Source organism: Phyllobates terribilis, unplaced genomic scaffold, assembly GCF_046119375.1.
Source record: "Phyllobates terribilis strain yellow unplaced genomic scaffold, ASM4611937v1 Scaffold_12__6_contigs__length_324123572, whole genome shotgun sequence".
Classification (NCBI taxonomy): Eukaryota; Metazoa; Chordata; class Amphibia; order Anura; family Dendrobatidae; genus Phyllobates; species Phyllobates terribilis.
Window position 1 is genome coordinate 68,588,288 of NW_027362772.1, and position 134,373 is coordinate 68,722,660.

The 134,373-nt window shown below is 46.7% G+C and overlaps 2 protein-coding genes across 3 annotated transcripts in view; both read left to right on the forward strand.

The window, feature by feature from the left end:
- Positions 1-604, forward strand: part of LOC141171699 (cell adhesion molecule CEACAM16-like) — a 22,769-nt gene extending 22,165 nt beyond the window's left edge. Inside the window, exon 7 of the mRNA XM_073655353.1 lies at positions 1-604. This exon is cut by the window's left edge and continues 803 nt beyond it. The gene's annotated coding sequence lies outside the window, so the exon portion shown is untranslated.
- Positions 605-52,220: 51,616 nt separating this feature from the next.
- Positions 52,221-117,729, forward strand: LOC141172090 (cell adhesion molecule CEACAM1-like). Of its 2 annotated transcripts, XM_073655931.1 has the most exons (8): positions 52,221-52,301; positions 53,880-54,233; positions 57,529-57,795; positions 59,096-59,353; positions 77,754-77,888; positions 115,929-115,978; positions 116,477-116,509; positions 117,258-117,729. In XM_073655931.1, exons 1-8 carry the CDS (start codon positions 52,280-52,282, stop codon positions 117,303-117,305), a joined length of 1,167 nt encoding a protein of 388 aa, XP_073512032.1. In that variant the 5' UTR covers positions 52,221-52,279; the 3' UTR covers positions 117,306-117,729. The 2 variants fall into 2 exon arrangements, with proteins under 2 accessions (XP_073512032.1, XP_073512033.1); XM_073655932.1 differs by lacking the exon at positions 77,754-77,888.
- Positions 117,730-134,373: the final 16,644 nt, after the last annotated feature.

The window sequence follows — 134,373 nt, forward strand, 5'->3', positions numbered from 1 at the left end:
GACTGCGTATTCATGGAAACAAATGACTTGGTATTGTTAATGGAGTATTGCGTTAATGAGTTTAGATCATTTTGATAACTGATTGTCCTAAATGGTGGCCAATGGCAAAAGTGGGCGCAAAACATAGACTTTTACAGATGCAGCTCAAACTCTGAAAACAAATGTTGTAGCACAGGCAATGAGAGGATGTTAACGATCAAGCCAATGAAAGGCACCAAGACTCTTCTAATGGACACCTCCATCCTCCACAACATGACATCCAAGAACCTCACTCCTGGCATAATCAACTTAAATACGAGAAGGTGACACAGCTGAGGGAAATGGTTCCTCAGCTCTTACATGAACTCTGTCGACTGTGAAGCCAATGTACAATCCAACATAATGTAGCAAGACACTCAAAGAACTTAATCAAACATTTATGAAAAAGCAGACACCTACATTTGTAAAGAAGGCACATGAAGATTACTTGTGGTCTACCCCCTCACATCTATTTCTACTTTACTTTTACAGACAGAGCAACCAAAAGAAGATTCCTCCTATATGGCGAGTAGAGAAACTTTGCTCTCCAGTATTGTTGTGCCAATATCAGCTGTGAACAATACATTTATTACAGATTTTAATTGTTTTTCTTAATTTCAACTTTTAAAGCATTGTAATTAGAGGCTATGTCATAAAAGTATAGTGGTCGGGCCACAAAAGATCTTTATGAAATTGTTGCCAGATCAGTGAAAAGTCCCTATGAATCTGTAGTGCAATACTGTTCCTGACCACATGAAGTGCTGTTACTACTGATATCCACTCTGTACAGCTTCAGTTTATAGGTCCTATAACCCTTGTGGATGCAGGGAATTCTTTCTAGTTGCCAAACCAATTTTTCTGTAAAGACCTTGTCAAGGGGAAAAAGGTCAATAACTACAGTGCACATCGCCAAAAACATTCTCGGGAGGCTAGAAAATCGATATGTACTTGCAGCATGGGGACAGTAAACTTTTTGATTTTCTCGACTAGAATATCTCACCAGTCAAACTATTGCGATACCAGGTTCTCACCAAGGGTGCCACCATTTCCACAATGGCCCCAATATTTCAGTTTTTGGATCCGTTTTCGGATTACAAAAATGAAAATAAAATGATCCAGTACAGGATCGATTCATTTGAATGGGGATGGAAAAGTCCCATAATATTTTCTGTTTGACTGCAATTTGTCTTTTAGCTGGATCAAAAAAATTTAGTCTGTAAAATGTTTTTGTCCAGTCAGACTGTTACCTGACTACGACTTTGTCTCACCCCTCTGTCTATGACATACCCTCCTGGCTTTTGACGTTGGATCTCTTGACTACCCAGCCTCCCAGCTTGTCCATGATTAGTGACTGGCGTCACATCAGCATGTTGTTTGGGAGAGAAAGAAGCAAAATAAAGTAACTATTCAATGTTTCATAATTCTGCAAAGGCTGATCAATAACTGAATATAAAATTGTTGAGTTATGCTTTAAGTGATTTTGATATTTAATATGTGATGCAATGTTTTATAGTTTTGTGTCCATGTATTAATAATATCTAAATTTAATATTGCAGGGGTTGCAGTTCAGAAATGAGGACGCATACACGGAGCTGAAAACTTAAGAGACTTAATTTCACTCTCATAGAAGAATACCTGCATTAAAAGTCAGTGTTGACCCCCAGCTAAACCTGAGCAATGACTGGAGTCCACCTTAATCCTTATATTCTATCCAACTAGTAATGAGCGAGTATGTTCGGCTTACCCTTTCGGCAAGTATGCTCGGGCGAGTACCGAGTATCTTCAGCGTGCTCGGTGATATGTTTGAATCACTCCCGTGTGCATGATTTGCGACTGTTTCTCATTCCTCACATGTTAAAGCAGTGAAATAGTCGCAAATCATGCACACGGGAGCGATTCAAACATATCAACGAGCACGCTGAAGATACTCGGTACTCGCCCGAGTATACTCGCCGAAAAGTTTAACCGAACATACTCGCTCATCACTATTTTCAAGTCATTCTTAAAGGGTTGAATCCATTTTTTTCAATTTTACATAAGCAGTTACAGAAGTGCTGCAATGAGAGCACCAAATGCAAAATTATTCACAATCACAGCTTCCAAATAGATGGAAAATGAAAATAGTCAGGTGACATTCACAATCATTTTCTATCCTTATTAATGAGCTCTGATGAGCCTTAACTGGTGTATAAAATTGTGAGTGAGACACAGGTAATGTCACCGGGCCAGTACACCACCAGCTCAGCTGAGATTTACACTGGAAGAATGATGCAGGCAAAAAATACAGGCAATAGCAAACAAGGTGAATTTCGTACAATAGGACATGCAGTACACAGTCAGATTCCTTCCAAAAATGACTGGATAGCCCTCCATCGCCAGGATCTCTCCACCAATGCTCCACACAAGCAGCATCAGAACTAGGTCACTTATGTCATTGGCACCTGCAAGAGATTGTCGAGGGCAGAGTGCCAGAAACACTCCAGCAGATGGACGGTGTACACTACTGGATTGCACCACTTTAACAGTCAAGACCAGAAGTTGGAGGATTTCAACTAAATTACAGCAAGTTTTTGTCTGTCTGAGGTTCTGAGTCCTAAGAAGAAAATCACAATTGGGAAGTAACAGTAATAGATAACTTGCCGCTGCTCTTTTAAGATATTTACCCCATACGTTAAAAAGGGTTATCAGGCCTTGGAACTCAAGTCTGCAGTCACTCTATGTGACTGCAGACTTGTGAATCCTCTCAGTGTGCACTATCAGGATTCTCGAATACTGGCGCCGGGATCGTGACAGGAAGTATGAGATTTGCATTCTCCGGGCCACAGTCCGACTAGACGTCAATAACTTGAATTGAATGAGTCCAAGCACGTCTAGTCTGCACTTGACTGCATGTTTGCAAATTTCATACTTTCGATCATATGCCTGCCAGATTCTGGCATCGGAGCATCATGACAGCACACACACTGTGTGCTGTGAGTATTTACAAGTCTACAGTCACATAAAGTGGCTGCAGACTTATACCCCAGGGTTGAACAACCCCATTAATCTCGCACACACTAAAACACAAGTTTGAACATTCTGTGTTAGTTTTATTCTTAAATTAATTTTTCTTACATGGATGATCTCTCCCCAAAATCTATATAATCTAAGGCATCTCCAGATCATTTGTTTAAGGTCAGCCTTATCATTCCCACAGATCAAGCCCATCACTCACTGACCTACCTGGGTAGATTCTCGATCATCTTTTTGGAGCATAGTATAATCTGTGTAGAAGCAAGAATTGTGTTGATTTCTGTCTGTTGTTCGTGGTACTGTTGTGCCCGTAGTATATCCTACGCTCACCTTATTTCAGTTGTCTCACTTTTTTAGTCCATTTTGCATATAACATTTTCATCTTCCGGATTCTTTTGTACTATCGATTTACAGAATTTATAAATAAAATGAAACTTTTGCTTCTGTGTATTTATTAATGTATTGATAACATTATATCTTTCAAGTAACATTGTTTTTAGCTCTACCCCTGTGTCCTTGTTTCCTTGGTGCCTGTTTTAATTGAAATGTTGCAGACCCTTGTAGGCAGTATTCTTTTTTCAATGAGACAAAATCTTCCATCCCTACATCTCCCCAAATCTGACTCAGTTTTAAAAGTTTCTTCCAGTTTACAAAGTTTTTAAAACTTTTTCAAAACTTAACTTTCTGAAAAATTGCTGTCAATTCTTACTAAGAACTCTTCCACTCTTGACACTTCCCTTGTTTTATTTCAAAAACTGTGGAGTCTTCTAAGTATTAAACATCCTCTTAGTGTCATATCCATATATCATCCAGTTTGTACTGCCTCATGAAGGGGGTCGATTTTAATTACTGTTTATTTACTTACTTAAATAATATACTGTATTAGTAATTATTATTATTATCATTAATTATTATAGCGCCATTTATTCCATGGCGCTTTACATGTGAAAAAGGGGTGTACATACATGAACTATTACAAAGATCTTTAACAAAACGTGACGACGACTGGTACAGGAGGAGTGAGAACCCTGCCCGCGAGGGCTCACAATCTAAAAAATACTGCTTTTATGTCACCTACCCAGTGCTCTGATTGACATTACAAAAATATTCTGCTAACAATCTCGCACCCCTCCAATCTATCCTAAACTTTGATGCCCGACTAATCCTCCTGTCCCCCCGCTATTCCCTGGTCTCTCCTCTCTGTCAATCACTTCACCGGCTCCCCATTGCCCACAGACTCCAGTTCAAAACCCTAACCTTGGCATACAAAGCCATTCACAACCTGTCTCCTCCATACATCTGTGACCTAGTCTCCCAGTACATACCTGTACGCAACCTCCGATCCTCACAAGATCTCCTTCTCTACTCCCCTCTTATCTCCTCTTCCCACAATCGCATACAAGATTTCTCCCGTGCATCTCTCCTACTCTGGAACTCTCTACCCCAACATATCATACTCTCGCCGACCGTGGAAACCTTCAAAAGGAACCGGAAGACCTACCTTTTCCAACAAGCCTACAACTTGCAGTAACCATCACTCCACGACCAGCTCTACCCTCACCTGCTGTATCCTCAACCATACCTTGTAGACTGTGAGTCCTCACAGGCAGGGTCCTCGCTACTCCTGTACCAGTCTCCGTCACGTTTTGTTAAAGATTAATTTAATTGTTTTTGTTTGTATATCCCTTTCACATGTAAAGAGCCATGGAATAAATGGCGATATAATAATAAATAATAATAACATCCCTCCCTTTAAACAGAACATTCCTTGTCGTCCTACAGCAGTTGCATAAAAGGAGATTTTATCTTATATTTGCAAAAAAGCAGAGAACTAAATCACATAGGTTTCGGAGGTCCAGTAAACCCCTCAGCCCGGGCAAATAAATCCAATATAAGGACAAAAAAAGCCGGCGACTCAGGTAAAAGCTTTATTATACTTTCATTAAAATTAGGTCACAAACAGGACAGTGTTCTGCTGTTGACGCGTTTCAACTTGAATAGTCTTAATTAGTGTTGAGCGAGCACTAAAATGCTCAGGTGCTCGAAGCTCGGGCCAAGCTCACCGTGATACTCAGGTGCTCGACCCGAGCAACGAGCCCAATGTTAGTCTATTGGAGACCTGAGCATTTTTGCGGCGGCACCCCCGGCAATCTGTAGAAAGCCTAAAAATTGCCCAAAACGATAGTGACAGTGCTCAAATGACATGGGACAGCATGGGGATCGCCCCAGGAAGCATTTCTGACCCCCAGGTCACTGCTGTCAACAACGTGGTCAGAGGTATTAAGCCACTTTTACGGGCTCACAATAAATCGTTCAAAAACGAAACTGAAACTGCTTTCCTGTGAAATATGCTAAGGAACGGTCCCCAGTCGCCCTTATTTGAAGGACAGCCTAACGACAAACACGTGGACAAGTGAATGTGGCCAGGGATGGTCCATCTGACTGACGCCGTCACACTGGGTTAATATTGTGGAAGCCGGGACACAGTTGGACACTGGGATGCAACACGTCCTCCAGACATAGAGGATTGCGGGTCCTGGGTCAATCAGTCTTCAACACAAAGTTCAGAAGGTAGACAGCAGCAGTGGTCGGCCTCCTACACGATGAGTAAATTATTCATGATCATGAGGCCATCCATCTCCTTAGCTTTCTGTTCCTTGGAATGCAAGCGCATGTATGTAGTACCAGCTAGGCCTGAGGTGGTCAGCGTTTTGGCGCATATCCTACCTCCTCCGAGGATTGCTGGATGTTTTCCTGCTACTATCCCAGTTCTATGACTCCTGTTAAAACAAAGATTCAGGTGATGAATGATGGATGAGGTGGTGGCAAAGGAGAAAGAGCAGGAGGAACAGGGACCATTCACATCAATATCAGGCCAGTCAACCACACATGTCTTGTAGGATATGTTTCTGTACCAAAAGGAGCGGTTCGGCTACACAGTTATAGGGCATACAGTGAGTGCAATGCCTACCAAAAATTTCGAGGCACTCCAATGCCCCTTGGAAGTGACATGGAGGTCAGAGGGCCTTAACTAAACCGTTTTTTCCATTTATAGCAACTGGGTCTCCTGTACACTGTTGGCCTAAGCAGTGAATGGATGGCTTTCCAAAAATTATGAGGAACTGCAATGCCCCTTGAAACAGACGTGGATTACAGCGTACTAAAAACCTTCTACCCATTATTGGGGAGTGGGTCTCCCTTAGTGTTCGCCTATGCATTGAAAAGTGAAAGCTGACTAAAATTAGGAGGAAATGCAATGCCCGTTGGAAGAGGCGTGAAGGTTAGAGTTAATAAAAAACAACATTTCAATGCCCTTTGGAAGAGCTGTGGAGTTCAGAGTGGTTTAACAAGACGCTTTTAATGCCCCTTGGAAGAGTGGTGGAGGTCACAGTAGCTTAACAAGATGGTTTTAATGCCCCTTGGAAGAGTGGTGGAGGTCACAGTAGCTTAACAAGACAGTTTTAATGCCCCTTGGAAGACTGGTGGAGGTCACAGTAGCTTAACAAGACTGTTTAAAAGCCTCTTGGAAGAGACATGGAGGTCACAGTGGAATAAAAAGACAATATCAATGCCCCTTGGAAGAGTGGTGGAGGTCGCAGTAGCTTAACAAGTCGGTTTTAATGCACCATGGAAGAGTGGCGGAGGTCGCAATAGCTTAACAAGACAGTTTTAATGCCCCTTGGAAGAGACGTGGAGGTCACAGTAGCTTAACAAGACGGTTTTAATGCCCCTTGGAAGAGACGTAGAGGTCAGAGTGGTTTAACAAGACGGTTTTAATGCCCCTTGGAAGAGACGTGGAGGTCAGAGTGGTTTAACAAGATGGTTTTAATGCCCCTTGGAAGAGACGTGGAGGTCACAGAAGCTTAACAAGACGGTTTTAATGCCCCTGGGAAGAGACGTGGAGTTCAGAGTGGTTTAACAAGACGGTTTTAATGCCCTTTGGAAGAGACTTGGAGTTCAGAGTGGTTTAACAAGACTGTATTAATGCCGCTTGGAAGATTGGTGGATGTCACAGTAGCTTAACAAGATGGTTTTAATGCCCCTTGGAAGAGACATGGAGGTCAGAGTGGTTTAACAAGACGGTTTTAATGCCCCTTGGAAGAGACGTGGAGGTCACAGTAGCTTAACAAGATGGTTTTAATGCCCCTTGGAAGAGACGTGGAGTTCAGGGTTGTTTAACAAGACGGTTTTAATGCCCCTTGGAAGAGACGTGGAGGTCACAGTAGCTTAACAAGATGGTTTTAATGCATCTTGGAAGAGACGTGGAGTTCAGAGTGGTTTAACAAGGCGGTTTTAATGCCCCTTGGAAGAGTGGTGGAGGTCACAGTAGCTTAACAAGATGGTTTTAATGACCCTTGGAAGATTGGTGGAGGTCCCAGTGGAATAAAAATACAATATCAATGCCCCTTGGAAGAGTGGTGGAGGTCACAGTAGCTTAACAAGACGGTTTTAATGCCCCTTGGAAGAGTGGTGGAGGTCACAGCAGCTTAACAAGACAGTTTTAATGCCCCTTGGAAGAGTGGTGGAGGTTACAGTAGCTTAACAAGACGGTTTTAATGACCCTTGGAAGAGTGGTGGAGGTCCCAGTGGAATAAAAAGACAATATCAATGCCCCTTGGAAGAGTGGTGGAGGTCAAAGTAGCTTAACAAGACAGTTTTAATGCCCCTTGGAAGAGACGTGGAGTTCAGAGTGGTTTAACAGGACGGTTTTAATGCCCCTTGGAAGAGACGTGGAGGTCACAGTAGTTTAACAAGACGGTTTTAATGCCCCTTGGAAGAGACGTGGAGGTCACAGTAGCTTAACAAGATGGTTTTAATGCATCTTCGAAGAGACATGGAGTTCAGAGTGGTTTAATAAGACTATTTTAATGCCCGTTGGAAGAGATGTGGAGTTCAGAGTGGCTTAACAAGACGGTTTTAATGCCCCTTGAAAGAGTTGTGGAGGTCACAGTAGCTTAACAAGATGGTTTTAATGCCCCTTGAAATAGTGGTGGAGGTCACAGTAGCTTAACAAGACAGTTTTTATGCCCCTTGGTAGAGTGGTGGAGGTCACAGTAGCTTAACAAGACGGTTTTAATGACCCTTGGAAGAGTGGTGGAGGTCCCAGTGGAATAAAAAGACAATATCAATGCAGCTTGGAAGAGTGGTGAAGGTCACAGTAGCTTAACAAGACAGTTTTAATGCCCCTTGGAAGAGACGTGGAGCTCAGAGTGGTTTAACAGGATGGTTTTAATGCCCCTTGGAAGAGACGTGGAGGTCACAGTAGTTTAACAAGTCGGTTTTAATGCCCCTTGGAAGAGACGTGGAGGTCACAGTAGCTTAACAAGACGGTTTTAATGCCACTTGGAAGAGAAGTGGAGGTCACAGTAGCTTAACAAGACGGTTTTAATGCCCCTTGGAAGAGACGTGGAGGTCAGAGTGGTTTAACAAGACGGTTTACATGCCGCTTGGAAGAGACGTGGAGTTCAGAGTGGTTTAACAAGACGGTTTTTAATGCCCCTTGGAAGATTGGTGGAGGTCACAGTAGCTTAATAAGACAGTTTTAATGCCCCTTGGAAGAGTTGTGGAGAACAGAGTGGTTTAACAAGACGGTTTTAATGCCCCTTGGAAGGTTGGTGGAGGTCACAGTAGCTTAACAAGACGGTTTTAATGCCCCTTGGAAGAGCTGTGGAGTACAGAGTGGTTAAACGAGACGGTTTTAATGCCCCTTGGAAGAGCTGTGGAGTTCAGTGTGGTTTAACAAGATGGTTTTAATGCCCCTTGGAAGAGACGTGGAGTTCAAAGTGGTTTAACAAGACGATTTTAATGCCCCTTGGAAGAGACGTGGAGTTCAGAGTGGTTTAACAAGACGGTTTTAATGCCCCTTGGAAGAGACGTGTAGGTCGCAGTAGCTTAACAAGATGGTTTTAAAGCCCCTTGGAAGAGACGTGGAGGTCACAGTGGAATAAAAAGACAATATCAATGCCCCTTGGAAGAGTGGTGGAGGTCGCAGTAGCTTAACAAGACGGTTTTAATGCCCCTTGGAAGAGATGTGGAGGTCACAGTGGAATAAAAAGACAATATCAATGCCCCCTGGAAGAGTAGTGGAGGTCGCAGTAGCTTAACAAGACTACTTTAATGCCGCTTACAAGAGCCATGCAGTACAGCATATTAAAAACATTATTCCCATTATTGGGGAGTGGGTCTCCCATAGTCTTTGCCTATGCCTTCCAAGCAAAAGCTGCCAAAAATTAGGACGGAGGAACTTTCAATGCTGGCAACACGGACCACGGTCACCCTGGTGGTATAGTGGTGGTGGCTGAGAATAAGGAGAAGAGCAAAATACAGCCGAAATGAGGAAGCGTATACCCATGTGTGGGTGTGAAGCAGTGCATGGGAATACACCTCCCGAAATAATACAGTGGATTTGACTTTATGTTACTCTGCTATCATTTGGTGGTGATGAGAAGTCTGGCCCAATACAGCCCTTGTTCATTTTGATAAGGGTTAGCTTGTCAGCATTGTCATTTGACAGGCGAGTGCGCTTATCAGTTATAATTCCCCCAACGGCACTAAAAACACGCTCCGATAACACGCTAGCGGCAGGGCAGGCCAGGACCTCCAAGGTGTACAGAGCAAGTTCATTCCAAGTGTCCAGCTTGGATACCCAATAATTAAAAGGCACAGAGGAATCACGGAGGATGCTGGTATGTTCCGCAAGGTACTCCCTCACCATCTTTTGAAACTTTCCACTCCTTGTGAGAGTACCCCACGCCTCAGGGCCTGTAAGCTGGGCGGGTCTCAGAAAACTGTCCCAGAATGCTGACAGTGTTCCCCTTCCTCTGCTGGATTGGAGTTCCGTCTCTCTCGCCTGTACGCCTTCGTTGGTCAAAGAACTGTGACCTCTGCCGCTAGCGTGTTCAGATCGGAATTTTTTTAACAGTTCTGCAGCAAGGGCCTTCTGGTACTGCCCCATTTTTGTAGACCTCTCCACCTCAGGATAAAGAGAGTGAAAGTTCTCCTTGTAGTGGGGGTCTAAAAGTGGCACCAACCAGTAATGACTGTCACCCAGCATTTTGACAATGCGAGGGCAGCGTAACATAAAGTCAGCCATGCATGCCAGACGGGTAACGGGCAAGACTTCCGTGTCCTCACCAAGATGACGACTGACCATGCTCTCCTCCTCCTCTTCCCCCCTGTCCTCAGGCCACCCACGCTGAACCGATGGTATGACAGTTGTACAGGTACTACCGTCTACAGCGCATGATACCAGCTCCTGTTCTTCCTCCTCCTCCTCCTCTCCCTCATTGTCCCCCAATGCACGTTGGGATGAGATGAGGTTGGGCTGTGTGTAATCGCCCGTTATGCCTTCTTGATCCATCTCATCATACTCTGGCTGCAATGCCTCCTCTTTAATTCTCTGCAGAGAGCGTTGCAAAAGACAGACAAGTGGGATGCTGATGCTAATGATGGCGTCATCACCACTTACCATCTTGGTGGACTCCTCAAAGTTTGTCAGGATGGTACATATGTCAGACATCCAGGTCAACTACTGAGGTCTTATGTGTGGAGTCTGACCTGAATATCGACGGGCTTGTTGCAGCTGGTACTCCACAACTGCTCTCTTCTGCTCACAAATCCTTTGCAACATGTGGAGGGTAGAGTTCCAATGTGTGGGGACATCACACACTAGTCGGTGTGCCGGAAGCTGCAACACAGCAAGGGCGGCGAAAGCTGTAGCCGACTACCGACAATGAGCTGACAGGCGGCGTACTTTGACGAGTAGATCTGGCAACTCGGGGTACGATTTAAGAAACCGCTTAACCATGAGGTTAAGCACATGAGCCAGGCATGGTACGTGTGTGATCTCGCCAACCCTAAGAGCCGCCACCAGGTTACGGCCATTATCACACATGACCATGCTTGGATGTAGGTTCAGCGGTCGAAGCCACAGATGTGCCTGCTCTTTCACAGCTGTCCACAACTCACAAGCAGTGTGAGTTTTATCACCTAAGCTTATGAGTTTCAGCACAGCCTGTTGCCGCTTGGCTGAGGCAGTACTGCAGTGCTTCCAGCTTGTAACTGATGTGGTGATATCTGAGATGGAGGCTGAACATGAGGAGGAGGAGGAAGATGATGTGCAGGAGCTGCACACTCTGGGGGCAACACTGACTGACATAGGGCCCGCAATCCTCGGTGTGGGGAGGATGTGTTCCGTCCCAAGGTCTGACTGGGTCCCGGCTTGCACTATGTTTACCCAGTGTGCCGTCAGGTAGATGTACCGTCCCTGGCCACAAGCACTTGTCCACGTGTCCGTTGTCAGGTGGACTCTCCCAGTAACTGCGTTGTTGAGGGCACGGCAGATGTTTTGGGACACGTGCTTGTGTAGTGCGGGGATGGCACACCAGGCAAAATAGTGTTGGCTGGGGACCGAGTACCGAGGGACGGCCACCGCCATAAGGTTGCGGAAGGATTCCCTCTCCACCAGCCTAAAAGGCAGCATTTCCAACGCAAGCAGTTGTGAAATGTGCTAATGCATATAACATAACTGCCATAACAAGTGAAGACTGAGAGGAGGGGGCATCCTTGCATGCAGTATGGACAGGGGATTGCCTTGCACGCACAGCAGGGGGTTCTCTTACATGCACAACAGCAGTAGAAGCAGTGGTGACACCCGCTGACACTGGTCGTGGACCCTGGGGTTCGCCCCACAAAGTTGGGTGCTTTGCTGACATGTGCCTGATCATGCTGGTGGTGGTCAGGCTGGTAGTTTTGACACCCCTGCTGATGCTGGCATGGCAGGTGGCACAAATGGCCTTTTTGGGGTTATCAGCAGAGTCTTTAAAAAAATTCCAGACTCTGGAAGACCTACCAGTTGTACTGGCAACGTCCCTCGTGTTGGTGTTACGGGGAACTGTTGCCTGCCTTTTGTGTGCGGCCACCACACTGCTTCTTCCTGCCTGTTGGGGTACTCTGCCGCCCTCCCCCTGTGTGCTGCTGGCCTCGCTCTGCGTGTCCTCCTACCATGTTGGGTCAGTTACTAGATCATCCACCACCTCCTCCTCTTCCACTTGCGCACCACGATCCTCCTCCTCACTTCGTGGCAATTGTGTCTCGTCATCGTCCACCTCTTGTGACAAATTGCCAGCGTCATCTTCCTGTGGCCGTGGCTGTTCAAATATTTGGGCATCGCTACATGTGATCTCCTCTTCCACCACTTCAAGCGGAGCAGGCGAGGGGCACAAATATGGAAATGGACCAGTGAACAGCTCTTCAGAGTGTCCAAGTGTGGGATCAGTTGCTGTCTTTCGACACTCGGCATGGAGGGAGGAAGGAGCATCAGGGTGAGGAGGAGTATGCGGTTGAGACTCACGGCTACTAAAACTTGACCGTGTGGAAGACAGACCGGAGGGGGTGGTGCCCAGGTAACTGGAAGTATTATCTGCTATCCAATTAATAACCTGTTCACACTGATCAGTTCGCAATACTGGTGTTGTAGTGTGCTTCCCTAGTAATTCGGTCAAGAAGTGGGAGCAAGAAGATGTGGCTGTTGGTTGTGGCACATTTTCACCTTGGCCACGGCACCGTCCTCTACGCGCACCATCACCAGAACGTCCAGTTTCACGTCCCTTGCCACGCGCCTTGCCCATTGTAAATGGAGTAAAATAGCTTACACTCGCATTATCAATGGAAAAAGGGTAATAAAAAGGAGATTAGAACCATGGAAGAGGAAAACCACAGTTCTATTTCTCTGGCCTACACCAGAATCTTTTAAACACATATATTTGTGTCTGAACACTGAGCAAGACACTCAATTTTTTTATTTTTTATGTAAAAAATGCCAAAAGCTGGATAATACAGAGATTTGAACCATGGAACTGCAAAACCACAGTTATAGCTATTTGGCCTATACCAGAATCTTTTAAACAGATATATTTGTGTCCAAACAGTCAGGGAGACACTATTACTGTTTTTTTTACGGAAAAAAGGTAAAACGCAGGATAATACAGAGATTTGAACCGTAGAACTGCAAAACCACAGTTCTAGTTTTGTGGCCTACACCCGAATCTTCTAAACAGATATATTTGTGTCTGAACAGTCAGGGAGACACTATTACTGTTTTTTCTTACGGAAAAACTGCCAAAAGCTGGATAATACAGAGATTTGAACCGTGGAACTGCAAAACCACAGTTCTAGTTATCTGGCCTACACCAGAATCTTTTAAACAGATATATTGGTGTCTGAACAGTCAGGGAAACACTATTACTGTTTTTTTTTACGGAAAAAAATGCCAAAAGCAGGATAATACAGAGATTTGAACTGTGGAACTGCAAAACCACAGTTCTAGTAATCTGGCCTACACCAGAATCTTTTAAACAGATATAATTGTGTCTGAACAGTCAGCGTGACACTATTACTGTTTTTTTTTTATGGAAAAACGACCAAAAGCTAGATAATACAGAGATTTGAACCATGAAACTGCAAAACCACAGTTATAGTTATGTGGCTTACACCAGAATCTTTTAAACAGATATATATGTGTCTGAACAGTCAGGGAGACACTATTACTGTTTTTTTTTACGGAAAAAATGCCAAAAGCAGGATAATACAGAGATTTGAACCGTGGAACTGCAAAACCACAGTTCTAGTTATCTGGCCTACACCAGAATCTTTTAAACAGATATATTTGGGTCTGAACAGTCAGCGACACCATTACTGTTTTTTTTTACGGAAAAACGGCTAAAAGCTGGATAATACAGAGATTTGAACCGTGGAACTGCAAAACCAAAGTTCTAGTTATCTGGCCTACATCAGATTCTTTTAAAGATATATTGGTGTCTGAACAGTCACAGACACTGAATTTTTTTTTTTGGGGGGGAACAAATACCAAAACGTTAATAAGACGCGTATTTGTACAGTCTGAGTGAGGAAAAAAAAAATACAGGATTTAGATGAAAAAAAAAAGGATTTTTCCTGGCCCCTGAGACCGAGGGATAAGTCTAGCAATTTCACCAACAGGAGCACACAGGACTGTAATGCACTGTTCGTTGGTATAACCACTGCATCTCCTATACAGCCTGCCTTCCTGCCTGATATCTGGGATGGATATTAGTCCTGAGAAGGACTCTTTGTTTGATTTGGCAGGCTTTAGAGACCCTACAGTACCTATTTCGCACTATATATCTCTCCCTAACTCAGCAGCACTGACCTTACACTGTCTGATCCCAGGCGACTGTGTCCAAGATGGCGGCGCCCGGTTTTAAATACTCGAGGTGACGCTGTGCGGCCAGCCAATCACTGTAATGCCCACAAACAACATGGCTGCGGCATTACAGTGACTGGCTGGCAATCCCTGCATGTTCATTGGCTCTGTAAAGAGCGCCAAACGTGCTGGGCGGAGACCCGAGCTCCCGCCCGAGAAACCCGGAAATGCTCTGGCGAGTACCGAGCAGTGTCGAGCATGCTCGCTCAACACTAGTCTTAATCATAACATGTCCTCTGTATGTTGCTTCCTCATTTAAAGTCATTAAAACATTCCCCCTGCACTGAGATCACTAAAATTATTAATTATATGCAAATGTGGCACCCCAGGGGTCTGGTTGCCACAGTGATAGAAATATCACGTCTGAGAGCAAGTGGGAGGTTCCCTGGTCAGGAGCCTTTGAACATGCAACACCTCCTGTCCCAGACCAGATAGGGGAGGAACCCGCCCTATATAAACTGGATCTGAGGCGGGGTTAGTTAGTTAGAGCCTGGAGTGAAGTTCCAGACACAGGGAGAGCAACAGCTAGGAGTTCTGGAGGAGCAGGAGCTGAGTGCCAGGGACTGGAAGCAGATATTGCTCGTCCTGGCTGAAGACACTACGACCGGACACAGGAGTCCGAGGCTGTGAGGACTTATATATCCAGCAGCAGAAACCAGCCGGCAGGGGATTTCAGGTCCTCTGGCCATAGGAAGCCCGGAGGCTCAGTCACACACAAGGGACCGGTACCGCCATCGAGGAGCAGAAGCTACCAGAGGGTCCAAGTCACCAGCCATACGGGTGAGCACCACATGGTATACTCAGGGACGTGGGCTACTTCCACTCGCTTACAGCAAGGTAGCCAGGAAGAGTGCAGATAGACGGGGAGGCGTACAACCCCACCTGGCCAGGGGAACTCCTGTTTGTTCACAGACTGACCAGGCCCCTTATGCTAGCCAGTACTCCTGGGAGGGTCTGCCTTATCATCATCAGTAAAGACCCTGAACTGCACTGCAAAGACTCTGAGTCATTCCTGCTTCGCCCGTGCACCATCACCCCCATCATCCACACTCACTGCCCTGAGGCTATACTCCTACTGTGGGGAGTTGTCCCATCCTCTGCTGCGCACACCACACCAGCCTCAGCAGTCTGCCTCGCAGCGGCGGTACACTCTGACCGCAATCCACGGGTGGCGTAGTCGGAGATTAAATCATAAAAACCCTATAAAAGACGGCCACTGGTCTGACCACTCTGAGCCAAGGACCGGGTCACCGCCCCGGTGACTACAACCCTCAGAGACCAGGCTCCGGGTAACCCACACACGTGCATACACGGCCCAGTGGGCGCGTCAGCTTTTGGGCGTAGTCGGCAGGATTCTGACCAACCCGCCACAAACAGGTATTGCGTGCCTGAAAAAGACTTTCCACTTACCTGAGTGAAGTTTCCCGCCATCTTCAGTCGTCTCCCGCCATCTTCAGTCGTTTACCGCCGTCTTCAGCCATTTTACCGCCATCGGATGCCATCTTCAGGACGCCGCGCGGGAAGAAGAGGGGCGTGGACGTCCAAACCGCGCGAGACCTGAAGCCCCGCCCTACGCACCGACGCTGCGCAAGGTCCTGGAACGAGAGAGAGCGACGCTGACGTCACCAGGACGCGACGCAAGGTCCTCGCCCGGAGCAGCACCAACGGAGCCGCGGCCTACGGAGGAAGAGCAACAAAAGATAGGCCACGGTTAACTAGGGGGGGGGGAGATACCAGGAATGGAGGGAGCTTTAAAGAGAAACTATACAGCCTATTTAAAGTGTACCCCCTGACGGAGGGACAAAAAGTGAGCATATTGGTAGGCCAGCTAACTGGCGCAGCCCAACATGAAGTAAAGTCCTGGTCAGTCAGGGATATGGAGACCGTGAAGGAGATCTTAGCCCATCTGAAGGACACTTTTGATACCCGTACCTCAGCCGAGATCAAAATGAGATTTTATGGGTGCAAGCAGCGGGCCCAAGACAGTATAAAAGACTATGCCTTGAATTTGCAGGAGGCCCTGGGAGCCATTAAACAGGCAGACCCTGACAGTGTGCGGAATGCAGATGAACTGTTGACTGAGCAATTCATAGAGGGTCTGCTGTCCAACGCCCACCGAACCCAGTTACGTGCAATGGCCTTGCAGAACCCTGGGTTAGACTTTGCAAAGTTCAAAGACAGGGCCATCCGGGTGCTCCGAGAACCGGCACCGGATAGCGCTGTAACCCAACGGTGCCCTGCTATTACCTATCACCAAGAGGCGGCGCCTTTGTCTGCAGAGCCTGTGGGAGCTGGTGCGCTGGCTTTGGATAAAGACCCGGCTGCAGAACTGCACCATCAGGTCCAAGAACTGACCAAAAGCGTTGCTGCATTAACCAGGACTGTGCAGTCATTACAGGTATCCTCTCCAGGAAGGATCAAGCTGGCCACCAGTCCGGAGGACGTCCCGTGGCGCCGACAGTGGAGGATCCCATCGTCCAGAGGAAGACCCAGCGACAGATACAACGAGGACGGACAACCCATCTGCCGCCGCTGAAATCAACCAGGACATATGGCAAGGTATTGTCATTTAAACAGGCACAACCTGGGGCAGAGGGCCAATCCCCAGGCATAAGATCATCAGTAGTGTTGAGCCACCCCCGTAGTGTTCGAGTTTGGTTCGGTTCGTCGAACACCCGTGTGTTCGCCGAACTGTTCGTCGAACTGTTCGTCGAACACCTTCGAACACCGTTAAAACCAATGGCAGGCAAACAAAAACACATAGAAACACATAGAAAACACCTTCAAAGGTGTCCAAAAGCTGACAAACTGCTCAGAAGACACAACTAACACATGGAAAAGTGACAAGTACATATAGTCATGCGAAAAGAAAAGAGGTGGAGGAGTAAAAGGAGGGGGAGACACAAATATAGGAATGTCATGCCCTTCTAAAATCCAAAAAGTGAGAAGCCGACACGTTCAGTCCGCTCCTGCCCGTGCCACCTCCGTGTCGCCGGGTTTGTGCCAGAGCCGAGGTGAACCCTGACGGCCAGCCCCCCTCTCCCAATACTGGTGCCTGTCCGCTGGTGGGTCGAGCGAGCCCCCCTGTGGTGGAGGCAGCTCTAAGCTTTTTAATTTAAATTGTCTCTCTAATTTGAATAAATACACTTTAAATCCATTTACAAGGATCTATTGGAGGGCAAGTCTCATGCCAGCAGCCGCGTAATTCCAGCTCCAGTAGCGTCCACTAAAGCTGCTGCAGTTCAAAAGCTTTTACAAGGATCGAGCTCGGCTGTCCACCGCAAGGCATCCTACTGCCAGTCCCAGCCCCTATGCCTTGTGGTGCCTCCTGATGCTCTTCACTGAGTATCCCGTGGTCCCGAAGCATTTCCTTTGAAAAAATTAAGTGTCTAAACTACAGGTGGTGTAGCTTGCTTAACAGCCGGGATAATCCGCTGACTAGCAGACACTGCTACTAGGCACAAAGTATTTCCTGGGCTAGATGCAGTTAAAAATTTGGAATTAGATACTCTCGTTGGATGCTGAGAAAGCATTCCATAGAGTCTCCTGGCACGCCATATATGATTCTCTTAAAAAGCTTGGGGTAGGGGTCTAGGGGACCCTTTTATAGCCAAAATCACGGCCCTGTATCACAATACGTCACCTAGGCTGAAGATGAATGGAACTGTAGCACCCTGAGGGCTCGGTTGCTACAGAGGTATTGCACCTCACCCAGAGGTGTGATATCTCACTCTCAGGTAAGGATGGAGTGTGGATCAGGACCCGACACCTGCATGCATTACACCACATTGCCGTGGGACAGGGCGACCAATATGCCACTGAGATGGGCACGACAGTCCCTGTCCCTGGCTGGAGTGGGGGGAGGGAACACTGAGGAAGGGGAACCCTGTAGTGCAGGAGCAGGGAGGAAGTAGTTCCTGGGTGCATTGAGAAGGGAGTATAAAAGGTGGGCACCATCTTAGTTCAGTGCAGAGAAGTCTGAGCAAAAGTGGCAGGGAGCAGGGGCTCTGCATGAGCTCTGCTCCGGAGGCGGGCCTAGTAACAGAGGCCCAGGCCTGGAAGAGGGAGAAGGAAGGAAGAGGAGCGGAGAAGGCTCCAGGAACGAGGAATGAAGGGATCCCAGGGGTGTGGACGGGCGAGTCGCCACCGCACGCCCGAATCCACCTGCGTGGAGGGGTCAGGCCAAAGGGGGAGACCGGTCCCCGAAACTAGTGGAGGCAGGAAACGACCCTCAGCTAGAAACCGGAGGCTCTGACATTTTATGTGGCGCAGCCCCTCGCTACACCCGCTAGGAAGGCACCACATAGGGTCAGGGAAACTGGCGCCAAGTTTACCAAGAGGAGGCCCGAGTCAGCCGGACAGAAGGGTTGGTAAGAAAGGCCAGACAAAGGACACACAAAGGGGGTCCTGTGAAGCGCTCCAAAGTTATCTGGGAGTTGTCTGAGCCCCTCACCTGGTGAGCACAGTACGACGTGGGCAGCCGTTACCTGCAGACGTGGTCTGGATAATAAGAACTGTGAGTAAAGGCCCTGGACTGCATCACTGACTCCGTGTCGTTACTGCTGCTGCCCTGCACCATCACCCCCATCCTCCGCATACACTGCCCTGAGGCTATACTCCTCCCATGGGGAGTTATGCTACGCTCTGCTGCACCCACAACACCAGCCTCAGTGGTCTGCCCTGCAGCGGCGGTTCACTCTGACCGCAATCCACGGGTGGCGTAGTCGGACATTTAAACATCAAAACCACATAAATAGTTCCACCACTGGTTTGACCACCCTGAGCCACGGAACCGGGTCGCCGCCACGAAGACTACAACCACCAGCATCCACCAAAAAGGGTCCGGCTCCGGGTGTCCCAAGGCCCAGGGGGTGCATCAGAACATTTTCATCACCTTTCACAATCACCAATGGGACAAGGCAGGGATGTCCTCTGTCCCCTCTCTTATACATCCTAGTGACGGAGCACCTGCTCTCATCAATTCGCCATAACCCCAGTATTAGGTGGATTGAGGTGGGAGGCACCGAGTACAAGTGCTCTCTATTTGCTGATGATGTCCTAGTATATATCACTCAATCACATATATCCATCCATGCTGTTATGGCTGAAATAGATCACTTTGTTACATGGTCAAATTTTAAAATCAATGCAGCGAAGTCTGAGGCCCTCGATGTCTCCCTCCCCAAATCCATATAGGATTCCATCCAGTCCAACTTTCCCTTTGCCTGGCCCTCACAGGGTATCAAATACTTAGGAATTCCTATTCATAGAGACCTCTCCCATCTATGTTATCTTAATTTTGGGCCCTTTATTGAACAACTCCATACAGACCACGGTTGGCAAGTTAGAACTGTAAGATTCACTACGTGAACCACTGGTGTTTTGTGGAAAAGCACATGTACACTGTGTTCCAAATTATTATGCAAAAAGTGTTTAGGAGTGATAAGGGAAGAATTTGTTTGTTTGTCAGTTAAACTCATTGATGGTGATGTGTGTCAGGGCTCTTTATATCACTGTAAGCAATTGCAGACACCTGTGCTAATTAGTTTGGCAGGTGTGTCCAATGAAAGGCAAGACTACTTAAGAAGGCTGTCTCACATTATTAAGCAGCCTACATTTTCTGACAAAATGGGAAAGAAAAAGGATGTGTCGGCTGCTGAGAAGCAACAAATTGTGGAGTGTTTAGGTCAAGGCATGACTACAATCAACATTGTGCGATGATCAGGATGAAGTGTCTTGGCAATCAAGAAGTATGTAGCTGATTCACAGTACACACGTGTGCGTGCTGATAAGGGCAAATTGAGGACTCTTTCCTACAGGCAATTACGTCAGGTTAAAAGAGCAGCGGCAAAAAAGCCTTGTCATAGCAGCAGACAAGTTTTTGAAGCTGCTGGTGCCTCCAACGTCCCCCGAACAACAAGATGCAGGGTCCTTCAGAGGTTTGCAGCTGTGCATACGCCATCCTGTCGACCTCCTCTATCCACTTCACACAAGCAGAAACGGCTCCAGTGGGCTAAACATTACATGAAGACTGATTTCAAAACTGTTTTGTTCACGGATGAGTGCCGTGCAGCGCTCGATGGTCCAGATGGATGGAGTGGAGGATGGCTGGTTGATGGACACCCCACGCAAACACGGCTACAGCGCCAACAAGGAGGAGGTGGAGTAATGTTTTGGGCTGGAATCATGGGGAGAGAGATTGTCGGCCCGTTTAGGATCCCTGAAGGCGCTAAAGATGAACTCCATAATGTATGTGGATTTTCTCAAACAGCACTTCCTGCCATGGTTCAAGAAGAAGAACCGTGTATTTCACAGCAAGATCATTTTTTTGCATGATAATGCACCATCTCATGCTGCACATAAAACATCTGCATCTCTGGCTGATATGGGCATAAAAGGGGACAAACTTATGGTGTGACCCCCATGCTCCCCTGACCTCTACCCCATTCAGAACCTCTGGAGCATCATCAAAAGGACTGTCTATGATGGCGGGAGGCAGTTCACATCTAAGCAACACCTCTGGGAGGGTATTCTGTCCTCATGCAAAACAATTGAAGCAGAAACCATCCAAAACCTGACAAATTCAATGGACGAGAGAGTTCAGAAGCTCCTTTCGAACAAGGGGTCCTATGTGAAAATGTAACATCACCTAGAATAAAGTTTTGAGTTGAAAACTGTTTGATTTCAGTTTCTAATAACCTGCTAATGCTTATAATTTCAAAAATGACCATTTTTTGGTCTTTATTAAAATGAAAAGGTTGATCGAAAAGTTTGGGGGATCTAAGAGTGTGGCAACCCAGTAGTCATGATTACTTCGAATTCTGACAATATGAGGGTCATGTTGCAGGTAGTGCAGCAAGAAGGCACTTATGTGTCTTGCCCATCTCGGAGCCCCAAAATTATTTTCCGGGCTAGATGCAGCTAAAAATTATTATTAATTTTAAATCTGGTGGAGCTTAGTATAGATGGCCTAATAGGATCAGTGCTGCACACTGCTACAAAGCCCAAATTATTTTCCAGCCAAGACACAGATAAACATGATTAGTAATTTTAAATCTGGTGGAGCTTATTATAGATGGCCTAATAGAATCAGTGCTGCACACTGCTACAAAGCCCAAGATATTATTTTCCAGCCAAGATACAGATAAACATGATTAGTAATTTGAAAGCTTAAAACGGTTGGTAGGGTGATTTTAACCAATCATCAAGCTTTTACTCTCTCCAGGATGACACAGGGGTAGAAAAGTCGATTCGGATCCATGATTTGTTCATCTTTATGAACGTGAGTCTGTCTACATTATCAGTGGAGAGCCGCGTGCGCTTATCTGTCAGCACACCACCAGCAGCGCTGAACACACGTTCAGACAGAATGCTGGCTGCGGGGCATGACAAGATCTCCAAGGCGTAAGTGGCTAGCTCCGGCCATTTATCCAGATTGGAAGCCCAAAAAGAGCAAGGGTCCAGTGACACAGTCATGGCTTCAATGTTTACTTGGAGATGCTCCTGTACCATCGTCTCTAGGCGTTGACTATGTGTCAGACTTCTTGTCTCCTGTGGCCTTGCAAAGGATGGGCTAAAAAAGTGGTGAAATGATTCTGCAAAATTGATGTTACCAGCAGATACTGTGGTTCTGTTACGGTTTGAGTGCTGAACACTTGACGGTCCCACGGTTGGCAAGTTGGAACTGTGAGATTCACTACGTGCACCACTGGTATTTTGTGGAAAAGCACATGTAAGATTCTGCAACAGTCTCTGCTGATACTCCTGCATGCGTGCATCCCTTTCTATGGCAGGAATAATTTCGGCAAATTTACTTTTGTACCGGGGATCTAACAGTGTGGCAACCCAGTAGTCAGGATTATTTCTAATTCTCACAATTCGAGGGTCATGTTGCAGGTAATGCAGCAAGAAGGCACTCATGTGTGTTGCGCATGCAGGAGCACCAAGTCCCTGTTGTGTTGGTGGCGAGGTAGCAATCATGCTTCCTTCCTCTGTCCTCTTCCCCCATCCTTGCACAACAGAAATGTGATCAAGGTCTCCCTCATCTGATGAGTCTTCCATCAGTTCGTCCTCCACTTCTTCCTGGGCTCCTGCACCTTCCTCACTAGTAGAGATGAGCGTTGTTCTACTCGAACTGTTCGCCAATCTCAAATTCGAGCTGTTTTGGGCGGTGTTCGAGCCGGTCGGCGAACACGAACAATTTGAGAAAAATTCGGCTGTTCGAGGTTATGTTCGATAACTGTTCGTGCACCAAAATCATAACTGGATTTTTTCTCAGTAATGATGAAAATTAATGTTAATACGCAGTTTGAGTGTACAGCGGGGCGGGGGGAGGGGCAGGGGATGGATCTCTGCAGGAACAATGAAGATCTCCATTTTTTTTTCTCTTTCCCGCATTTGCAGTGGGGAGGTGGAATCTGTCAGCCTATCAGCAGCGCACACACGGAGCGAAGTGCTTTTTTTCACACAAGCAAGGGCATGTGTGATTGGCAGTGTATGTCACATGTCCTTGCCCTATAAGACCAAGCCATTTTCCCCGTCGCCACCATTTTCTCACTGCTGCAGCTGCGTGTTAGACGGCACCGCTGTTGCTGTGTGCGCTATACCTTGTTAATTTCAAGCCAATTTTCGCACAAATATACAGATAGCTTGGGAGTAGGGAATAGTTGTGATTGCAGTCCTTTTAAGGACTAGGTTACAGCATTTCCTACGACTTTTATCAGGCAGGTCTGTGCTCTTAAATAGATAGATTGTGGGAGTAAAGACTAATTGTAATTGGAGTCCTTTTCAGGACTAGGTTACATCAGTTCCTATCAGTTTTTGCCAGGCAGGTCTGTGCCAGTGCTGTGCAAGTTTTTTTCACAGCATTTGGCTGAATCTAGCAAAGCTAATCCTTTTTGGCCTATTGCAGAGTGTGTTAGTCAGTGGAGTAGCCTATCTGTGTTGCAAGATATACCACCTGTGTATAGAATACCAATTTTTTTACTGCACCTAGTGAAGTAAAATCTTTTGGGCATAGCATCATTCTATTAGTCCATCTATACTGACCTCCATCAGGTTGCAAACTGAATATAATTTTTTTCTGCATCTAGCTCTGAAAAAATATTTGGGCTTCTAGCAGTGTGTGGGACGTGGTCTATTAGTCCATCTATACTGACCTCCATCAGGTTGCAAATTAAAAATAATTTTTTTCTTCATTTAGCTCTGAAAAAATATTTGGGCTTCTAGCAGCGTGTGGGACTTGTTCTATTAGTCCATCTATACTGACCTCCATCAGGTTGCAAATTAAAAATAATTTTTTTCTGCATCTAGCTCTGAAAAAATATTTGGGCTTCTAGCAGTGTGTGGGACTTGGTCTATTAGTCCATCTATACTGACCTCCATCAGGTTGCAAATTAAAAATAATTTTTTTCTGCATCTAGCTCTGAAAAAATATTTGGGCTTCTAGCAGTGTGTGGGACTTGGTCTATTAGTCCATCTATACTGACCTCTGTTATGTTCTGCTACCAAAGCTAAGGAAAGAGAGGAGATCTGTCCCTACTATAGGACTCAGCTAAATCCCTACGATGTAACAGGGGACCTGATCCTGCGATCAGACCTGCTAAAGTCCTAAGCTAGTCTGTACGGAGACCTATAGATGTGGGGAGGGAATCCCTACAAGTACTAAGGACTGGGAGGAATATGGGACACCTCCTAACAGAAATAGTAGCAGACAGACGAACAAACAAAATAGATAGAACATAGAGGTCCGTAGACCAAGCAAACTAACAGAGCTAGATACAGAGCACAGGCTAGCTAGAAAGTAGATATACAATGAAGTCCAGCAAAGCCAGAAGGGCGGAGCAGGATTAAATAGGCCAACAAGGTCATGTGACCAGCAAAGGAAAAAAAACCTAACAGCAAGGTTCTAACAGTACCACCCCTTCTAAGAGGATCCTCCGGATCCCCTAGGACCAGGCTTATCAGGAAATCTCCTGTGAAACGCTCTGATAAGTCTGGACGCGGAAACATCATCTGACCTCACCCAAGAGTTATCCTCGGGTCCGAAACCTTTCCAGGCCACAAGATACTGCAAACTACCTCTATACCGTCTAGAGTCAAGGATGCGAGAAATTTCATATTCCCCGTCCTCCACCACCGGAGGAACAGAGGCAGAGGCGTCACCATCCGACACAACAGCTTTTTTTAACAGAGAGATATGAAAGACCGGATTAATTCTCCAGGAGGTAGGAACCTCCAACCTAACAGCAGATTGGTTGACAACCTGAAGCACCTTAAAGGGCCCTACAAACTTGGGACCCAATTTCTTAGAAGGAATCCTCAACCGCAGATTCCTAGAGGACAACCAAACCATGTCACCAACAGCGAACAAAACCTCCTGTCGTTTCCTATCAAAGTAGTCTTTAGATTTTCTGTTGGCCTCCTGAAGATTACCACGCACATCCGTCCAAACTCTTTCCAAATCACCGGAAAAATTCTCCTCCTCAGGCACGGCAGATCCCAACTTGGAGAACGACCCAAACGACGGATGTCTCCCAGAACAACAAAAAAAAGGCGAACAACCAGCAGAAGAAGATGTATGATTGTTCAGAGCAAATTCGGCAAGTGGCAGAAACTCAGACCACCCCTCTTGATTGTCTGTCACAAAACAACGCAAGAACTGCTCAACATCCTGGTTTTTCCTTTCTGTCTGGCCATTAGATTCAGGATGATATCCGGACGAAAACGACAAATGAATTCCCAACCTGTCACAAAAGGCGCGCCAAAAACGAGCCACGAACTGAGGACCCCTATCAGAAACAAAGTCAGTAGGAACGCCATGAAGTCTGACAATTTCCTTGACAAAGGCCTTAGCGAGAGTTTTAGCGCAGGGCAGTTTGACGAAGGGAACCAAGTGACACATCTTGCTAAAACGGTCCACGACCACCCAGATGACAGTTAAACCCTCAGAGGGGGGAAGGTCAGTTATAAAGTCCATAGCCAAATGTGTCCAAGGAGCACTGGGGACCTCCAAAGGACAAAGCAACCCCACAGCAGGAGTATGTGAGGACTTAGATCTAGCACATATAGTACATTGGCGCACCCACTTAATGACTTCCTTCTGCCATCCAGGCCACCAAAAACTGCGACCCACCAGTCTCTTGGTCTCAGAGATTCCGGGATGACCTGCCAACCGAGATTCGTGACACTCAGCAAACAAATCTCTCCTAAAGGTCCCAGGCACAAACAACCTCCCATGAGGAGTGTTAGATGGGGCATTCTCCTGAGCTTTAAGAATCTCATCTTCCAAAACGGAGTCTAAAGCAGCTATCACAACACCTTCTTGTAAAATGTTTTCCTCTTTCTCAGCACCGACTATGGGAGAAAAACTGCGAGACAAGGCATCCGCCTTAACATTCTTAGTACCAGGGATGTAAGTAACGGAGAAATTAAACCGCGAGAAAAACAGTGCCCACCTAGCCTGACGGGCATTCAGGCGCTTGGCAGCATCAAGATATATCAGATTTTTATGATCCGTAAGAACCTGAACGGGAAATTCCGCACCTTCCAAGAAGTGGCGCCAGTGTTCAAATGCGAGTTTAATAGCCAATAATTCCCGATTACCAATATCGTAATTCAATTCAGTCTCCGAAAATTTTTTTGAAAAAAAGGCACAGGGATGTAATCCATCCCCGTTATCCTGAGACAATACTGCGCCAACCCCCACAGAGGAAGCATCAACCTCAACCAAAAACGGCCTAGTAACATCAGGCTGCATAAGGATGGGAGCAGAGGTGAACCTCTCTTTGAGATACACAAAAGCTTCAATGGCCTCAGAAGACCACTGAACCACATCAGCACCTTTCCTGGTGAGATCAGTCAGAGGTTTGACAATACTAGAAAAAATTTTTATGAATTTTCTATAGTAATTGGCGAAACCCAAAAACCTCTGTATCGATTTCAAACCAATAGGCCTAGGCCATTCCTGCACAGCCTGAACCTTAACCGGATCCATCTCAAAACCTTTGCTGGAGATAATGTAGCCCAAAAAACTAATTCTCTGTACAGCGAACTCACATTTCTCCAGCTTAGCAAAAAGCGAATTGTCCATTAATAACTGTAATACCTCACGCACGCTCCGCCAATGAGACTCCAGATCTGGCGAATAAATCAAAATGTCATCCAAATACACAACCACATTTTTACCGATCAAAGGTCTAAGGATGTCATTAATCAGATTCTGAAAAAATGCAGGAGCATTGGTAAGACCAAAAGGCATAACCAGATTCTCAAAATGACCCACAGGAGTGTTAAAAACAGTCTTCCATTCATCACCCTCCTTCATGCGCAACAGATTGTATGCCCCCTTAAGGTCAATTTTAGAGAACCACTTGGCCCCCAATAACTGGTTAAACAGATCAGGAATCAATGGCAGTGGGTAAGGATTGCGTACCGTAATTTTGTTAATCTCACGAAAATCCAGACAAGGACGTAAACCGCCGTCCTTTTTTTTTACAAAAAAAAATCCAACCGCCACAGGAGACTTAGAGGGCCTAATGTGACCGGCGGCCAAGCTTGTCTGTATGTATTCCTCCAAAGCCTTCCTCTCAGGAATAGTAAGGTTAAATAAACGACTCTTAGGAAGAGTCGCTCCAGGGACAAATTCAATAGAACAATCATAGTCTCTATGGGGAGGCAAAACCTGCGATTCTTTCTCAGAAAAAACTCTCCAAAAATCCTGAATAGGAACAGGCAATTCTCCCCTATCCAAAGCTGCAATACGCCCGTTACAACACTTGTCATAACATTTATGGCTCCAGGATTTAATTTCACTGGTAGACCAATCCAGTACAGGATTGTGAAATTTTAACCAGGGCAAACCCAATATTACTGGAGAAGGCAAGTTATTCAACACTACCAAATCCAATTTCTCATGGTGAACACCATTAATAGTGAGAGGAAATTCACTGACCTTGAGAGTAATATTCTTCAAAGGGGAGCCATCCACAGAAACCACAGCAATGGGGGATGATAAAGGTTCAGGTTTTAAATTGAGTTTTTCCACGAATCCCCCATCAATTACATTCAGTGTAGACCCGCAATCAACAAACACCCGAAATTCCATTAATTTTTCCTGAGCAATCGTGGAAGCAGCTAAAAATATACCCTTGGAATTTAAACAGGCAATACGGGCATGACTGACCATTTTTTTTTCTTTCTTCATACGAAGCTCACAGCCTTTAATCAAATGACCAGATTTTCCGCAATAGAAACACAAGCCTTCCGAAAAACGACGGTCTTTTTCTTGAGAGCGAGGTGCCACCGATCCAATCTCCATCGGTTCACCACTGTTAGTACACACATTATCATAACCAGAAACTGACATAGCAGAGGATTTGCTCTCATTAACCCTAGCACGCAGTCTTCTATCCACCCGTATAGCTAATTGCATAGCCTGTTGCAAATCCTCAGGTGTAGGATAAGCAATTAGCAGGTCTTTAACCCTTTCACTGAGCCCAGCAAGAAATAGACTTTTCAGAGCAGAATCGTTCCACCCTGTTTGAGTGGACCAACGACGAAAATGTGTACAATATTTTTCCACATTACCTGATCCTTGTTTTAAACGTCTCAACTCAGTCTCAGCTGATGCGACACGGTCAGGATCATCATATAATAGTCCCAAAGCAGAAGAAAAACTATCCACTGATCTGAAGCATGAATCACTAGGTTGCAAAGAAAAGGCCCATTCCTGAGGCTCTTTGCGCAAAAGTGACATTATGAACCCTACGCGCTGGGATTCATCCCCAGAGGACTTAGGTCTCAAACGAAAATACAATAAGCAAGCATTTTTAAATGAAAAAAATTCTCGGTGTTCACCAAAAAATAAATCCGGCAAACATACCTTAGGCTCCAAGAAATGTGCTCCAGGACAGTTACTCACGTGCTGACGGAGCTCGGCCACCTCCAGAGAGAGTCCCTGCAGGCGATGAGCCAAATCCTGAACCGACACCATGATGGAACAGAAAAATCTTTCCTTAGAGAATTTGCTGGCTGGACTTACTGTTATGTTCTGCTACCAAAGCTAAGGAAAGAGAGGAGATCTGTCCCTACTATAGGACTCAGCTAAATCCCTACGATGTAACAGGGGACCTGATCCTGCGATCAGACCTGCTAAAGTCCTAAGCTAGTCTGTACGGAGACCTATAGATGTGGGGAGGGAATCCCTACAAGTACTAAGGACTGGGAGGAATATGGGACACCTCCTAACAGAAATAGTAGCAGACAGACGAACAAACAAAATAGATAGAACATAGAGGTCCGTAGACCAAGCAAACTAACAGAGCTAGATACAGAGCACAGGCTAGCTAGAAAGTAGATATACAATGAAGTCCAGCAAAGCCAGAAGGGCGGAGCAGGATTAAATAGGCCAACAAGGTCATGTGACCAGCAAAGGAAAAAAAACCTAACAGCAAGGTTCTAACAACCTCCATCAGGTTGCAAATTGAATAAAAAAAATTTCTGCATCTAGCTCTGAAAAAATATTTGGGCTTCTAGCGGTGTGTGGGACTTGGTCTATTAGTCCATCTATACTGACCTCCATCAGGTTGCAAATTAAAAATAATTTTTTTCTGCATCTAGCTCTGAAAAAATATTTGGGCTTCTAGCAGTGTGTGGGACTTGGTCTATTAGTCCATCTATACTGACCTCCATCAGGTTGCAAATTAAAAATAATTTTTTTCTGCATCTAGCTCTGAAAAAATATTTGGGCTTCTAGCAGTGTGTGGGACTTGGTCTATTAGTCCATCTATACTGACCTCCATCAGGTTGCAAATTAAAAATAATTTTTTTCTTCATTTAGCTCTGAAAAAATATTTGGGCTTCTAGCAGTGTGTGGGACTTGTTCTATTAGTCCTTCTATACTGACCTCCAGCAGGTTGCAAATTGAATATAATTTTTTTCTGCATCTAGCTCTGAAAAAATATTTGGGCTTCTAGCGGTGTGTGGGACTTGGTCTATTAGTCCATCTATACTGACCTCCATCAGGTTGCAAATTAAAAATAATTTTTTTCTGCATCTAGCTCTGAAAAAATATTTGGGCTTCTAGCGGTGTGTGGGACTTGGTCTATTAGTCCATCTATACTGACCTCCATCAGGTTGCAAATTAAAAATAATTTTTTTCTGCATCTAACCCAGCCAATAGTTTTGGCCTAATACCACAGTTTGGCCACTCAGCTCTGCTCGGTTACCATCCATTGTTTTTTTGTGCAAACAACTCCAGAGTTGTGAATTAGTTAACCACCAAAATGAGTGGAAAAAGGCCTGCTGCTGGTGGAAAGGGGAATAGGCGTGTTGGGAAGGGGAAAAAAGGTTGTGTCCGTGGGGTAGGTGCAGAAGAAAGACCATCTTCCAGCCAAACTAAAATGTCTACTTCTTTTAGCGGACAATGTGATAAGATCCCTTTCTTACGGCCACGCCAATCGCTACAAATTCCAGATGAGGCACAAAAACAGCAGGTGCTTCAACGGATATCAAGTGCTCCTTTAAGTGGGCTCTCCTCCACATCAACTTCAACATCACAAATACTCCAGTCCTCAAAGGTGTCACCCAAATCGCACTTGCTTCTTCACAGCTCCCAAATCTCCAGCTGCCCGTCTGAGTATGAGGTAGAACAGATGGTTGAGTCTGCAGAGCTGTTTACTCATACTATAGCCTGGGAATCAGAGGTCGACTCCAGCGCTTCTGTGAATCCAGACGAGGAAATGATCTGCACTGATGCCCAGAATCTTTATGAGTCGGATCCAGGACCAGACGCAGAAGGTTCTGACCATAATGTAGACCCTCATTCCCAAACTGTAACTCCTGTTGGTGGAGACAATGAGGAAGACGATGATAAGACTCAAATACCTGATTGGAGCGACAACTTTAGTTTTTTGTCAGGGCAGGAACAGGTTGGCTCTGAGGACGACGGGTGTGATAACGCACAGGGTGATGATGATGAGGTCGGAGATCCCACTTACTGTCAACCCACAGTCAGCCAAGAGATGAGGTCAGCAGAGGAGGTGGAGGAAGATGCTAGTGACGACGAGGTCAGGTTGCGCCTTCCTGGACAGAGACGTAGTACTGGAAGCACGTCAACAACTGCATCCTCAAACACAACTCTGCCTCTCACCACAAGTCGTGGTGGCTCTTCAGGTCGCATGGGTGCTAAGCCTTGCATAGCCTGGGCATTTTTTCAGATCGATAAAGATGACCCAACTCGTGTTATCTGTAACATTTGTCAGCAAAAGCTAAGTAGAGGCCAAAAAATACATAGTTTGAGTACTTCATGCATGAACCGGCACATGGACATGAAGCATAAGTTGCAGTGGGAAGCTCAGTGTGCTACAATGCGGTCTAGCCGGCCGGGCCAACCACCGTCTGCCATATCTTTTGCATCCGCGGCCTCTTCATCCTCTGGTCTTGAGCGCTGTCCGACATCGATAGCACCACCTTTGGATCAAGGCAACCTAACATGTCCGCCTGCATCTTCCTCACAGACCGGCAGTTTGCCGGGGACACCCTTATCAACCCCGTCTAAGCACAATAGCCAGCCCTCGGTCCCTCAGATGTGGACAAGTAAAAGACCATTTCCTCCTAGCCATGAGAAAGCTAAGAGGTTGAATTTCACCATCTGCAAGCTCTTGGCTTCAGAAATGCTGCCTTTCCGCCTGGTGGACACAGAGGATTTTCGAGACCTTATGTCCATCGCAGTGCCCCAGTACCAGATGCCCAGTCGGCACTACTTCTCAAAGAAAGGTGTGCCTGCGCTCCACCAGCATGTCGCACACAACATCACCGCTTCTTTGAGAAACTCTGTGTGTGACAGAGTGCATTTCACCACAGACACTTGGACGAGTAGGCATGGACAGGGGCGTTACATGTCGCTGACTGGGCACTGGGTAACTATGGTGACAGCAGGACAAGGGGCTGCTGTCCAAGTCTTGCCGTCCCCACGAGTTGTGCGTCAATCCTCTTTATGTCATTTTTCCTCCACTGCTTCTGCCTCCTCAACCTCCTCTCGGTCTTCCACCTGCACCCAAAGCCTGTCTGGTCATGCCACAAGCTTTCTAACTGCGCAGAAGGGATCCTGCACACCTCCTTACTATGCTGGCAGTAGGGCTCAACGTCATCAGGCGGTTTTTACATTGAAATGTCTGGGAAATGTGAGTCACACAGCTGAGGAGTTGTGGTCAGCTCTGGAGAACCAATTTCATGAATGGTTGTCTCCACTGGACCTAAAACCAGGGAAGGCCGTGTGCGACAATGCTGCAAACCTGGGTGCGGCCCTTCGCCGGGGCAATGTCACACACGTGCCTTGTATGGCTCACGTGTTGAACCTGGTTGTCCAGCAATTTTTAGCCCACTATCCCAGACTAGATGGCCTTCTGCAGAGGGCACGGTCGCTGTGTGCTCACTTCCGCCGTTCGCATCCCGCAGCTCAGCGACTTACATCTCTACAGAAGTCGTTGGGCCTGCCACTTCACCGGCTAAAATGCGATGTGCCTACCCGGTGGAATTCAACTCTGCACATGTTGCAGCGACTGTGGCAGCACCGACAAGCCCTGGTGCAATACGTTCTGACTTATAGCCTGGGCCAACGAGATTCAGAGGTGGGGCAAATCACGCTGGAGGAGTGGTCTCAGATCAGGGACCTATGCACCCTTCTGCACAGTTTTGAAATGGCGACGAAGATGTTTAGTGCTGACGATGCCATTATCAGCATGACTATTCCGGTGATTTACATGCTGGAGCACATGTTAAACAGAATTTGGAGTCAGGTGTTGGCACAAGAGGAGGTGGAGGAAGTAGAGGAGGAGGAGTTGTATGCGGAAGGGCTAACATCTGCAAGGTCCAGACGGTCGGCAGCACCAGGGCGGCAGGCATGTGAGGGTGGGGGAGATGATTTTACCAGGGCGCATGGTAGCAGCCAAACTAGTGAGGAAGGTGCAGGAGCCCAGGAAGAAGTGGAGGACGAACTGATGGAAGACTCATCAGATGAGGGAGACCTTGATCACATTTCTGTTGTGCGAGGTTGGGGGGAGAGGACAGAGGAAGGAAGCATGATTGTTACCTCGCCACCAACACAACAGGGACTTGGTGCTCCTGGATGCGCAACACACATGAGTGCCTTCTTGCTGCACTACCTGCAACATGACCCTCGAATTGTGAGAATTAGAAATAATCCTGACTACTGGGTTGCCACACTGTTAGATCCCCGGTACAAAAGTAAATTTGCAGAAATTATTCCTGCCATAGAAAGGGATGCACGCATGCAGGAGTATCAGCAGAGACTGTTGCAGAATCTTACATGTGCTTTTCCACAAAATACCAGTGGTGCACGTAGTGAATCTCACAGTTCCAACTTGCCAACCGTGGGACCGTCAAGTGTTCAGCACTCAAACCGTAACAGAACCACAGTATCTGCTGATAACATCAATGTTGCGGAATCATTTCACCACTTTTTTAGCCCATCCTTTGCAAGGCCACAGGAGACAAGAAGTCTGACACATAGTCAACGCCTAGAGACGATGGTACAGGAGTATCTCCAAGTAAACATTGAAGCCACGACTGTGTCACTGGACCCTTGCTCTTTTTGGGCTTCCAATCTGGATAAATGGCCGGAGCTAGCCACTTACGCCTTGGAGATCTTGTCATGCCCCGCAGCCAGCGTTCTGTCTGAACGTGTGTTCAGCGCTGCTGGTGGTGTGCTGACAGATAAGCGCACGCGGCTCTCCACTGATAATGTAGACAGACTCACGTTCATAAAGATGAACAAATCATGGATCCGAAACGACTTTTCTACCCCTGTGTCATCCTGGGGAGAGTAAAAGCTTGATGATTGGTTAAAATCACCCTACCAACCGTTTTAAGCTTTCAAATTACTAATCATGTTTATCTGTATCTTGACTGGAAAATAATTTGGGCTTTGTAGCAGTGTGCAGCACTGATCCTATTAGGCCATCTATAATAAGCTTCACCAGATTTAAAATTAAAAATAATTTTTAGCTGCATCTAGCCCGGAAAATAATTTTGGGGCTCCGAGATGCGCAAGACACATAAGTGCCTTCTTGCTGCACTACCTGCAGCATGACCCTCATATTGTCAGAATTCGAAGTAATCATGACTACTGGGTTGCCACACTCTTAGATCCCCCAAACTTTTCGATCAACCTTTTCATTTTAATAAAGACCAAAAAAATGGTCATTTTTGAAATTATAAGCATTAGCAGGTTGTTAGAAACTGAAATCAAACAGTTTTCAACTCAAAACTTTATTCTAGGTGATGTTACATTTTCACATAGGACCCCTTGTTCGAAAGGAGCTTCTGAACTCTCTCGTCCATTGAATTTGTCAGGTTTTGGATGGTTTCTGCTTCAATTGTTTTGCATGAGGACAGAATACCCTCTCAGAGCTGTTGCTTAGATGTGAACTGCCTCCCGCCATCATAGACACTCCTTTTAATGATGCTCCAAAGGTTCTGAATGGGGTAGAGGTCAGGGGAGCATGGGGGTCACACCATAAGTTTGTCCCCTTTTATGCCCATATCAGCCAGAGATGCAGATGTTTTATGTGCAGCATGAGATGGTGCATTATCATGCAGAAAAATGATCTTGCTGTGAAATACACGGTTCTTCTTCTTGAACCATGGCAGGAAGTGCTGTTTGAGAAAATCCACATACATTATGGAGTTCATCTTTAGCGCCTTCAGGGATCCTAAAGGGGCCGACAATCTCTCTCCCCATGATTCCAGCCCAAAACATTACTCCACCTCCTCCTTGTTGGCGCTGTAGCCGTGTTTGCGTGGGGTGTCCATCAACCAGCCATCCTCCACTCCATTCATCTGGACCATCGAGCGCTGCACGGCACTCATCCGTGAACAAAACAGTTTTGAAATCAGTCTTCATGTAATGTTTGGCCCACTGGAGCCGTTTCTGCTTGTGTGAAGTGGATAGAGGAGGTCGACAGGATGGCGTATGCACAGCTGCAAACCTCTGAAGGACCCTGCATCTTGTTGTTCGGGGGACGTTGGAGGCACAAGCAGCTTCAAAAACTAGTCTGCTGCTATGACAAGGCTTTTTTGCCGCTGCTCTTTCAACCTGACGTAATTGCCTGTAGGAAAGAGTCCTCAATTTGCCCTTATCAGCACGCACACGTGTGTACTGTGAATCAGCTACATACTTCTTGATTGCCAAGACACTTCATCCTGATCATCGCACAATGTTGATTGTAGTCATGCCTTGACCTAAACACTCCACAATTTGTTGCTTCTCAGCAGCCGACACATCCTTTTTCTTTCCCATTTTGGCAGAAAATGTAGGCTGCTTAATAATGTGAGAGAGCCTTCTTAAATAGTCTTGCCTTTCATTGGACACACCTGCCAAACTAATTAGCACAGGTGTCTGCAATTGCTTACAGTGATATAAAGAGCCCTGACACACATCACCATCAATGAGTTTAACTGACAAACAAACAAATTCTTCCCTTATCACTCCTAAACACTTTTTGCATAATAATTTGGAACGCGGTGTACATGTGCTTTTCCACAAAACACCAGTGGTTCACGTAGTGAATCTTACAGTTCTAACTTGCCAACCGTGGTCTGTATGGAATTGTTCAATAAAGGGCCCAAAATTAAGATAACATAGATGGGAGAGGTCTCTATGAATAGGAATTCCTAAGTATTTGATACCCTGTGAGGGCCAGGCAAAGGGAAAGTTGGACTGGATGGAATCCTATATGGATTTAGGGAGGGAGACATCGAGGGCCTCAGACTTCGCTGCATTGATTTTAAAATTTTACCATGTAACAAAGTGATCTATTTCAGCCATAACAGCAGGGATGGATATATGTGATTGAGTGATATATACTAGGACATCATCAGCAAATAGAGAGCACTTGTACTCGGTGCCTCCCACCTCAATCCACCTAATATTGGGGTTATGGCGAATTGATGAGAGCAGGTGCTCCGTCACTAGGATGTATAAGAGAGGGAACAGAGGACATCCCTGCCTTGTCCCATTGGTGATTGTGAAAGGTGATGAAAATGTTCTGACGCACCCCCTGGGCCTTGGGACACCCGGAGCCGGACCTTTTTTGGTGGATGCTGGTGGTTGTAGTCTTCGTGGCGGCGATCCGGTTCCGTGGCTCAGGGCGGTCAAACCAGTGGCGGAACTATTTATGTGGTTTTGATGTTTAAATGTCCGACTACGCCACCCGTGGATTGCGGTCAGAGTGAACCGCCGCTACAGGGCAGACCGCTAAGGCTGGTGTTGTGGGTGCAGCAGAGCGTAGCATAACTCCCCACGGGAGGAGTATAGCCTCAGGGCAGTGTATGCGGAGGATGGGGGTGATGGTGCAGGGCAGCAGCAGTAACGACACGGAGTCAGTGATGCAGTTCAGGGCCTTTACTCACAGTTCTTATTATCCAGACCACGTCTGCAGGTAACGGCTGCCCACGTCGTACTGTGCTCACCAGGTGAGGGGCTCAGACAACTCCCAGATAACTTTGGAGCGCTTCACAGGACCCCCTTTGTGTGTCCTTTGTCTGGCCTTTCTTACCAACACTTCTGTCCGGCTGCCTCGGGCCTCCTCTTGGTAAACTTGGCGCCAGTTTCCCTGACCCTATGTGGTGCCTTCCTAGCGGGTGGAGCAAGGGGCTGCGCCACATAAAATGTCAGAGCCTCCGGTTTCTAGCTGAGGGTCGTTTCGTGCCTCCACTAGTTCGGGGACCGGTCTCCCCCTTTGGCCTGACCCCTCCACGCAGGTGGATTCGGGCGTGCGGTGGCGACTCGCCCGTCCGCACCCCTGGGATCCCTTCATTCGTCGTTCCTGGAGCCTTCTCCGCTCCTCTTCCTTCCTTCTCCCTCTTGCAGGCCTGGGCCTCTGTTACTAGGCCCGCCTCCGGAGCAGAGCTCATGCAGAGCCCCTGCTCCCTGCCACTTCTGCTCAGACTTCTCTGCACTGAACTAAGATGGTGCCCACCTTTTATACTCCCTTCTCAATGCACCCAGGAACTGCTTCCTCCCTGCTCCTGCACTGCAGGGTTCCCCTTCCTCAGTGTTCCCTCCCCCCACTCCAGCCAGGGACAGGGACTGTCGTGCCCATCTCAGGGGCATATTGGTCGCCCTGCCCCACGGCAATGTGGTGTAATGCATGCAGGTGTCGGGTCCTGATCCACACTCCATCCTTATCTGAGAGTGAGATATCACACCTCTGGGTGAGGTGCAATACGTCTGTAGCAACCGAGCCCTCGGTGCTACAGTTCCATTTATCTTCAGCCTAGGTGACGTATTGTGATACAGGGCCGTGATTTTGGCTATAAAAGGGTCCCCTATACCCCTACCCCAAGCTTTTTAAGAGAATCATATATGGCGTGCCAGGAGACTCTATGGAATGCTTTCTCAGCATCCAACGAGAGTATCTACTTACAAATTTTTAACTGCATCTAGCCCAGGAAATACTTTGTGCCTAGTAGCAGTGTCTGCTAGTCAGCGGATTATCCCGGCTGTTAAGCAAGCTACACCACCTGTAGTTTGGACACTTAATTTTTTCAAAGGAAATGCTTCGGGACCACGGGATACTTAGTGAAGAGCATCAGGAGGCACCCCAAGGCATAGGGGCTGGGACTGGCACTAGGATGCCTTGCGGTGGACAGCCGAGCTCGATCCTTATAAAAGCTTTTTAACTGCAGCAGCTTTAGTGGACGCTACTGGAGCTGGAATTACGCGGCTGCTGGCATGAGACTTGCCCTCCAATAGATCCTTGTAAATGGATTTAAAGTGTATTCATTCAAATTAGAGGGACAATTTAAATTAAAAAGCTTAGAGCTGCCTCCACCACAGGGGGGCTCTCTCGACCCACCAGCGGACAGGCACCAGTATTGGGAGAGGGGGGCTGGCCGTCAGGGTTCACCGCGGCTCTGGCACAAACCCGGCGACACGGAGGTGGCACGGGCAGGAGCGGACTGGCCGTCTCGGCTTCTCACTTTTTGGATTTTAGAAGGGCATGACATGCCTATATCTGTGTCTCCCCCTCCTTTTACTCCTCCACCTCTTTTCTTTTCGCATGACTATATGTACTTGTCACTTTTCCATGTGTTAGTTGTGTCTTCTGAGCAGTTTGTCAGCTTTTGGACACCTTTGAAGGTGTTTTCTATGTGTTTCTATGTGTTTTTGTTTGCCTGCCATTGGTTTTAACGGTGTTCGAAGGTGTTCGACGAACAGTTCGACGAACAGTTCGGCGAACACACGGGTGTTCGACGAACCGAATCGAACACGAACACTACGGGGGTGGCTCAACACTACTCACTAGTTTGGCTGCTACCATGCGCCCTGTTAAAACCATCTCCCCCACCCTCACATGCCTGCCGCCTTGGTGCTGCCGACCGTCTGGACCTTTCAGATGTTAGCCCTTCCGCATACAACTCCTCCTCCTCTACTTCCTCCACCTCCTCTTGTGCCACCACCTGACTCCGAATTCTGTTTAACATGTGCTCCAGCATGTAAATCACCGGAATAGTCATGCTGATAATGGCATCGTCAGCACTAAACATCTTCGTCGCCATTTCAAAACTGTGCAGAAGGGTGCATAGGTCCCTGATCTGAGACCACTCCTCCAGCGTGATTTGCCCCACCTCTGGATCTCGTTGGCCCAGGCTATACGTCAGAACGTATTGCACCAGGGCTTGTCGGTGATGCCACAGTCGCTGCAACATGTGCAGAGTTGAATTCCACCGGGTAGGCACATCGCATTTTAGCCGGTGAAGTGGCAGGCCCAACGACTTCTGTAGAGATGTAAGTCGCTGAGCTGCGGGATGCGAACGGCGGAAGTGAGCACACAGCGACCGTGCCCTCTGCAGAAGGCCATCTAGTCTGGGATAGTGGGCTAAAAATTGCTGGACAACCAGGTTCAACACGTGAGCCATACAAGGCACGTGTGTGACATTGCCCCGGCGAATGGCCGCACCCAGGTTTGCAGCATTGTCGCACACGGCCTTCCCTGGTTTCAGGTCCAGTGGAGACAACCATTCATGAAATTGGTTCTCCAGAGCTGACTACAACTCCTCAGCTGTGTGACTCACATTTCCCAGACATTTCAAAGTAAAAACCGCCTGATGACGTTGAGCCCTACTGCCAGCATAGTAAGGAGGTGTGCAGGATCCCTTCTGCGCAGTTAGAAAGCTTGTGGCATGACCAGACAGGCTTTGGGTGCAGGTGGAAGACCGAGAGGAGGTTGAGGAGGCAGAAGCAGTGGAGGAACTTTGACATAAAGAGGATTGACGCACAACTCGTGGGGACGGCAAGACTTGGACAGCAGCCCCTTGTCCTGCTGTCACCATAGTTACCCAGTGCCCAGTCAGCGACATGTAACGCCCCTGTCCATGCCTACTCGTCCAAGTGTCTGTGGTGAAATGCACCCTGTCACACACAGAGTTTCTCAAAGAAGCGGTGATGTTGTGTGCGACATGCTGGTGGAGCACAGGCACACCTTTCTTTGAGAAGTAGTGCCGACTGGGCATCTGGTACTGGGGCACTGCGACGGACATAAGGTCTTGAAAATCCTCTGTGTCCACCAGGCGGAAAGGCAGCATTTCTGTAGAAAAGAGCTTGCAGATGGTGAAATTCAACCTCTTAGCTTTCTCATGGCTAGGAGGAAATGGTCTTTTACTTGTCCACATCTGAGGGACCGAGGGCTGGCTATTGTGCTTAGACGGGGTTGATAAGGGTGTCCCCGGCAAACTGCCGGTCTGTGAGGAAGATGCAGGCGGACATGTTAGGTTGCCTTGATCCAAAGGTGGTGCTATCGATGTCGGACAGCGCTCAACACCAGCTGGTGTTACCACCTCCAAAGAAAATGATGACCTGCCAATCACGCTGGCTGTTGCGGGTAAAGAGGTGGCAGGTCTGCGCCCCAAAACAGGTGTGACTGCTGTCCCCCCAGTCACAGAGGATGAAGAGGCCGCGGATGCACAAGATATGGCAGACGGTGGTTGGCCCGGCCGGCTAGGCCGCATTGTAGCACACTGAGCTTCCCACTGCAACTTATGCTTCATGTCCATGTGCCGGTTCATGCATGAAGTACTCAAACTATGTATTTTTTGGCCTCTACTTAGCTTTTGCTGACAAATGTTACAGATAACACGAGTTGGGTCATCTTTATCGATCTGAAAAAATGCCCAGGCTATGCAAGGCTTAGCACCCATGCGACCTGAAGAGCCACCACGACTTGTGGTGAGAGGCAGAGTTGTGTTTGAGGATGCAGTTGTTGACGTGCTTCCAGTACTACGTCTCTGTCCAGGAAGGCGCAACCTGACCTCGTCGTCACTAGCATCTTCCTCCACCTCCTCTGCTGACCTCATCTCTTGGCTGACTGTGGGTTGACAGTAAGTGGGATCTCCAACCTCATCATCATCACCCTGTGCGTTATCACACCCGTCGTCCTCAGAGCCAACCTGTTCCTGCCCTGACAAAAAACTAAAGTTGTCGCTCCAATCAGGTATTTGAGTCTCATCATCGTCTTCCTCATTGTCTCCACCAACAGGAGTTACAGTTTGGGAATGAGGGTCTACATTATGGTCAGAACCTTCTGCGTCTGGTCCTGGATCCGACTCATAAAGATTCTGGGCATCAGTGCAGATCATTTCCTCGTCTGGATTCACAGAAGCGCTGGAGTCGACCTCTGATTCCCAGGCTATAGTATGAGTAAACAGCTCTGCAGACTCAACCATCTGTTCTACCTCATACTCAGACGGGCAGCTGGAGATTTGGGAGCTGTGAGGAAGCAAGTGCGATTGGGGTGACACCTTTGAGGACTGGAGTATTTGTGATGTTGAAGTTGATGTGGAGGAGAGCCCACTTAAAGGAGCACTTGATATCCGTTGAAGCACCTGCTGTTTTTGTGCCTCATCTGGAATTTGTAGCGATTGGCGTGGCCGTAAGAACGGGATCTTATCACATTGTCCGCTAAAAGAAGTAGACATTTTAGTTTGGCTGGAAGATGGTCTTTCTTCTGCAGATGTTACTGTTGCTTTAACACCTACCCCACGGACACAACCTTTTTTCCCCTTCCCAACACGCCTATTCCCCTTTCCACCAGCAGCAGGCCTTTTTCCACTCATTTTGGTGGTTAACTAATTCACAACTCTGGAGTTGTTTGCACAAAAAAACAATGGATGGGAACCGAGCAGAGCTGAGTAGCCAAACTGTGGTATTAGGCCAAAACTATTGGCTGGGTTAGATGGAGAAAAAAATTATATTCGATTTGCAACCTGATGGAGGTCAGTATAGATGGACTAATAGAACAAGTCCCACACACAGCTAGAAGCCCAAATATTTTTTCAGAGGTAGATGCAGAAAAAAAATATATTCAGTTTGCAACCTGATGGAGGTCAGTATAGATGGACTAAAAGATAAAGTCCCACACACTGCTAGAAGGCCAAATATTTTTTCAGAGCTAGATGCAGATAAAAATTATTTTTAATTTGCAACCTGATGGAGGTCAGTATAGATGGACTAATAGAGAAAGTCCCACACACTGCTAGAAGGCCAAATATTTTTTCAGAGCTAGATGCAGATAAAAATGATTTTTAATTTGCAACCTGATGGAGGTCAGTATAGATGGACTAATAGAGAAAGTCCCACACACTGCTAGAAGGCCAAATATTTTTTCAGAGCTAGATGCAGATAAAAATTATTTTTAATTTGCAACCTGATGGAGGTCAGTATAGATGGACTAATAGAGAAAGTCCCACACACTACTAGAAGGCCAAATATTTTTTCAGAGCTAGATGCAGAAAAAAATTATATTCAGTTTGCAACCTGATGGAGGTCAGTATAGATGGACTAATAGAACAAGTCCCACACACAGCTAGAAGCCCAAATATTTTTTCAGAGGTAGATGCAGATAAAAATTATTTTTAATTTGCAACCTGATGGAGGTCAGTATAGATGGACTAATAGAGAAAGTCCCACACACTGCTAGAAGGCCAAATATTTTTTCAGAGCTAGATGCAGATAAAAATTATTTTTAATTTGCAACCTGATGGAGGTCAGTATACATGGACTAATAGAGAAAGTCCCACACACTGCTAGAAGGCCAACTATTTTTTCAGAGCTAGATGCAGATAAAAATTATTTTTAATTTGCAACCTGATGGAGGTCAGTATAGATGGACTAATAGAGAAAGTCCCACACACTACTAGAAGGCCAAATATTTTTTCAGAGCTAGATGCAGAAAAAAATTATATTCAGTTTGCAACCTGATGGAGGTCAGTATAGATGGACTAATAGAACAAGTCCCACACACAGCTAGAAGCCCAAATATTTTTTCAGAGGTAGATGCAGATAAAAATGATTTTTAATTTGCAACCTGATGGAGGTCAGTATAGATGGACTAATAGAGAAATTTCCACACACTGCTACAAGGCCAAATATTTTTTCAGAGCTAGATGCAGAAAAAAATTATATTCAGTTTGCAACCTGATGGAGGTCAGTATAGATGGACTAATAGAACAAGTCCCACACACTGCTAGAAGCCCAAATATTTTTTCAGAGCTAGATGCAGAAAAAAATTATATTCAATTTGCAACCTGATGGAGGTCAGTATAGATGGACTAATAGAATGATGCTATGCCCAAAAGATTTTACTTCACTAGGTGCAGTAAAAAAAATGGTATTCTATACACAGGTGGTATATCTTGCAACACAGATAGGCTACTCCACTGACTAACACACTCTGCAATAGGCCAAAAAGGATTAGCTTTGCTAGATTCAGCCAAATGCTGTGAAAAAAACTTGCACAGCACTGGCACAGACCTGCCTGGCAAAAACTGATAGGAACTGATGTAACCTAGTCCTGAAAAGGACTGCAATTACAATTAGTCTTTACTCCCACAATTTATCTATTTAAGAGCACAGACCTGCCTGATAAAAGTCGTAGGAAATGCTGTAACCTAGTCTTTAAAAGGACTGCAATCACAACTATTCCCTACTCCCAAGCTATCTGTAGATTTGTGCGAAAATTGGCTTGAAATTAACAAGGTATAGCGCACACAGCAACAGCGGTGCCGTCTAACACGCAGCTGCAGCAGTGAGAAAATGGTGGCGACGGGGAAAATGGCTTGGTCTTATAGGGCAAGGACATGTGACATACACTGCCAATGACACATGCCCTTACTTGTGTGAAAAACAGCAGTTCGCTCCGTGTGTGCGTTGCTGATAGGCTGACAGACTGCACCTCCCCACTGCAAATGCGGGAAAGAGAAAAAAAAATGGAGATCTTCATTATTCCTGCAGAGATCCATCCCCTGCCCCTCCCCCCACCCCTCTGTACACTCAAACTGCATATTAACATTAATTTTCATCATTACTGAGAAAAAATCCAGTTATGATTTTGGTGCACGAACAGTTATCGAACATAACCTCGAACAGCCGAATTTTTCTCAAATCGTTCGTGTTCGCCGAACGGCTCGAACACCGCCCAAAACAGCTCGAATTTGAGATTGGCGAACAGTTCGAGTAGAACAACGCTCATCTCTAATCATCAGGCCCATCGAACTGGCATGATAAATACATAGGGGGACGTCTAGTCTTGCCTGTGGTACTGGATGGCATTCCTATGAGTGCCCTACTAGACACCGGGTCACAGGTAACTACCATCCCTTATGTGCTCTTTAAGCGGTTCTGGAATGACTCGGACATAACCCGCTACCCAGATGACGACCTGAGTATCATCGACAGAAATGGTCAGCCCGTGCCGCAGGTGGGATTCAAAGAGGTGACCATTAAAATCGGGAAGGTCGAACTGGCGGCACAAGGACTGATTATTGTGGACATTGATCGTCGTGAAAGTCACCCTAAAATAACCTTGGGTACTAACGTTACTGAGAATTGCCTTTCAGAAGTAATTGCCATTTTACAGCAGGTTGCCATGAATGCCAGCTCCGGCCAGCAGCGGGTCCTACAAAAGGAGATCCGGGCACTGATGAAACGGCAACAGGTAGAACTGTCGGGTGGTGAGATTGGTAGCGTTAGGATGAGTGACCCGTTCCCTATCGCCATGCCCCCAAAGAGTGAGATGATGATCTGGTGTCGGGCAGCTATTGGTCTCAGGGGTAGAGACTACCAAGCTATGGTAGAACCTCTCTACTCAGACAGTAGGCCCACCATTTTGACGGCACGGGGGGTGGTTGATGTCCGCCATGGGAGGGTACCTGTTCGCATCCTAAACATTGGGGAAAGAGAAGTATAACTGCCCCGGTATGCCACGCTAGCCAAATTGTTCACCATAACCCAAAATTCTGTAAAGGCCGTAGAACCCTTGCCTCCATCTCAACCAGAGGAAGGTAACGGCTCTAAGAAACAAATGGAGGACTGGTGTCAGCAGCTGCATTTGGGTACTGACTCCACTCCCTCACACCAAAAACAGGGAGTCTATCGGGTGGTTCAGGAGTACGAAAGAGTCTTTAGTAAACACCCACTAGACTTCGGGCGAGTAAAGGGGGTAGAGCATCACACATCCCCACAGGAGACCATCCACCCATAAAGGAAAGATACCGACCTGTACCCCCTGCCCACTATCAGCATGCAAAGGGGTGTTGCGAGACATGAAGGAGGCTGGGGTAATCAGGGACAGCTGTAGCCCCTGGGCAGTTCCACTAGTTCTAGTGAAAAAGAAGGACAACACAATGAGAATGTGCGTAGACTACAGAAAGGTCAACCGTATCACACACAAAGATGCGTACCCATTACCTAGGATAGAAGAATCTTTAGCTGCATTAAAATCTGCTAACTTCTTCTCCACTTTGGATCTTACTAGCGGGTACTGGCAGGTTCCTGTAGCAGAGGCGGACAAGGAGAAGACTACGTTCACCACCCTGATGGGTCTCAGCAAATTCAACTGTATGCCGTTCGGGCTCTGCAACGCACCAGGAACCTTCCAGCGGTTGATGGAATGCTGTCTGGGACACCGGAATTTCGAGACGGTCCTGTTATACCTGGACGATGTCATCCTTTATTCCAAAACCTACGAGGACCATCTGAAACACCTGGCAGAGGTGTTTGACGCCCTTGCAAGCTACGGCCTAAAGGTGAAACCCTCCAAGTGTCAACTGCTGAAACCAAACGTACAGTACCTGGGACACGTGGTGAGTGCCGACGGAGTGGCTCCCGACCCCGATAAGATCACCGTGATTAAGGACTGGCCAAGACCCTCCAGCATAAAGGAAGTGCGGCAGTTCCTCGGGTTGGTAGGCTACTACCGAAGATTCATTCCCGGTTTCACCAAAATGGCAGCTCCTATGCAGAACCTCCTGATAGGTCAATCCAGGAAGGCCAAAAACCAGAAGTCACCCTTCAGGTGGGAAAAGCTGGAAGAGGAGTCCTTCCGCCAGCTGAAGATGGCCCTCACGGGGGATGAAATCCTGGCATACCCTCACTACAGCCAGCCCTCTATCCTCCACACGGACGCGAGCAACATTGGGCTAGGAGCCGTACTGTCCCAGATACAGCAGGGGAGAGAACGGGTAATCGCTTATGCCAGCCGAAAACTACAGCCCACAGAGAGAAGCCCTGAGAATTATAGCTCATTCAAGCTAGAGTTCCTGGCAGTGGTGTGGGCAGTGACGGAATGTTTCAAGCATTACCTTGCCTCCTCCAAGTTCAAGTTCACCGTGTACATGGACAACAACCCGTTGACACATCTGGACACTGCAAAACTTGGTGCCCTGGAGCAGAGATGGATGGCCCGCCTGTCCAACTATGAATTCACCATCAAATACCGGGCGGGACGCTCAAATGCCAACGCAGACGCCCTGTCCAGGATGCCGAACTTACCGGACAGAGGGGAAGATCCAGAGCAACTGGAAGAGATCGAACTCCCTGCGTTCCACCGTCATGGGATTACCCAGTATTCCCTCAGTGTAAGGGACAGGCACTCTGCTACGTTCAATCCCTTACCCCACTACAGCTGGGCAGAGACTCAAGACAGTGACCCCGCAGTCCGTCTGGTGAAGGAAATGCTGACACAGGCTGATGCCCGCCTTGACCCAGATGCCCCGGAGGAGACCAAACAGCTGTGGAAGGAGAAGAGTAAACTTTTTCTCTACAAGAGGAAGCTGTGCCGGAGAACTGTCAACTCCCCGACACATGAGCTGACCTGGCAGGTAGTGGTCCTGAGACGGGACGCGGCTATGGTCCTGGAGGCATACCACGATGGAGCAGGGCACTTCGGATGGAAGAAGCTGGAGTTCCTGTTGTGTGACCGGTTCTTCTGGGTAGACATGAGAGGGGCCATTGAGAGATGGTGCAGAGACTGCGGCCCGTGCAACCTGAGGAGGAAGGACCGTGCCAGCCAGAAGACCCCCCTGCAGCCCATCATCACGAAGCAACCACTAGAACTGGTAGCCCTGGACCATGTGAAGCTGGCTCCGAGTAGGTCCGGGTACGTCTACGCCCTCACCATCGTAGACCACTACTCCCGGTTCCTGGTGGTGGTCCCTGTCAAGGACTTAACGGCTCAAACAGCAGCTAGAGCCTTCCAGCAGCACTTCTGCCGTCCACACGGGTATCTGGAGCAAGTGTTGAGAGACCAAGGTCCAGCCTTCGAAGCGGAGGTCTTCCAGGAGTTCTGCAACTTGTATGGCTGCAAGAAGATAAGGACAATGCCTTACCACCCCCAAACCAACGGGCTGTGTGAGAAAATGAACAATATTATCATTGATCTCCTCAAGATGTTGCCCCTGGAAGAACGCAGCCTGTGGCCGGAGAAGCTGCCAGACCTGATTGACTTGTACAACCATATCCCGGTGAATGCTACAAATTGCACCCCGGCTTACCTGATGCGCGCCAGACCAGGTAAGCTGCCAATTGACCTGGAGATGGGAGTCCTGACACCCGAGGACACCTCACCAGAAGCAGACTGGGACACGCAATGGCAGCAGCAGTACTGGAAAGTACAGGAGACCGTGGAGCGAAGTCTGTCTCAAACAAGAGGAAGGCAAGAGAGGACTTATAACCAACATGCTCCCGCTGTTCCCCTGGCACCTGGAGAGCAGGTCTTGAAGAGGAAGAGATGGCTCCACAAGTTGGATGACCAGTGGGAGAAGGACCCGTGCACCATACTGCCCTCAAGCCATGAGAACCCAAAGGTATGTGTCATCAGTAAGGATGGAGGAGAGACCACAACCACTGTCTCCAGAGACCACCTGAAGAAGTGTCCCGAGCAGCTACAAGGTGCTGAAGAAGACCAGGATATCCTTCAACCCACAGAGGAAAAGGAAGAAATGATCAGTACCGTACTCGGAGACTTTCCCCGGTCCTGGACTCAAATCAACAACGCAGTCGTGGTACCCGTCATCACCTTTCTCCAGCCAGCCCCTCAAGGACCTACAGAAGAACAGGGAGTGTCAGGAGAGCAGCCAGCCCAGGAGGCAGAAGGATCCATACAAGCAGCCCAGGAGAATCAACCCTCTGCTAGTAGTGAGCCTGTCGTGCCCCTAGTGAGCCAAAGAGTACGCAGGAAGCTGCCAGGCCTACCCACAACACCTCTTACACCCTGTAGTGCAGAACCAGATAGTGGGTTACGTAGGTCCACCAGGAGCACTAGAGGACAGATGCCCACTCGCTGGAGAATCTAAAATGTAATGTGAAGTTGCCTGTGAATTGCCAATGTTGAAAATGGTTTATGTTTTTGTTACCTGGTTATTAATTATGTCTTTCTAGTTTTCCTAGTTCATGGACTGACAGGTTATGGATGCTGAATAACGGGAACTACATTGTAAATAGTTGCACTTGGTGCCTCTTGCGAAGACGGCCACGGAAGAAAAACCTGTCTGGCGTGGCCTCGTGTGGTCCAAAGTAGTTTGCTTCGCCTTGCAGCCACGCCCAGGGCCAACGTTTGGGGTTTGATTTGGACAGGACCCCTATTCCGTTCTAAAACTTCACTTTGGGTGACATGGACACCCGGTTACGGAAATGCCGTGACCATCAAGACAAAATGTACTTTTTCCTGCTATTGTTTATACCCTTGTATTTGTGTTTTTCTTAAAAATGTGTTTCGTCCCGAAGTACTAAATTTCACTAGGGGGGAATGTGGCACCCCAGGGGTCTGGTTGCCACAGTGATAGAAATATCACGTCTGAGAGCAAGTGGGAGGTTCCCTGGTCAGGAGCCCTTGAACATGCAACACCTCCTGTCCCAGACCAGATAGGGGAGGAACCTGCCCTATATAAACTGGATCTGGGGTGGGGTTAGTTAGTTAGAGCCTGGAGTGAAGTTCCAGACACAGGGAGAGCAACAGATAGGAGCTCTGCAGGAGCAGGAGCTGAGTGCCAGGGACTGGAAGCAGATATTGCTCGTCCTGGCTGAAGACACTACGACCGGACACAGGAGTCCGAGGCTGTGAGGACTTATATATCCAGCAGCAGAAACCAGCCGGCAGGGGATTTCAGGTCCTCTGGCCATAGGAAGCCCGGAGGCTCAGTCACACACAAGGGACCGGTACCGCCATCGAGGAGCGGAAGCTACCAGAGGGTCCAAGTCACCAGCCATACGGGTGAGCACCACACGGTATACTCAGGGACGTGGGCTACTTCCACTCGCTTACAGCAAGGTAGCCAGGAAGAGTGCAGATAGACGGGGAGGCCTACACCTCCACCTGGCCAGGGGAACTCCTGTTTGTTCACAGACTGACCAGGCCCCTTATGCTAGCCAGTACTCCCAGGAGGGTCTGCCTTATCATCATCAGTAAAGACCCTGAACTGCACTGCAAAGACTCTGAGTCGTTCCTGCTTCTCCCGTGCACCGTCACCCCCATCATCCACACTCACTGCCCTGAAGCTATACTCGTCCCGTGGGGAGTTGTCCCATCCTTTGCTGCGCACACCCCACCAGCCTCAGCGGTCTCCCTCGCAGAGGCGGTACACCCTGACCGCAATCCACGGGTGGCATAGTCGGACTTTAAATCATAAAAACCCTATAAAAGACGGCCACTGGTCTGACCACCCTGAGCCACGGACCGGGTCACCGCCACAGAGACTACAACCCCCAGAGACCCGGCTCCGGGTAACCCACACACGTGCATACACGGCCCAGGGGGCGCGTCACAAACACATGTAGTGGATTAATAAATTAAAATGTCAAAACATGCACAATATTCCAAAATTTGAACAATGTTTCACATAGCAAGCAAAAAAGGCAAAAAAAAAAGCAAAAAACAAAATTTTCACATCGCAATTTTTGTTTTTGCAATTTCTGTTAGGCTGTGTGCCCACGTAGCGTTTTTCAAGCGTTTTTGATGCGGAATTTCCGCAGCGGAAATGCTTGTAAAACGCTTGGTAATCCGCACCCCATGGTCCCCAATGGGATTCCGCAAGTTCTATGCACATGCTGCGGATTTTTCCGCAGCGTTTATGCTGCGTTCAAAAATCCGCAGCATGTCATTTAATTTTGCGTTTCCGCACGCAGAATTGCCTTTGTCCAATGCATAAAAAACGCAAGGCAATTCCGCATGTGGAAAACGCGTGATAAACGCGCGAAAAATGCGCGATAAACGCGTGCGGAATTCCGCATGCGTTTTTCCGGGAGAGGACTTGCAGAAATGAAGCAGAAATTTTCTGCTTCATAAATGCAACGTGGGCACATAGCCTTAAGCATTTTTTATATATATTTTTTTGTTGTTACAGCCTCTTTGAATCAATCTGTCCTGAATCATATATTGTTGTTTAGAAAAAAAAAATGCAAGATGTGAACCGATACGTTTAACGCAAACCATTTCACTATCGGGGATGACATTCACAAAGTGTGTCTGGGATGACATCTATCCGCTTTTAATGTTGTATTGAAGATTTTCAATAAATGGTGACATGAACTTTATGGATGATTTTATGTAGCATAAAGAAAAAAAATGTTTTAATATATATATGTAAGATTATTCCGATAATTAGTTAATAATTAAGTCCCACAGGTGACCTGGTGTTTAACCCCTAAACACCAATGACGTGCATGAAGCTCTGCTATGTGTAGTACAGGTGACCAGAAGATCTTCAAGTCTAATAAAATAAAAAGTTTTGAAAAATATTAAAAAAATATAAAAGTTCAAATCACCCCCCTTTTGGCCCATTCAAAATAAAACAATTAAAAAATACACATTTTTGGTATCACCACGTTCAGAATAGCCCAATGTATCAAAATAAAAAAATAATTAATCCGATCAGTAAACGGGGAAGAAAATCAAAATGCCAAAATTAAATTTTTTTGGTGACCATAACATTGCAACAAAATGTAATAACGGGCGATCAAAACATCGTATGAACCCCAAAATGGTATCAATAAAAATATCTGTTCAGTGCGCAAAAATTAAGCCCTCAACCGGCCCCAGATCACAAAAAATGGAGACGCTACGGGTCTTGGAAAATGGCGCCATTTCTTCGTTTTTCTTTTTGACAAACTTTGGATTTTTTTTGAACACTTAAATAGAAAAGAACCTACACATGTTTGGTGTCTACAAACTGGAGAATCATAAGGACAGGTTAGCTTTACCCTATAGTGAACATGGTAAAAAAAGAACAATTGTGGAATTGCACTTTTTTTTGCAATTTCACCACACATGGAATTTTTCCAATTTTTCAGTACATTGTATGGTAAAATTAATGATATATTTCAAAAGCACAACTCGTCCCGCAATAAATAAGCCCTCACATGGCCATATTGACAGAAAAAGAAAAAAGTTATGGCTCTGGGAAGAAGGGGAGCAAAAAAATGAAAACTTTAGCACAGCCGAAAAAACTGAAAGCCTCAAACTTCCTTCATGCAATTCAAAAAAAAATGTTGGCGGCGCTCAAAGTGTTAACAGTTTTTTTCTTTTTAATGTCAGCAATATGTTCCGCAATTTGCATGTGTAATTGCAATAATTTTCTGGGGGAAACACTTAATTTTCTAGAACAATTTCAAGGGCGCCAAGACTTTTGGCCACGACTGTATATAACTGAAACAGAGTATGTGTCAGACTAGGCAGTGGTTTTGAAACCTGCCTTATTGGTGCAATTTTCTGAACTCGACCTCAAAATTAGCTTTAATTGTTTTGCCTTTTATCTAATAGTCTTTAGTCATTAATTTTTGGAATGGAGGGAATTTTGGATAAAAAAAAAGACCACACAATTAATTCTAGTGTATTTAAAATATCTGGTAACAGTAAGAGTAGCAATGGACAGGGTTATATAAAAGGAAAAATCAATAATCAACCTTGTGCCATCTAGCAAAAGGAATTAAAAAGCCACAACAAGGCGCAGCGGCAGCACTGTTGGCATCAGCCATTGGGCCAGAAGTACTACTAGAAATTGGCCACAATTGTGCTCCTCGTCCTCTGTCTCCATAAAGAATGTTATTGGGGAGAAATCAGAGGAAATTGTGATCTGTATGGCTCTTTAGTCATCTGAGTCACAGCAGGAGGGTTACCTCTGAAAGCGATACCATCAGTTTTAGTCAGTATTCTGCAGTTACCTTCATAACGTACTAGTTAATCTTTATAATTGAAGACTTTCAATTCCATCAATGAGATATTTGTCTACAGCTACCTCTAGTTATTGTGAGGTGCCTTGTCTCTTAATGCGAACCTGTCATCAGGATTGTGCTAAGTAAACTACTTGCAGTGTCAGGTTGGCGCCATTACACTGATTAAAATGATACCTTGGTTGATGAAATCCGTCCTGTGGTTATTTAATCTTTATTTGCAGTTTGGAGATAATTAAATTCTCGTGCTTTGGGGCAGCCTCTGGGCAGGGCTTTATTTGGTGCTCTGGCATTATCTTCATCATTGTGGCTTAAATGACAGGTCACTTGATCCTTCAGTGATCTGCCTCCTACTTTAAATAGTTCATATTGTAGTTTTTTTAAAAAAAATTACCTCCATCAAAATGGCGCCTCTTGATGCAAGAAAGATATTTCACAACAGACGATGAGTTGGATGAGAACTGAAAGCTTTTGGACTGCGATTAGGCAGAGATGTAGGAGGAGGTAGACATGACATACAAACAGTGAGCTATGCAGCGGGAAGGGGTAGAACTGGAGGTCGTGGTGGGGGGCACTGGCGGAGATGAGTGTGGTGGTAGGGAAATTGGTAGCCATGAGGATAGTGACTATGATGATGATTAGTAAACAATGGTGCAGCGGTCTCATGGAGCGCCAAAGGAATACTGGACAATTTAATAGATGGCAACCGACTTTTATTCTTCCTCCAATACCACTGCCACAACGCGTTTCAACGGTCTAAGCCGTCTTCATCAGGTGGGGTAAACCCCACCAGTATTCTTTTGGCGCTCCCTGAGACCGCTGCACCATTGTTTACTTGTGAAATATCTCCATACGGAGCCAAAGCGGCAGGAGCAGCTGGGCATATTTGGATGTGTGAGGACCTGCGGTTATCCAGCCACCGGGTTAAACTACTGAGGACCTGCGGTGACGTAGTATCTGGTCCAGCAGGATCGTGTGACCACTTGAGGAGCACGGAGTTGCGAGGCAAACACCGACAGGACAGTACTACAAATAGAGGTGACCCGGAGCCTCATTAATCACACGCTTAATCTTGGTTGTGTAGACGTACACAACCATCACAGGTCAGTGTACTGGCACTTTTTAAATTATTTAAATAGCCCTGTGAGTCTACACATGCGCCCTTTCTTTTCTTTTTGCATATGATGATGATTATGCGGTGCTCTTAACGAAAATGCAATGCTGTTAGGAGGGGACCCATTCCATCATATATTTGGGATAAGTCATCTAGAAAATACCTAAAACAAAACTTTTTTAGTCTGAAGAATTCAGACTTCTACCATTATACATAGAAAGGCAGAGCATTCAAGTGGTTAAAAATCATGAATTTTCTTCATTGCATAATCACACTTACAATAAAGGGTGTTGAGTTTTATTTCTCACAGGCAACTTCCTTATTCTATATAAGAGCTAAAAGCAAGACACGCAACAATCTGTTATCAGCAATGAGGAGGTTTCTAATAACAGGTAAGAATTGTACACAAAATATTACATTCTTGATATGATGATAAGTAGCAAGTGACTGTTCTGCCATTAGCTACATATCTTTTCTATAAATAATTACATTTCATGTCTACAGGACACTGTACATGGTTATAATATAATAATGGTGCTCTGTGTTCAGCTGGTGGGACAGAACATACAAGTGTAATTGTCAGCCAGTCATTTTGGGTGCGTCAGTGTGAGACTGGGCAATAGAGAATATTGTATTACTTCTTATATTTTTTATGCCAATCTGAGCCCTTTTGAAAATTATATTTATTCCCTGGGAAACTCTTTTCTATGGGTCTTGCTGCCCTCATCTCCCAAAAGCTAAATCTGTTTTTGGTGCCATTAATAGTATAATTAGTCCTGAAACTATCCCGAGTCTCATGTTCCATAACTTGCCATTTATACTATTCTGAGTGAATGGTTCCTCTTCATCAGTATTATGCCAGCACTCTAGGTACCATAAGAATCATTCCTTTCCTTCACATTCCAGCAGACATTGCTCTTGCAATTTTCTTAAACATTGCCTGCTGCTAATTGGTGCCTAATAGTGATGAGTGAGTATGTTTTGTTAACCCTTTCGCCGAGTATACTCGGGCGAGCACCGAGTAGTTACAGCGTGCTCGGTGATATGTTTGAATCACTCTCGTGTGCATGATTTGCGACGGTTTGACAGCTTTAATACATGTGAGGAATGTCTGCTTCTTACACGTTCTTCACATGTATTAAAGCTGTCAAACCATCGCAAATCATGCACACGGGAGCGATTCAACCATACCACCGAGCACGCTGTAAATACTCGGTGCTCACCCGAGCATACTCAGCGAAAGGGTTAACAAAACATACTCGCTCATCACTAGTGTCTAACCTTACACAGACAGTGAGCTATCATTTAAATTAAAGTACATGGTGATGGTCAGGGAAGTAACCTACAGAGCCAGAGACTTGGGAAGTGCTCTATCACACCCTGAGCACTTAATGCTTCATTTACATATGAATTATAATGCTGATTTCTTGGGAATGCAGCAACAGATAGAAGACATAAAGGTCTTAATGCATTTAGCTTTCAGGGACCTATATATGCAGTTGGATGGAAGGGGTTAAGGGGTTACTGACAAATTCCCTTTAATTCTACTACATCAACTTTTTGAAAAAAACACCCATGCAAAATCAAGATTAATGATTATTCTGCTCCTGATGTATACCCAAAAACCACGATTTGTCCATTAAAGTCTAAATTGACCTGACAGATGCCAAAATGAATGTCTTTTTATTTAACTTCAGGGGGTATCGGTCAATGCACCTTTCTTTTATTTGTGGAAAGTAGTAAAGTCAACTGGGAGATTCAACACGAAGACATTCGGGAAGAATTACAGTATGTACTATATGATACACGGTGTATAGAGTAATATTCCATACAGTGGTGCAGATCAGGTGTATATTATGTGTATATATCCTATGTATACAGCACATGGCTATGCTAATAATCATTGTTTTCTATTTTTTTGAAAGGTTTTGTGTTGATGTAAAAATTATAAAGATTCTTTTTTATTTTAGTTCTCCTCGTCATCACGATGGATGTGACCAGTGGACAGATCAGTATCCAGCAGATCCCTGAGCATCCGGTTATTAATGGATCTGTCACCCTGAGCATTACTGGGATTACTGACAAACTCCAGCATGTCATGTGGTATAAAGGACCAAGCATAACTCCTCCCTATCAGATCCTGACATATTTTCCAGCTAATCCCGCATTAATTCCTGGACTTCTGTACAATGATCGGATCTCGGCTTTCAATAACGGATCATTACAAATCAGAGATCTTCGTGACACAGATGGGGGAAAGTATATAGCACAGATACAAATGGATGCGTCAGCAAAGTTCGTAGATGTGACCCTGACCATCTATGGTGAGTAGCACTTTCTATTTCTGGCTTTCCGCCAAGTGTCATGTATAAGAACTGTGTCACGGAAAAAGTGTCCTAATTCCACATCACAGCCAATGAAACGTCAGCTTTTATTTCCTAACCTGCACTGGAGGAATGAATCGTGGACTCTGATTGGCTGCCAGGGGGAAACTCTTCATACATGAGGCTCCATTAAGTATCTGATGTCAGAATGGGTTTTCCTCTACATAATAATAATATAAAAATCTAGATCAGTGATAGACGTGAACTCTGTGGTTATGATCTAAGTCTTCTGCCCTCGCTGGATCTAATGTAAATTAGCAATCAGAACTTTTACATTCCATTGGCATTGTAAGTGCGCACCATTAGTGAGTACACCTATGATTGTTACTACCGGCTGTTACCATCAGTATTGATGTTATAGCTTTATACTGAGCCCTTTTAAATTTAGAATGATAAAAACGGCAATGCACAATGGGGCAAATTTTGCTTTGCTTGGTCCTCGCCCCTCTGCTGAATATATAAAGACAAGAAGACAAAATATATGCAGCATAGAAACACCTAACAAAATAGTGAAGGGCAGGTGTAAACTTGTCTTCTCAGTCAAGGATAAGTCTACACTTCCATTATACTATATTAATACAGCCATACAGTTACCACATAGTGGTCAGATATCAGGTCTACACCTGCGAGGCGCAAACCATACAAGAAAGTATAGAACTGATGAGACAAATCTCAGGCAGAATACATACACTACCCAAGGACATGACGGATCTCCAAGTCTATTTTACTAAATAGTTGTATCTCTATGAAATAACAAATCTGGAGTTCCTTTTTTTAAAACTTCACATTGTACAATATCTCTTCTAGTTCTCCTGGAAATGTAAGAAGATGCTAAAATCTTAGAAATAAGAGCGTGTCCTTACAGTGTCTAATCATGCAGCTCAATATACTGCAGCTATAGTGCCATAGGTGAAATTAAATAACCGTTGATACAATAAATACTGCAATTTCCTCCGGGATAAATAAAGTATATCTTATCTTATCTTATCTTAAATGATTCTATGTAGGCCAGTAAGATTGACAAGAGTAACATGACAAGACAGACTTCCAAGAAAAATGTCTTAAAGAGAACTTGTCAGGAAGTTTTTGTATGTAATTTGAGAGCAGCATGATGTAGGGGCAGAAACAATGATTCTAGGGATGTGTCACTTATTGGGCTTTGTGCCACAGTTTCAATGACATCAGTGTTTTATCAGCAGGAGATTATCACTATAGGACTAGTTGTATCATGCATCCTAGTCATCCTGCTCTGCGTAACCACACTCCCACCACAACTGATTAGCAGTTTTTTATCAATACACAAACTTCACAGGAAGCTGCCAATTGGTGGTGCAGGCGGGGTAACACAAGGCTCAGCTGTTATGATTCCTCTGCTCAGTGTGTCTTGAACATGGTGACTGACTGCTCAGTCATCTAATCTGGTGCAGGGGTGTGCTGAGCTGTCGGTGTTTTGATGGACAGCTCAGCCATCCATTCTGAGTCTGGGAGGTGCTGAGCTGCTTTCAGGTGTTCCCTGTTTCAGGTGATTATCCAGCTGTCAGTCCCAGACCTCTGATATTTGTAACATCTGCTCAGTTGTTTGCCTTTTATTTCTGTGCTCTCTTTGTGTTTTTTTTTAACTTTCACTATGGGGTTAGTAATGGGGGTGTCTTATAGACACATCTCCATTACTAACCTTGGCTTGATGTCAGCTAGCATTATAAGCTGACATCAACCCCAACCCTATTACCCCACTGCCACCGCTACAGGGCAGTGGGAAGAGCGAGGCTAAGTGCCAGAATTGGCACATCCTATGGATGTGCCATTTCTGGGGTGGCTGACGGCTGGTGTTTCTAGCCTGGGAGGGGGCCAATAATCATGGCACCCTTCCTGGGCTATAAATATCAGCCCCCAGTGTCTGCCTATCCTTTGCTAGCTATTAAAATAGGGGGGACCCCATGTTGTTTTTTTGGGGGGTCCCCCATTTTAATAGCTAGTAAAGGCTAGGTATTCATGTGGGGGTTGATATTAGTAGCCTGGGAAGCTCCGTGGGTATTACCCCCTTCCCAGGCTTCAAACATCTGCCCCAGCCGTCTGCTTAACCTCTGCTAGAGACTAAAATTACGGGGAACCCCACGCCAAATTTTTTTTTTAATAAATCCTTTATTTTAACACTAAATTACAAGTACAGTAACCAACACTGTCACTGTACTTATTATATATGTGACTGACATATTTCTATCTATCTAATTTATGTGTGATGCTCTATTCTTTCTGTTCTAAATTGTCGGGTACCGGTGTATGCCGCCGATAAATTGCCGGCTTTTCATGTTTCACTGTGAGCACTGTTCCCATCCATTTGGGCAATCACTGTAATGCCACAACCACCATGGCTGTGAGATTACAGTGAGTGGCAGACAATCCCTGAATGATTGATGCTCTAAATAGCGCCAAACATGCAGGATGGGGACCCGAGCTCCAGCTCGAGCATCTCAAAAGTACTCGGCGAGCTCCGAGCATCTCGAGTACTGAGATGCTCGGGCGAGTACGGAGCAGTGGCGAGCATGCTCGCACATCACTAATAATTACATCTACTCTATGTGTCCACCTTTGTTGGGTATTCCCCTTGCCTTTTTCTATTTTTACTCATTTTAATTAATAAAGTTGCTATATTTACTCTTTACACTTGGTTGTAACGTGTCATCTATTTTTGGTAGTTATGATTTTGGACACACAATGCCCATATATTCTTGTTTTTTTTATATTGGGTAATAAGGATTTACTATATCAAATATATCCGGGAAGTGGCTCTATAGATCTAGTTACTCATGGGTGACATAGTGGTATGTGGAGGTGGTATGTGTGCAGATCAGGCTGTGGATTAATATGTGGACAGTTAATACAGTGCACTCATTGTGTAGTGAGTGGTGACTGTTACTACTTCCTGTACCACCCCAATGACTGGAAACAAGAGGTTGCAGGGAGAATAAAATTAATTTTCTCCCTGTAGCTGCTGTTCCAATAAGGCAGCCAGACATAGTTTAAGCACTATTTAGCTGCACATTGCCATTGTATCTGCAGGTAAATAGTGTTTTTGAAGGTGACAGGATCCCTTTAATTATTGGACTTCTTTAACTCGGAATTCTATAATAAAGCATTTAAATGTTATTCTTAGACACTGTTGCTTTTACTTACATTCTACTCCTGATATAAATATTCAATTTAATAATTGTCCTCTATGTTTCTCAATTTACAGAACCAGTCACTAAACCTAAAATCACAGCATCCGTCGCCCAACCCAAGGAAAATGATCCATTCACCTTAATATGTGGCACCTCACATGCTACAAACATAAGTTGGACCAAGAGGGATATGACGATCTCCTCCAAAACCAAGTTATATGGAGATAACAGAACTCTCATGTTCTCTAGTGTTAAGAGAGAAGACTCAGGAGAATACCGATGTGAAGCTCAGAATATTGCCAGTAAGGACGTCAGTGATCCACATACAGTTTCTATAGCCTGTGAGTAACCAAAATATTTGAATGGGGGTGATCATCATTGACTTTCTGTAGCAACTCTTTAAGCCAAACAAGGGTGTATTGTAGGTCTCTCTTCACTATGGAGCAGAGCATCCATCAAATTCTTGCTGGAAGCTCTCAGAGATACAGAAGGGTCTTCCTCTTCTGCTAATGGTCACCTTGGGGAACCTCACTCAAGCTCATTACTCACAAGAGAAAGAAGTAAGAAGTAATAAAACATGAGAAGTAGGAGATAGATGTTCTGGTAGACCGAGCTGCTTTGAAAAAGGAGTAGTTCCACGTATGGTAATACTTCAAGTAGCTTTTATTAACGCGTTTCAGGTTGGTACCGAATCCTTTCTCAAAACTTAACTACATATGGAGATCAATGCAATTTAGGGGGATTAATAATAAGCATAAACATAATAAAAGGGGTGTCAATAATCAAAGAAACACCCACCTGGGTGTGATTAAACTATGGCTTGTAAAATAAAAGCCAGTAATAACATAAAATAAACTAACCAAATAGGCTTAAAACATCATAGCAAACATAATACCTTTCAAATGAAAAAAAACAGATAAACATATAATATACACTCTAAGGTCTCTTAGGACTGTTTTCAACCCTTTTTAAGCTTTTGAATGTAAACAGTATTAGTAATGCCAAAATGTCCTCTGACTATGGGTGAATAAATGGTAATCAGTGGTACCCAACAGCCTGTTTCTCACACACTAATCATGTTCACTGCTGTGCTGTCACACATAGTATCAGTACAGTTTCTTCAGTGTTTTATGGCTTTCTCTCACTATGTTTACAGCTAAGCTGGGAGCTGTGACGTCCTTTCACTATCCAAATTCGCCACAAAATGGTTGCTGCATTTCTTGCCTCTGCTTTTATACAGGCTATGCTATATCTCCTGATTTGCATTGTGATACAAACAAAACCACATGTAAGAGTCTCTTCAGAAAGCAAGGAGGAAAGGAGTAGAAAGGTCCTAACCCAGCAGGTCCACAAGTAGACTACTTTGAAACATCTTACTTAAAAAAATTGGCCATGTAGGTAAATATAATCAAAAAAACTGAAGTGGGACACAATCTTGAGAAGTACAAGTTGAACAAGTATCATGAATTATAAAGCATTGTGCAACAAGCTGAATAATAAGTAAATATGATACTTCTCATAATGTCATACCCGCTATTGAGAAACCACAAAAGTGACTACCCCATCCCGTTTGGAATCATTACAATCAATTATCTCTTGAGCAGCTTTATCCAAGGTAACTACTGTCCTTTTGTTTTGCAGATGGCCCTGATGAGATAGAAATAGCAGGACCAGCACTTGTGATGCCTGGTTCTCCCAACACATTGACATGTTCTGCTGATTCTCAACCACCTCCTGAATTTCAATGGAAAGTCAATGGCGTAGACTTAGAGGGAAACACAAGCAAATATGTTGTTAGCAATGCTATAGCTGAGTATGAAGGACTGTACACGTGTGTGGTGAGGAACCCAATGACTCTCCGAAGTTTAACAGCCTCTGTATATGTAAATATGACTGCAGGTAATGGTATAAAGAAATTCTTTAATTGGTAGTTTATGAATTAACCTGTTTTGCAGTTTATGATTGCTGAAACATGGCCAGATTGAATATTTTTAAAATTGAAATTCACTATCTTTACCAAATTTTGCTTGTAAACTTGATTTGCAGCTAATTGATTCACCGAAAAAGCCTAAAATGTTCTCTAAAAGCCATGTCTGAGGTCTACTAGGACTGTATTGAACCACTTTCAGCTGTTTAATGCAAAAACAGTCTTAGTAATATCAAAGTGACCTCAACATATATGGATGTGGGTAAACGGATGGTAACTGGTGATAATGAAAGATTTGTTTAGTAACACACTGTACTGTCTGACTTTTTATGTTGCTTTAAATTAAAAACAACATTCCAAAAATTATCCTTTTTTGAGGGCAGATGCCTGCCATGCCGCTGTTTAAACACATGTTGAGTATCTGGAAGAAGCCATGGTTTTGTCACAATTTTTGGTCCAAAAATTATCCCCTTTTATGGAATAGCAACAGTTTTAGTGTTTGGAAGTTAGAAAAGCAATGGCTTGTCTTCTGTTAGCCATCAAAAATATATTATCTTTTTTTGTGGACTAGTAACAGTTTTTTTGTAAGTTTGTAAAGTGAATAAACAATGGGGGAAGCACCAGGACCCAGACAACCTGGTCAAAAAGGAGGCAATTGAAACTAATAGTCCAGGATTCAGACAGTCCAAAAAAGATTTCCTCCAGGCTATTTGCGCTCCCGAATAACTTGTAAATACAAGCTATAGTATTATCCCATATGGATCTTTATTATTTCTCCAAAAACATGTAAATACAACGCGTTTCGACAAATAAAATGTCTTCCTCAAGTATTTTGTTATAAGTGCTACTTAGTTCTAACCAGCTTTTATAAGAGATGTTACTATAATGGTCAGGGTGTGGACCATATATGGTTAATTTTGACAAACCCATTCTAAAAAGGCACTACAAGTCAGTAGTTGATAAAAAGGAAAAATCCCTATATGAATAAATATAAATACATACAGAAAAAATAAAATGTGATATATAACTGCTTACATGATTGTTGTATGTTACGAAGCTTTTTTAAAAACACATTTTTAACCCCTTTACCCCCGAGGGTGGTTTGCACGTTAATGGCCAGGCCAATTTTTATAATTCTGACCACTGTCACTTTATGAGGTAATTACTCTGGAACGCTTCAACGGATCCTCGTGATTCTGAGAATGTTTTTTCGCGACATATTGTACTTCATGAACGTGGTAAAATTTCTTCAATATCACTTGCGTTTATTTGTGAAAAAAATGGAAATTAGGCGAAACTTTTGAAAATTTTGCAATTTTCAAAATTTGAATTTTTATGCCCTTAAATCAGAGAGATATGTCACACAAAATAGTTAATAAATAACATTTCCCACATGTCTACTTTACATCAGCACAATTTTGGAACCCAAATTTTTTTTTGTTATGGAGCTATAAGGGTTAAAATTTGACCAGCGATTTCTCATTTTTCCAACAAAATTTACAAAACCATTTTTTTAGGGACCACATCACATTTAAAGTCACTTTGAGAGGTCTTCATGACAGAAAATACCCAAAAGTGACAGCATTACAAAAACTGCATCCCTCAAGGTGCTCAAAACCACATTCAAGAACTTTATTAACCCTTCAGGTGCTTCACAGGAATTTTTGGAATGTGGAAGAAAAAAATGAACATTTAACTTTTTTCACAAAAATGTTACTTTAGACCCAATTTTTTTTATTTTCACAGGGGTAACAAGAAAAAATGAACCCCAAAATTTGTTGTGCAATTTCCCCTGGGCATGCAGATACCCCATATGTGGGGAAAAAACACTGTTTGGGCGCATGGCAGGGCTCGGAAGGGAAGAAGCGCCATTTGACTTTTTGATTGTAAAATTTGCTTGAATAATTAGCGGACGCCATGTTGCGTTTGGAGAGCCCCTGATGTGCCTAAACAGTGGAAACCCCCCACAAGTGACCCCATTTTGAAAACTAGACCCCCCAAGGCACCTATTTAGAAGCATAGTGAGAACTTGGAACCCCTAGGTGCTTCACAAATTGATTCGTAAAAATGAAAAAGTATTTTTTTTTCCACTTTTTCATTTTTACGAATCAATTTGTGAAGCACCTGAGGGTTCCAAGTGCTCACTATGCATCTAGATAGGTGCCTTGGGGGGTCTAGTTTCCAAAATGGTGTCACTTATGGGGGAGCTCCAATGTTTAGGTACACAGTGGCTCTCCAAATGCAATTTGGTGTCCGCTAACAAATTGAATGGAAAATCGGCTCAAATTGTTAGCGGACACCATGTTGCGTTTGGAGAGCCCCTGTGTGCCTAAACATTGGAGCTCCCCCACAAGTGACCCCATTTTGAAAACTAGACCCCCAAGGCACCTATCTAGATGCATAGAGAGCACTTGGAACCTCCAGGTGCTTCACAAATTGATTCGTAAAAATGAAAAAGTGGAAAAAAAAAACACTTTTTCATTTTTACGAATCAATTTGTGCAGCACCTGGGGGTTCCAAGTGCTCATTATGCATCTAGATAGGTGCCTTGGGTGGTCTAGTTTCCAAAATGGGGTCACTTGTGGGGGAGCTCCAATGTTTAGGTACACAGTGGCTCTCCAAACGCAACTTGGTGTCCGCTAACAAATTGAATGGAAAATCGGCTCAAATTGTTAGTGGACACCATGTTGCATTTGGAGAGCCCCTGTGTGCCTAAACATTGGAGCTCCACCACAAGTGACCCCATTTTGGAAACTAGACCACCCAAGGCACCTATCTAGATGCATAGAGAGCACTTAGAACCCCCAGGTGCTTCACAAATTGATTCGTAAAAATGAAAAAGTGGAAAAAAAAACACTTTTTCATTTTTACGAATCAATTTGTGAAGCACCTGGGGGTTCCAAGTGCTCATTATGCATCTAGATAGGTGCCTTGGGTGGTCTAGTTTCCAAAATGGGGTCACTTGTGGGGGAGCTCCAATGTTTAGGTACACAGTGGCTCTCCAAACGCAACATGGTGTCCGCTAACAAATTGAATGGAAAATCGGCTCAAATTGTTAGCGGACACCATGTTGCGTTTGGAGAGCCTCTGTGTGCCTAAACATTGGAGCTCCCCCACAAGTGACCCCATATTGTTAGTGACCCCGCTAACAATATGAGACGATTTTCTATTCAATTTGTTAGTAGACACCATGTCGCGTTTGGAGAGCCCGTGATGTGCCTAAACAGTGGAGCTCCCCCACAAGTGACCCCATTTTGGAAACTATACCCCCCAAGGATTTTATTGAGGTGTATAGTGAACATTTTAAACCCAGAGGTACGACACAGAATTTGTTTACATTAGGTCATCATATTGAATAAGTTGTCATTAGTCTTGAGCGCAAGTGCTCGCTACTTGAGTTTGCATCAGGTACTCAGGTATGCACTATGTACAGCGTGTGCTCGAGTGACATGCTCGAGTCCCTGCTCCGCATGTTTCACGGTTATTAGACACCCCAAAAAAAATATGCGGGGATCGCTCGTGCATGGCAGGCAATCCCCGTAAAGTTTTTTTGGCCGCGAAGCATATGGGGCAGAGACTCGAGCATGTCACTCAAATACCCACGATACTCAATGCATACCATAGCACACGATGCAAACTCAAGTAGCGAGCACTTGCGCTCAACACTAGTCGCCATATCGTCATCTTTTTTTCTTACTTTTGAAAAAAATCCCAACCCCATCACAACCCTAACCCCAACCCTAACCCCAACCCCAGCCCTAACCCTAGCACAGCCCTAACCATAGCACAACCCTAACCCTAGCACAACCCTAGCCCTAGCACAACCCTAACCCTAGCACAACCCTAGCCCCAAACCCAGCCTTAACCCTAGCTCAATCCTAACCCAAGAGTTTATTTTTGACGCCGTTCCTTGTGCGGTATAAGTGATTAGACGACTTTATTCTTCGGGTCGGTGTGATTACAGCAATACCAGAATCATATGGGGTTTTTATGACTGACAGCTGTCACACACTAAAAGACGCATTTCTTGTAAAATCTAGTTTTTGCATCGCCATATTTTGAGAGCTATAATTTTTCAAGATTTTGGCAAACAGTCATGTGATGGCTCGTTTTTTGCGGGATGACTTGACGTTGTTATTGGTGCCATTTTCAGGCACGTGACATTTTTTGATCGCTTTCTATTCCGATTTTTGGGAGGCAGAATAAACAAAAACCAACAATTCAGGAATTGTTTTTTTTTTTTTTTTACTCTGTTCCACGTGTGGTAAAATTGATAAGGCAGCTTTATTCTTCGGGTCAGTACGTTTACAGCGGTACCACATTTATATCGTTTTTCTATGTTTTGCACTTTTACATAATAAAAGCAATTTTATAGAAAAAAATATTTTTTAGCATCGCTTTATTCTGAGAGCTATAACTTTTTTATTTTTCGGATGATGGAGCTGTATGGTGGCTTGTTTTTTGCGAGACGAGATGACATTTTCAGCGGTACCATTTTTATTTATATTTGTCTTTTTGATCGCGTGTTATTCCATTTTTTGTTTGGCGGTATGGTGATAAAGCATTGTTTTTTGCTTCGTTTTTTTTTTTTTTTTTTTTTTACCGTGTTCACTGAAGGGGTTAACTAGTGGGACAGTTTTATAGGTCAGGTTGTTCCGGACACGGCGATACCAAATATGTGTACTTTTATTGTTTTTTTTGTTTTTTTTTATAATAATATTTATTGATGGGTACATTATATTTTTATTTTTGGTGGATTATTTTTTTTATTTTTTTTAATATTTTTGGAATTTTTTTTTTTTTTTTCACTTTCTGGAAGCTTATATAGTTTATTACTTTGTCCCACTCTGGAACTTTCACTTTTTTTTCTCTGATCGCCTGCATGGCACAGGAATGCAGCACCATCCCTGTGCCGCAGGCTGTCAGCGCCGGACAGGGAGAAGATTGTTTGGAGATGCACTGCGCATGTCCAAACAATCTTCCTGCTGTCTGGTGACCCGGATGTTGTCATGACGACATCAGGTCGTCATGGCAACACCCGGGAAGCCTTTGCAGACAGCGCTGAAAGCCGGAAGAGGAGGTGAGTATCCGCGATCACCTCCCCTTGCCCCCGCAATGCTGCGATCGACTTCGATCGACTTCGATTGCAGAATCGCGGGGGTTAATGTGCTGGGAGCGGTGCAGGACCGCTCCCTGCACATAGTATCGGGTGTCAGCTGTGACAATCAGCTGACACCCGGCGGCGATCGCGCCCGCACATCCTGTGTGCGCGCGCGATCGCCATGACGTACTAATACGGGTCTGGCTCTTAAGTCCCAGGGCACAGACGCGTATTAGTACGTCAGATGTTGTTAAGGGGTTAATGAAGCATTTGGAAAAAATATTATAAACAAAAAAGAAAGAAGATTTCTGATAAATAAAAATCCTAATACAGCTATATTTTATCACCTTCCAAAGGTACACATGTCTAAATAACCCACTGGGCCGGCCTATAATAGCAGGCATCGGTTCCCTTACAAGTCAGCTGTCCCATTACATTGACTTGTTTTTGCAGGATATAGTTAAAACCTTACCCTCATATCTAATGGATTCAAATCAGTTACTAAGTGAATGTAAAAACACCATATGGGAGGATGACTTTCTTTTCATCCCTATGGATGTAAACGCCTTGTATTCGAATATCCAACATGATCTGGGAATAAAAGCGGTGGAGCACTATCTGAATGGCGTTCCAGATATGCCAGACCTTCAGAGGGAATTCCTTCTGAAAGGTCTTAAGTTTATATTGGAACATAATGTCTTCATTTTCCAAGACCAACGCTATATACAGCAACTCGGTACAGCGATGGGGACGCGGGTAGCCCCAAGTTTCGCAAATTTGTTTATGGGGCTATTCGAGTCCTCATCGCCAATAAACCAACAATGTTATACTGATAATATAGTGCTATACCGTCGTTTTATTGATGATTTAATGATTATATGGAGGGGGGTGAGGATAAAGCGGAGCAGTTTATCAGCGAGATGAATAGAAACCAATGGGGGATTACATTCACCGCTAAAACTAGTAAGGAAAAAATTGACTTTTTAGACCTGGAGTTATCACACAAAGACAAACGGATCATCAGTAAAACGTTTTTTAAAAAAAACGGATACAAATGTTTTTTTACATTATTACAGTGTGAACTATAAAAAATGGAAATCTAATATTCCCTACAGTCAGTTTCACAGGATCAAAACACGACTACAGATGACTATATTAAACAGTCCAAAATTCTAATCAACAGGTTTGATGATAAAAAATATCCAAAAAAATTGACCATGAGTGCTTATGCAGCAAATTTACATAAAACTCAGGACGAATGTTTGGTAAAATATAAGGATAAAAATAATAAAACCTGCGAGGAAGTAAAAAAAAGAAACAATAGATGGCAGTATAATTTTGTAACAGCCTTTAATCGGAATAATAATGACATCAGAAAGATATTGAATAAATATTAGTATCTACTCAAAAGGGATATGTGGCACCCCAGGGGGTCTGGTTGCCACAGTGGTAGAAATACCATGTCTGAGAGCGAGCATGGGTTTTCCTGGTCAGGAGCACAGTTGCATGCAACGCCTCCTGCCCCAGTCCAGGGAGGGGAGGAACCTGTCCTTTATAATCTGGATCTGGGGCGGGGTTAGGAGAGTTGAGTAGAGAAGAGTCGAGTCTAGTCTGAGCAAGGAGCTCTTGAGGCAACAGAGGAGCAGAGAGCCATTGATTGGAGCTGATAGAGCTCATCCTGGCAGAAGACGCAGAGAACCGGACACCGGAGTCCGAGGCTGTGAGGATATCCACATCCAGCAGCAGAAACCACCTGGCAGGGGATTTCAGGTCCTCTGGCCATAGAAAGCCTAGAGGCTCAGTCACATGCAAGGGACCGGCACCACCATCGAGGAGCGGAAGGTACCAAAGGCCCCAAGTCACCAGCCATACGGGTGAGCACCACACGGTACACTCAGGGACGTGGGCTACTACATGACTACAGCAAGGTAGCCAGGAAGAGTGTAGTCAGATGGGAAGGCCTACACCTCCACCTGGCCAGGGGGACTCTTGTTCGCTCACAGACTGACCAGGCCTCTAATGTTATCCAGTACTCCCGGCAGAGCCTTCTTCATTACCAACAGTAAAGACCCTGAACTGCACTGCATGGACTCTGAGTCATATCTGCTGCGCCCATGCACCACAACCCTCACCATCTACACACGCTGCCCTGAGGCTATACTCCTCCCGTGGGGAGTTATACTACCCTCTGCTGCGCACCCAACATCAGCCTCAGCGGTCTGCCCCGCAGAGGCGGTTCTCAGTGACCCCCTGAGCCACGGGACCGGGTCGCCACCACAGAGACTACAAACCCCCAGCATTACACAAAGACCCAGCTCCGGGTATTCCCCCACATACGGCCCAGGGGGCGCGTCAACTTTGGTGTAGTCGGCAGGATTTCGTGCCCGCAACCACCGGGTACTGCGTGCCTGAAGAAAGACTGTGATACTTACCGTGGTGAAGTTTCCCGCCATCCGTGGCCGTTTTCCCACCATCCGCAGCCATTTTCCCGCCATTGGGCTCCATTTTTGGGACGCCGCACGGGAAGAAGAGGGGCGTGGACGCCAAAAGCGCACGATGGCTGAAGCCCCGCCTTACGTACTGATGCTGCGCAAGGTCCTGGAAGGAGCCCAGTGGATGCCGTCGTCACCAGCGCGCGACGCAAGGTCCTCGACCCCGACGATCGCCTGCCTGCGGAGCCGCGGCCTATGGAGAAGAAGCAACGGAAGGTAGGCCACGGTTAACTAGGGGGGAGGAAGACACCAGGAATGAAGGGAGCTCCCACCACCAGCGTGGCTGCTGCCACAGTGATGCCGTTCACGATGCTGTATATCCCCGGAGCGGCATGGTTACCCCAGTACTCAGGGGAGTCGCATACCCTGAGCGACTTTAAAGAAAGACTGAATAGCCTATTCAAAGTATACCCCCTGTCCAAGGAACAAAAAGTGAGCATCCTGATAGGCCAGTTAATCGGAGCAGCCCAAAGAGAAGTGAAGTCCTGGTTAGCCAGGGAAAAGGGGACTGTAAAGGAAATACTGGCCCATCTAAAGGACACTTTTGATACCCGCACCTCAGCAGAGATCAAGCTAAAATTTTATGGGTGCAAACAGCGCGCACAAGACAGTATACGGGACTATGCTTTGAATTTGCAGGAGGCCCTGAGAGCCATTAAGCAGGCAGACCCTGACAGCGTGCGGAATGAGGATAAGCTGTTGACTGAACAGTTCATTGAGGGTCTACAGTCCAGCGCCCACCAAACCCAGTTGAGTGTAATGGCCTTGCAGAACCCTGATTTAGACTTTGCGCAGTTTAAAGACAGAGCCATCCGGGTGCTCCGAGAACCGGCATCAGGTGGCGCTGTAACCCACAGGTGCCCTGCTATCACCTATCACCAGGAGGCAGCGCCCTTGTCTGCAGAGCCTGTGGGAGCTGATGCACAGGCTTTGGACAAAGCTCCAGCTGCAGACCTGCACCATCAGGTCCAAGAGCTGACCAAAAGCGTTGCCGGGCTAACCAGAACTGTGCAGTCTTTACAGGTGTCCCCTCCAGGAAAGATCCAGCTGGCTTCCAGTCCGGAGGACGTCCCTTGGCGCCGACAGAGGAGGATCCCATCGTCCAGAGGAAGGCCCAGTGACCGCTACGACCAGGACGGAAAACCCATATGCCGCCGCTGCAACCAACCAGGACATATGGCAAGGTACTGTCATTTAAACGGGCCCAACCTGGGGCAGAGGGCCGACCCCCAGGCATAAGACCATCAGGCCCATCGAGCTGGCATGATAAGTACGTAGTGGGACTACCGCTCTTCCCTGTGGGGCTGGATGGCATTCCTATGAGTGCACTACTGGACACCGGGTCACAGGTAACCACCATCCCCTATGTGCTTTTTAAGCGGTACTGGAATGACTCAGATATTACCCGCTACCCAGATAACGATTTGAGCATCATCACAAGCTATAGTCAGCCCGTGCCGCAGGTGGGATTCAAGGAGGTGACCATAAAAATTGGTAAAGTTGAACTGCCAGCGCAAGGACTGATTATTGTGGACATTGACCATCGTGAAAGCCACCCTAAGATAACCTTGGGTACTAATCTTATTGAAAATTGTCTTGCAGAGATAATTGTCATAGTACAGCAGGTTGCGATGAACGCCAGCTCCATCCAGCAGCGTGTCCTACAAAAAGAGATCAGAGCCCTGATGAAAAGGCAACAGGTAGAACTGTCTGGTGGTGAGATTGGTAGTGTTAGGATGAGTGACCCGTTCCCTATCGCCATGCCCCCAAAAACTGAGATGATGATCTGGTGCCGGACTGCAATCGGGTTAAGAGGAAGGGACTACCAAGCCATGGTAGAACCCATCTACTCAGACAGTAGGCCCACCATTTTGACAGCGCGGGGGGTGGTCAATGTACGCCATGGGAGGGTACCCGTCTGCATCCTAAACATTGGGGAAAGAGAAGTATACTTGCCCCGGTGTGCCACTCTAGCCAAATTGTTCACCGTTAACCAAAACTCTGTAAAGGCCGTGGAACCCTTGCCTCCATCTCAACCAGAGGAGGGTAACGGCTCCAAGAAACAAATGGAGGACTGGTGTCAGAAGCTGCATGTGGGCACCAACTCCACTCCCTCACACCAAAAACAGGGAGTCTACTGGGTGGTTCAGGAGTATGAAAGAGTCTTTAGCAAACACTCGCTAGACTTTGGGCAAGTAAAGGGCGTATAACACCACATCCCCACGGGAGACCATCCACCCATAGAGGAAAGATACCGACCTGTACCCCCTGCACACTATCAGAATGCCAAGGGAATGTTGCGAGAAATGAAGGAGGCTGGGATAATCAGGGACAGCTGTAGCCCCTGGGCAGCTCCACTAGTTCTTCTGAAAAAGAAAGATGGCACCATGAGAATGTGTGTAGATTACAGAAAGGTCAACCGTATCACACACAAAGATGCGTACCCGTTACCCAGGATAGAGGAATCTTTAGCTGCATTAAAGTCTGCTAACTTCTTCTCCACTTTGGATCTTACTAGCGGGTACTGGCAGGTTCCTGTAGCAGAGGCAGACAAGGAGAAGACCGCGTTCACCACCCCGATGGGTCTCAGCGAATTCAACTGTATGCCGTTCAGGCTCTGCAACGCACCAGGAACCTTCCAGCGGTTGATGGAGTGCTGTCTGGGGCACAGGAATTTCGAGACGGTCCTGCTATACCTGGACGATGTCATTATGTATTCCAAAACATATGAGGACTATCTGAAACACCTGGCAGAGGTGTTTGATGCCCTGACAGGCTATGGCCTAAAGGTGAAACCCTCCAAGTTTCATCTATTGAAACCAAAGGTACAGTACCTGGAACACGTGGTGAGTGCTGACGGAGTAGCTCCAGACCCTGATAAGATCACAGTGATTAAGGACTGGCCAAGACCCTCCAGCATAAAGGAAGTGCGGCAGTTCCTCGGGTTGGTAGGCTACTACCGAAGATTCATCCCCGGGTTCACCAAAATGGCAGCCCCTATGCAAGACCTCCTGTTAGGTCAGTCAAAGACCAAGAATCAAAAGCCGCCCTTCAGGTGGGACAAGCTGGAAGAGGAGTCTTTCCGCCAGCTGAAGATGGCGCTCACGGGGGATGAGATCCTGGCTTACCCTGATTACCGCCAGCCTTTCATCCTCCACACAGACGCCAGTAACGTGGGGCTGGGAGCCGTACTATCCCTGATCCAGCAGGGCAGAGAGCGGGTAATTGCTTACGCCAGCCAAAAACTACGGCCCACAGAGAGAAACCCTGAGAATTATAGCTCGTTTAAGCTAGAGTTCCTGGCAGTGATGTGGGCAGTGACGGAACGTTTCAAACATTACCTTGCCTCTGCCAAGTTCACTGTGTACACGGACAACAACCCGTTGACACACCTAGACACTGCAAGACTTGGTGCCCTGGAGCAAATACCGGGCGGGACGCACAAATGCCAACGCAGACACCCTGTCCAGGATGCCAAACTTGCCGGAAGGAGGGGAAGATCCAGAAGAACTGGAAGAGATTGAACTCCCTGCGTTCCACCGTCATGGGATTACCCAGTGTTCCCACTGTGTAAGGGACAAGCACTCTGCCACGTTCAATCCCTTACCCCACTACAGCTGGGCGGAGACGCAAGACAGTGACCCAGCTGTCCGCCTGGTAAAAGAGATGCTGACACAGGCTGATGCCTGCCTTGACCCAGACGCTCCGGAAGAGACCAAACAGCTGTGGAAGGAGAAGAGTAAACTGTTTCTCTACAAGGGGAAGCTGTGCCGGAGAATTGTCAACTCCCGGACACATGAGCTGACTTGGCAGGTAGTGGTCCCGAGACGAGACGCGGCTATGGTCCTGGAGGCATACCACGACGGAGCAGGGCACTTTGGATGGAAGAAGTTGGAGTTCCTGTTGCGTGAACGGTTCTTCTGGGTAGGCATGAGAGGGGCCATTGAGAGATGGTGCAGAGATTGCGGCCCGTGCAACCTGAGAAGAAAGGACCGTGCCAGCCAGAAGACTCCCCTGCAGCCAATCATCACCAAGCAGCCACTAGAACTGGTAGCCCTGGACCATGTGAAGCTGGCTCCAAGTAGGTCCGGGTACGTCTACGCCCTCACCATCGTAGACTACTACTCCCGGTTCCTGGTGGTGGTCCCTGTCAAAGACTTAACGGCTCAGACGGCAGCTAGAGCCTTCCAGCAGCACTTCTGCCGTCCACACGGGTATCCGGAGCAAGTGTTGACTGACCAAGGTCCAGCCTTCGAAGCGGAGGTCTTCCAGGAGTTCTGCAACCTGTATGGCTGCAAGAAGATAAGGACAACGCCCTATTACCCCCAAACCAACGGATTGAGCAAGAAGATGTGACTCACCCCCTGGGCCGTGGGGCACTCGGGACCGGGCTTCAGGGCAATGCTGGGAGTAGTAGTGGCGACCCGGTCCCGTGGCTCAGGGTGGTCAGACCAAATGCTGTGGCAGTGTATTTATAGGTTTTGAAAGTCCGACTATGCCACCCGTAGATTGCGGTAAGGGAGGACCGCTGCTGCAAGGCAGACCGCTGAGGCTGGTGTTGGGGATGCAGCAGGGAATAGTACAACTCCCCACGGGAGGAGTGTAGCCTCAGGGCAGTGTAATAGGATGCTGGGGGTGATGGTGCAGGCGCAGCAGTAACCACACAGAGTCCAATAATGCAGTCCAGGGTCTTTTACTGCAGATCTTATCACAGACCCACCAGGAGTACAGGGTAGGAATGGACCTGGGTGTCTGAGGGCATTCGGGCGAGCTCCGCTGGTCAGGGTGAATGGGTAGGCCTACCGTTCTCTCTCTGCCCTTGCTGACTATTTCCCCCTTTAGTGGTATGATAGCCCACGTCCCCGAGCTTGCCGTGTACTACGCCTGTATGGCTTGCGACTCGGGCCTTAGGTACCTGTAGCTTCTCCGTGCTGTACCGGTCCCTCTGTGTGGCGGAGCCTCCAGGCTTCTTGGCCAAGGCACCTGAAATCCCTTGCGGTTTGGTTATCTGCTGCAGGGCTTGCAACCCTGACAGTCTCGGACCCCAGTGTCCGGTTGTGTAGTCTCTCTCTGCCAGGACCGGCTCTCGTCGCCTCTGTCCCTGGCTTTCTGTTCCTCCTTTGCCTCCTGGACTCCTCAGCTGCGGCTGACCTGTCCCTCTCCTCTGGGAACCCTTCTGGACACTTCAGAAGTGGGTCCTGGTCTCTCTAACTCTGCCCTCAGTACCAGTTTTTATAGGGGCAGCCTGCTCCCCCTACTGGCCTGGGACAGGAGGTGCTGCATGCAAATGGTCCATGACCAGAGAACCTCCCTCCTGCTCCCAGACACAGCCTTACAAGTTTGTGGCATCCAGGCCTGGGGTGACACAGATGAACCAGGTGGTGATAGACTTGCTGAAAACGTTGCCCCTGGAAGAACGCAGTCTGTGGCCTGAAAAAGTGCCTGATCTTGTGGACTTGTATAACCACATCCCAGTAAATTCCACCAACTGCACCCCGGCTTACCTAATGAGAGTAAGACCTGGTAAGCTGCATATTGACCTGGATATGGGAGTCCTGACACCCGAGGACACCTCGCCAGAGGCAGACTGGGATACAGAACGGCAGCAGCAGTACAGGAAGGTGCAGGAGAGTGTTGAGAGAAGTCTGTCTCACGCAAGAGAAAGGCAAGACAGGACTTACAACCAGCATGCTCCCGCTGTTCCCCTGGTACCTGGAGAGCAGGTCTTGAAGAGGAAGAGGCGGCTCCATAAGTTGGATGACCAGTGGGAGAAAGACCCGTACATAGTACTGACCTCAAACCATGAAAATCCGAAAGTATGCATTATCAGTAAGGATGGAGGAGAGACCACAGCCACTGTCTCCGAAGACCACCTGAAGAAGTTTCCCGAGCAGCTGCAAAGCACTGATGAAGACCAAGATCGCCCTCAACCCGCAGAGGAAAGGGAAGAAATGGTCAGTACAGTACTCGGAGAATTTCCCCGGTCCTGGACACAAATTAACAACGCTATTGTGGTACCCATCCTTACCTTCCTCCAGCCAGCCCCTCAAGGGCCTACAGAAGAGCAAGTAGTGTTGGAAGAGCAACCGGCCCCGGAGGCAGAAGATTCCATACCAGCAGCCCAGGAGAATCAACCCTCTGCTAGTAGTGAGCCTGCCGTGCCCGTGGTAAGCCAAAGAGTACGCAGAAAGCTGCCCAACCTACCCGTAACATCTCCAAACACCTGTAGTGCAGACACTAGCGAGCCCACTACACAAGGGGTGAAAACAGTGGTCCCAGAAAGAACACCACCAGATAGTGTGTTACGTAGGTCCACCAGGAGCACTAGGGGTCAGATACCCGCCCGCTGGAGAATCTAGAAAACAAAAAATTAAATATACCTGTATATTGCAAATGTTGAAATGTTTTATGTTTATTGCATGAATAATAATTATGTTTCTCAAGTTACCCGACAGGGTCATGGACTGACAGGTTATGGACAATGAATAACTGGAACTGTACCTTGTAAATAGTTGCACCTATTAAGTGCCCCTTTTGTCCAGACCACAGAATAAAAACCCGTGGAGGTGGCTGAAGACGTGGTCCAACGCCGGATCATCGATACCCTGTAGCCACCCCAGGGCCTACGTGGAGGGTTTGGGACGGGTCCCTCAAAATACATCTTGGGTGACATGGACACCTGGTTACGGAAGCGCCGAGACCTATAAAGACTGAACTCCTTGTACATATGTTGGTGTGTTATTGCTTATACCCTGTTATGCATGTTTTCATAAAATTTGTTTACCCTCTGCTGCGCACCCAACATCAGCCTCAGCGGTCTGCCCCGCAGCGGCAGTTCTCAGTGACCGCAATCCACGGGTGGCGTAGTCGGATATTTAAACATTAAAAACCAAAGAAACAGACCCGCCACTGGTTTGACCACACTGAGCCATGGGACCGGGTCGCCGCCACGGAGACTACAAACCCCAGCATTACACAGAGACCCGGCTCCGTGTATTCCCCCACACACGGCCCAGGGGGCGCGTCAGATACATATCTGAAAAAAACCTACCACAAAGACCGAATATCACCTTTCGCAGGGGACAAACCATTAGAGGCATTATTGCTCCCAGTAATTTAAAATCGGCACCACAGGGAGGTCAGAAAATCATCCAAATAAATGGGAACATAGACAGAAAGAACATTTATAAAAAAATCGGTGTAACACGATGTCATTCGAAAAAATGCTGCGGTTATGAAATTATTGACCACAATGTGGACACAATCCTTTGCAACAATACGGGTGAAAGTTTCCCAATTAAACAGAAGCTGTCTTGTGACAGCCAGTTTGTGGTGTACGTCATTACATGTGCCTGTGGCGTTCAGTACGTGGGACGTACCATGCAGACTTTAAGAACACGTATGAGTGGACACAGGCATAATGCGAAAAATGGCTTTATGAAACACAGCCTATCTAGACATTTGTGCTTGAAACACAATGAAAAGTTCAACATAAAAGTCACACCAGTGGAACAAATCCCTGAGAATTGTCCAAACCGAGAGATTAAACCGTAAAGAATCCTTTTGGATATTTAAAATGGACACTTTACACCCAGTTGGGCTGAATGATATTATTGAGGGGATATAGGAGGAATTAATATACCTCTGGATACTGTTATTAATGGTTTTATATATGTTATAATTTTTATTAGTCATCCTATATATATTTTTTATAAAAAAAAATACATTTATAAATGTTTTTAAAAATGTGTTTTTAAAAAAGCTTCGTAACATACAACAATCATGTAAGCAGTTATATATCACATTTTATTTTTTCTGTATGTATTTATATTTATTCATATAGGGATTTTTCCTTTTTATCAACTACTGACTTGTAGTGCCTTTTTAGAATGGGTGTGTCAAAATTAACCATATGTGGTCCACACCCTAACCATTATAGTAACATCTCTTATAAAAGCTGGTCAGAACTAAGTAGCACTTATAACAAAATACCTGAGGAAGACATTTTATTTGTCGAAACGCGTTGTATGTGCATGTTTTAGAGAAATAATAAAGATCCATATAGGATAATACTATAGCTTGTACTTACAAGTTATTCGGGAGCGCAAATAGCCTGGAGGAAATCTTTTTCGGATACTTTTCCTATGATAACTCTGCTTGAGTTAAACAATAGCCACCAGGGATCTGCAGCATACCGCTTAAAAAGGAAGATCATTACTGGATGTTCTGTGGTTCAAAAGGGACCTATAAGCAAGTGACCAAGGCCTAAAATGGTGAGTGCGACTAACACCTATCTATGATCTGATCATACATCTACATTTAGATCGGTGCGCTCTCTGCATTCTTTTCCCTCTCTCCTGCAGGATTCAGACAGTATCACCCATGAAAAAGCAATGGCTTATTTTTTTTAGCTGTGGTCCTGTAACAAAATATATTTTGGGAGGGCAGCAATAAAAAGTTTGTTACATTTTTTCCCATGTTCTGACAAAAAGTTATGATTAAAAAAAATTGATGATGAAACAATGTATTATTTTAGCTGTTTTTTAAAACAACATTGAATACCTTTTGAGTACCAGAGCCGTAAACTTTTGTTTCAAAAGAAAACAATTAATTTCTTCTGGATGATGTGACAGCCAAGAAGAAATAGTTTATTTTGGCCAGCCAGTGATAATTTAACGGAATTTAATTTTTTATATTTTGGCAGCAGTAAGGTTCACTGCAAATATTTTAGAAGAAAAAAACAAGAGAATGAAGAAACAATGCATTTGCTCAGCAATAACCACAAACTTGATTTTTTTTTGCAATAATATTTTTGTTGTGAAAATTGTAAAATGTCTTAGCATGAGGAAGTAATGGGTTTTGGGGTTTTTAAGAAGCCTCCCATAAAGTATTCCTTATTTGGTATAAGAAACAAATTTATTGTTTGGAAAGTAAAGAAGCAATGGAGTTTTAAAAAGCAATCCAAAATAATCCCTTTTTTATGAGCATTTTTAAGTTTCTTATATTTACATTGGGAAGAGTAAGGATTAAAAGCGACACTAGGGTATAGATTTAGGACACTAGGACATAATGGACAGGCAGGAAATATGTAGCTGTCCTTGGCATTGGCAGCAACAGAACAGTATAGAACAAAAATGTCCCAACTGTACAGGGAGAGTTCTGGGAGCCCCAAAAGTATCAGAAAAGTATCAATAAAATATAATACACAGGAAGGACATACCTTTCTGTATCTGGGCATCAGAACTGGTGGAAGCTTTACTACTGGTCCAATCTTCTGACCGAGTCATGCATGGGGATTTGCTCAGGGAATTTTCTAGGGAAAGGACACAGACCAGGTACAATTTAAATTGTTCATGCATAGAGATGACTGAAGGCTATAGAGAGCTTGTACATTGCTCATATTGCTGGCCAGTTTGCTTACCCCACTGGAGTAGGAAGTGTGGAGAAGGAAATGTGAAGTAGGAAATGGTACTTCATGTGCTAATGGAGAGATGGAGAGCAGTATTCCCTTCAATTTGTCTAGGGACATCCATTGCATATTTTCTCATGCATACTGCAAAAGATTTGTCCAGTGGCAATGTGGAAAATTATGCCCACACTAGAAATGACTGAACATAGGACTTGCCATAACCCCCCCTTCCCACACACACACACACACAAACAGAGCTTTCAGGCATTGTTGAGCCTCCTTCACCAATAGCTGCTGAAGCATGTCTGGTTCTGAAACAGAACACAGAATAGGCATATATTCCCCTGGAAGATCTTTTGTACAAATGTAGACTCCACTCTTTGTCATAGATGGCACCACCCTCCTTCTCTGATTACATCACTTCCTCATTACTTGATCTGTTCTCCAAGTCCGGTCCTCAAATCATCACCATTATAGTCATTTCTGATTCTGAGGAGAGTTGTCTTACTGTGGCAAATGTCATGAGTTCCTTGCGCCAACATTTTCCTTAGCACCCAGAATGCTTTGGTTTACAGGACTAGGGATTAGAGAAAACTGAGATGTCATTGACGGACTTAAAAATCTGCAATTGCAAAAAAATAACTTATGTTTGTGGAAGAACAAGAATGTACATAACCACTCCAACTGATGATGTCACTGTCAGAGGTAACATCAACCTGTTATGACTGAGATGTTTAATCTGCTGTATACTCCAATTGGACTCTAACGTCACCTATTGGGTGTAGCAATCTTAAAAGTCCATATCAACCCTTTAATGAGCCTTGCCACATGACTTAGGACAAGAAGCTAAACCATACTATTTTCAGACGTGTGTTTTGGGGTGTTTGCTCCTCAACAGTGCAACGCAGAACATCTGATTTGGCTATGTGGGATGCCTTTAACAGGTGGTATAAGGGGGAACATTTCTATTTGCGGAGAGTGACAAGCTTGCATATGGAGATTCATAGGCCATGCAGTGTTCCTCTGGGAATTTAAATATGCAAATAGCCTCTTCAGAGAGGATAAGAATATGAACTTTAACTGGATGTAGCATTTCTAAAACTCAATATCGACGCTTCAACGAGCCCTGCCATTTACTCTGATGAGGGGCAACACCCCGAAACACGGGCCTCCAATGGAATACTTGAATTGGCTTCTTATCCTAAGTCATGTAGTAGAGCAATTTTGACTTTATTTTATACATCTGTGGTAATGGGACTGAATGAAAAGCCTAAATTCAATTATTAAGATGTATATCTCAATACTTTTCTTCCTACAGTGTATTCATATTATTGCTTATTTATTTCTACCTTTTTCTTTTCCAATTTTAGAGTTGAATGTATGTGTATGTGAAGTTCCCATTGGACTTATACTTGGACTTGCCTTTGGTCTATTCTTGGGCATTGTACTAATTATTATTGGAAGTTTCTGCTTGTACAGTAAATTTTTGACAAAGAAGAGAAATGGTAAGAAAAATTTACATAAAGAGAGGAAATAATTACCAAGAATTACTAATCATCACCAAGGTTTATGTTAATTAGCAGGAGAACTACATGTACATCTTACTGTACTTTCATTATATAATCATTGTAAGGCGGCGGTGTTCACACCGTGCAGTAACTGAGGCAGTGACCCAAGCAAGTCCAACATAAACAGCTTTTATTTCAGCAACTCACGAGTTAACAGAAAGTCCTCCGGTTCGCAGCCGGGTTAACAGAAGTCCATATACAATGGTTGCCATGGGCAACGGCCGCGCCGGCCCCTCAGAGCCTGACGGGTGCAGAGCTTTCCCAGGCGTGGGTTCAGCTATACACTGTCCTGACAAGTTTTCCTGCTATCCTCCTAGCAGGCCCCAACACTGAACAATACTAATCCTTAGTGCAGAGTTTTTAAAGGACCTGTGGCAAGAGCCACTGGAAAACCCGGGTTGGAGGGAGGAGGCTGCCCCACTGCCTTCCTGTAGCCTCCTCCAAGAAATGAAGGCCCTGCCGGGTTTTACTAATCTGCCTTAGACAGATAGTCTGATCAGGTCAATGCTCACCTTCATTCCTGCATTGCAGCCGCAGGTGTGTCTATGACTGCAATGCACTCCAATGGATTTAATAGGTCTCTGTACACATTATGGGGGATATATAACGTCCCTCGTATACGATCCCAGTCACTGCCTCACATATCCCCCCCTCTGTTCAAATTTATGGGGTTGAACATTTGACTCCATACAGGGTGTTACGGATCCGGGTGGTGGAACCTCTGTGCTGCGGAGCAAGGAGGGACCAGAGGGGCGTAACTAGGTATCGACTCGGGCTAACCAAAGTCGCACGGCGGCTCAATCAATTCCGTGAACCAGGGAAGGACCGAGCAGAGGGACCAGGTGCTATTCTGGGCCTGTCTTTGTAATAGAGCAGGTGACTCCCACGGGTAACTGGCAGGAGCCTCCGGGTAGGCACGGCAGGTAACTGGTAGGAGCCTACATGTAGGCTGACTGATAGGCATGGCAGGCAACTGGTAGGAGCCTCCAAGTAGGCTGGCTGATAGGCACGGCAGGAAACTGGTATGTTCTCCGGGTAGGCAGGCAAGCCAGGCCCATAGACAGACTGGCGGGTTTGGATCGTAGGCAGACCGTCGGGCTGGAGAGTATACTTGGCTGGCGGAGACAGGAAGTCAGACTGGCAGACTGGACTGGTAGTCAGGCTGGCGGACTGGACTGGTAGTCAGGCTGGCGGACTCGACTGGTAGTCAGGCTGGCGGACTGGAATGGTAGTCTGGCTGGCGGACTGGACTGGTAGTCAGGCTGGAGATGGGACCTGAGGGCTGAAGCAGAGTTTAGGACACAAAGCTACAACCTTGCACGGGCACCACCATTTTGGAGGAGGTGCCTTTTATATAAGAGGTCCTCCGGCCATTGGCCGGGGACTCCTTAGGACGGAGCGCGTGCCCCCTTTAAGAGGGAGGGAGCTCACGAGCGACCTAAGCACAGTGCCCGGGAAGCTGCGCGCGCCGGCAGCAGCAGGAGAGCCGGAAGACACTGGGCCGGGAGCGCGGCGGTAAGAGGGACGGCTTCTCTGCCTGTCAGGGGGCAGAGACGCCGATACTACACAGGGTGCCCGGGACAGGGCATCCGCGTTTGCCTGCGACTTTCCAGAGCGATATTCTAGAGAGAAACTGAAATTTTGCAGTGACAGGAACCACCTGGTGACTCGCGCATTCCTCTCCTTGACATTCCTCATCCATACCAAGGGTGAGAGGTCCATCACCAAGCGGAACTGATGCCCGAGTAAGTAATAACGTAGCGATTCCAAGGCCCACTTAATAGCCTAACACTCTTTCTCTACCACTCTATAGTTTTTTTGTGCCGGGACAAGTTTTCTACTCAAGTAGGTGCCGGGGGGCTCTTCACCATTCACTTTTTGTGACAATACCGCCCCTAGGCCTACTTCCGAGGCATCCGTCTGTACAATGAAGGTTTCCTTGAAGTTAGGGCTGATGAGGACTGGCTGTCCACACAGAGCCAACTTCATGGACTGAAAGGCTTCTTATGCCTGAGGGTTCCACCGAACCATTCCTGATTCTTTTCCTTTAAAGAGATCGGTCAGGGCCGCCGTTCTCCCTGCAAAATTAGGTATAAACCGGCGGTAATACTCAAGGATGCCAAGGAAAGCCCTCATCTGCTTTGTACTTGACAGTTTAGGCCAGTTTTTTATGGCCTCAACTTTATTGATTTGGGGCTTGATAACTCCTTGGCCAATCACATACCCCAAATATTGGGCTTCCTCTAGCCCTATCGCACATTTTTTGGTGTTTACGGTTAACCCCGTGGTTCTGAGAGAATCCAGCACCGCTTGTACCTGGGATAGATGCTTATGCCAGTCGGTGCTAAAGATGATAATGTCATCTAGATACGCAGACGCCTACTCCTGATGAGGCTTGAGCACTATGTCCATCAACCTCTGGAATGTAGTCGGGGCCCCATGTAACCCAAAAGGTAAGACCACATAGTGATATAGACCCTCCGGAGTTATGAAGGCGGTCTTTTCCTTCGCCGATTTCGTGAAAGGTACCTACCAGTAGTGTTGAGCCACCCCCGTAGTGTTCGGGTTCGGTTCGGTTCGTCGAACACCGGGATGTTCGAGGAACTGTTCGTCGAAATGTTCGTCGAACACCTTAGAACACCGTCGAACACCGTTAAAACCAATGGCAGGCAAACAAAAACACATAGAAACACATAGAAAACACGTTCAAAGGTGTCCAAAAGCTGACAAACTGCTCAGAAGACGCGCTCTTTAAAAAAGGCGGCCGGCAGTTCAGCAGCGGCATACACCGGTACCCGACAATTTAGACAAGAAGGAATAGAGCATCACACATAGATTAGATAGATAGAAACAAGTCAGTCACATATATAAGAAGTACAGTGACAGTGTTGGTTACTGTACTTGTCATTTAGTGTAAAGGATTTATTAAAAAAAATATTAGTGTTTTCATGCACTGTCTCTTTAAAAAAGCCGGCCGGCAATTCAGCAGCGGTACCCGACAATTTAGAACAGAAAGAATAGAGCTTCACACATAGATTAGATAGATAGAAACATGTCAGTCACATATATAATAAGTACAGTGACAGTGTTGCTTACTGTACTTGTCATTTAGTGTAAAGGATTTATTTAAAAAAATATTAGTGTTTTCATGCACCGTCTCTTTAAAGAAGCCGGCCGGCAATTCAGCAGCGGTACCCGACAATTTAGAACAGAAAGATAGAGCATCACACATAGATTAGATAGATAGAAACATGTCAGTCACATATATAAGAAGTACAGTGACAATGTTGGTTACTGTACTTGTCATTTAGTGTTAAAATAATGGATTTATTAAAAAAAAAATTGGCGTGGGGTTCCCCGTAATTTTAGTTTCTAGCGGAGGCTAAGCAGATTGCTGGGGCAGATATTTGAAGCCTGGGAAGGGGGTAATACCCATGGAGCTTCCCAGGCTACTAATATCAGCCCCCAACTGAATACCTAGCCTTTACTAGCTATTAAAATGGGGGACCCCCAAAAAAATGATGTGGGGTCCCCCCTATTTTAATAGCTAGCAAAGGCTAGGCAGACAGCTGGGGGCTGATATTAATAGCCCAGGAAGGGTGCCATGAATATTGGCCCCCTCCCAGGCTAGAAACACCAGCCTTCAGCCATCCCAGAAATGGCACATCCATAGGATGCGCCAATTCTGGCACTTAGCCTCGCTCTTCCCACTGCCCTGTAGCGGTGGCAGTGGGGTAATAGGGTTGGGGTTGATGTCAGCTTATAATGCCAGCTGACATCAAGCCCAGGTTAGTAATGGAGAGGCGTCTATAAGACACCCCCATTACTAATAGTGTTGAGCCACCCCGTAGTGTTCGAGTTCGGTTCGGTTCATCGAACACCCGTGTGTTCGCCGAACTGTTCGTCGAACACCTTCGAACACCGCTAAAACCAATGGCAGGCAAACAAAAACACATAGAAACACATAGAAAACACCTTCAAAGGTGTCCAAAAGCTGACAAACTGCTCAGAAGACATAATTAACACATGGAAAAGTGACAAGTACATATAGTCATGCGAAAAGAAAAGAGGTGGAGGAGTAAAAGGAGGGGGAGACACAGATATAGGCATGTCATGCCCTTCTAAAATCCAAAAAGTGAGAAGCCGACACGGCCAGTCCGTTCCTGCCCGTGCCACCTCCGTGTCGCCGGGTTTGTGCCAGAGCTGCGGTGGACCCTGACGGCCAGCCCCCCTCTCCCAATACTGGTGCCTGTCCACGGGTGGGTCGAGCGAGCCCCCCTGTGGTGGAGGCAGCCCTAAGCTTTTTAATTTAAATTGTCTCTCTAATTTGAATGAATACACTTTAAATCCTTTTACAAGGATCTATTGGAGGGCAAGTCTCATGCCAGCAGCCGCGGTAATTCCAGCTCCAGTAGCGTCCACTAAAGCTGCTGCAGTTAAAAAGCTTTTATAAGGATCGAGCTCGGCTGTCCACCGCAAGGCATCCTACCGCCAGTCCCAGCCCCTATGCCTTGGGGTGCCTCCTGATGCTCTTCACTGAGTATCCCGTGGTCCCGAAGCATTTCCTTTGAAAAAATTAAGTGTCCAAACTACAGGTGGTGTAGCTTGCTTAACAGCCGGGATAATCCGCTGACTAGCAGACACTGCTACTAGGCACAAAGTATTTCCTGGGCTAGATGCAGTTAAAAATTTGTAATTAGATACTCTCGTTGGATGCTGAGAAAGCATTCCATAGAGTCTCCTGGCACGCCATATATTATTCTCTTAAAAAGCTTGGGGTAGGGGTCTAGGGGACCCTTTTATAGCCAAAATCACGGCCCTGTATCGCAATACGTCACCTAGGCTGAAGATAAATGGAACTGTAGCACCCTGAGGGCTCGGTTGCTACAGAGGTATTGCACCTCACTCAGAGGTGTGATATCTCACTCTCAGGTAAGGATGGAGTGTGGATCAGGACCCAACACCTGCATGCATTACACCACATTGCCGTGGGGCAGGGCGACCAATATGCCCCTGAGAAGGGCACGACAGTCACTGTCCCTGGCTGGAGTGGGGGGAGGGAACACTGAGGAAGGGGAACCCTGGAGTGCAGGAGCAGGGAGGAAGCAGTTCCTGGGTGCATTGAGAAGGGAGTATAAAAGGTGGGCCCCATCTTAGTTCAGTGCAGAGAAGTCTGAGCAGAAGTGACAGGGAGCAGGGGCTCTGCATGAGCTCTGCTCCGGAGGCGGGCCTAGTAACAGAGGCCCAGGCCTGGAAGAGGGAGAAGGAAGTAAGAGGAGTGGAGAAGGCTCCAGGAACGAGGAACGAAGGGATCCCAGGGGTGCGAACGGGCGAGTCGCCACCGTACGCCCGAATCCACCTGCGTGGAGGGGTCAGGCCAAAGGGGGAGACCGGTCCCCGAAACTAGTGGAGGCGGGAAACGACCCTCAGCTAGAAACCGGATGCTGTGACATTTTATGTGGCGCAGCCCCTCGCTACACCCGCTAGGAAGGCACCACATAGGGTCAGGGAAACTGGCGCCAAGTTTACCAAGAGGAGGCCCGAGTCAGCCGGACAGAAGGGTTGGTAAGAAAGGCCAGACAAAGGACACACAAAGGGGGTCCTGTGAAGCGCTACAAACTTATCTGGGAGTTGTCTGAGCCCCTCACCTGGTGAGCACAGTACGACGTGGGTAGCTGTTACCTGCAGAAGTGGTCTGGATAATAAGAACTGTGAGTAAAGGCCCTGGACTGCATCACTGACTCCGTGTCGTTACTGCTGCTGCCCTGCACCATCACCCCCATCCTCCGCATACACTGCCCTGAGGCTATACTCCTCCCGTGGGGAGTTATGCTATGCTCTGCTGCACCCACAACACCAGCCTCAGCGGTCTGCCCTGCAGCGGCGGTTCACTCTGACCGCAATCCACGGGTGGCGTAGTCGGACATTTAAACATCAAAACCACATAAATAGTTCCGCCACTGGTTTGACCGCCCTGAGCCACGGAACCGGGTCGCCGCCACGGAGACTACAACCACCAGCATCCACCAAAAAGGGTCCGGCTCTGGGTGTCCCAAGGCCCAGGGGGCGCGTCAGAACATTTTCATCACCTTTCATAATCACCAATGGGACAAGGCAGGGATGTCCTCTGTCCCCTCTCTTATACATCCTAGTGACGGAGCACCTGCTCTCATCAATTCGCCATAACCCCAATATTAGGTGGATTGAGGTGGGAGGCACCGAGTACAAGTGCTCTCTATTTGCTGATGATGTTCTAGTATATATCACTCAATCACATATATCCATCCCTGCTGTTATGGCTGAAATAGATCACTTTGTTACATGGTCAAATTTTAAAATCAATGCAGCGAAGTCTGAGGCCCTCGATGTCTCCCTCCCCAAATCCATATAGGATTCCATCCAGACCAACTTTCCCTTTGCCTGGCCCTCACAGGGTATCAAATACTTAGGAATTTCTATTCATAGAGACCTCTCCCGTCTATGTTATCTTAATTTTGGGCCCTTTATTGAACAACTCCATACAGACCACGGTTGGCAAGTTAGAACTGTAAGATTCACTACGTGAACCACTGGTGTTTTGTGGAAAAGCTCATGTACACTGTGTTCCAAATTATTATGCAAAAAGTGTTTAGGAGTGATAAGGGAAGAATTTGTTTGTTTGTCAGTTAAACTCATTGATGGTGATGTGTGTCAGGGCTCTTTATATCACTGTAAGCAATTGCAGACACCTGTGCTAATTAGTTTGGCAGGTGTGTCCAATGAAAGGCAAGACTACTTAAGAAGGCTGTCCCACATTATTAAGCAGCCTACATTTACTGCCAAAATGGGAAAGAAAAAGGATGTCTCGGCTGCTGAGAAGCAACAAATTGTGGAGTGTTTAGGTCAAGGCATGACTACAATCAACAATGTGCAATGATCAGGATGAAGTGTCTTGGCAATCAAGAAGTAGGTAGCTGATTCACAGTACACACGTGTGCGTGCTGATAAGGGCAAATTGAGGACTCTTTCCTACAGGCAATTACGTCAGGTTAAAAGAGCAGCGGCAAAAAAGCCTTGTCATAGCAGGAGACAAGTTTTTGAAGCTGCTGGTGCCTCCAATGTCCCCCGAACAACAAGATGCAGAGTCCTTCAGAGGTTTGCAGCTGTGCGTAAGCCATCCTGTCGACCTCCTCTATCCACTGCACACAAGCAGAAACGGCTCCAGTGGGCCAAACATTACATGAAGACTGATTTCAAAACTGTTTTGTTCACGGATGAGTGCCGTGCAACGCTCGATGGTCCAGATGGATGGAGTGGAGGATGGCTGGTTGATGGACACCCCACGCAAACACGGCTACAGCGCCAACAAGGAGGAGGTGGAGTAATGTTTTGGGCTGGAATCATGGGGAGAGAGATTGTCGGCCCCTTTAGGATCCCTGAAGGGGTAAAGATGAACTCCATAATGTATGTGGAGTTTCTCAAACAGCACTTCCTGTCATGGTTCAAGAAGAAGAACCGTGTGTTCCACAGCAAGATCATTTTCATGCATGATAATGCACCGTCTCATGCTGCACATAACACATCTGCATCTCTGGCTGATATGGGCATAAAAGGGGACAAACTTATGGTGTGACCCCCATGCTCCCCTGACCTCTACCCCATTCAGAACCTCTGGAGCATCATCAAAAGGAGTGTCTATGATGGCGGGAGGCAGTTCACATCTAAGCAACAGCTCTGGGAGGGTATTCTGTCCTCATGCAAAACAATTGAAGCAGAAACCATCCAAAACCTGACAAATTCAACGGACGAGAGAGTTCAGAAGCTCCTTTCGAACAAGGGGACCTATGTGCAAATGTAGCATCACCTAGAATAAAGTTTTGAGTTGAAAACTGTTTGATTTCAGTTTCTAATAACCTGCTAATGCTTATAATTTCAAAAATGACCATTTTTTTGGTCTTTATTAAAACGAAAAGGTTGATTGAAGAGTGTGGGGGATCTAAGAGTGTGGCAACCCAGTAGTCAGGATTACTTTGAATTCTGACAATCTGAGGGTCATGTTGCAGGTAGTGCAGCAAGAAGGCACTTATGTGTCTTGCGCATCTCGGAGCCCCAAAATTATTTTCCGGGCTAGATGCAGCTAAAAATTATTATTAATTTTAAATCTGGTGGAGCTTAGTATAGATGGCCTAATAGAATCAGTACTGCACACTGCTACAAAGCCCAAATTATTTTCCAGCCAAGATACAGATAAACATGATTAGTAATTTTAAATCTGGTGGAGCTTATTATAGATGGCCTAATAGAATCAGTACTGCACACTGCTACAAAGCTCAAATTATTTTCCAGCCAAGATACAGATAAACATGATTAGTAATTTGAAAGCTTAAAACGGTTGGTGAGGTGATTTTAACCAATCATCAAGCTTTTACTCTCCCCAGGATGACACAGGGGTAGAAAAGTCATTTCGGATCCATGATTTGTTCATCTTTATGAACGTGAGTCTGTCTACATTATCAGTGGAGAGCCGCGTGCGCTTATCTGTCAGCACACCACCATCAGCGCTGAACACACGTTCAGACAGAACGCTGGCTGCGGGGCATGACAAGAGCTCCAAGGCGTAAGTGGCTAGCTCTGGCCATTTATCCAGATTGGAAGCCCAAAAAGAGCAAGCGTCCAGTGACACAGTCATGGCTTCAATGTTTACTTGGAGATACTCCTGTACCATCGTCTCTAGGCGTTGACTATGTGTCAGACTTCTTGTCTCCTGTGGCCTTGCAAAGGATGGGCTAAAAAAGTGGTGAAATGATTCCGCAAAATTGATGTTACCAGCAGATACTGTGTTTCTGTTACGGTTTGAGTGCTGAACACTCGACGGTCCCACGGTTGGCAAGTTGGAACTGTGAGATTCACTACGTGCACCACTGGTGTTTTGTGGAAAAGCACATGTAAGATTCTGCAACAGTCTCTGCTGATACTCCTGCATGTGTGCATCCCTTTCTATGGCAGGAATAATTTCTGCAAATTTACTGTTGTACCGGGGATCTAACTGTGTGGCAACCCAGTAGTCAGGATTATTTCTAATTCTCACAATTCGAGGGTCATGTTGCAGGTAGTGCAGCAAGAAGGAACTCATGTGTCTTGCGCATCCAGGAGCACCAAGTCCCTGTTGTGTTGGTGGCGAGGTAACAATCATGCTTCCTTCCTCTGTCCTCTCCCCCCAACCTCGCACAACAGAAATGTGATCAAGGTCTCCCTCATCTGATGAGTCCTCCATCAGTTCGTCCTCCACTTCTTCCTGGGCTCCTGCACCTTCCTCACTAGTTTGGCTGCTACCATGCGCCCTGGTAAAACCATCTCCCCCACCCTCACATGCCTGCCGCCTTGGTGCTGCCGACCGTCTGGATCTTGCAGATGTTAGCCCTTCCGCATACAACTCCTCCTCCTCTACTTCCTCCACCTCCTCTTGTGCCACCACCTGACTCCGATTTCTGTTTAACATGTGCTCCAGCATGTAAATCACCAGAATAGTCATGCTGATAATGGCATCGTCAGCACTAAACATCTTCGTCGCCATTTCAAAACTGTGCAGAAGGGTGCATAGGTCCCTGATCTGAGACCACTCCTCCAGCGTGATTTGCCCCACCTCTGGATCTCGTTGGCCCAGGCTATACGTCAGAACGTATTGCACCAGGGCCTGTTGGTGCTGCCCAGTCGCTGCAACATGTGCAGAGTTGAATTCCACCGGGTAGGCACATAGCATTTTAGCCGGTGAAGTGGCAGGCCCAACGACTTCTGTAGAGATGTAAGTCGCTGAGCTGCGGGATGCGAACGGCGGAAGTGAGCACCCAGCGACCGTGCCCTCTGCAGAAGGCCATCTAGTCCGGGATAGTGGGCTAAAAATTGCTGGACAACCAGGTTCAACACGTGAGCCATACAAGGCACGTGTGAAACATTGCCCCGGCGAAGGGCCGCACCCAGGTTTGCAGCATTGTCGCACACGACCTTCTCTGGTTTCAGGTCCAGTGGAGACAACCATTCATGAAATTGGTTCTCCAGAGCTGACCACAACTCCTCAGCTGTGTGACTCACATTTCCCAGACATTTCAAAGTAAAAACCGCCTGGTGACGTTGAGCCCTACTGCCAGCATAGTAAGGAGGTGTGCTGGATCCCTTCTGCGCAGTTAGAAAGCTTGTGGCATGACCAGACAGGCTTTGGGTGCAGGAGGAGGACCGAGAGGAGGTTGAGGAGGCAGAAGCAGTGGAGGAACTTTGAAATAAAGAGGATTGACGCACAACTCGTGGGGACGGCAAGACTTGGACAGCAGCCCCTTGTCCTGCTGTCACCATAGTTACCCAGTGCCCAGTCAGCGACATGTAACGCCCCTCTCCATGTCTACTCATCCAAGTGTCTGTGGTGAAATGCACCCTGTCACACACAGAGTTTCTCAAAGAAGCGGTGATGTTGTGTGCGACATGCTGGTGGAGCGCAGGCACACCTTTCTTTGAGAAGTAGTGCCAACTGGGCATCTGGTACTGGGGCACTGCGACCGACATAAGGTCTCGAAAATCCTCTGTGTCCACCAGGCGGAAAGGCAGCATTTCTGTAGCCAAGAGCTTGCAGATGGTGAAATTCAACCTCTTAGCTTTCTCATGGCTAGGAGGAAATGGTCTTTTACTTGTCCACATCTGAGGGACCGAGGGCTGGCTATTGTGCTTAGACGGGGTTGATAAGGGTGTCCCCGGCAAACTGCCGGTCTGTGAGGAAGATGCAGGCGGACATGTTAGGTTGCCTTGATCCAAAGGTGGTGCTATCGATGTCGGACAGCGCTCAACACCAGCTGGTGTTACCACCTCAAAAGAAAATGATGACCTGCCAATCACGCTGGCTGTTGCGGGTAAAGAGGTGGCAGGTCTGCGTCCCAAAACAGGTGTGACTGCTCTCCCCCCAGTCACAGAGGATGAAGAGGCCGCGGATGCACAAGATGTGGCAGACGGTGGTTGGCCCGGCCGGCTAGGCCGCATTGTAGCACAGTGAGCTTCCCACTGCAACTTATGCTTCATGTCCATGTGCCGGTTCATGCATGAAGTACTCAAACTATGTATTTTTTGGCCTTTACATAGCTTTTGCTGACAAATGTTACAGATAACACGAGTTGGGTCATCTTTATCGATCTGAAAAAATGCCCAGGCTATGCAAGGCTTAGCACCCATGCGACCTGAAGAGCCACCATGACTTGTGGTGAGAGGCAGAGTTGTGTTTGAGGATGCAGTTGTTGACGTGCTTCCAGTACTTCCTTTCTGTCCAGGAAGGCGCAACCTGACCTCGTCGTCACTAGCATTCTCCTCCACCTCCTCTGCTGACCTCATCTCTTGGCTGACTGTGGGTTGACAGTAAGTGGGATCTCCAACCTCATCATCATCACCCTGTGTGTTATCACACCCGTCGTCCTCAGAGCCAACCTGTTCCTGCCCTGACAAAAAACTAAAGTTGTCGCTCCAATCAGGTATTTGAGTCTCATCATCGTCTTCCTCATTGTCTCCACCAACAGGAGTTACAGTTTGGGAATGAGGGTCTACATTATGGTCAGAACCTTCTGCGTCTGGTCCTGGATCCGACTCATAAAGATTCTGGGCATCAGTTCAGATCATTTCCTCATCTGGATTCACAGAAGCGCTGGAGCCGACTTCTGATTCCCAGGCTATAGTATGAGTAAACAGCTCTGCAGACTCAACCATCTGTTCTACCTCATACTCAGACGGGCAGCTGGAGATTTGGGAGCTCTGAGGAAGCAAGTGCGATTGAGGTGACACCTCTGAGGACTGGAGTATTTGTGATGTTGAAGTTGATGTGGAGGAGAGCCCACTTAAAGGAGCACTTGATATCCATTGAAGCACCTGCTGTTTTTGTGCCTCATCTGGAATTTGTAGCGATTGGCGTGGCCGTAAGAAAGGGATCTTATCACATTGTCCGCTAAAAGAAGTAGACATTTTAGTTTGGCTGGAAGATGGTCTTTCTTCTGCAGATGTTACTGTTGCTTTAACACCTACCCCACGGACACAACCTTTTTTCTCCTTCCCAACACGCCTATTCCCCTTTCCACCAGCAGCAGGCCTTTTTCCACTCATTTTGGTGGTTAACTAATTCACAACTCTGGAGTTGTTTGCACATAAAAACCATGGATGGGAACCGAGCAGAGCTGAGTGGCCAAACTGTGGTATTAGGCCAAAACTATTGGCTGGGTTAGATGCAGAAAAAAATTATATTCAATTTGCAACCTGATGGAGGTCAGTATAGATGGACTAATAGACCAAGTCCCACACACTGCTAGAAGCCCAAAAATTTTTTCAGAGCTAGATGCAGAAAAAAATTATATTCAGTTTGCAACCTGATGGAGGTCAGTATAGATGGACTAATAGACCAAGTCCCACACACTGCTAGAAGCCTAAATATTTTTTCAGAGCTAGATGCAGAAAAAAATTATATTCAATTTGCAACCTGATGGAGGTCAGTATAGATGGACTAATAGACCAAGTCCCACACACTGCTAGAAGCCCAAATATTTTTTCAGAGCTAGATGCAGAAAAAAAATATTTTTAATTTGCAACCTGATGGAGGTCAGTAAAGATGGACTAATAGACCAAGTCCCACACACTGCTAGAAGCCCAAATATTTTTTCAGAGCTATATGCAGAAAAAAATTATATTCAATTTGCAACCTGATGGAGATCAGTATAGATGGACTAATAGAACAAGTCCCACACACTGCTAGAAGCCCAAATATTTTTTCCGAGCTAGATGCAGAAAAAAAATATTTTTAATTTGCAACCTGATGGAGGTCAGTATAGATGGACTTTTAGAACAAGTCCCACACACTGCTAGAAGCCGAAATATTTTTTCAGAGCTAGATGCAGAAAAAAATTATATTCAATTTGCAAACTGATGGAGGTCAGTATAGATGGACTAATAGAACAAGTCCCACACACTGCTAGAAGCCCAAATATTTTTTCAGAGCTAGATGCAGAAAAAAACTATATTCAATTTGCAACCTGATGGAGGTCAGTATAGATGGACTAATAGACCAAGTCCCACACACTGCTAGAAGCCCAAATATTTTTTCAGAGCTAGATGCAGATAAAAATTATTTTTAATTTGCAACCTGATGGAGTTCAGTATAGATGGACTAATAGAACAAGTCCCACACACTGCTAGAAGCCCAAATATTTTTTCAGAGCTAGATGCAGAAAAAAATTATATTCAATTTGCAACCTGATGGAGGTCAGTATAGATGGACTAATAGACCAAGTTCCACACACTGCTAGAAGCCCAAATATTTTTTCAGAGCTAGATGCAGATAAAAATTATTTTTAATTTGCAACCTGATGGAGATCAGTATAGATGGATTAATAGAACAAGTCCCACACACTGCTAGTGTAGCACCCTGAGGATTCGGCTGCTACAGGGGTATTGCACCTCAACCCAGAGGTGTGATATTCCACTCCCGGGTAAGGATGGAGTGTGGAACTGAGCTCGGTAGGCTGCATGCACTACACACATCCCATTTCCGGGGAACAGGCCGACGGTACTCCCACTTAGAAATGTGCAGGTACGACCGAGTCTGTTCCTGGCTGGAGTGGGAGGGGGGTGGTACATCCCAAGTAGTGTAGGGGCAGATAGGGGGAGCAGCCTGGGTAAAGATAGGAGCTCATTGGGTGCTGGTCACCTGAGCTCACACATAGAGGGTGTATATAAGGTGGGCACCAACTAAGAACAGGGTCAGTTGCAGAGAGGAAGTCAGAGAGGAGAGAAGAAAGACCCAGAGTGAGAGAGGAGAAGAGAGAGAGAGAGACCCAGAGGGGGAAACAGCAGAAAAGGACTCCAAGATCCCAACTTAAATCCCCGGGTGAAGAGTCGGCACAGGGTACCGGAACCCAAGCTGGTGGGGGCAAAAACACACCCCAGCCAGAGACCGGAGACCGTGGGCAGCGTTTGTCACGGTCACCCACCACATCCACCACGAAGGCATACCACGTGGAGGGTCAGGGAACCCAAGGCCAAGGGTCTCCCAACAGAAGGCCCGAGGGAGCTGGACCTGGGTGGATCAATAGTGGGGACGGCCAGAGAACGGACAGAAGGAGAGCTCAGGGTCACGCTCCGGACTTATTTGGGGGTTGGCTGGATCCAGAACCTGGTGGACGCAGCACGGCTCGGGAGGTCACTCGAAGCTGGAGTGACCAGAACATCAGCAGTGAGTAAACATCCTAAACTGCATAACCCGACTCTGTCTCTGATTGCCGTCTACACTGCATCACCACAACCCCCATCCTCTGCACCTGATCCCCCTGAGGCTATACCCCACCCGTTGGGGGTTATACCATCAAAAGCTGCACCAACACCATCAGCCTCAGCGGACCCTGCTGCAGCGGCGGCCATAGTGACCGCAATACAACGGGTGGCGTAGTCGACAATAAAGAACTTAATAACATCTGTAGGACTGCCACATACAACTGAGTTTGACACCCTGGGCACGGACCGGGTCACAGCCACTCGGAAGACTACAACCCCCATCTGATCCGGCTCCGGGTATTCCCCTAAAGAATATGGCCCAGGGGGCGCGTCAACTTTGGCGTAGTCGGCAGGATTACGTGCCCGCAACACCCGGGTACTGCGTGCCTGAAGGAAAGTGCAAGTTTACCTCAAGAAGAAGTCTCCTGCCGGTTCCGGAGGGTCCCCGCCATCGGACCCCATTACCAGTCGATTCCCGCCGGTTGTCCGCCATTAACAGCTTTTTCCCGCCATCTGCAGAGTTTCCCGCCACTGGGAAGCGATTCCCGCCATTTCCAAAGGTTTCCCGCCTTGGAAGAGCGGACGCCATTATGGGCATGCCAGAGGGTGGCGAGAGGCCACCTCCCATCGTGGGCCAGGACCGAAAATGGCGCCAAAAGTGGAAACCGCCCCCACCAACAGAGACTGTGATGCTAGAGGTGTCTGTCAGCGTGAAAGAACCGCCCCTGGAGCTGACAGTCACCCAGTGGCCCCGGGACCGCCCTCGAAGTGGGAGGAGACGAAAGAAAAGAACGAAGATGGGTGCCGCCTGGAGCAGTCTGGAGCGAGCGCACCCGGAGGCAGGAAGCCTGGAAAGGAGTAGCAGAGGAGCTCACCCGGAGATGGCGAGAGAGCAGAGCAGCACCGGCCCGCTGGCCAGGAGCCTGCTGGAAGAAGAGCAGAGCAGCACCGACCCGTTGGTCAGGAGCCTGCTAGAAACCACGACCCCACTAGGCCTAGTGGAGGTCCTTGCACAGCTCCCCCGAGACCGGGAGTGTGCACAGACTGCCCTGGAGGGCCTCGCACGGAGGATGGCCCGGGTACAGCGAGAGACATTGGCGGAGTGGAGCCGAGAGATGGCCCAGCAAACCAAGACCCGGAGCACGCCAGCCAAGATGAGGAGACAGACCGCCTCTGAGGACGGCGCGGGAGGACCCAAGGCCGGAGACGGCGCCGAGAAGGGAGCCGAACGCATGGAGGCAGGTAAAGGGGACGTCTATACCCCAAATCAGGACACCGCTTGCCTGCCCCAACTCCCCGTCGCAGAGCCCGAAAGTCCCCCTGCTGTGCCCGAAAACGCCATGTCACCGACGCAGACTAGGCCCCAACCGGAAGCCGCCGCCGCGACCCCTGTGACGTCACACGCACCGACCCCGAGCGTGACCAAGCAGGAAGTAACACCAGCCTGGTCGCAGGGCCTAGAATTCCCGGGCGTCGCATCACCAACAGCGCCCCCTACCTCCGCGGAGCCTCCGGCCTGGCCGCAAGGCCAGGTAGCCCAGGGCGCCGCCGTCCTAACGGTGCCCTTCACCTTCCAGGTGCCCCAGGCCTGGCCGCAAGGCCTGGGCAACCCGGGCGCCACCACCACCGCGCCCGCACCCGCAAAACCAAGGGTGCCGCGTCTGGGAGAGGACTTGTTTGCCCAGCACACGTGGCCGGACGGGCAGCCTTTCATCTGGCCCCAGAGGTATTATGAACTGGAGCACCAGAGGAGAGTTGGGGCCATGTGTGCACCCCTGATTCCGGCTCCGAAGCCCGTGATAAGGATCTCGCCCCCGCTTGAAGAGGCCCAATTTGAGTGGGACCCCACCGGAGAAGACCTAATGGGGTTCACTCAGGAAACCAGGGCAGCTGCAGCGGAGCGTGCTGAGTGTTGCCGACAGCAGCTCGAGGAGTTTGCGAGGGAGCGGAGAGAGAGGCGGGTCCGGGAACAACAGGCCCAAATAAGGAGCGCCGAGCAGAAGAGCCGAACCAGGAGGGACCCCCGTGCAGTGCACAGTCCCCGTACCACCGGGACTGTAATAAAGTTTAACCTGCAGCATGGGTGGGGCTTCATTAGAGACAACAACACCCCCGGCGACGTCTTTGTCACGCGCAGAGACGTGGAGTCCCATCTGCCGGAGGGGCACAGAGGTCGTGACCTTTACATCGGGGACGAGGTCACCTTTACCCGGCACAAGTGTGCCAAAGGACCTTACGCCCTCCATGTGCATCGCCTGACAGAGGAGGAGCTGCGATGTGAGGAGGAAGAGCAAGAGGATCCGGACGGGTCTGAAGCTGAGATCCCCAAAGAAGGAGCAGGAGGAAGACGTTGTTGGGTACAGCGGAGCAGGTGCTGTAAATAGTTACCCGATCGGGGTATAAAGAAACTGTTACTGCAAATATAGTCCCCGTTGGGACCAGCTGAGTGAACTGTTTACCCGTTTACCCTTAATTCCACAGGCTGAGGACTGTGAGCAGCCATTCCCTTTCCCTCCTTAACTGGCCGAGGACTGAGAGCGGCCATACCCTTGTACATAGTTGCGCTTCCTAAAGCGCCCCCTACCGGTTTTATAGGAAAACCATGTTTTCTAGAAAGACTGTCGCACTGTACCCGGTCACACGTTGCACAGTGACCGGAGGAGGAGCCAGAGGCGACGAGAAAGTTTTATATATATAATGTTTTATATATTTTATATGTTTATGAAAAATTTTGTATGTTTTTGGTGTTATGTCTTACAGCCCGAGGACGTGCTGTGATTTACCAGGGGGGAATGTAGCACCCTGAGGATTCGGCTGCTACAGGGGTATTGCACCTCAACCCAGAGGTGTGATATTCCACTCCCGGGTAAGGATGGAGTGTGGAACTGAGCTCGGTAGGCTGCATGCACTACACACATCCCATTTCCGGGGAACAGGCCGACGGTACTCCCACTTAGAAATGTGCAGGTACGACCGAGTCTGTTCCTGGCTGGAGTGGGAGGGGGGTGGTACATCCCAAGTAGTGTAGGGGCAGATAGGGGGAGCAGCCTGGGTAAAGATAGGAGCTCATTGGGTGCTGGTCACCTGAGCTCACACATAGAGGGTGTATATAAGGTGGGCACCAACTAAGAACAGGGTCAGTTGCAGAGAGGAAGTCAGAGAGGAGAGAAGAAAGACCCAGAGTGAGAGAGGAGAAGAGAGAGAGAGAGACCCAGAGGGGGAAACAGCAGAAAAGGACTCCAAGATCCCAACTTAAATCCCCGGGTGAAGAGTCGGCACAGGGTACCGGAACCCAAGCTGGTGGGGGCAAAAACACACCCCAGCCAGAGACCGGAGACCGTGGGCAGCGTTTGTCACGGTCACCCACCACATCCACCACGAAGGCATACCACGTGGAGGGTCAGGGAACCCAAGGCCAAGGGTCTCCCAACAGAAGGCCCGAGGGAGCTGGACCTGGGTGGATCAATAGTGGGGACGGCCAGAGAACGGACAGAAAGAGAGCTCAGGGTCACGCTCCGGATTTATTTGGGGGTTGGCTGGATCCAGAACCTGGTGGACGCAGCACGGCTCGGGAGGTCACTCGAAGCTGGAGTGACCAGAACATCAGCAGTGAGTAAACATCCTAAACTGCATAACCCGACTCTGTCTCTGATTGCCGTCTAAACTGCATCACCACAACCCCCATCCTCTGCACCTGATCCCCCTGAGGCTATACCCCACCCGTTGGGGGTTATACCATCAAAAGCTGCACCAACACCATCAGCCTCAGCGGACCCTGCTGCAGCGGCGGCCATAGTGACCGCAATACAACGGGTGGCGTAGTCGACAATAAAGAACTTAATAACATCTGTAGGACTGCCACATACAACTGAGTTTGACACCCTGGGCACGGACCGGGTCACAGCCACTCGGAAGACTACAACCCCCATCTGATCCGGCTCCGGGTATTCCCCTAAAGAATATGGCCCAGGGGGCGCGTCACTAGATGCCCAAATATTTTTTCAGAGCTAGATGCAGAAAAAAATTATATTGAATTTGCAACCTGATGGAGGTCAGTATAGATGGACTAATAGACCAAGTCCCACACACTGCTAGAAGCCCAAATATTTTTTCAGAGCTAGATGCAGATAAAAATTATTTTTAATTTGCAACCTGATGGAGGTCAGTATAGATGGACTAATAGAATGATGCTATGCCCAAAAGGTTTTACTTCACTAGGTGCAGTAAAAAAATTGGTATTCTATACACAGGTGGTGTAGTTTGCACCACAGATAGGCTATTCCACTGACTAACACACTCTGCAATAGGCCAAAAAGGATTAGCTTTGCTAGATGTAGCCAAATGCTGTGAAAAAAACTTGCACAGCACTGGCACAGACCTGCCTGGCAAAAACTGATAGGAACTGATGTAACGTAGTCCTGAAAAGGACTGCAATTGCAATTAGTTTTTACTCCCAACCTATCTATTTAAGAGCACAGACCTGCCTGATAAAAGTCGTAGGAAATGCTGTAACCTAGTCCTTAAAAGGACTGCATTCACAACTATTCCCTACTCCCAAGCTATCTGTAGATTTGTGCGAAAATTGGCTTGAAATTAACAAGGTATAGCGCACACAGCAACAGCGATGCCGTCTAACACACAGCTGCAGCAGTGAGAAAATGGTGGCGACGGGGAAAATGGCTGGGTCTTATAGGGCAAGGACATGTGACATACACTGCCAATGACACATGCCCTTGCTTGTGTGAAAAAAAGCACTTTGCTCCGTGTGTGCGCTGCTGATAGGCTGACAGATTGCACTTCCCCACTGTAAATGCGGGAAAGAGAAAAAAAAATGGAGATCTTCATTATTCCTGCAGAGATCCATCCCCTCCCCCTCCCCCCGCCCTGCTGTACACTCAAACTGTGTATTAACATTAATTTTCATCATTACTGAGAAAAAAATCCAGTTATAATTTTGGTGCACGAACAGTTATGGAACATAACCTCGAACAGCCGAATTTTTTTCGAATCGTTTGTGTTCGCCGAACGGCTCGAACACCGCCCAAAACAGCTCGAATTTGAGATTGGCGAACAGTTCGAGTCGAACAACGCTCATCTATAATTACTAACCCCATAGTCAAAGTTAAAAAAAACCACAAACACCCAGAATAAAGTCCTTTAATTGAAATAAACACGCAATTCTTTATTCTTCTAAATTAAACCATACTTACCATCACGCCCATTCCAGCTGAAACCAACGATCTCCTGCAATAAAAGAAAAATAATAAAGCAACATCATCCTTATCTTTCGATGGTTCCCAGGACAGCTCCAGCTCTGCTACATCGAGATGACAGGCTGGATGGCAGCTGAAAGCTGCCATCCAGCCTGTCATCCCGCAGACACTGAGAAGCGCAGGCTTGATTGTGCTCCTCAGTGTCTCGCTGTGACGGCATCCAGATGAGCCGAGGTCATGTCCAATGAACTCAGCTCACCTCATGCACATCACTGACAGCGTGGGAAAACTCTCCTGCACTCAGCGCTTCAGCGTGAGAATTCTCCCACGCTGTCAGTGACGTGCATGAGGTGAGCTCATGTCCAATGAACTCAGCTCACCTCATGTACGTCACTGACAGCGTGGGAGAATTCTCATGCTGAAGCGCTGAGTGCAGGAGAATTTTCCCACGCTGTCAGTGACGTGCATGAGGTGAGCTCATGTCCAATGAACTTAGAATCCTATGGATGCGCCAATTCTGGGGCGGCTGACGGCTGGTGTTTCTAGCATGGGAGGGGGCCAATATTCATGGCACCCTTCCTGGGCTATTAATATCAGCCCCGAGCTGTCTGCCTAGCCTTTGCTAGCTATTAAAATAGGGGGGACCCCATGTCATTTTTTTGGGGGGTCCCCCATTTTAATAGCTAGTAAAGGCTAGGTATTCAGCTGGGGGCTGATATTAGTAGCCTGGGAAGCTCCGTGGGTATTACTCCCTTCCCAGGCTTCAAACATCTGCCCCAGCCGTCTGCTTAACCTCCGCTAGAGCCTTTAATTATGGGGAACCCCACGTCAATTTTTTTTTAAATAAATCCTTTATTTTAACACTAAATGACAAGTACAGTAATCAACACTGTCACTGTACTTCATATATATGTGACTGACATGTTTCTATCTATCTAATCTATGTTTGATTCTCTATTCCTTCTATTCTAAATTGTCGGGTACCGCTGCTGAAATGCCGGCCGGCTTTTTTAAAGAGACAGTGCATGAAAACACTATTATTTTTTTTAATAAATCCTTTACACTAAATGACAAGTACAGTAAGCAACGCTGTCACTGTACTTCATATATATGTGGCTGACATGTTTCTATCTATCTAATCTATGTGTGATTCTCTATTCCTTCTGTTCTAAATTGTCGGGTACCGCTGCTGAAATGCCGGCCGGCTTTTTTAAAGAGACAGTGCATGAAAACACTACTATTTTTTTTAATAAATCCTTTACACTAAATGACAAGTACAGTAAGCAACACTGTCACTGTACTTCTTATATATGTGGCTGACATGTTTCTATCTATCTAATCTATGTGTGATTCTCTATTTTTTCTATTCTAAATTGTCGGGTACCGGTGTATGCCGCTGCTGAATTGCCGGCTTTCCATGTTTCACTGTGAGCACTGTTCCCATCGATTTGGGCAATCACTGTAATGCCACAACCACCATCGCTGTGGCATTACAGTGAGTGGCAGACAATCCCTGCATGATTGGTGCTCTAAATAGCGCCAGACATGCAGGACACGCTTTTGGTGCACGAACAGTTATCGAACATAACCTCGAACAGCCAAATTTTTTTGCAAATTGTTCAGGTTCGTCGAACCACTCGAACACCGCCCAAAACAGCTCGAATTTGAGATTGGTGAACAGTTCTAGTCGAACACCGCTCATCTCTACCTACCAGTAACCCTTGGTGAGATTGAGCATGCTAAAGTACTGGGCCTGCCCCAGTCTCTCAATCAGCTCATCCACCCTGGGCATTGGATAAAGGTCAAACTTCAACACTTAATTTAATTTCCGGAAATTGTTACAGAAGTGTAACGATCCGTCTGGTTTCGGAATCACTACGATGGGGCTAGCCCACTCACTCCGTGATTCCTTGATGACGCCTAACTGGAGCATTTGTTTTACCTCAGCCGTGATGGCTTGTCTCCGGGCTTCGGGTACCCGGTACGGTCTCATTCGCACCCTTACCCCAGGTTCGGTGACAATGTCATATTGGAGAACTGTAGTCCTACCCGGTAGCTCTGAGAACACGTCGGTATTCTATTGCACCAGCGAGTGAGCCTCCCGTCACTGCTCTTTTAGTGAGAGCATCACTTATCCTGACCTCTCCCCCGGACGCTTCCCTGGCTGAAGGTAGAGAACTCTCTGATGGCATGCCCGAAGTGACGTCTGTAATTAAGCACTCTCGTTCTTTCCAAGGTTTTAGCAGGTTTACATGGTAAAGCTGCTCAGGTTTCCTCCTTCCGGGCTGATACACCTGGTAATTTGCCTCCCCCACCTTTTCTCGAACCTCATATGGCTCTTGCCACTTGGCCATGAGCTTACTCTCAGCTGTGGGTACCAGTACTAACACCCGATCGCCCTTGTTAAAAGACCTGACTGTGGCTCTTTTATTCTATGTGCGCCTCTGGGCTGCCTGGGCATCTAACAGATGTTCTTTCACGATGGGCATGACCGCCGCAATCCGGTCCTGCATACTAGCCACGTGTTCAATTATACTCCTATGTGGAGTCGGCTCTTGTTCCCACGTCTCTTTAGCTATGTCCAACAGACCCCTAGGGTGTCTGCCGTACAATAACTCAAAGGGAGAGTACCCTGTGGAAGCCTGGGGTACCTCACGGACGGCGAACATCAAATAGGGTAGCAACATGTCCCAATCTCTTCCTTCCTTAGAAACCACCTTTTTTAACATGGACTTGAGGGTTTTATTGAACTGTTCTACTAGCCTGTCGGTTTGAGGGTGGTACACCGAGGTGCGCAATTGTTTAATTTTTAGCAGTTTGCACAGTTCCCTTGTGACCTTGGACATAAAAGGGGTCCCTCGATCCGTCAGGATCTCCTTAGGTAGTCCAAGGCAGAACATGGTAAACAGCTCCCGTGCAATCAGTTTTGCCGAGGTGTGGCATAGCGGTATAGCCTCCGGGAACCGGGTGGCATAGTCGATGACCACCAGTATATGTTTGTGGCCACGAGCGGATTTTACAATGGGCCCTACCAAGTCCATTTCAATCCATTCAAAAGGTACCTCTATCACTGGCAGGGGTACCAATGGGCTATGGAAACTTGTGGTGGGTGTGGTCAACTGTCATTCGGGGGAGGATTCGCAGTACTTTTGGACCTCCGCGTAAATTTCCGGCCAAAATAACCGCTGCAAGATATGGTCTTGCGTCTTTTTAACCCTTAAGTGTCCACCCAGCAGGTGTGTGTGTGCCAACTCCAGAACCGCCCGACGGTACGACTGAGGTATCACTAACTGTTCCACGACCTCGTCCTTGATTTTTTCTACCCTATAGAACAACTCACCATTGACTACCATGAGTGGCAATACAGTATCTGCACCAGGCTGTTGAGCTACGCCATTTACCTCTAACACCCTTTCCCGCGCCCGAGTCAGAGTGGGATCCTGTAGCTGAGCTGTCCCAAACGTGCCCCGGGACACTTCCAGCTTGGGGATCTATGGGGTCTCCTCGACCTCTCCTGCCAGCACCTCTAGGGGAGACCTATAGGGGTCACACTCTGTCCCTAGATTGGACACCCCTACGGCAGGTACCCCTGACTCGGGTTCGTAGGGTACAGCGCCTGTAACAAATTTTACCGGGGGAGAGTGGATTTTGTTTTTCCAAAGAGTCCAGAACAGGGGCAAGTCTCTTCCCAACACAGTCCCATAGGGAAGAGTTTTTACCACCCCCACCACATGTTTTATGTCTCCACATGGCATGGACAAAACTACCTCCGCGGTTGGGTACTCTCGGAGGTCCCCATGGATACACACAACCCCAACTGTCCGTCCACTGGGGTTGTCTCCTGCCACCAGCGACCCATGTACCAAAGTCACTAGGCTCCCCGAGTCTAGGAGGGCCTCCGTGGGGTACCCATTAACCAGTACCTGGCACACTTGAGGTTTACTGTGCGAGGGGTCGGCACTCGCAGTGCAGACGGTCTGGGCGTACATTGAGTCCCGGCGGTTATACCAGCAGTCCATAGGTTCTGTAGTCAGGGTGCAGTTAGCAACCACATGTCCCAGCCCCTGACACCGCCAGCACCTCATGGTGGAGATACTGTTAGGTCTTGTGACCGTTTGGGAGGGAACCGGTTTCCTGCCACTCTCACTCCGGGGTACCCCATCAGCATGGGTACGGTGCTGACTGTCCTCAGCAGAAGAACGCGACACCTTTCCCGATTCCTGGGTTGGCAGGGATCGACGTAACAGCCGCGAGGGGGCAGAGTCTCGGATAAAGTCCTGAGTGACCGAGTAGTGCTCGATCAGGTTGACCACCTGGTCGAGGGTGCCGGGGTCCCCTTGCCCCACCCAACATTGGATAGCTACTGGCAGAGTCCTCACCTGCCAGTCGACCACCACCCTCTCCACCATCTGGGCTGGAGTCAAAGACTCAGGCTGGAGCCACCTCTTTACCAGCTGCAAAAGGTCATTAGCCTGAGACCAGGCAGGTCGAGTTTCCACATAGGCCCATGAAAATACGTGCTAAGCCCTCACGTATGTATTGACCCCCAGTCGGGCAAGGATCTCACCTTTGAGCCTTTGGTAGTCCTGGGCTTCCTCCCGACTGAGGTCGAAGTAGGCCTTTTGGGCATCGCCGAGCAGAAACGGAGCCACCACTTCTGCCCACTGGCCAGCTGGTAGGTTTTCCCGCTCTGCTGTGTGCTCATAAATGGTCAGGAAGGCTTCCATGTCGTCCTCCGGTCCCATTTTCCTCAAAGCTGAGTGAACCTTGTCCCGGGCCTCGCGACATTCCAGGGCTGGTGCCGTTGGTGTCTCCCGCAGGGCAGAAATCTGTTGCAGCAACAGTTCATTTGTTTTTTGCTGCTGCTGGTACAGTAGCTGCTGCTGATTATGCTGCTGCTCCCACTCCTGCTGTTGCCGCTGAGACTGTGTGTAGCCCAGGGGATGGGGGTTAGTTGGAACCCGGGCTTTGTTGAATGGTGACGTCGCAGTAGTCGGCTCCCGTGCCCGTACCCTGGGCCTCTCTTTAAAAAGGGGGGTAGTTAATTATATGGAAGTTCGTGACGCCACCTGTGGTGTCTGGTGAGAATCACCAGCGCTACGGCAGTCCGCTGAGGCCAGTGATAAGGTAGCTTGGTGGTATAGCTCCCCACAAGTAGAGCTAGGCCTCAGGGGAGTGTATGTAGAGGGGATGCAGGACAGAGGGGACCCAGCCGGGCCTACAGAAAGACAGGCAAACACACACAGTTCTCTTCAGTACGTTTTACTGGTGGAAATTCAGGCACATCCCGGAGCACTGTAGGGTGAAGGGTGCATTTCAGGATTCTCCCCCCAGGGAGCGGGTATAGGGCCTCCTGTTACTTGCTTTTGCGGTGTAAGTTTCTGACTTGCCTGGAGCTAGGCCTAACTTTGTCTCTGTCCTGCACTGGCTGACTTTGTGGTAGGGCCTTCTCTTGGAGTGCACGCTCCCAGCTTGTGGGGCCTATGTGTCTCCTGGCTCTGTTACGTATCAGCTGCTGAGTGATCCTGGGACCTGTAGTTCTCCAGGGATTCCGGTTATGTCTTACTGAGTCTTAGAGATCCCTGTAAGCTCGGACCCGGTGTCCGGTATTTGTTTCGGGGTGAGCTGGTTAAGCTCCTCTGCCTCCAATGCTACTCACTTTCCACTCGCCTTCGGCCGCTCAGGGCCCTCACTAGGCTATTCACACTAACGGCAGCTTGCCGCGCTTCACCGCTCTTACGGTGTCGGCACACCTTGGGCTCCCTAACTTGAGCCTCTTGAGTCTGGACTGGGCCTCAGGACTGCTGAAGGCCTAGCTTACCTCACACAGCAACCTGGGTTCTGCTCTGCACACCTCGCTCTTCACTCCTTGTGCACTCCAGACCAACTGACTCTGCCTAGCTCCACCTCCCCTCTTTATATCCCTAACGGGCTCCCTCTGGTGGTCTGAGGTGGGAGGTGGAGGTGTGTGTATGCTGAGGGCCTCTGGTGGAGGAATGCTTTCATGCACCCTTCTAGGATTTGCGGTACCAAGCGCAGCTGGGCGCCACATTCCCCCACTTGCAAAGCTCAGCACTCCCGGGCTGAAGTAAATTTTAAAACAGTAATAAACAATAACAATCTTCCTTTTATGGGAGGCACTTTGCTTAAACGTTGCATAGAAACATAAACAGATATATTCAATTTACTAAGTAACCCCGGAATCCGAGTCTCTTGTGGTGAGGTTCCCAGACAGGATGTCCATCTCACAGTGTAGAGTACTTGGTTGTTTGAGGGACCTGTCCCAAACCCTCAACGTAGGCCCTGGGGTGGCTGCAGGGCATAGAGATCCTTCGTTGGACCTCCGATAGAGCCACTCCAGACAGGTTTTGCTTCCGAGGTCACCTAAAGGGGCACTCCAGGAAGTGCAATTATTTACAAGAAGCAGTTTTTGGGCTGCACACAGTCCTCAGCCACAAAGTTCTTAGGTAAATATCAAAGGAAGTAATTAGGCAAAGTGTCCATTAATAAGGCAAAACACATATCATGTTAAATACATGAAAATAAACAATAATAACATACCTCAGGGGCAACTATCTACACTAGTCAGAAGTTTGACTATTTTACTCCGTGTATCTGACGAGGGGGTTGACCTTGCGTGCTACGTGTTGATCTGCATAGTACCGGGATCCGTGAAGTGCTAGTAGGTGCACTACCTCCCAATGTGTCAGGACTAGGTGTAGAGGGGCTACAGGACTGTATTGACCTCACTACAGGACTGGCAAGTATACCATTAGCTGGGCCTTCTTGCTCTGCTCCAACCGGGGATCCTTCTTCCAGAGACTCTTGTTGAGCAGGCACTTCTGAAGCGCTTACAGGTTCCTCTTGCTGTGGGTAGAAGGTGATTACAGTGATGATCACTGCTCCTCCTATTTGAGGGCAATCTGCCGGGAAATCTCCTAAGTCTGTGTGTATCACTGCTTCTTTAGGCTCCTCCGGTATGGTGAGAGGCACTTCTTCTTGGGGCTTTAGTAGGTCTGGACACAACTTTAGATGATCCCTGGATACTGTTGCAGACGTTCTTCCTCCATCTCTACTGATTAAGCAGGTCTTAATCTTGAATTCAACACAGTGTAGGGTTCTTTCTCCCACTGGTCATCAAGTTTGTGGTTTCTTCTCTTCCTTTTCAATACTATTTCTCCTGGTATGAAGGGTTCTGCGGGCGCACTTTTGTTGTAGTGGGCCTCCTGCTTATCCCTCACTCGAGTGAGACTGTCCTCAACACAGGCTTGTACCCTCTTGTACTGCTCCTGTCTGGTAGTGTCCCAGTCCTCAGTGGTCACATCCGCTTCAGGTTCCACAACACCAAGCTCCAGATCCATGGGCAGCTTCCCTGGTCTTGCTCGCATGAGATGTGCCGGAGTGCAATTAGTGGAACTTACTGGTATGTGGTTGTACAGATCCACTAGGTCGGGTAGTAGCTCTGGCCACTGATTTCTCTCCTCGAGTGGTATAGTTTTCAGCAGGTCGATGATGATGTTATTCATCTTTTCACAGAGACCATTGGTTTGTGGGTGGTACGGGGTGGTCCTGATCTTTTTACACACGTACAAATGGCAGAACACCTTGAATAACTCAGCCTCAAAGGCCGGGCCTTGGTCCGTCAGCACCTGCTCAGGGTATCCATGGGGTCTGCAGAAACACGCCTGGAAGATTTTTGCTGCTTTCTCTGCCATCAGGTCCTTGACAGGGGCGACCACCAGGAACCTAGAGTAGTGATCCACCATGGTCAGTGCGTAGGAGTACCCTGACCTGCTGGGTGACAACTTGACATGGTCCTTGGCCACGATCTCCAGGTGTCGAGTCGTCTTGATGGGTTGCAGGGGTGCCTTCTGACTGCTGTAATCTTTTCTAGTAAGGCTACAGGGTCCACAGTTTCGGCACCACCGGTCAATGGAGCTGCGCATTCCTACCCAGTGCAATCGACATTTCAGTAGGGTCTCTAGCTTTTTCCAGCCAAAGTGCCCCGCCTGATCGTGGTAGGCCTCCAACACCATTTGGATGTCTGTCTTCGAGACCACTATCTGCCATACCATTTCATGGGTTTTTGAATTGCCGTACCTCCGACACAGCTTCTCACGGTAGATAAACAGCCGGCTCCTCTTGTTCCACAGCTGTTTTGCTTGGAGAGACGCTTCCTTCTCCAGGGAGGAACCTTCTTGGGTTATCAGTTCCTTGATACGGCTGACAACCAGGTCACTGTCCTGGGTCTCCTTCCAGCTGTGGTGAGGCAGAGGGTTTAACGTCTTCCCACGCTGCTTCCTGGAGGCTCGTAGCTCATGGATTATCCTATTCCAGTGAAAGGCAGGTAGCTCGATCTCTTCCAGATCATCCACTTCTTCGTCTGTGTCTGATTGGTGAGGCATCCTGGACAGGGCATCGGCGTTGGCATTCTTGCGGCCTGCCCGGTATTTAATTGTGAATTGGTAATTTGACAGCCGAGCCATCCATCGCTGCTCCATGGCTTCTAGCTTGGCTGTTTCAAGGTGAGTTAAGAGGTTGTTCTCAGTGAAGGCAGTGAACTTGCTGGAGGCTAGGTAGTGCTTGAACCGTTCAGTGACGGCCCAGACAAAGGCCAGGAACTCCAACTTGAAGCTGCTATAGTTCTCTGGGTTCCTCTCGGTCGGGCAGAGCTTCTTGCTTGCGTATGCGATCACCTTCTCTTGGCCACTCAGCTTCTGACTTAGGACAGCACCCAGCCCTTCGTTGCTGGCATCAGTATACAGCAGGAATGGTTGGCTGTAGTCAGGGTAGGCTAGGATCTCGTCGCCTGTCAGGATCTCCTTCATCTCCTGAAATGCCTCGGCTTGTTCTTTACCCCGGTGGAACGGGGACTTCTTGCCTTTGGGGGACTGCCCTACCAGGAGGTCTTGCAGATTGGCTGCTTTCTTAGTGTAGTCTTTTAGAAACCTCCGGTAGTATCCTACTAGCCCCAGGAACTGACACACCTCCTTGAGGTCCTTCGGCTCCGGCCACTTCTGGATGGCGGTGACCTTCTCCGGGTCTGGTGCTACTCCCTCCGGACTGACGACATGCCCCAGGTACTGTACGTTTCTCTTGAGCAGGTGGCATTTTGAGGGCTTCAGCTTCATCCCGTACCGGGACAGTGACTCAAATACCTCTGCCAGGTGTTTCAAGTGGTCCTCGTACGTCTTAGAGTACACTATCACATCATCCAGGTAGAGTTACACAGTCTCGAAGTTGCAGTGTCCCAGGCAGCACTCCATCAATCTCTGGAACGTTCTGGGGGCATTGCAGAGTCCAAACGGCATACTGTTGAACTCGCAGAGTCGCATCGGGGTGGTGAAAGCCGTCTTCTCCCGATCCTCCTCAGCCACAGCTACTTGCCAGTACCCACTAGTGAGGTCAAGGGTGGAAAAGTAATTTGCAGAATTTAAGGTTGCCAGGGACTCCTCAATACGTGGTATGCATCTTTATGTGTAATGTGATTTACTTGTCTGTAGTCCACACACATTCTCACGCTCCCTTCCTTTTTCCTGACTAGCACTAGGCGAGCTGCCCAGGGACTACAACTATCCCTTACTACCCCTGCCTTCTTCATGTCGTGCAACATCTCCTTCGGCTTCTGGTAGTGTGCTGGTGGTATAGGCCTATATCGTTCTTTGATGGGTGGATGGTCACCTGTGGGGATATGGTGTTGAACCTCCTTAATCCTCCCAAAGTCAAGTGGATGCTTACTGAATACTTGTTGGTATTCCTGAACCACCCGGTTTACCCCCTGTTTCTGGTGGGCAGGAGTGGTGTCTGTCCCAACATGGAGCTGTTGACACCAATCCTCCACCTGGGTTTCAGGGTTGTTATCCTCCACTTCTTCTGGTGAGGTTAAGGACTCCGTCTCATGTATGGAGTTGTTATCTACGGTGTATAGTTTGGCAACAGTGGCATAGCGTGGTAATCTGACCTCGTCCCCCCCACAGTTGAGAAGACGGACGCGCACCCTCCCATTGCGTACATCCACTACTCCTCTGGCTGTTAAGAGTGTCGGTCTGTGTTCTGAGCTAAGGGGTTCTACTACCGCCTGGTAGCTCTGTCCTTTAAGACCTATCGCTGCTCTACACCAGATAAGCATTTCATACATTGGGGGAATCACAATGGGTATGGGGTCTGTTACCCGCGCATTACCAATCTCACCACCGGATAACTTTACTTGCTGCTGGCACATCAGGACTCGGATCTCCTTCTGCAGCGCCCTTCTCTGGCCTGGTCTTGCAGTGTCAGCTATCTGTTGAAGCAAGAACACAACTTCTCCCAAATAGTTACCAACAATGTTAGTGCCAAGTACCATATACAAGTCTTTATCATCAGGATTTGTCTCTACTACAATTAGTCCCTGGTCCTTCAGCTCCACTCTTCCCACCTTTACTGCCACATTCTTAACCCCGACTAGGTTAAGGGGGAGTCCGTTTGAGGCATATACAGAAAGATTTGGAGCTGGCGGCCTCACATCGTCCATGGACCAGAACCTTTTGTAGAGGACATCAGGCATGATGGTTACCTGAGATCCTGTGTCCAGCAGAGCGTGTGTCGGGATGCCGTCCAGCACTATGGACAGGAAAGGTCTTCCTCCCAAGAACCTACTGTACCAGTCTGATGGGCTTGGGGACTTTACTCCTGGGTGTCGGCCCTCGGCCCCAGTGTTTCCTCGTTAAAAGGACAGCTCTGGACGAGGTGACCGGTCTTGTGGCAACGGTAGCAGACGTGGTCCCTCTGTGGACGGCGTTGGTCGCTGCTCCTCCCAGGGGTTGGCGTTGTCCTACTCCTCCTTCGCATCCAGGGGACATCCTCAGGGCTGTCAGCTAGTAGGATCCTCCCTTCTGCCTCAGGCTCCGTCCGCAGCTGCAGGGCACTCAGCACAGTGGTCAGGGTTTTGCTCAACTGACGCACTTCAGAGCGCAGGCTGTCCAGCTCTCTAGGGGACGTTGCTGGAACCTTGGCTTCAGCAGACACCGGGGAAAAGGTGGGTGTTGCAGGCACTGAGGTGGTCCCACCCTGGTAACTTTGGATGGCTTTTGTTTCCAGGGGCTGCAGTCCTTTTATAGCCATGTCCTTAAGGTTGTCAAAGGTGGCATCTGGATGATTCAGGGACCACCACCGCACAGTCCTGCTCTCCTCTTGGGACCTCAATCCCCGGATAAACTGTTCTTTCAGCATTTTATTTTCATTTTCTATGCTGGTCGGACTAACCTGTTTCAGAGCTCGCAGGGCCCCTTGTAGATGCCAGGCATATTACCGAACATTGTCCTCCGGTTGCTGAGAGCAGTTATAGAACGTCTTCCGGAGGTCCGTTTCAGTAAGATCCTCAAAGACAGTCTGTAACTTTTTAAAGATGGCGGACACTGACTCCTGGTCTGCGGCCGACCAGTTTTCTACTTCATGCTCCGCAGCACCAGTCAATTGTCCTAATACTACAGCGGCTCTTTGCTTGCCTGTCATAGAGTACATGTCCAGGATACCGCATATCTTCTGTTTGAATCCAGACAGGGTTTCTGGTTTGCCGCTATACTGAGGGAGCCACTTTGCTCCAGGAATGTACGGTAGGGTTATTGGGATGACAGGAGTGACAGGACCTGCCGATGGGGTGGCTGCTTTGGCCTGCGCGGCGTCAGGTGCGGGTTGAGCATCAGGGCGGTCAGCCGATTCTCCTGCGTTGTGCTGTGCCTCGGACATTCTGGCGCCCCCCTAGTGAACCGTGGCCTACTTTCTCTTCTTTTCTTCCGGTAGGCCGCAGCTCCGCAGGTGACGGTCTTCTTCAGGACCTTGCGTTGCTTGCGTCATACGTCAGCACGCTCACCTCGGCTCCTTCCAGGACCTGGCGCTTCCTGGTATGACGTCTAGGCGTGGGGCGTATTCGGGGCTTTGCGCGCTTTTGCAGGTATGCCCCTTAGTTTCAGCGGTTACGCCCTTCTTTTTCCTGCACACAGCACGACAATGGCGGCCATCTTCACCACAGTTTAATACACAGTTTTATTAAAGGCGCACAGTACCCGGTGGCAACGGGCACAACACTCCGTTGTTGCGGCGGGCACGGAATCCTGTTCATGACGCCAAGAAAGAGAGATGTGTAGCCCAGGGGATGGGGGTTACTCGGTACCCGGGCCTTGTTGTTTGGGGACGTCGCGGTAGTCGGCTCCCGGGCCCGTACCATGGGCCTCTCTTTAAAAAGGGGGGTAGTTAATTATATGGAAGTTCGTGAGGTCTCAGGGCAGCGTATGTAGAGGGGATGCAGGACAGAGAGGACCCAGCCGGGCCTACGGAAATACAGGCAAACACACACAGTTCTCTTCAGTACCTTTTACTGGTGGAAATTCAGGCACATCCCGGAGCATTGACATGTTGAAATTGACATGTTGAAATTGACATGTTGCGAATTTGAAATAGAAGCACATCCGGCACAAGATTTCCATAAATCCCATCCATTTTGATGGAACTGGAAGAAATTGCGTTTTTGATGCAGCAAAAATACGCACCCTCAAAAACTCACTCAAAACTCACGGTTGGCACACAGCCTAAGCCCAGCAAATCTGTACATTGGTTTTCCCAGTTAAAATTCAATACAGAAAATCCGCAGAATTTTTGACACTAAATTAATGAGGATTTAAAGTGTTTAAGTATTACATCACAGCGAGCCCCATGATATCTTCAAAGATGGAGGCCAAATAGTTTTCCCAGAATATAGAAACTGGACACACAACACATGTACACGTTTAACAATTGAGAAATTCAGGGGCCTTCACAGATCACGAGAACAAGGTTCTCTTGAGCCTGATCCCAAGTGAGTGGTTGTCAACTTTGAGAATCACCACCACTTCATTCACTGTTTATGGGACTGCCGGTAATAGTAGACCTCAATTATCTCCAGCAGCCCAATAGACAATGAATGGACCAACGGTGTAAATGCTGGACCAGCGCTCCATTCTGATTGGGCTTTGCAGAGGTTGGGCACATACTTGACTGCTGCTCAGTTTTGAGTCCTGACATCTATTGAAACATCTGTTGCTTAGACCTTCACCCCTTAAACCATGTACATGTATATAATCGCTGTAAATCTTCTTTCAATCTTGTGCACCATTGGCCCCCCATTATGTGATCTCAGAATAACAATGGGAGGGGCCTTCTGGAGGCCTGCTGAAGACCCCAATCGCTGCAACCTTGGTACTCCTGTGACGCTTGGTCCACACGCTGAGCTCTATAGGAAACAGATGTTCACTTTATTTGCAATATTGTATAATGAAAATATTATAATCATGAAAAAAAAGAAATAAAAAATAATAAATAAAAAATCATATTTGGGACTGCCACATCTGTAAAAGTCTGGAGTATCAAAATATAAAATGAATGGAAGATGTATTGAGGAAAGTAAAGATTAGAAACAGCAGATTTGCATTTTTTTCAGCCACGGCTCCATCATAAAAATTGCAACAAAATAAAAAAAAAGATCAAAATATTGTATCTTTCCCAAAATGGTATGAATAAAACAATCAGATTGCCATGCAAAAAATAAGCCCTTACAAAGCAAAAAAAAAACCTTAATTTTTTTCTCCAGTTAAATAAGAAAAAAAGTCTAGCAAATTTGGCATCACTCTAATTGTACTGACGTGATGAATCAGGACTTAGGCTATGTGCCCATGATGCACAAATGCTCTGGATTTTTCCTGAGCGCTTCTGCATCTCCCTGGCAGAAAAAAACACATGTGGATTGTACATGCGGATTGTACATGCGTTTTTCCTGCCAGGGACATGCGGATGTGAAGCGTTCTTCACATGCATTTCCGCATGCGGGTTATCAAGCGCTTTCCAAGTGATTTTAGCATCACTTGGAAAGTGCTTGACAACTTGGTCACACTATATAAATCCATGCAACCGGAATGGATTTATATAGTGTGACCGAAAGAATGTTAAAAAATAAATATATACTTACCTTCCGATGGCCCCGGGTGTCTTTATTCGATGCGTCTCGACTTGCCGGCAGCTCGCGGTACACTGAAGGACCTGCCGACGTCAGCGTCGCGTGACCCGTCACATGACTAAATGACGTCAGCGCAGGTCCTTGAGTCCACCGCGATCTGCCGGCAAGCCAAGACAAGCACACCGGGGGCCATCAGAAGGTAAGTATAATGTTTATTTTTTATTTTATTCTTTTTTTTACAGGTTCTATGGTACCCGGGTCCGGAGGAGAGTCTCCTGTCCTCCACACCTGGGTACCATCCGCACATTGGAACGTTTGGATTCTGCATGTGCAGATGCAGTGATGCGGATTCCATGCGTTCCAATGCAAGTCAATGGCGGCGAAAACGCAGCGCGTCCGCAAAATAATTGGTAGTGCTGCGTTTTTTTCCGCAATGATAATCCGCAGCGGAAATTTCCCCAGCATGTGCACAGCACATGCGGATTATCATTGGGGAACATGGCAGGCCTTATACCATGTGTTTTTTAAGCGTTTCTGTAGCGGAATTGCCGCTGCAGAAACGCTTAAGAAACACATCGTGGGCACACAGCGCATTCAGACGTCCGTACAAATCGGTCCAAGATCAGATCGCAACGCATGGACTGTCTGTAGGTCTCCCAACCCAAGCTTGACAGCTTCATAAATTTCTATTCAGAGCCGGTCCATGCATTGCGATCTGATCTCAGACCGATTTATACGGATGTCTGAATGTGCCATTAGAATCAATTTTATAACACAATTAACACCGTAAAAATAAAACCATAGCGTAATTGCATTTTTTGTTTTCACAATTTCACCACACTTGGACTTTTTTTTTCCATTTTCCCAGTATATTGAATATTAAAATGAATGGTTTCATTCAAAACTACAATTTGTCCGATAAAATACAAGCCATATATGGCTATGGCGACAAAAAAAAAAAAATATGGCTTTTGGAAGAAGAGGAGATAAAGATAAAAGCACAAAAACGAAAAAATAAATAAAGAGTTAAAAGAAGTATCTGACCTTAAATTTTTTTTTTGGGACTTAAATAGTTTCATTAATTCTTAATCTACAATATCTTTATTGACAAGATTAAAATGTAGCATGTTAGCTCCTTGAAGCTGCCACTAGAGGGAACTTATGAATTTACTGCATACAGATAACAATAATTATAATAATCATTATAATAATAATAATCATATTCATAATAATACAATCTGCAGTAATCTTTATCTTTCTTTCTCTGCTGGAATTTAAAGCTTCTTTGTGAGGCTAGTCACTACTCACGAATAAGCTGTGAGACATGGGTAATTAAAAAGTCCAGGGTCAGACACCAAGAGGGCTCATCATATACAAAGGGGTAAGACAAAAGGAGTAGGCAGGTTACAGTCTAGAGTCAGAATTCCAAGGTCAGAGTGTGTCAAGAAACAAGGGGTAATACTAACGGCAAATTCAGGGTCCAGTAACAAAAGGTCAGAATGTCAGAATAGCAAGCACAAGACACAGAGGACAGACTTACAAAGCTGAAAGCTACGACTGGCAGCCATCTGGGACAAACAGTTTAGCTAAGTAGCTGGGAAATCGCTTGGAATAGGGAACACCTGAAGGAAGCTCAGCACCTCCCTTTCCCAGATTGGACGACCAAGCTGTCAGTCACTGTGTCGAAGATACACTGAGAGGTGAAATCGAGACATCTGCATAAGGAAAATGGAGTGCTGAACGATATTTTAAAATGAATCAGGACAGAATTTTAGATCTAATAAAGACCTGTCACTTGCCATAAATATGTAATTTTCTTACCTGTTGTAAATGCCGCTGTTCTCCTAAATCCGGCATTGTTCTTCTTTTATTCTTGTGCCTCTCCATTCTTGAGAAATTGCCTCCTCTTCCTTTTTGCAACCGGTATGTGAATTTAGTTTTGAAAATGCAAAAAGGAATAATTTAAGACCATGCCCCATTGGCTAAAAAGACTAGGTTTATTTACAAGGAAGAGGAGGACATATCTCAGGAACGCAGAGGCTCAGAAACAAAAGAAAGACATTACCAGATTCAGAAGAACATCGGCATTTACATTAGATAAAAAATACATATTTATAAGAAATGTCAGGTCGTCTTTAAATCATGCAGTATTAACAGATGGAGAGTAACTTTAAAGTGATTCATAATGATAAAAAGTCTGTAGATTAATGTGTAGTCTCATATTATTATGGTGTTGTGAAGACACAGGGTCTTCCGTGGGCGTAATACCACTCAGACAACAAAGGGTGAGAGTAAAACAGTGTGGTAATATTTTATTGAACCACCAAACAGACAATGAACACATAGAATAATCCCAGCAAAATACTCAAGATGGTACAACATTACACAATATCACCCTTCTGCTGGCCTGATGGGAATAGAGCAACTGCGACTTTGGGATTTCCAGGGCCAACTACCTCAACCAGTGGCACCCTGCTTTTGGCGGACCCTCACAGAGAGGAAGTCAAGCTTAGCTAGCTGACAGTCCATCGAGGTACAAGGCCAGGAGACCCGAAGGTCCCATCCTGGCCTCTTTGAGAGTTTCCATGGGGCCAGATGATCGGCTGGTCCCAATCTGGCTTCTCTGAACTTCTCCATGGGTTTCAGGTGACCGGAGGGTCCCACCTGGCCACCCCAAACAACATATCCATGGGGCCAGGTGACTTCATCATCCCAACCTGGTCTCCTCAAATGTATCCACGGGTTCTCTGATGGTCAATGGAGCAGATCCATATCCTTCCAATCAGGGCCGATACCCTTAGGCCAACATCATGTAGAATCCAAATCTATGTCTCTCTGGATAAAGCCATGCTGCCAAGCTGCTGTTCTGAAGAGTCTGACTGATCTCCGATTCCCCTTTTAGCAGGATAGAAAAACCCTTTTTATATTTAAATCTGTGGCTAAGGTCATCAGTCACAGGTTGGGGGGAAAGGTGCAGGGATCAGGTCTCATTGTTTGTGCTAATCCCACTGCTCTTGTAAATAAACTAGTTAGCTTAGTACAATATGAAATTAGCATAGTAACAAACAACATTGTTCCCAAACACTGAGTCACTGTCCTTCTTGATTGGCCAAAGAAACACATACATTCAAAGGTCAACACAAACACAATAGTGTATTTCTCTTAGCTTAACAAATCTAGACATCTGGCTGATTAAGATAAGAAGCTGTTTCGTCACATTGCTCCCCCATCTTAATAAACCAGACATGATAGGATCCCAATCATCCTTCTTCACTTATTGGAGACAGTCCATCAGCATGTCTTTAAGCACAGACACGAAAGTAAGAGGTCTCACCTTCATGAAAACAAAACTTTGCATCATCTAGTTTAATCGGAGCATAAACCATGTCTTCCTTGTGAATAAACTCCACACGTAATTGATGACAACTGACTCGTATCCATTACATCCACACATGCCGTCCTTAGCATCCTGTGGTTCCTGAATTAAATCAGATGACTGTCGGTGGCCTGGTATTCAATCCGTTGAATCTGGCACAGCTCCTGCAGTTGCCGTTTCTTGTTGCTGCTGTATATTCTCTCCAGTTCTCCTTCCAAGGCCGGGCTGGTGGAGTTGGACATGGTAGCATCTGAAATCCACTGTGTATGCCTCACCTATGGTCTTCTGGGTCAGTCTATATGTCTCCCTGGTTGTGGAGCCCTTTGGACAGTGTGTGCTAAGACCAGTCCCCTTGCAGCTCCCCCAGATCCCCTGGGCTGAGTAATTTCCCACTATTGCCACCAAATTGTGAAGACATGGGGTCTTCCTTGGGCATAACACTACTCAGACAACACAGGGTGATGGTAAACAGTGTGGCAATAATTTATTGAACCACCAGCAATCAATAACATATAGAACAGTCCCAGCAAATACCCAAGATGGTGCACAATTACACAGTCTCACCCTTCCGCTGGCCTGCTGAGATTAGAGTCGTGAAATATGTGGCCAGGTGACCTGATTGTCCCAACCTGGTCTCCCTAAATGTATTCATGGGTTCTCTGATGGTCAATGGAGCAGATTCGTATCCTTCCAGTCAGGGCTGTGTATCCTTAGGCCGACATCATGTAGAATCCAAATCTGTGTCTCTCTGGATAAAGCCATGCTACAAGCTGTTGTTCTGAAGAGTCTGACTGATCTTTGATTCCCCTTTCAGCAGGATAGAAAAACCCTTTTTATATTTAAATCTGTGGCTAAGGTCATCAGTCACAGGTCGGGGGGAAAGATGCAGGGATCAGGTCTCATTGTTTGAGCTAATCCCCTTGCTCTTGTAAATGAACCATCTAACATAGTACAATATGCAATTAGCAAAGTAACAAGCATCATTGTTCCCAAACACTGAGTCACTGTCCTTCTTGACCAGCCAAAGAAACAGATACATTCAAAGGTCAACACAATAGCGTATTTCTCTTGGGTTAACAAATCTAAACGTCTGGCTGATTAAGATAAGAAGCTGTTTCATCACAGGTGTCTTCATATTATATCTTTTCCTCCATCCCCAGAGTCATCGGAGAATAGACAGAATCAAATCACCGTATATGAGAATGTGACGGTAGGTGATGATGTCCTAACAATGTTATCATAGAAACACAATTACATGGAAATATTTACTAAAATCCATCCTGGAACAATTATAACAGATAGCTGGATTACCGGTACCTTTCTGTATTTGTGTGCTCTATTAAGAAAATATAGTTGCATATTTTTATAGTTAGCGAGTTGGAAAAAAAGATCCAAATCCATGAAAGTCAAGCCTTTAAAACTACATGTCCCAACTGAGTCAGACATCACCTCAATGTTCACCATTGAGCCAGTGTAAGGCACCAAAACAAGGAACCACAAACCAACACCCCCCGGCAGAAGGACATCAACATACCTCACAAACGATCTCATCTACATGCACATAGCAGCCGTTCAGACTCCTCGGGGGCGTGAAGCCTATAAATGATGGAACATAATGTAAAATAACACACAAACAACTAAAAGAAACATGTAGTGACGATTGCTTGTGGTCTACCCTTTCACATCTTAGTCCACTTTACTTTTGAAGGAACCGCAATCGAAGGAAGAATCTTCATACATGGTGAGTAGGGAAAGTCTGCTTTCAAGTTTTGATGTCTGTAAAGCGCTGTGGAAATCAATGGCGCTATAAAAGCGAGTAAAATAAATAAAAAACTTCTAAGTTACCATGTTTTTTAAAATTATTATTATTTTTACTAATGGCCACTGCAGACGAGCGTGTGAGTCTGAGTTTCGTCCAGAAAACACTGCAAACTTTTTTCGAACTTTCATCCAATTTTCATCCATATATCTGTTTTTTTTAAGTCTGTGTGTGATACGTTTTAATATATCTGAACTAAAAAATGTAAATGATCAAATACAATTTCCTGGTTTATAATAGAAATGTATCCGTACAAATCGGATGACACTTTCACACTCTGTATGGGATCCAATTTTTTTTACGCATCCATAGACTTTAATGGGTAAGTCTTATCCAGGACTCAGAAGAAAGTAATGCATGTTGCATTTTTTTTTTTTCACGGACAGTCGGGCTGGAAAAAAATCGTTCATCTGAACAGCCCTTATGTATAGCATGGGTCAGTGTACTCTGCGTGTGTTATCCGATCAAAAATGGGACAGCACATGTCCGATTTGTCCGCTCATCAGCATGAGCCCTTAAGCAAATTCCACATACAATTCCCATACTTGCACAATGATAAATCTTAGTAGTATAAAGTGATTTTGTTATAATATATATTTACTTTTAGATTGTTTTTTAGATTTTATGGTGTTTTACGGCAAATTTAAATGTCTACCTGTTTATTTTGTAGGGTTTGCAGTGCAGAACTGAGGACACATATACTGAGCTGAAAGCATAACAGATCTATCACCATCACACAAGAATGTCTATATTTATTAGACATCAACGACGACCTGAGCACTGACTGGAGTCTACACTAATCCTTATCTTCTCCCCAAGTCAGCAGATTTTGCTATGTAATTCGAGAGCAGTATGGTGTAGAGGCAGAGACCCTGATTCCAGTGATGTGTCACTTACTGGGCTGCTTGTTGTAGATTCAATAAAATCAGTGTTTTATCAGCAGGAGATCATCACTAGAGGACTAGTTGTCTTGTGCCACGTAGTCAACCTGCTCTGTGTAACCCCTCCCCCACCACTGTTAATTTATATTGTACACAGAACCCAGCCAATCAGTGGTGTGGGTGGGGTTATACAGAGCTCAGCATTCAGAGAACTGCTAGATCTGTGGCAGAGAAAACTGATTTTATCAAAACTGTATCAAGCAGCCTAGTAAGTAATACAACATTGGAATCAGGGTCTCTGTCCTTACATCATGCTGCTCTTTGATAACACAAGCCTGGTGACAGATTTCCTTTAACCCCTTAATAACATCTGACGTACTAATACGCGTCTGTGCCCTGGGACTTAAGAGCCAGACCCGTATTAGTACGTCATGGCGATCGCGCGCGCACACAGGCTGTGCGGGCGCGATCGCCGCCGGGTGTCAGCTGATTGTCATAGCTGACACCCGGTACTATGTGCAGGGAGCGGTCACGCACCGCTCCCAGCACATTAACCCCCGCGATGCTGCGATCGAAGTCGATCGAAGTCGATCGCGGCATTGCGGGGGCAAGGGGAGGTGATCGCCGATACTCACCTCCTCTTCCGGCTTCCAGCGCAGTCTGCAAAGGCTTCCCGGGTGTTGCCATGACGACCCGATGTCGTCATGACAACATCCGGGTCACCAGAGAGCAGGAAGATTGCTTGGACATGCGCAGTGCATCTCCAAGCAATCTTCACACTGTGCACTTCTGACAGCCTTCATGGCATAGGGATGGTGCTCCATTCCTGTGCCATGCAGGCGATCAGAAAAAAAAAAGTGAAAGTCCCAGAGTGGGACAAAGTAATAAAGTGTATAAACTGTGTGAAAGTGGAAAAAAAAAAAAAAAAAAATGTGCAAAAATATTATAAAAAAATAAAAAAAATAATACACCAAAAATAAAAATATAATGTACCCATCAATAAATATTATTATAAAAAAAATAAAAAAAAAACAATAAAAGTACACATATTTGGTATCGCCGCGTCCGGAACAACCTGACCTATAAAACTGTCCCACTAGTTAACCCCTTCAGTGAACACGGTAAAAAAAAAATAAAAAAAACCAAGCAAAAAACAATGCTTTATCACCATACCGCCAAACAAAAAGTGGAATAACACGCGATCAAAAAGACGCATATAAATAAAAATGATACCGCTGAAAACGTCATCTCGTCCCGCAAAAAACAAGCCGCCATATAGCTCCATCAGCCGAAAAATAAAAAAGTTATAGCTCTCAGAATAAAGCGATACTAAAAAATATTTTTTTCTATAAAATAGCTTTTATTGTGTATAAGCGCCAAAACATAGAAAAATTATACAAATGTGGTACCGCTGTAAACGTACTGACCCGAAGAGTAAAGCTGCCTCATCAATTTTACCACACGCGGAACAGAATAAAAAAAAAAAAAAAAAAACAATTCCTGAATTGTTGGTTTTTGTTTATTCTGCCTCCCAAAAATCGGAATAGAAAGCGATCAAAAAATGTCACGTGCCTGAAAATGGCACCAATAACAACGTCAAGTCATCCCGCAAAAAACGAGCCGTCACATGACTGTCTGCCAAAATTTGGAAAAATTATAGCTCTCAAAATATGGCGATGCAAAAACTAGATTTTACAAAAAATGCGTCTTTTAGTGTGTGACAGCTGTCAGTCATAAAAACCCCATATGATTCTGGCATTGCTGTAATCACACCGACCCGAAGAATAAAGTCGTCTAATCACTTATACCGCACAAGGAACGGCGTCAAAAATAAACTCTTGAGTTAGGATTGGGCTAGGGTTAGGGCTGGGTTTGGGGCTAGGGTTGTGCTGGGGCTAGGGTTGTGCTGGGGCTAGGGTTGTGCTGGGGCTAGGGTTGTGCTGGGGCTAGGGTTGTGCTAGGGTTAGGGCTGGGGTTGGGATTTTTTTCAAAAGTAAGAAAAAAAGATGACGATATGGCGACTAGTGTTGAGAGCAAGTGCTTGCTACTTGAGTTTGCATCGGGTGCTCTGGTATGCATTTAGTATCGTGGGTATTTGAGTGACATGCTCGAGTCTCTGCCCCATATGCTTCGCGGCCAAAAAACTTTACGGGGATTGCCTGCCATGCACGAGCGATCCCCGCATGTTTTTTTTTGGGTGTCTAATAACCGTGAAACATGCGGAGCAGGGACTCGAGCATGTCACTCGAGCACACGCTGTACATGGTGCATACCTGAGTACCCGATGCAAACTCAAGTAGCGAGCACTTGCGCTCAAGAATAATGAAAACTTATTCAATATGATGACCTAATGTAAACAAATAATGTGCCGTACCTCTGGGTTCAAAATGTTCACTATACACCTTAATAAAATCTTTGAGGGGTATAGTTTCCAAAATGGGGACACTTGTGGGGGAGCTCCACTGTTTAGGCACATCACGGGCTCTCCAAACGCGACATGGTGTCCGCTAACAAATTGAATGGAAAATCGGCTCAAATTGTTAGCGGACACCACATTGCGTTTGGAGAGCCCCTCTGTGCCCAAACTTTGGAGCTCCCCCACAAGTGACCCCATTTTGGAAACTAGACCCCCCAAGGCACCTTTCTAGATGCATAGTGAGCACTTGGAACCCCCAGGTGCTTCACAAATTGATTCGTAAAAATGAAAAAGTGAAAAAAAAAACACTTTTTCATTTTTATGAATCAATTTGTGAAGCACCTGGGGTTCCAAGTGCTCACTATGAATCTAGATAGGTGCCTTGGGGGGTCTAGTTTCCAAAATGGGGTCACTTGTGGGGGAGCTCCAATGTTTGGGCACACAGGGACTCTCTAAATGCAACATGGTATCCGCTAACAAATTAAATGGAAAATCGGCTCAAATTGTTAGCGGACACCACATTGCGTTTGGAGAGCCCCTCTGTGCCCAAACTTTGGAGCTCCCCCACAAGTGACCCCATTTTGGAAACTAGACCCCCCAAGGCACCTTTCTAGATGCATAGTGAGCACTTGGAACCCCCAGGTGCTTCACAAATTGATTCGTAAAAATGAAAAAGTGAAAAAAAAAACACTTTTTCATTTTTATGAATCAATTTGTGAAGCACCTGGGGTTCCAAGTGCTCACTATGAATCTAGATAGGTGCCTTGGGGGGTCTAGTTTCCAAAATGGGGTCACTTGTGGGGGAGCTCCAATGTTTGGGCACACAGGGACTCTCCAAATGCAACATGATATCCGCTAACAAATTGTCGGCTCAAATTGTTAGCGGATATCATGTTGCATTTGGAGAGTCCCTGTGTGCCCAAACATTGGAGCTCCTCCACAAGTGACCCCATTTTGGAAACTAGACCCCCCAAGGCACCTATCTAGATGCATAGTGAGCACTTGGAACCCCTAGGTGCTTCACAAATTAATTCGTAAAAATGAAAAAGTGTTTTTTTTTTCACTTTTTCATTGTTACGAATCAATTTGTGAAGCACCTGGGGGTTCCAAGTGCTCACTATGCATCTAGATAGGTGCCTTGGGGGGTCTAGTTTCCAAAATGGGGTCACTTGTGGGGGAGCTCCAATGTTTGGGCACACAGCAGCTCTCCAAACGCAACATGGTGTCGCTAACAATTTGAGCCAATTTTGCGTTAAATTTGTTAGCGGACACCATGTTGCATTTAGAGAGCCGCTGTGTGCCCAAATATTGGAGCTCCCCCACAAGTGACCCCATTTTGGAAACTAGACCACCCAAGGCACCTATCTAGATGCATAGTGAGCACTTGGAACCCTCAGGTGCTTCACAAATTGATTCATACAAATGAAAAAGTGTTTTTTTTTTCACTTTTTCATTGTTACGAATCAATTTGTGAAGCACCTGGGGGTTCCAAGTGCTCACTATGCATCTAGATAGGTGCCTTGGGGGGTCTAGTTTCCAAAATGGGGTCACTTGTGGGGGAGCTCCAATGTTTGGGCACACAGGGACTCTCTAAATGCAACATGGTGTCCTCTAACAAATTTAACGGAAAATCGGCTCAAATTGTTAGCGACACCATGTTGCGTTTGGAGAGCCGCTGTGTGCCCAAACATTGGAGCTCCCCCACAAGTGACCCCATTTTGGAAACTAGACCCCCCAAGGCACCTATCTAGATGCATTGTGAGCACTTGGAACACTCAGGTGCTTCACAAATTGATTCATAAAAATGAAAAACTGTTTTTTTTTTTCACTTTTTCATTGTTACGAATCAATTTGTGAAGCACCTGGGGGTTCCAAGTGCTCACTATGCATCTAGAAAGGTGCCTTGGGGGGTCTAGTTTCCAAAATGGGGTCACTTGTGGGGGAGCTCCAAAGTTTGGGCACACATGGGCTCTCCAAACACAACATGGCGTCCGCTAATTATTCAAGCAAATTTTACAATCAAAAAGTCAAATAGCGCTCCTTCCCTTCCAAGCCCTGCCGTGCGCCCAAACAGTATTTTTTCCCCAAATATTGGGTATCTGCGTGCCCAGGGGAAATTGCACAACAAATTTTGGGGTCCATTTTTTCTTGTTACCCCTGTGAAAATAAAAAAAATTGGGTCTAAATTAACATTTTTGTGAAAAAAGTTAAATGTTCATTTTTTTCTTCCACATTCAAAAAATTCCTGTGAAGCACCTGAAGGGTTAATAAAGTTCTTGAATGTGGTTTTGAGCACCTTGAGGGGTGCAGTTTTTAGAATGGTGTCACTTTTGGGTATTTTCTGTCATAAAGACCTCTCAAAGTGACTTCAAATGTGATGTGGTCCCTAAAAAAATGGTTTTGTAAATTTTGTTGGAAAAATGAGAAATCGCTGGTCAACTTTTAACCCTTATAGCTCCCTAACAAAAAAAAATTTTGGTTCCAAAATTGTGCTGATGTAAAGTAGACATGTGGGAAATGTTATTTATTAACTCTTTTGTGTGACATATCGCTCTGATTTCAGGGCTTAAAAATTCAAATTTTGAAAATTGCAAAATTTTCAAAATTTTTGCCAAATTTCTGTTTTTTTCACAAATAAACGCAAGTGATATCGAAGAAATTTTTCCACAATCATGAAGTACAATATGTCACGAAAAAACAGTCTCAGAATCAGGGGGATCCGTTGAAGCGTTCCAGAGTAATTACCTCATAAAGTGACAGTGGTCAGAATTGTAAAAATTGGCCCGGTCATTAACGTGCAAACCACCCGCGGGGCTTAAGGGGTTAAGGAGTAAATAAAACTTTATTTTAAAAACATTTTGTTCAAGTTTGTCTAGCATGTAAAATGATGAAACTTTGCAAATCACTATATTAAAAGGGGGGTTATCTTCATTTCTGCAAAAAAAATGTATGTAAATAGCTTCCAAACCACTGCTTTTCCCCAGTCTATTCCTATGTCTTTAGGTGCATCGATATCAGAACATACTCATTTGGAGTACAGATGATTAGTGTTGAGCCACCCCCGTAGTGTTCGAGTTCGGTTCGGTTCGTCGAACACCCGTGTGTTCGCCGAACTGTTCGTCGAACTGTTCGTCGAACACCTTCGAACACCGTTAAAACCAATGACAGGCAAACAAAACCACATAGAAACACATAGAAAACACCTTCAAAGGTGTCCAAAAGCTGACAAACTGCTCAGAAGACATAACTAACACATGGAAAAGTGACAAGTACATATAGTCATGCGAAAATAAAAGAGGTGGAGGAGTAAAAGGAGGGGGAGACACAGATATAGGCATGTCATGCCCTTCTAAAATCCAAAAAGTCAGAAGCCGACATGGCCAGTCCGCTCCTGCCCGTGCCACCTCCGTGTCGCCGGGTTTGTGCCAGAGCCGCGGTGAACCCTGACGGCCAGCCCCCCTCTCCCAATACTGGTGCCTGTCCGCTGGTGGGTCGAGCGAGCCCCCCTGTGGTGGAGGCAGCTCTAAGCTTTTTAATTTAAATTGTCTCTCTAATTTGAATGAATACACTTTAAATCCATTTACAAGGATCTATTGGAGGGCAAGTCTCATGCCAGCAGCCGCGGTAATTCCAGCTCCAGTAGCGTCCACTAAAGCTGCTGCAGTTAAAAAGCTTTTATAAGGATCGAGCTCGGCTGTCCACCGCAAGGCATCCTACTGCCAGTCCCAGCCCCTATGCCTTGGGGTGCCTCCTGATGCTCTTCACTAAGTATCCCATGGTCCCGAAGCATTTCCTTTGAAAAAATTAAGTGTCTAAACTACAGGTGGTGTAGCTTGCTTAACAGCCGGGATAATCCGCTGACTAGCAGACACTGCTACTAGGCACAAAGTATTTCCTGGGCTAGATGCAGTTAAAAATTTGTAATTAGATACTCTCGTTGGATGCTGAGAAAGCATTCCATAGAGTCTCCTGGCACGCCATATATGATTCTCTTAAAAAGCTTGGGGTAGGGGTCTAGGGGACCCTTTTATAGCCAAAATCACGGCCCTGTATCGCAATACGTCACCTAGGCTGAAGATAAATGGAACTGTAGCACCCTGAGGGCTCGGTTGCTACAGACGTATTGCACCTCACCCAGAGGTGTGATATCTCACTCTCAGGTAAGGATGGAGTGTGGATCAGGACCCGACACCTGCATGCATTACACCACATTGCCGTGGGGCAGGGCGACCAATATGCCCCTGAGATGGGCACGACAGTCCCTGTCCCTGGCTGGAGTGGGGGGAGGGAACACTGAGGAAGGGGAACCCTGTAGTGCAGGAGCAGGGAGGAAGCAGTTCCTGGGTGCATTGAGAAGGGAGTATAAAAGGTGGGCACCATCTTAGTTCAGTGCAGAGAAGTCTGAGCAGAAGTGGCAGGGAGCAGGGGCTCTGCATGAGCTCTGCTCCGGAGGCGGGCCTAGTAACAGAGGCCCAGGCCTGGAAGAGGGAGAAGGAAGGAAGAGGAGCGGAGAAGGCTCCAGGAACGAGGAATGAAGGGATCCCAGGGGTGCGGACGGGCGAGTCGCCACCGCACGCCCGAATCCACCTGCGTGGAGGGGTCAGGCCAAAGGGGGAGACCGGTCCCCGAACTAGTGGAGGCAGGAAACGACCCTCAGCTAGAAACCGGAGGCTCTGACATTTTATGTGGCTCAGCCCCTCGCTACACCCGCTAGGAAGGCACCACATAGGGTCAGGGAAACTGGCGCCAAGTTTACCAAGAGGAGGCCCGAGGCAGCCGGACAGAAGTGTTGGTAAGAAAGGCCAGACAAAGGACACACAAAGGGGGTCCTGTGAAGTGCTCCAAAGTTATCTGGGCCTTGTCTGAGCCCCTCACCTGGTGAGCACAGTACGACGTGGGCAGCCGTTACCTGCAGACGTGGTCTGGATAATAAGAACTGTGAGTAAAGGCCCTGGACTGCATCACTGACTCCGTGTCGTTACTGCTGCTGCCCTGCACCATCACCCCCATCCTCCGCATACACTGCCCTGAGGCTATACTCCTCCCGTGGGGAGTTATGCTACGCTCTGCTGCACCCACAACACCAGCCTCAGCGGTCTGCCCTGTAGCAGCGGTTCACTCTGACCGCAATCCACGGGTGGCGTAGTCGGACATTTAAACATCAAAACCACATAAATAGTTCCGCCACTGGTTTGACCGCCCTGAGCCACGGAACCGGGTCGCCGCCACGAAGACTACAACCACCAGCATCCACCAAAAAGGGTCCGGCTCCGGGTGTCCCAAGGCCCAGGGGGTGAGTCAGAACATTTTCATCACCTTTCACAATCACCAATGGGACAAGGCAGGGATGTCCTCTGTCCCCTCTCTTATACATCCTAGTGACGGAGCACCTGCTCTCATCAATTCGCCATAACCCCAATATTAGATGGATTGAGGTGGGAGGCACCGAGTACAAGTGCTCTCTATTTGCTGATGATGTCCTAGTATATATCACTCAATCACATATATTCATCCCTGCTGTTATGGCTGAAATAGATCACTTTGTTACATGGTCAAATTTTAAAATCAATGCAGCGAAGTCTGAGGCCCTCGATGTCTCCCTCCCCAAATCCATATAGGATTCCATCCAGTCCAACTTTCCCTTTGCCTGGCCCTCACAGGGTATCAAATACTTAGGAATTCCTATTCATAGAGACCTCTCCCATCTATGTTATCTTAATTTTGGGCCCTTTATTGAACAACTCCATACAGACCACGGTTGGCAAGTTAGAACTGTAAGATTCACTACGTGAACCACTGGTGTTTTGTGGAAAAGCACATGTACACTGCGTTCCAAATTATTATGCAAAAAGTGTTTAGGAGTGATAAGGGAAGAATTTGTTTGTTTGTCAGTTAAACTCATTGATGGTGATGTGTGTCAGGGCTCTTTATATCACTGTAAGCAATTGCAGACACCTGTGCTAATTAGTTTGGCAGGTGTGTCCAATGAAAGGCAAGACTACTTAAGAAGGCTCTCTCACATTATTAAGCAGCCTACATTTTCTGCCAAAATGGGAAAGAAAAAGGATGTGTCGGCTGCTGAGAAGCAACAAATTGTGGAGTGTTTAGGTCAAGGCATGACTACAATCAACATTGTGCGATGATCAGGATGAAGTGTCTTGGCAATCAAGAAGTATGTAGCTGATTCACAGTACACACGTGTGCGTGCTGATAAGGGCAAATTGAGGACTCTTTCCTACAGGCAATTACGTCAGGTTGAAAGAGCAGCGGCAAAAAAGCCTTGTCATAGCAGCAGACAAGTTTTTGAAGCTGCTTGTGCCTCCAACGTCCCCCGAACAACAAGATGCAGGGTCCTTCAGAGGTTTGCAGCTGTGCATACGCCATCCTGTCGACCTCCTCTATCCACTTCACACAAGCAGAAACGGCTCCAGTGGGCCAAACATTACATGAAGACTGATTTCAAAACTGTTTTGTTCACGGATGAGTGCCGTGCAGCGCTCGATGGTCCAGATGGATGGAGTGGAGGATGGCTGGTTGATGGACACCCCACGCAAACACGGCTACAGCGCCAACAAGGAGGAGGTGTAGTAATGTTTTGGGCTGGAATCATGGGGAGAGAGATTGCCGGCCCCTTTAGGATCCCTGAAGGCGCTAAAGATGAACTCCATAATGTATGTGGATTTTCTCAAACAGCACTTCCTGCCATGGTTCAAGAAGAAGAACCGTGTATTTCACAGCAAGATCATTTTTCTGCATGATAATGCACCATCTCATGCTGCACATAAAACATCTGCATCTCTGGCTGATATGGGCATAAAAGGGGACAAACTTATGGTGTGACCCCCAAGCTCCCCTGACCTCTACCCCATTCAGAACCTTTGGAGCATCATTAAAAGGAGTGTCTATGATGGCGGGAGGCAGTTCACATCTAAGCAACAGTTCTGGGAGGGTATTCTGTCCTCATGCAAAACAATTGAAGCAGAAACCATCCAAAACCTGACAAATTCAATGGACGAGAGAGTTCAGAAGCTCCTTTCGAACAAGGGGTCCTATGTGAAAATGTAACATCACCTAGAATAAAGTTTTGAGTTGAAAACTGTTTGATTTCAGTTTCTAACAACCTGCTAATGCTTATAATTTCAAAAATGACCATTTTTTTGGTCTTTATTAAAATGAAAAGGTTGATCGAAAAGTTTGGGGGATCTAAGAGTGTGGCAACCCAGTAGTCATGATTACTTCGAATTCTGACAATATGAGGGTCATGCTGCAGGTAGTGCAGCAAGAAGGCACTTATGTGTCTTGCGCATCTCGGAGCCCCAAAATTATTTTCCGGGCTAGATGCAGCTAAAAATTATTTTTAATTTTAAATCTGGTGGAGCTTATTATAGATGGCCTAATAGGATCAGTGCTGCACACTGCTACAAAGCCCAAATTATTTTCCAGTCAAGATACAGATAAACATGATTAGTAATTTGAAAGCTTAAAACGGTTGGTAGGGTGATTTTAACCAATCATCAAGCTTTTACTCTCCCCAGGATGACACAGGGGTAGAAAAGTCGTTTCGGATCCATGATTTGTTCATCTTTATGAACGTGAGTCTGTCTACATTATCAGTGGAGAGCCGCGTGCGCTTATCTGTCAGCACACCACCAGCAGCGCTGAACACACGTTCAGACAGAACGCTGGCTGCGGGGCATGACAAGATCTCCAAGGCGTAAGTGGCTAGCTCCGGCCATTTATCCAGATTGGAAGCCCAAAAAGAGCAAGGGTCCAGTGACACAGTCGTGGCTTCAATGTTTACTTGGAGATACTCCTGTAACATCGTCTCTAGGCGTTGACTATGTGTCAGACTTCTTGTCTCCTGTGGCCTTGCAAAGGATGGGCTAAAAAAAGTGGTGAAATGATTCCGCAAAATTGATGTTACCAGCAGATACTGTGGTTCTGTTACGGTTTGAGTGCTGAACACTTGACGGTCCCACGGTTGGCAAGTTGGAACTGTGAGATTCACTACGTGCACCATTGGTGTTTTGTGGAAAAGCACATGTAAGATTCTGCAACAGTCTCTGCTGATACTCCTGCATGCGTGCATCCCTTTCTATGGCAGGAATAATTTCGGCAAATTTACTTTTGTACCGGGGATCTAACAGTGTGGCAACCCAGTAGTCAGGATTATTTCTAATTCTCACAATTCGAGGGTCATGTTGCAGGTAGTGCAGCAAGAAGGCACTCATGTGTGTTGCGCATCCAGGAGCACCAAGTCCCTGTTGTGTTGGTGGCGAGGTAACAATCATGCTTCCTTCCTCTGTCCTCTCCCCCCAACCTCGCACAACAGAAATGTGATCAAGGTCTCCCTCATCTGATGAGTCTTCCATCAGTTCGTCCTCCACTTCTTCCTGGGCTCCTGCACCTTCCTCACTAGTTTGGCTGCTACCATGCGCCCTGGTAAAACCATCTCCCCCACCCTCACATGCCTGCCGCCTTGGTGCTGCCGACCGTCTGGACCTTGCAGATGTTAGCCCTTCCGCATACAACTCCTCCTCCTCTACTTCCTCCACCTCCTCTTGTGCCACCACCTGACTCCGAATTCTGTTTAACATGTGCTCCAGCATGTAAATCACCGGAATAGTCATGCTGATAATGGCATCATCAGCACTAAACATCTTCGTCGCCATTTCAAAACTGTGCAGAAGGGTGCATAGGTCCCTGATCTGAGACCACTCCTCCAGCGTGATTTGCCCCACCTCTGGATCTCGTTGGCCCAGGCTATACGTCAGAACGTATTGCACCAGGGCTTGTCGGTGCTGCCACAGTCGCTGCAACATGTGCAGAGTTGAATTCCACCGGGTAGGCACATCGCATTTTAGCCGGTGAAGTGGCAGGCCCAACGACTTCTGTAGAGATGTAAGTCGCTGAGCTGCGGGATGCGAACGGCGGAAGTGAGCACACAGCGACCGTGCCCTCTGCAGAAGGCCATCTAGTCTGGGATAGTGGGCTAAAAATTGCTGGACAACCAGGTTCAACACGTGAGCCATACAAGGCACATGTGTGACATTGCCCCGGCGAAGGGCCGCACCCAGGTTTGCAGCATTGTCGCACACGGCCTTCCCTGGTTTCAGGTCCAGTGGAGACAGCCATTCATGAAATTGGTTCTCCAGAGCTGACCACAACTCCTCAGCTGTGTGACTCACATTTCCCAGACATTTCAAAGTAAAAACCGCCTGATGACGTTGAGCCCTACTGCCAGCATAGTAAGGAGGTGTGCAGGATCCCTTCTGCGCAGTTAGAAAGCTTGTGGCATGACCAGACAGGCTTTGGGTGCAGGTGGAAGACCGAGAGGAGGTTGAGGAGGCAGAAGCAGTGGAGGAACTTTGACATAAAGAGGATTGACGCACAACTCGTGGGGACGGCAAGACTTGGACAGCAGCCCCTTGTCCTGCTGTCACCATAGTTACCCAGTGCCCAGTCAGCGACATGTAACGCCCCTGTCCATGCCTACTCGTCCAAGTGTCTGTGGTGAAATGCACCCTGTCACACACAGAGTTTCTCAAAGAAGCGGTGATGTTGTGTGCGACATGCTGGTGGGGCGCAGGCACACCTTTCTTTGAGAAGTAGTGCCGACTGGGCATCTGGTACTGGGGCACTGCGACGGACATAAGGTCTCGAAAATCCTCTGTGTCCACCAGGCGGAAAGGCAGAATTTCTGTAGCCAAGAGCTTGCAGATGGTGAAATTCAACCTCTTAGCTTTCTCATGGCTAGGAGGAAATGGTTTTTTACTTGTCCACATCTGAGGGACCGAGGGCTGGCTATTGTGCTTAGGCGGGGTTGATAAGGGTGTCCCCGGCAAACTGCCGGTCTGTGAGGAAGATGCAGGCGGACATGTTAGGTTGCCTTGATCCAAAGGTGGTGCTATCGATGTCGGACAGCGCTCAACACCAGCTGGTGTTACCACCTCCAAAGAAAATGATGACCTGCCAATCACGCTGGCTGTTGCGGGTAAAGAGGTGGCAGGTCTGCGCCCCAAAACAGGTGTGACTGCTGTCCCCCCAGTCACAGAGGATGAAGAGGCCGCGGATGCACAAGATATGGCAGACGGTGGTTGGCCCGGCCGGCTAGGCCGCATTGTAGCACACTGAGCTTCCCACTGCAACTTATGCTTCATGTCCATGTGCCGGTTCATGCATGAAGTACTCAAACTATGTATTTTTTGGCCTCTACTTAGCTTTTGCTGACAAATGTTACAGATAACATGAGTTGGGTCATCTTTATCGATCTGAAAAAATGCCCAGGCTATGCAAGGCTTAGCACCCATGCAACCTGAAGAGCCACCACGACTTGTGGTGAGAGGCAGAGTTGTGTTTGAGGATGCAGTTGTTGACGTGCTTCCAGTACTACGTCTCTGTCCAGGAAGGCGCAACCTGACCTCGTCGTCACTAGCATCTTCCTCCACCTCCTCTGCTGACCTCATCTCTTGGCTGACTGTGGGTTGACAGTAAGTGGGATCTCCAACCTCATCATCATCACCCTGTGTGTTATCACACCCGTCGTCCTCAGAGCCAACCTGTTCCTGCCCTGACAAAAAAACTAAAGTTGTCGCTCCAATCAGGTATTTGAGTCTTATCATCGTCTTCCTCATTGTCTCCACCAACAGGAGTTACAGTTTGGGAATGAGGGTCTACATTATGGTCAGAACCTTCTGCATCTGGTCCTGGATCCGACTCATAAAGATTCTGGGCATCAGTGCAGATCATTTCCTCGTCTGGATTCACAGAAGCGCTGGAGTCGACCTCTGATTCCCAGGCTATAGTATGAGTAAACAGCTCTGCAGACTCAACCATCTGTTCTACCTCATACTCAGACGGGCAGCTGGAGATTTGGGAGCTGTGAGGAAGCAAGTGCGATTGGGGTGACACCTCTGAGGACTGGAGTATTTGTGATGTTGAAGTTGATGTGGAGGAGAGCCCACTTAAAGGAGCACTTGATATCCGTTGAAGCACCTGCTGTTTTTGTGCCTCATCTGGAATTTGTAGCGATTGGCGTGGCCATAAGAAAGGGATCTTATCACATTGTCCGCTAAAAGAAGTAGACATTTTAGTTTGGCTGGAAGATGGTCTTTCTTCTGCAGATGTTACTGTTGCTTTAACACCTACCCCACGGACACAACCTTTTTTCCCCTTCCCAACACGCCTATTCCCCTTTCCACCAGCAGCAGGCCTTTTTCCACTCATTTTGGTGGTTAACTAATTCACAACTCTGGAGTTGTTTGCACAAAAAAACAATGGATGGTAACCGAGCAGAGCTGAGTGGCCAAACTGTGGTATTAGGCCAAAACTATTGGCTGGGTTAGATGCAGAAAAAAATTATATTCAATTTGCAACCTGATGGAGGTCAGTATAGATGGACTAATACAACAAGTCCCACACACAGCTAGAAGCCCAATATTTTTTCAGAGGTAGATGCAGAAAAAAATATATTCAGTTTGCAACCTGATGGAGGTCAGTATAGATGGACTAATACAACAAGTCCCACACACAGCTAGAAGCCCAATATTTTTTCAGAGGTAGATGCAGAAAAAAATATATTCAGTTTGCAACCTGATGGAGGTCTGTATAGATGGATTAATAGACCAAGTCCCACACACAGCTAGAAGCCCAATATTTTTTCAGAGGTAGATGCAGAAAAAAATATATTCAGTTTGCAACCTGATGGAGGTCAGTATAGATGGACTAATACAACAAGTCCCACACACAGCTAGAAGCCCAATATTTTTTCAGAGGTAGATGCAGAAAAAAATTATATTCAGTTTGCAACCTGATGGAGGTCTGTATAGATGGATTAATAGAACAAGACCCACACACAGCTAGAAGCCCAATATTTTTTCAGAGGTAGATGCAGAAAAAAATATATTCAGTTTGCAACCTGATGGAGGTCAGTATAGATGGACTAATACAACAAGTCCCACACACAGCTAGAAGCCCAAATATTTTTTCAGAGGTACTGTAGATGCAGATAAAAATTATTTTTAATTTGCAACCTGATGGAGGTCAGTATAGATGGACTAATAGAGAAAGTCCGACACACTACTAGAAGGCCAAATATTTTTTCAGAGCTAGATGCAGAAAAAAATTATATTCAGTTTGCAACCTGATGGAGGTCAGTATAGATGGATTAATAGAACAAGACCCACACACAGCTAGAAGCCCAATATTTTTTCAGAGGTAGATGCAGAAAAAAATATATTCAGTTTGCAACCTGATGGAGGTCAGTATAGATGGACTAACAGAGAAAGTCCCACACACTACTAGAAGGCCAAATATTTTTTCAGAGCTAGATGCAGAAAAAAATTATATTCAGTTTGCAACCTGATGGAGGTCTGTATAGATGGATTAATAGAACAAGACCCACACACAGCTAGAAGCCCAATATTTTTTCAGAGGTAGATGCAGAAAAAAATATATTCAGTTTGCAACCTGATGGAGGTCAGTATAGATGGACTAATACAACAAGTCCCACACACAGCTAGAAGCCCAATATTTTTTCAGAGGTAGATGCAGAAAAAAATATATTCAGTTTGCAACCTAATGGAGGTCAGTATAGGTGGACTAATAGAACAAGTCCCACACACTGCTAGAAGGCCAAATATTTTTTCAGAGCTAGATGCAGAAAAAAATTAGATTCAGTTTGCAACCTGATGGAGGTCAGTATAGATGGACTAATAGAATGATGCTATGCCCAAAAGATTTTACTTCACTAGGTGCAGTAAAAAAATTGGTATTCTATACACAGGTGGTATATCTTGCAACACAGATAGGCTACTCCACTGACTAACACACTCTGCAATAGGCCAAAAAGGATTAGCTTTGCTAGATTCAGCCAAATGCTGTGAAAAAAACTTGCACAGCACTGGCACAGACCTGCCTGGCAAAAACTGATAGGAACTGATGTAACCTAGTCCTGAAAAGGACTCCAATTACAATTAGTCTTTACTCCCACAACCTATCTATTCAAGAGCACAGACCTGCCTGATAAAAGTCGTAGGAAATGCTGTAACCTAGTCCTTAAAAGGACTGCAATCACAACTATTCCCTACTCCCAAGCTATCTGTAGATTTGTGCGAAAATTGGCTTGAAATTAACAAGGTATAGCGCACACAGCAACAGCGGTGCCGTCTAACACGCAGCTGCAGCAGTGAGAAAATGGTGGCGACGGGGAAAATGGCTTGGTCTTATAGGGCAAGGACATGTGACATACACTGCCAATGACACATGCCCTTGCTTGTGTGAAAAAAAGCACTTCGCTCCGTGTGTGCGCTGCTGATAGGCTGACAGATTGCACCTCCCCACTGTAAATGCGGGAAAGAGAAAAAAAAATGGAGATCTTCATTGTTCCTGCAGAGATCCATCCCCTGCCCCTCCCCCCACCCCGCTGTACACTCAAACTGCGTATTAACATTAATTTTCATCATTACTGAGAAAAAATCCAGTTATGATTTTGGTGCACGAACAGTTATCGAACATAACCTCGAACAGCCAAATTTTTCTCAAATTGTTCGTGCTCGCCGAACGGCTCGAACACCGCCCAAAACAGCTCGAATTTGAGATTGGCGAACAGTTCGAGTAGAACAACGCTCATCTCTACAGATGATGGCAGTGATGGATCCGCTCAGCACCTGTGTCTAACTAATTCTAGGTAGAAGCTGCTGCAGGAGATTTTTTTTGGAAAAGCAGAACACTCGAGAAAAGGAGGCAGGAGCTGACACATCACTGCCATCATCTGTACTCCAAATGAGTTCGCACTGTTATCGATGCACCTAAAGGCAAGGGAATAGACTGGGGAAAAGCAGTTGTTTATTCGTTCTCCCATGACAGCACCACGAGAGAGAGGATCCGCCCATCAAGGACAGGAAACCTACAGGTTAAAAAGGGTGGCACCTCTCTCTCGCCTCAGTTTAGGTTTCCTGTCCATGATGGGAGACCTCGCAGGCTTACCTGCAGAAGATGGTCTCTTGCCCCAGAGGGAGCCACAGGGCGCTGGGATGGAGCTGTCGGTCCTGGGCCTCTGGAGACGCCACGGCAATGCTCATTGGGGCACCTCCGTGTGCGTTGCGGCAGGCGTGACATCCCCTCACGGGAGGTAGATGTCCGCCATGTGTGGAGCCGCTAGCGGACGTCCCCCCCCGCTGTATGAGGCAGAAGATCCGGGCCGCGCTGGGGGGGCACGTGACAGGCGCGGCCCTGTGACGTATTTCCGGTGCGTCGGGGACGTCACTGGAAGTGGGCGGAGCTCGCGCGCACGCGCAACTAGGAAGTGCGCGCGAGCATGAGGACGCCGAAGTGTCCACGAGGAAGACAACATCAGCTGGGCGGAGGGGAACCACGAGGGAACAACTAACTCCCTCCTGGGTTTGTAAAAGAAAAAAAAAACAGAACAACCCACACATGGTACCTGGTATGGCCAGTATAAAAGAGTCCTGGCAACATACAGAGGTGCT

Coding starts and splice junctions, on each gene's coding strand:
- LOC141172090 (XM_073655931.1), top strand. CDS start 52,280: ATGAGGAGGTTTCTAATAACAG. Junction 57,796..59,095: donor ACATACAGTTTCTATAGCCT/GTGAGTAACCAA, acceptor TTTGTTTTGCAG/ATGGCCCTGATGAGATAGAA. Junction 77,889..115,928: donor TTTGACAAAGAAGAGAAATG/GTAAGAAAAATT, acceptor CTCCATCCCCAG/AGTCATCGGAGAATAGACAG.